The 137,928-nt window shown below is 50.0% G+C and overlaps 8 protein-coding genes and 1 pseudogene across 18 annotated transcripts in view; 5 read left to right on the top strand and 4 right to left on the bottom strand.

Annotated features, from left to right (window-relative positions):
• Positions 1-313, bottom strand: part of LMNA (lamin A/C) — a 26,132-nt gene extending 25,819 nt beyond the window's left edge. The window contains exon 1 of the mRNA XM_043878485.1: positions 212-313. The gene's annotated coding sequence lies outside the window, so the exon portion shown is untranslated. The remainder of the gene's footprint in view (positions 1-211) is intronic.
• A 21,390-nt stretch (positions 314-21,703) lies between these two features.
• MEX3A (mex-3 RNA binding family member A) lies at positions 21,704-31,783 on the top strand. Its single transcript, XM_043878487.1, has 2 exons — positions 21,704-22,635; positions 26,238-31,783. Exons 1-2 carry the CDS (start codon positions 22,182-22,184, stop codon positions 27,344-27,346), a joined length of 1,563 nt encoding a protein of 520 aa, XP_043734422.1. The 5' UTR covers positions 21,704-22,181; the 3' UTR covers positions 27,347-31,783.
• Positions 31,784-32,615: 832 nt separating this feature from the next.
• RAB25 (RAB25, member RAS oncogene family) lies at positions 32,616-39,234 on the bottom strand. The gene is made up of 5 exons (XM_043876594.1): positions 38,947-39,234; positions 35,549-35,744; positions 34,062-34,255; positions 33,344-33,424; positions 32,616-32,956 (listed from the first exon to the last, which is right to left on the bottom strand). The coding sequence occupies exons 1-5, from the start codon at positions 38,987-38,989 to the stop codon at positions 32,829-32,831; spliced, it is 642 nt and encodes a 213-aa protein (XP_043732529.1). The 5' UTR covers positions 38,990-39,234; the 3' UTR covers positions 32,616-32,828.
• Positions 39,235-40,208: 974 nt separating this feature from the next.
• Positions 40,209-43,940, bottom strand: LAMTOR2 (late endosomal/lysosomal adaptor, MAPK and MTOR activator 2). The gene is made up of 4 exons (XM_043876595.1): positions 43,135-43,940; positions 42,690-42,852; positions 40,650-40,739; positions 40,209-40,414 (listed from the first exon to the last, which is right to left on the bottom strand). Exons 1-4 carry the CDS (start codon positions 43,200-43,202, stop codon positions 40,358-40,360), a joined length of 378 nt encoding a protein of 125 aa, XP_043732530.1. The 5' UTR covers positions 43,203-43,940; the 3' UTR covers positions 40,209-40,357.
• Positions 43,941-44,182: 242 nt separating this feature from the next.
• On the top strand, positions 44,183-59,770 carry UBQLN4 (ubiquilin 4). The gene is made up of 11 exons (XM_043876593.1): positions 44,183-44,452; positions 45,979-46,130; positions 46,537-46,754; positions 47,328-47,590; positions 49,736-49,894; positions 53,737-53,962; positions 55,036-55,175; positions 55,670-55,753; positions 55,936-56,051; positions 56,248-56,434; positions 57,946-59,770. The coding sequence occupies exons 1-11, from the start codon at positions 44,345-44,347 to the stop codon at positions 58,096-58,098; spliced, it is 1,806 nt and encodes a 601-aa protein (XP_043732528.1). The 5' UTR covers positions 44,183-44,344; the 3' UTR covers positions 58,099-59,770.
• Positions 59,771-66,565: 6,795 nt separating this feature from the next.
• LOC122678309 lies at positions 66,566-67,115 on the top strand (annotated as a pseudogene).
• Positions 67,116-76,113: 8,998 nt separating this feature from the next.
• On the bottom strand, positions 76,114-78,087 carry LOC122676971. Its single transcript, XM_043876617.1, has 3 exons — positions 77,951-78,087; positions 77,739-77,867; positions 76,114-76,627 (listed from the first exon to the last, which is right to left on the bottom strand). The coding sequence occupies exons 1-3, from the start codon at positions 78,023-78,025 to the stop codon at positions 76,154-76,156; spliced, it is 678 nt and encodes a 225-aa protein (XP_043732552.1). The 5' UTR covers positions 78,026-78,087; the 3' UTR covers positions 76,114-76,153.
• A 7,651-nt stretch (positions 78,088-85,738) lies between these two features.
• Positions 85,739-92,503, top strand: SSR2 (signal sequence receptor subunit 2). Of its 3 annotated transcripts, none has more exons than XM_043877410.1 (6): positions 85,739-85,872; positions 86,471-86,625; positions 87,588-87,686; positions 88,794-88,902; positions 90,736-90,813; positions 91,924-92,503. In XM_043877410.1, exons 1-6 carry the CDS (start codon positions 85,864-85,866, stop codon positions 92,032-92,034), a joined length of 561 nt encoding a protein of 186 aa, XP_043733345.1. In that variant the 5' UTR covers positions 85,739-85,863; the 3' UTR covers positions 92,035-92,503. The 3 variants fall into 3 exon arrangements, with proteins under 3 accessions (XP_043733345.1, XP_043733346.1, XP_043733347.1); XM_043877411.1 differs by having other exon boundaries at positions 85,826-85,960; XM_043877412.1 differs by having other exon boundaries at positions 85,855-85,946.
• A 3,923-nt stretch (positions 92,504-96,426) lies between these two features.
• Positions 96,427-137,928, top strand: part of ARHGEF2 (Rho/Rac guanine nucleotide exchange factor 2) — a 48,569-nt gene continuing 7,067 nt past the window's right edge. The window contains exons 1-19 of one of the 9 annotated variants that reach the window (XM_043876157.1): positions 96,427-96,656; positions 104,192-104,490; positions 105,871-105,988; positions 112,129-112,167; positions 113,701-113,818; positions 114,416-114,455; positions 115,614-115,707; positions 129,210-129,354; positions 131,473-131,540; positions 131,880-131,943; positions 132,594-132,720; positions 132,948-133,057; positions 133,207-133,353; positions 133,828-134,078; positions 134,288-134,413; positions 134,724-134,841; positions 135,039-135,287; positions 136,847-136,923; positions 137,390-137,559. In XM_043876157.1, the coding sequence (XP_043732092.1) occupies positions 104,213-104,490; positions 105,871-105,988; positions 112,129-112,167; positions 113,701-113,818; positions 114,416-114,455; positions 115,614-115,707; positions 129,210-129,354; positions 131,473-131,540; positions 131,880-131,943; positions 132,594-132,720; positions 132,948-133,057; positions 133,207-133,353; positions 133,828-134,078; positions 134,288-134,413; positions 134,724-134,841; positions 135,039-135,287; positions 136,847-136,923; positions 137,390-137,559 (2,339 nt within the window). In that variant the 5' untranslated portion in view covers positions 96,427-96,656; positions 104,192-104,212. Of the gene's footprint in view, positions 96,657-104,191; positions 104,491-105,178; positions 105,291-105,769; positions 105,989-112,128; positions 112,168-113,700; positions 113,819-114,415; positions 114,456-115,613; positions 115,708-119,118; positions 119,223-120,640; positions 120,914-121,084; positions 121,239-128,233; positions 128,992-129,209; positions 129,355-131,472; positions 131,541-131,879; positions 131,944-132,593; positions 132,721-132,947; positions 133,058-133,206; positions 133,354-133,827; positions 134,079-134,287; positions 134,414-134,723; positions 134,842-135,038; positions 135,288-136,846; positions 136,924-137,389; positions 137,560-137,928 lie in introns of those variants that run through there. The other 8 variants (XM_043876158.1, XM_043876162.1, XM_043876160.1 and 5 more) reach the window with 8 other exon arrangements.

The following is a 137,928-nucleotide window of genomic DNA, read 5'->3' on the forward strand; positions in this document are numbered from 1 at the left end:
AGACATAAGAATATCTTTTACAGATTTTACACAGATATATGACCATGTGGAAACGTGGGCAGACTCCTCTGAGGGTCTTGGAAAGGCCTGTGCAGCTGAGGGTCCCTGAGCTTCCCCTTCACCACCTGCACTAGAAACCCACCTGAGGCCCCAGCCCCCACAGCCCTTCAGTCACTTTGAAGGCTACCCCCCTCCCCCACCAGGCACTCACACTAGGGGGATCCACTGGGAAGGTGAACTCCTGAAAGGAGGATGGTGTTAATCTGATTTCCTGGTGGGTGGACCGAGCAAAGGGCTCTTTCTGGAGAAGTGGTTGGGCGGCCAGGTGGGGCAGGTGGATCGGCAGCGTCTCCGCCAAGATCAAGAGCTCCTGGAGAGAGGCGCCATGGGTGGGGGCGGAACTGTGTTGGGCCAATGCTTCAGCATTCATTGCCTAGAAGCCAGAACCTCGGAGCTGGGAGGAGTTAGGGCACCACACAGACCAACCCCCTCATTTCTAGACCCACGTTGGTCGAACTCCCCAGATTGCCCTGTCCCACCATCCCTATGCCGCCCACAGGCCTGCCCCAGAGTAGCACCCCATTTGCCCTCTTTGTCCAGTAAATCCAAAGCTTACAGGGCACCCTGAGAGCCCACCTCACTTTGGCCCTCGACCCTTGAGGGGCTCTTCATCAGAGTAACAGGTAATGGGGAAACCACTGGAGCAAGGGTGGGGCAGCAGGGCCCTGGTCGGGAGAGACAGGATGCACGGGCTAAGGCTGGGCTCCCAGGCTGCCCAGGGAGGGGCAAAGGGGGCATCTGTTTCCTCTTGGCCAGGATTCCCTCAATCTCATCCCCAGAGGAGGTGAAAATGGTGCTGGCTTCCCAAAGCAGAGCTTCCTGGCCTGGGAATGGAGGATGGTTGAAGTGTCCATCAAAACATCCTGTATCCCCCTCTTCCCTCTGCCTGGAGCTTCAGGGAGCTCAGTTAGGGTTTAGGGGTGCGGGCACACTTCCTGTTGCAGCAGAGAGGTGAGGTCCTGGGGTTCAGTGAGCACCAATGATGTACCTGAAGCTTTAGCCAGGCTGGACTCTCAGTGGGTGTAGTGGGGTAAGGGAAGGGGACTTGTCTGGCTCGGGTGGGGCCTCACCTTAGTGGACCAGGGGTGGAGGATGGACCAGAGAGAGGGGAGCACAGAGGGTAAGTGGGGATGAGGGAGAGATACGAGTGAGTAAATGAAGGAGGTTAGGGAAGAAGTCTACCTTGAGAGACAAAGAACTGAGCTTTGAGGTAAAGGGCAGAGGGATCAGATCTGGAGTCCAGGCCAGGGGGGACTAGGAGGAGTGGAGAGCTGGGCAGAGGGGGAGCCCAGGAATTGAGGAGGGGGGCAGCTGCCCAAGCTGACGCCAGCACTCCAGCCCCAGATCCTGGTGGGGCAAATATTTACCAGGCAACAGTTGCTAAGTAAGGAGGAAGGAGGAGCAAAGCCAGTAGCTAGAGGGCTTTCTAGGCTCCTCCCAGCCCTCACAAAAGAGAGGGTGAGCCATACTGTTCTCCTCAGCCCTCCACCCCCACCACATAGGCGTGGCTACATCCCTTCATGCACACATATCCTGGAATCACCCCTACCAATGCCCCCCTCCCCCACCAACCCCAAGCTGGTAAGAGGACAGAGGGCTGGGCTAGGGGCAACTTAATCCCGGGGCTGCCAGGCCTTCCGCCTACCCTAGGACAGCTCTGCGGGCTCAAACTTTGTGAAATTCCCCTTCCCAATCTGCTGTTCAGTGGGGGCTGGAGAGGAGGGTGGTCCAAGCAGTCAGGATACAGCGAGGGAGAGGATGCTGAAGGATGAAGTCAAGACGTCCAGGGGGTGCAGGCTGCAAGAGAGGATGCGGAGGCGGAAAGGCGGGGAAGGAGTGACTCCATTAGAGGCCGTGCAAGGACAGGCAACTGGGGGCTGCTGGACCCAGAGAAGAGGGGTTCTCAAGAGTCCCTCCTGCCCTGGCCCCTGGGCAGAGGAGGAGGAAGGCAGAGGAGGGAAGGGTGTGCTCAAATGGAGCCAGATGTGGCCCATGTGATGTGGGCTGTCGCTGGCATGGGCACAGTGGGGGGCAGGGCGTACAACTGCCGCCAGAAAGAATTAGTCAGAAGCTGGGAGGGGACAGGGGAGAAGGACCGCTAGCTCAGGACCCTCGGGGGAGCAGATGGGAGCTCTGGGAAAGGGTAGGAGGGCTCACAGCCTGCAAGAAGGGGTTGAGATGACCTCCCAACCCCCCTCAAGGTTCCCATCCATTGCCCTGGCTGAGCCCCGATTTCCTTATGCAGAATAGACATCCTGACACCCCTTCCCAGGAGAGAAGACGTGCCGAGGGCCCAGCTCAAGGCCCAACACGTGAGAGGGGCTCTCTTCTTTTTACCCACCTTCTCAGGGTGAGGTCTCTGCTCTGCAGGGCTTCTCTTTGGGGGTCAGTGGGTTGTCACCCTCGGCCACAGACCCTCTGGAAATTGGGATGCAGGAAGGGGAGGGAAGGGGACAAAGAGGAAGCTGCTGTGGCAGAGAGGCGGTTCCGAACCCAAGCTCCCTGGTGCCGATGGAGGTTCTTGAGGGTCGAAGGGTCGGCCAGAGTGACTGCAGGCCCCATGGGTCCACCCTGAAATGGAGGTAGATGGAGGGCCTTCACTATGGAATGACACCAGAGAAGAGACCGAGGCGCCTCCCCAGGGGGTACTTCCCGGAGCCCAGAGCTCCGCAGCATGAGCCGGCCGAGAGGGAGAAGGGGTTGGGATCCCAGGAAGCAAGGCAGACTTGCTGGGTGGGCCAGGGCACAGCCCTGTAGAAACAGACAGAGGGACCCTTGGAGGGCCAGGTCTAAGCTGGCAATAGAAAGAGTGTTGCTTTCCAAACTCCCGTCGGAAAGTTTGAAAAATACACATGGAAGCATGACTCACTGCCCCCTCCCCATGGCCCCCCTTTCCTGATTTCTGTGATTTTTTTTTTCTCCCAAGAGTTAATTCAAGTCACATTCTCATAGAAACCATACTTAATGAGGGAGGGTAAAGGGCGGGCTGAAGGAGGCAGAGAGGCACCGCAGGAGCTGTCTATAGAGGTGTCCCAGGCTGGGGCAGACAAGTGTGCGGCAATCTAGCCGCAGGGGAACACCTCAGGCCCGGAGAATTCAGCTTCCAAACACTGAGATGCTCAAGAGAAGGAAGTAGAATTCATTCACACGCCCGCAGCCAAAACTGCTGCAGAGTGACTGCTGCCCTGTGGAGACCAGGCCCAGAGAGCGGCCTTCTGGCCTCCTCCTCAGAATCCATTCCCAAGGCCACAACTGAGGCCAGAGGCCCAAGGAGGCGGGAGTGGTGGCGGAGCTCCCTGAACTCATCGCCTCCACGGCTCCCTGCCCAAAACGTGTGTCCCCGGAGCTGGCCTCTCTCCCTTTGGGCTGGGGAAGATGCCGGCAGGCTTGCCCCCACAGGGTGTCCCTGTGCCAGGAAGTCCCAGCCTATCCACGGGAGGCCAAGGAAAGGGAGGCCTGGCCCTGGGCCAAAGGTGAGGGGCCCTTCCACTCCAGACGGCTCTTTGGAGAGGCCGCCCAAGGTTCCCAGGGCAGGGTGATTGCTGAGCTCCCACACTCGCCATCCCTCCGTGGATGCCCCACATGGAGTTCCTCAGGTCTCCCCACCACCACTCCAGCCCCGCTCCATGCCTCCTTCCACAGCCTCACCCTTTCTGTCTCCCTTGGCGAATAACCCCCCAAAGTCCCCTGGATCCAGAATCTCTCTCCGTTCTGCCCACTGCCTCCAGCTCCTGTGGTTCTTTTTGTTTTGTTTTTTTGGCCATGACACACGGCTTGTGGGATTTTCGTTCCCCCAACCCGGGCCCTCAGCATTGAGAGCGTGGAGTCCTCACCACTGGACCACAAGGGAGTTCCCCAGCGCCGAGGTTCTGATATCACACCTTCAGCCATCGCCTGAGGAACTGCAGGAGCCTCCGGCCAGCCTTCCTGCTTCCACCTTTGCTTCTGTTCCAATCCTTTCTCCTCCCTAAACCACAGCCATCTTTCCAAAATGTAAACCTCGACATGTTTCCACAAGACTTCAGACTCCCTGACTGTATTCGGGATAAAGTCCAAATTCCTTGAGCTGGAGTGTAAAGCCCTCTTTGACCCAGGCTCTGCTCCTTATCTTTAGCCTCGCCGCTTGCCTCTAGCTTCCAGCAGTCCCGATCTCTCTCGTTTATTCTGAGCTAACCTTCCGGGATGTGGCACACACTTTGCCTTCTGACCAGCTCCTCCTCATCCTCCAGGCTCAGCCAAGAGAGTCACTAAGTCTGGGTTAGGTGTCCTGCTAAGCCCCCAACATCTCTTGTCACATGAAATTGACACAGTGTTCACCTCTGTCTTCCCACATTGGGGCAACTGCTTGAGGGTAGAGGCTGGGTGGGTCTGGTGCTGGTGTTTTAGTCGCTAAGTCGTTTCCAACTCTACAGACCCCACAGACAGTAGCCTGCCAGGCTCCTCTCTCCATGGGATTCTCCAGACAAGAATACTGGAGTGGGTTGCCATTCCCTTCTCCAGGGCATCTTCCCAACCCAGGAATTGAACCCAGGTCTCCTGCATTGCAGGCAGATTCTTTACCAACTGAGCTGGTGGGTCTGACTCTTCCCTTTATTCCGAGATACCCAGCATGGTACCTAGGGACAGAGAAGTTTCTCTTCACATGTGAGCCGAACATCTCAACATATCTCCCTCCTGAACGGGTACTCCCAAAGCTCGATTTCTCCCTCGACTTTTTCCACTCACCCCACTCTTCACCACCTAATTCTAGCCCCGCCTGCCTCTTGCTGCCTCCCTGCATCGGAGCTCTTCATATGCCCTGCAGCCAGACCTCTCTCCACACCCAGCCGAGTCTCAATACCAGAAGTAACCACAGCTACTGTTTACTGGGTGCTTGCTGTGTGGCAGGGCCTGATCTAGGTTCTTTCCATTCATTGGCTCATTCAATACCGGGCAGAAGCTAAAAAAAGAGATTGGTCCAAGAACCTGACTTGTCCGATGGTTCAGTACCAGTCTCTCCAGGAGTGCATAACTCTGTCGTCACTGTGTGTAAAGGAGATGGAATATATGCTGGGCCAATAAATGTTTATTGAGGGAAGGAACAATGTAATTGCCTACCTGTGGAGCAGGTCCCATCTCTAGTGAAACATGATCTCTGAGCAGCCCTGAAAGGTGAGCCAGCCAGGGCATTATTCTCACTTTATAGAAGAGGACTTGGTCCAAGTGAGTAAGGAGAGACCTGCTTCTGGCCACACAGGTGGTCGTGGGCGCGCATTCAGTGGCAGCACCTCCGGGCCTTGCAGAGGGTCCCGTGTGGCTCAGTCAGGGGGCTACTGTCCAGAACGGGGGTGAGGGTGGGGAAGGATTTACTTGCGAGTTGTCAGGAGTCATGGCTGGAGGAAACCCAGTGGTCTCAACCCTCACTGGGCAACAAAATCATTTGGCAATGGTGGGGGGCTGAGAGGTGGGGACACTTCCTCTATGGTTCAGTGGTTAAGAACCCGCCTTCCAACTCAGGGTACGTGGTTTCAATCCCTGGTCAGGGAACTAAGATCCCACAACTAAGCCTGAGTCCCGCAACCACTAAGCCCAAGCGTTCTAGAGCCTGTGCTCTGAAACGAGAGAAGCCCCCTCTCGCCACAACTAGAGAAAGCCCACGTGCCACAACAAAGACCCAGCATAGCCAAAAAAATAATAATAAATCGCTTGGGAGAGGGAGCTTTCAAAACTGCCAGCGCCCAAAGTCTTAGATATTTTGATTCAATAATTCGTCTAGGGTGCCTGCTGCTGCTGCTGCTAAGTCACTTCAGTCGTGTCTGACTCCGTGCTACCCCATAGACGGCAGCCCACCAGGCTCCGCCGTCCCTGGGATTCTCTAGGCAAGAACGCTGGAGTGGGTTGCCATTTCTTTTTCCAATGCATGCAAGTGAAAAGTGAAAGTGAAGTTGCTCAGTCGTGTCTGACCCTTCGCAACCCCATGGACTGCAGCCTACCAGGCTCCTCCATCCATGGAATTTTCCAGGCAAGAGTACTGGACTGGGGTGCCATTGCCTTCTCCCGTCTAGGGTGGAACCCTGGCATTTTTCAGTAAACACTACTTTAGTCTTCATTTAACAGATGGAGAAACTGAGGTTTGGAGTAGGAATTACAATGACAGCTAACACTGAGTGCCGATGATGCCCGGCTCTGTTCTAAATAGAGCGGGTGGATTAGTCACCTGATCCTCACCGTAACCCTGCACGGGAAGGACTCTTATTATCAGCTCCACTTTACGAGTGAGAAAACAAAGTCCAGTGGGTCCAGGGTCACACACCAATCAGTGGTGGAGCTGGGATTCAGATCCCAGAGACCTGGCTTGGAAGCGCACATTCTCAACCCCAGAGTTGCAGAGCCAGGCCCAGACAGGTGCCACCTCCTCTAGACAGAAAAGTCAGAAAGCTGGTGAGAGTGGGTAAACTGAGAGCAGAGAAGCCTCAGTCCAGGTGGGAGGCCTGGAAGCTCCCAGCCCCTCGCTCACAGAGGGGGAAGGGGATGGGTGATGAGGGGCTGGGCAGTGAGGCAACTTCCCCATGGGACCCCCCTTCCACCTGTCTGCCTCCCTTGCCTCCTGGAGAGGAGCCCTGACCAGCCCCAGCTGAGCCGGCACCTACCCTGTGCTAATTGATGGAGCCTCCTAATTGCTGATCACAAGCAGGCAATTAAGTCCAATTAGGGAGCGAGAGCTAATTAGTGCTCAGCTTCCTTCAGCCTCTGGGCACCCCTGGGGTCTGCAGGAACCTGTTGCCCACCTCTCCCCACCCCCAGGGAAGAGAATTGCTGCTTATAGTGAGCGTGGCAAAAGTTCACTTGGCTTCCTTGCTCTCCTAAGGATCAAGGGTCAAGCACCTCGGCTTATCCCCTATCTCTGCACTGGGGGGCAGCTCTGTCTCCAGTCCCACCATGCATGACTTGCCTTCCTTGACATCTGACAACATTCATGTCACCCCATAATTCATAAGGACCATCCCATTCATCATCCTGAAAACCCTGGAGGTAGGGCACTCCATATCATCACTGGGGCCCAGAGAGGGTAAGTGATTTGCCTAAGATCACACAGTCCACTTTGACCAAAGATCCTATACCCCCTGACATATGTGATAAATCTTTCTGATGACCTCCCCTCTATCATTCCGGCTGTCACATGGCAGACAGGTGGGGCGTGAGTTGTGTACCTTCTTTTCACGTGCTACACTATGGGCGGCCCTGGTTGCTCAGTGGTTAAGAATCCACCTACCAATGCAGGAAACACAGGTTTGATCCCTGGGTCAGGAAGATCCCCTGAAGAAGAGAATGGCAACCCACTCCAGTATTCTTGCCTGGAAATCCCATAGACAGAGGAGCCTGGCGGGCTACAGTCCGTGGGGTCTCAAAAGAGTTGGACACAACTTAGAGACTAAACAACAACAAACCTATACTATGTTAGGTTTCTCCATTTACTCTGCTGTCCTCCCTCTGTTCCTCGGCCTGACTCCAATTCCAAGAACCAGTGTCAAAGAGGTTCTTTCTGAACAGTGTGGAGATTTCTTAAAAAACTGGAAATAGAACTGCCATATGACCCAGCAATCCCTCTTCTGGGCATACACACTGAGGAAACCAGATCTGAAAGAGACACGTGCACCCCAGTGTTCATGGCAGCACTGTTTATAATAGCCAGGACATGGAAGCAACCTAGATGCCCATCAGCAGATGAATGGATAAAGAAGCTGTGGTACATATACACCATGGAATATTACTCAGCCATTAAAAAGAATTCATTTGAATCAGTTCTAATGAGATGGATGAAACTGGAGCCCATTATACAGAGTGAAGTAAGCCAGAAAGATAAAGATCATTACAGCATACTAACACATATATATGGAATTTAGAAAGATGGTAATGATAACCCTATATGCAAAACAGAAAAAGAGACACAGATGTACAGAACAGACTTTTGGACTCTGTGAGAGAAGGCGAGGGTGGGATGTTTCGAGAGAACAGCATGTATATTATCTATAGGGAAACAGATCACCAGCCCAGGTGGGATGCATGAGACAAGTGCTCGGGCCTGGTGCACTGGGAAGACCCAGAGGAATCGGGTGGAGAGGGAGGTGGGAGGGGGGATCGGGATGGGGAACACATGTAACTCCATGGCTGATCCATGTCAATGTATGACAAAACCCACTGCAATGTTGTGAAGTAATTAGCCTCCAACTAATAAAAATAAATGAAAAAAAAAAAAAAGAAGTTCTTTCTGAGACCATAGAACTTAAGAGTCAGAAGACAGGGGATATAGTTCTCTCTTCTACTAATTCATTCTGTGGCCTTGGAGAAATTGCTTCCCTTCTACGGGCCTCGGTTTTCTCATCTGCAAAACAGGTGGACTGGGCCGGAAGATTTCCAAGGCATTTCCAACTCCATCCCTTCTGCTTCAAGGGACGAGAGGATGAAGAGCTAGAGCTCCTTCTTGCACGTCATCAGGGCCCTGGGATGGGACAGGACTATTCCCTTTCATACTGAAATTCTGGGGGCCCCATGGCCAGACAAGAATGAAACAGTGCTGGGACTTCCCTGGTGGCCCAGTGGCTAAGATGCCATGCTGCCAATACAGGGGGCATGGGTTCCATCCCTGGTTGAGGAACTAAGATCCCACATGCCATGCAGCATGGCCAAGAGATTGAAAAACAAAAAATAAATATAATAAAGGATACACTGGAAACATTAAAAAAGAATGAAACTGTCCTGATAGCCACCAGAGAATGCTGGGAATTGCCCGGCTCTAGCAGGGGCTGGGAGCGGGAAGTAAGGGGACAAACTTGATGACCTTTCTCACTATCACTGTCTCTCTCTCTCTCTCTCTCTCACACACACACACACACACAACTACCCCAAGGACCAGGATACACGGAAAGTTGTATATTGGATGGCCAGAACTAGGGCCTGCTTCTTTGGACTCAGAGGATGGTGAGAGGCGGGCTAGATGCAGTTTTTGGCTCACATCAGGCTGTACATTTTGCTAAACTCCCTCTCAATCAGGGTTGGATTCACAGAGGGCAGGGCAAGCAGGGAAGCTGGGGGAGATGGAGGGGGTCCCCTCCTGTCTCCTCCTGGGTCTTAGCCACACTGTAACTTCCATGCCCCTGATCTGCTCTCTGGATCTTCACAAGGAAGTCTGACTCTAACCATCCTTGTGAAGGTCCAGTCAAGGCTATGGTTTTTCCAGTGGTCATTTATGGATGTGAGAGTTGGACTGTGAAGAAAGCTGAGCACAGAAAAATTGATGCTTTTGAACTGTGGTGTTGGAGTAGACTCTTGAGAGTCTCTTGGACTGCAAGGAGATCCAACCAGTCCATCCTAAAGGAGATCAGTCCTGGGTGTTCACTGGAAGGACTGATGCTGAAGCTGAAACTCCAATACTTTGGCCACCTGATGCGAAGAGCTGACTCACTGGAAAAGACCCTGATGCTGGGAGGGATTGGGGGCAGGAGGAGAAGGGGATGACAGAGGATGAGATGGCTGGATGGCCTCACCAACTCGATGGACACGAGTTTGAGTAAACTCCGGGAGCTGGTGATGGACAGGGAGGCCTGGCGTGCTGCGATTCATTGGGTTGCAAAGAGTCAGACACCACTGAGCGACTGAACTGAACTGAGGCTGGATTCTAATCTTCACTCAGTCACTCATGTCCTACTTGAGTCACCCTCGAGTTACTAGAGTCACCCTTGGCCAGCCTGACAGTTTCCTCTAGTTTCCTCTTCTGTAAAATGGGCTAGCACTAATTCCAGGGGCCGTTGTGAGCAACAAGCAAGATGTGCATGTCCAGTGAGGAGCAGGGGCCCTGCCCCTTGTCAGGGCTCACTTCCCCTTGAAGCATCTTAAAGCACACAGGTCCAGGGGCTGCGGTTGGGGGAGCGTGTGCTGAATACCAAGAAGGAGCCACAAGGCATCCGCTGCCTAGCACCCCGTCCCTCTGAAGCTTTCCCTTTCCTGTGGTGAATCACTCCTCACCAACCCTGGGGACTCAGGAGTCCCCAGCTTGCCGCAAACACTACCATTGTCATAGAAACTGGGCCTCCCCTTCCTCTCTGACTGATTGATTTCACCACATTGTCCCCCACACTGTCTCTGGTTCCTAGATCTCGGCTTTTGACTCACTGATTGAATCGCTTCTCATTCTCGTCCCCAAGATACTATCAACCTCGTCCCCGCTTCCTGGTTTGTGCCCACAGCCCCTCAAGCAGGGCCCCTTTCCCCAGTGGCCTCCACTCCCTTCTCTGCCAGGTTAGGCTGGGCACCCCCTAGAAAAATGTCTGCCCGGGAGAGATGAGTGAGCGTCAGCCCCGGCTCTGGCTTCCCGGCACCTCCCACGTCGGGGGCCCAGTTCAAACTCCTTTAGCGTGGGATTGTGAAACCAGCAAGGGCAAGGGAGGTGGCCACGGGCAGAGACTGACGGGCACTGGCGCCACCTGCTGGCCCCGGGGGGACCAGCCCCACCTTCTCCCTGCGGGTGGGTGTGCCCAGGCCGGTCCTGAGTGGCAGACGGCCCTGGCTCTGAGCCTCTTCAGGGCAGTCATCCACATTGTTCGTTCGTTCCTTCATTCACAGATATCTACCATCTGTGTGCCCCAGAGAGCTCTTTTCCTCGTGGAACAAGCAATAAAAATGGCACGAGTGCCCCAAAAGATGCAGCTCTGGAAGGCAGGGGCAGAGAACCAGGTCCCTAACCAGGGGTGACTAAGCTAAGTCCTGAGTAACAATCACCAACATTCATGAAGCACTTTCTGTCTACTAGACACTACGTCAGTACTTTACCTGCCTCTTTCTTCCCACTAATCACATGACAAACCCATGGGGTCATTGCTACCATTATCTTCCCTTTATTGATGCGGAAAACAAGTTCAGAGACATTAAGCAATTTGCATAGGGCTCATGGGCAGCAGGCAGCAGCACCACCTGCCTACCTGCAGCCCAGGTGTGGAGGACATCCCCAGGTGTGGAGGACATCCACACGACCGGCTCCTGCTTGAACAGCTGGGCAGAGAGGAAAGACAAAGTGCCTGTCGGGGGAGGAAACGACAGGCCTGGGAACCACTGGCCCTGTGGACAGAGGAGGGGAGACGAGCAAAGGAGACTGAAAAAGAGCACCAGGCAAGTAGGAGAAAAGTCAGGGATGAAATAAAGCATTTGGAGAAGGAAGAAGGGACCAGCAGGGTCAGAGGTCAGTGGTCGAGCGGAGACTGGACTCAGCCCCTGCTCTGAGGGAGCTGGTGAGTGTGGGAAGGTGGGGCCGGAAACACCTGGAGAGCAGGGTAGGTAATCCCTCTGCACAGGTCTGACGTCAGGGCTTGGGCCAACCAACAGGCCTGGAGTAGTCTGGGAAGGCAGTCTGGGAGAGACAGGTAGAGTTACCACTGGGAAGGTCAAGGAAGTACCTCAAGAAAACTGGTAAAAGGGTGGTAATAAGGGTAGAATTGGCTTCCCACATGGCGCTACTAATAAAGAACCTGCCTGCCAATGCAGGAGATATGAGACATGGGTTCGATCCCCGGGTCGGGAAGATCCCCTGGAGGAAATGGCAACCCACTCCTGTATTCTTGCCTGGAGAATACCATGGACAGAGGAGCCTGGTGGGCTACAGTCCATGGGGTTGCAAAAGAGACCCGACTGAAGTGACTTAGCCAAAGGTATAACTGGCAACCTGGGTACAACTAGCCAAGTCCCAAACTGGATAGAACTGGGGAGCAGCCTGGCCTCCCTCAGGCTCTGGAGGGGGGCCTTATGCAAGGATGTTAAAACAAGAAAGTGCCTGGGAGGCCCTTTAGCCCAAGCCACCCCACCTGTAGTCCCACTTGTAGTACAAGGTGGCTTGTACCCGTTGGTAACAGACCTTGCTCACACTGCAATCAGCCATGGTGAGAGAATTTACACCCTGGAAATCGACAACTGCCGCAAACCAGGGCTTCCCCTCACCGCACCCCTGTGATTAAACTTGGGCAAGTACATCTCTGGTCTGCCTTCTCCTGCCCCTACTTTACAGAAGAGGAAACTGACGCCCAAGTATGGGGAGGGACTTTTTCAGTATCATACAGTAATTTTCTTCCGCTTGTTCGTTTATCATTTGCTTAACAAATGTTTACTGAGTGCCCCCCCTGGCTAGACTTTGTGGAGACATGTCCCTTGTCCGGGGGGCACCTGAGGTCTGGGCTAGCGTACAGAACATGCTCACTGGCTGTGATGGGATGGCGCTGAGGGCTGATCACCACAAAAGGGATAGGTACCAGAGCCACGGCAGACAGGAGGGGCACCAGCGCCCATCAGCATGGGCAGGAAGGCCTCTTGGAGGACAGGACTCCTGAGCTAAGCTCTGAAGGATGAGTGCAACACAGACAAGACGATGGGGACGAGAAGGTTGGAGGCAGAGAGAACAGCATCTGCAAAGGTGTAGCAGGGGAGAGGGCCCAGGGGGAGGGCCTGGCAGGAGCACATGACCTGTGGGTATTTCTTCCTACTGTCAAGGACCCTAGGTCCAAGACTCCTTTTACCAGGAGCAACCGAGAGGGGGGTATACTGCTTAGACCCCTTCTGAGCCATCAGTCAGAAGTCACACCAGTGAATTAGCACCATTATTGAGCTCCTGCTGGGTATGAGTTCCAGACTAGGCACTGGGGAGAGGAGGAATCCAGGGAGGGTATATATGAAGCATCATACAAACAGCACCCCCTGGGAGATCAGGTAAGAAATGTCTGTGAGGGCCCGGGTTGGGGGTGGGGAGAGCAGGGGAGAGAGGCAGTTGGGTGTGGAGGGTGGGAGGTATGATGGAAAAGCAGAGGGAGAAGATGAATATTTGGTGGGGTGTGGGGGCCAGAGGCTGTTCAAGAGGAAAGTATGGATGAGAACGCACAGCTTCTAAGCAACAAACATTAAGCACTTACTGTGTGCCAGGCACAGGTGCTGGGAATACAAGAGTGGACTAGAGCCCGTCACAGTCTTCAAGTGGCTCCCAGGTACTGGGGAGACAGAACCCTAAATGGACAGTTACAATATAGTGTGATGAATGGTAAGAGGTCCCCAAAAATGACCAGAGGAGATTTCCCGGGGAAAATAACATGTAATTTGAGTCCTGCAAGATGAACCAGCATGAGCCAGGTGAAGTGTGAGGGAACAGTAGATGGGACAGCCCAGGCCAAAGCTGGACGACAGGCAGAACAAGGTGTGCTGAAAGCCCTGAAAGAGGGCCCGTGTGGCTGGGGTGGAGGGAGGAAGGGCAGGAGCAGCTGAACTGCTGGGCAGAGGGAGGAATGTGAAGGACAATCTGAAACACACTAGGGAGGAAATTAGTGGTTAAACTAGTGGTCCAGTGGTTAAATCTCTGTGTTTCCAATGCAGGGGGTACAGGTTCAATCCCTGGTCAGAAAACTAAGATCCCACGTGCTGTATAGCCAAAAAAAAAAAAAAAAGGGTTTTAAGTAAACCAGCTGAGGGCTTCCCAGGTGGCTCAGTTCTAAAGTAAGTCTGCCTGCCAATCCAGGAGACACGAGTCCAATCCCCAATTCGGTAAGATTCCACATGCTGTGGAACAAGAGATACTGGTTCGATCCCTGGGTTGGGAAGATACCCTGCAGAAAGAAATGGCAACCCACTTCAGTATTCCTGCCTGGAGAATCCCATGGACAGAGGGCCTACTGGGCTCCATTGATGGGATGCAAAGAGTTGGACCCGACCGAGCACAGCGCAGCACAAACCATACTAAGGAGTTTGGCCTCGGATCTAATGACAATAGGGAGCTAATAAAGGGTTTTAAGAAGAAGAGTTTCATGATCAGATTTTTTTTTTTTTTTTTTTTTTTTTTTTTATGATCTCTCTGGCCATCTTGTGGAGAATGGATTGAAGGGACAGGGGAGACAAAAGTGGAGAAGAGAGACCAGTAAGAGATTACTGCAGACAGGAAAGGATGATGGCTTGGATCAGGAGGGTAGCAGCAGCAGTTGATGGATTTGGGAAATGTTTTGAGGCGCAGTTGACAGAACTTGTTGATGGATTAGATGGGAGGAATTAGGGAAAAGACAGGAATCATAGATGACTTGAGCCACCAGGTGGAGGGTAATGTCATTTACCAGAAGCAGGGGATAGGGGAGCAGGTTTGGACTGTTGTCACAGAGCCAGGACTAAAAACTCAGGACTCCTGATTCCAAGCCAGCACCTGTTTTCCCTGGGGGGACTGCTGGGAGAAGGCGGGGAGAATGTGGGACAGAGGAAGAGGAACATGGGCATGGAGAGGAACGGAAGCAAAGGGAATAAGATAATAGTAACCACTGCTAAGTCAGTACCAGGCACTGTGCTGGTATACATGTCCAGTTAAATTCTCACCACATGACCATCCTTCCTAAATTAACCACCTCACCTTTCTACCCCCATATCCTGCTTTGTTTTTCTTCACAGTGATTCCCACTACCAGAAATTACATGATTTACTTGTTCATTCTCTATCTCTCCTCTCCCACAGAATATCAGCTCCATGAGAGTAAGGACCTTGTCTGTCTGGTTCAGTGATATCTCCAGGCACCTGGAACAGTGCCTGACACAACAAATGTTAAATATGTATTTATTGAATGAAAATTTATAACTCCTTATTAGATCAGTTTTATTATTATTCCCCTTCGGATCCAAGTCAGTGGTATTCAAATGTCTGGTTAGCCTGGCCCCGAACAGTGTCTTCCAGGGACTCAGAAGGTCAACTGGACATGAACCAGTCTTAAGCAGCTGGAGGGCTCAGGATGACCTGGGGAGCTGGTCAGACCATGTGGATGCCCAGCTCGTGGCCACCTGGCTTTTTCATCAGACTGGTAACCTTGTCTCCCGTGTGTTAGATGCCCTGCCAGAAAAGGGCGAAGTGGAACCTGGAGATGACACCTGAGGAGGCTGGATTGGGCTGGAGCCCTAGCTTGGGCAGGGAAGAAACCTCTGGGCCCTGGTGTCCAAGCCCACCCTGGAGCCGCTCCGGGTAGCTGGTCTGCAGCGCCACCTCGCGGCCAAAGTTCAAAGACACCTTTCCTCCCCCTGTCCCCGGCTGCTCAGAATCCAGGCAAGCTGGCCACTACTCCAACTTGCAAGACTCCTGAGTACCTCTGGCATCAGCCTTCAGTCATCCCTCCAGTCCTTTCGCTTTGAATGAACCTCTCTCATCCTCAGGGACTCCAGATCCACTTCATGCAGGAAGCCTCTTCTGGTCAGTGATCACTCTCCTCGGCCTCCAGACTACTCACTGGGTATCACTGTTGACCTCTGGGTTCTTAGACCTGGGGTCAGACAAATCTGGCTTTGCACACTGGAGTGTCCATTTACCAGCTGTGTGACCTGAGCAAGTTACCTAATCTCTCCGAGCCTTAGGTCCCTGATGCTAAGCAGAGATGGCAATTCCAGTCTCACAGGGTTGTGAAGAGGATTAAATGAGATCAAGAAATGAGATCAAGTGTGTAAATGGAAAGAAGAGAGCCTAGCAATAAGGAAACTCGGGAAATAGAAAGTCCCTTCCCACCCCTCTCTAACTTCCTCTTCCCTTTCCTGAAAAAGGAAGCATGATGAAATAGAAGGCACAAGAGTCACAGGACCTGGGTTCTCTGGGCCTTGGTCTTCTTGCTCTCTGTAAAATAAGGCCATGAGACAACTGCTAAATCTATTCATTCATTTCCTCACTCACTCATTCATTCAGTTTCTAGACATTCTAAACAGTGAGTGTGTCTTTTATATCCATTCACTCACCTGTGCCAGATGGTGTCTTATGCTTCAGTATCAACCTGTCAGTATCCAGCACAGTGCCTGGCTGAGGATACTGGAGAAAATCCTTCCCTACCAAGAACATGTTTCCGGCCTCCCCTTCCCTGCCCCAGGAGAACACCCAGCCCTGCCTGGCACCAGGTGCCCCCTCCCCCCCAGCCTGAGAAACCAGAGCTGGCGCCACTGGGTGAGGAATCTGGGGACCAACTGTCACAGCTCCGGTATCACCCGCCTCTGGGACGCCTGGGTCCGGCCCGGAATCCCAGTGGGGCTCCATCAGCCAGCTGTCCTGGGGGACCCTAGCCCTGCCCCAGCCCCTCTGAGCTGCTCTCCCTGGGGAAATCAGAGAGGGCAGGTGACCTGCTGGGGGGAGTTCCGGAGTGGTGCTGGAGGAGGAACAGAGAGGAGTTTGTCTGTCCATGTCCAAACCTCAGGCTGGGCGGCAAAGCCCTTGGAGACTGGGTCCACAGCGGAGGATCCAGAGTGGCCTCCTCTCTCCTCCAAACTCTGCAGCCCTCCAAGTCCCAAAGACTGTTTTGCCCTCACATTTATTCCTGTTTGGCCATGTTCTGTGGGTCAGATAGGCTAGTTTCTGTGTCTTTCTGTGGGCAGAGAGCAAGTCTGTCATTTCTTTCATGTGTCCTACAACAGAATTTTACCCAATACATTCTTACTGATGGAAATTAATGAGTTGGGTGTATTTGAGCAATATGCCCAACAGAGGGAATATTGGCTGCACTCTCAGCAGGAAGGATGATGTTAGATCACAAGGCAGACTTCCCATAAGGGAGGAGCATTAAGAAAAGAAAACAAAACCCCCAGAGACTAGAATTGCCATCTCTGCTTAGCATCAGGGACCTAAGGCTCGGAGAGATTAGGTAACTTGCTTAGGTCACACAACTGGTAAATGGACACTCCAGTGTTCAAAGCCAGATTTGTCTGACCCCAGAGTCTAAAAGTTTAGTAGAGGAGGTTCAGTAGGACAGATGGAGATGGCTTTTCAAGAGCAGAAGGGACACAGGTGAGATAACCTCCATAAGGACCAACCAGCTTAGAAGGGCAGCCTTGGTGGTAGCCTCCTGTGTCTGCCTCCCTCCCTAGGGGCTCTGAGAATAGGACAAGGGAGGGGCAGGCATTAGCTTTGTGCCCCAGCCCTTGATATCTGGTGCCTGGACAGCAATAACAGGTGCCCAGTTTTGCTAGAAGAGAAGGGACATAGACGCACAGAGATAAGCACAGTCCGGATCATCCATCCCACTCCTGTCCTCCAGCCTCCACTGGAGTTCTGGCCCACCCCACTCTCAACTAGGTCACCTTTCCTGCCTTGCAGCCAGACCTGTGGGTACACATCCCCACCCACCTATATACAACTTGCACATAGAAACACATGCTCATATCGCCAACTCAACAACTCCACAGGGGCCTCTGTTCCTCAGGCCTGAGGCCGTGTGTGTGTGTTAGAGACACATAGAGTTCGCCTGCATTCCAGGGCTCAACAGGAATTATGTTTGGATCTCTCCATTTGTTTGTTTGGGATGATCTTATTTCTGCAAGTCTAGATCCAGAACTGACTTCAGGTGACTCACAGTGGATCAGGATCTCCTCCAGTGCCTGGCACGTCCTAAGAACTCAATAGGAAGTAGTTAGCTGAATGAATGCATTAAAATTAATTAACGAAGACCACAGTCTAGCTAAAGTCAATTGCCAGCAGAGAACAACCAGGGCCCCAAAACTAACATTGATTGAACATCTAAAATGAGCCAGACACTGTGCTAGGAACTTGGCTTATTATTTCCACTTGAAAGATGAGGAAATCGAAGAGCAGCAGTAATTGACTGCTCAAGAAGCATAACAGGGACTTCCCTGGTGGTGCAGTGGATAAGAATTCACCTGCCAATGCAGGGGACATGGGTTCGACCTCTGGTCCGTAAAGATTCCACATGCCATGGAGCATCTAAGCCCGTGTGCAGCCCCTACTGAGCCTGCACTCTTAAGCCCTCGAGCCACAACTACGGAGCCTGAGTGCTGCAATTACTGTGCTCCACAACAAGAGAAGCCACTGCAGTGAGAAGCCCGCAGACTGCAAGTAGAGTAGCCCCCGCTCACTGCAACTGGAAAAAGCCCGTGTGCAGCAACGAAGACCCAGTGCAGCCAAAACCCAACAAATAAATAAAGAAGAAGCAGAACTAACAAGCAGCATGTTTGGCTCCAGAGGCCACCTCCTTCCTCTTACACCAGGATGCTTGGGATATGCAGCTTCACTGACCACACCCTTACAGAGTTTCTGCTCTGAGCAGGGCTGTGTGCTGGACCCTGGGGGACCAGGGTGGGATACACTGACAAAGGGGAGACACACAGTCCTGTCCTCCAAGGTCCTGAAGGGGAGACACGCCGCCTCCCCACCTTTCCGGTCATAGGCAGAGCGAAGGGTGGGGAGGGGTGGGCATAGCTATCTATTTCTAAGCAACATGTTTAAGTAAGGTCTTCAGTCCTCATGGCCATAATTCTAGATTGAGTAGGCAGGGACTTCCCTAGTGGCATAGTGGGTAAGAATCCACCTGCCAACGCAGGGGACACAGGTTTGACTCCTGGTCTGGGAAGATTCCACATCCACAGAGCAACTATGGCCATGGCCATGCTCGCGCTCTAAGACTACAAATACCAAGCCTGTGAGCTGCACCTACTGAAACCCGCTGGTGCTCCCCAACATGAGAAGTCACTGCAATGAGAAGCTTGGGCACTGCAATGAAGAGCAGCCCCCACTTATCACAACCAGAGAGAGCCCATGAGCAGCAATGAAGATCCAGCGCAGCCCCCACCCGACCTGAAAATAATAATAATATAATAAATAGACTGGGTAGGCAGAGGGAGAAGAAAATGAGAGCTTGGCCAACGTGTCAGCGGATGAGGGGAGTCCCCTGAATAAAGGAAGCCACCCACTTCTGGAAGTGAGGAAAGAAAGAAAGTGGAAGTTTTAGTCGCTCAGTCTCATCCAATTCTTTGCAACCCCATGGACTGTAGCTCGCCAGGCTTCTCTGTCCATGGACTTCTCCAGGCAAGAATACTGGAGTGGGTTGCCATTTCAAAAGTGAAGTCGCTCAGTCGTGTCCGACTCTTTGCGACCTCATGGATTGTATGTAGCCCACCAGGGTCCTCCATCCATGGGATTCTCCAGGCAAGAACACTGGAGTAGGTTGCCATTTCCTTCTCCAGGGGATCTTCCCAACCCAGGGATTGAACCCGGGTCTCCCGCATTGTAGGTAGACACTTTACCATCTAAGCCACCAAAGGACTCATCAAATAAGTTATTTAAAGGCTTCAGAATAGGGAACCCCCTGGCGGTCCACTGGTTAGGACTTGAGCTTTCACTGCCAAGGGCACAGGTTTGATCCCTGGTCAGGGAACTAAGTTCTCACAAGCCCCTCAGCCAAACAACAACAAAGCCCTCCCTCCTCAACGTGCACGCCCCACCCCTCTCTGCTGCTGGGCACTCTGGCAGGTCCCCTGTGGGTGAATGTACCCCCACACAATTTGGAGGCGCACACCTCTGGTTGTACACCCGTGCCCCAGACCTAAGTGTGTTCACACACAGCCTGCCCTCCAGGTGCCAAGTGCCTCTCTTGCCTTGGATATTTGGAGTCAATGGGACCCTGAGGGTGGACCCATGGCACATGAATACACCCTGGGGGGCTGATTAGTCCTTGTTGGATCAGTGAGAGGGGGTCCAGCAGGGACTGCCCCTTCCTCTACCCCCCATCCTTTAGTCCACCCCTTTGCATTCAGCAGCTATCCCCTCCCCGCTCACATACCCTTGTTACTGTTCTTTGTTTTCCTCCCTGGCCAAATCCCCAAGGGCTTCTTTGGTCATTAACCTCCTGCTTTAATTAGCTTAGTGGGGAGAAAAGTGGAAGCAGGGAAAATTCAGGAGTGGGTGTCTAGGGGGAATCTCATTTTGGTGGGGACAGGAAGGCTTCAACCAGCTGGTGACAAAAATGCCCGGCACACAGTCAGACCTACAAAACTGTCTGCGATTTCTGATAGTGAAAAACAGTCCCCTGGTCCACGGAGCAGGAGGCGTCCCCCTCGGCTCCCAGGTCCCCCAACCTGGGTTCCCGGGGTAGGAGAGTGGACAATTCATCTCTCCAATTCTTCCTCTCTCACTCTTGCCTAGAGGCGGGAGCACTCAATTCCACAAAAAGGTTTGTTGCTAACTTTAAGTCCTTGGTCCAGAGGGCATCTCATCCCCAATTCTGGGGCCTTCCAGGGTTTCTCTGTCATGGCTTCCCTTCCCTGGATCTTCGCCCGGCAAAGCAAGAGACCCACAGTAAGCCAACTCCCATGCCCTCCTGAGATCCTCCACCCCGTCTCCCACCCTCCCCTTGGTGTGCAAATTTACTCTTTCCAAGAATCAATTTAGGGAACTGGGCTTCGCAGCTCAGCCCTCACGGCCTCACAGTGCCTGGTCTATGAGGTCATCTCCTCCGTCCTCCCATTCCCCCCGCCTCCAAGCAGGACGTTACCTCACAAACTAGCTCAGATTTTTGGTTTCCAAGGCACTCCAGAAAAGAACACCCACCCATTCTTATCAAACTCTTTTGGGAAGTTCTTCTTAAAAGTCTGTCCTCAAGCCCTCAGGTTGCGGCGCCATCCTTTCTCCTCCCGGGAAAGACCCAGGCATAAAAAGAGTGACAAAAGAAATGCCAAAGCTACGGGATAAGGGGAGAAGAAAAGATTGCATTACACCCCAACTTCCACAAACTCCCCTAAAAATACCCAGCTCTCCAATTCATGGCTTAAAAACTGATTTGTACTTTCACCAAATTTCCAGAGTCAAAGGAGCTGAATCAGTGGGTTTTCAGTGCGGGAGAGGTGGGTGAGGCAAAGTGGAATGATGGTGACGGCTAAAGAACAGAGCACCCCCGAGCTAAACGGACGGCCCGGGCCTGAGGAAGTCTGGGTCTCCATTCCACCCGGTGTCTTCTTTCCTCCTTCCGTCGCACCCAAAGCTCGTGGCTCTCACCCGAAGCTGTTAACTCCTATCATGCCTTTAAGACTTCCCTGGCCTCCCCTCTCTCGGTCCCCTACCTCTCTCCACCGCTTCATCCTCCTCACCTCATTTCCCCACGACCTCCCAGCTCCCCTCCACTGATGAGAAGGATGTTAACTAACTCACCTCCCAGTCGGTGCTTCTCTGATCTCCGAGACTGGGGGGAGGGAAGGGAGGAAGGGGGATGGCTTGCCGCTTGGGGAAGAGGGGACCCCGTCTTTTGCCAGGGGGTCCCACCCTCCAACCCGGCACCCCATCCCGGCCCCCCACCCCCACCCCCCAGCGCGCAGAGTCGTGTTCTCCACGCATCGCCGCTGCGGGCTTTGTCTGCTCTGCGGAGAACCTCTGCCCGCGGCCGGGAGCCGGGATCGACTCTGGGAGAACGGGAGGGGGGAGCGGAGAGCGGAGAGGGAGCGCGGCGGGGAGGGGGAAGAGGGGAGAGAAAGCGAGAGAAAGCCGCAGTGACCCAGCCGGGACAGCTCCCCGCCCTCTCCCCCCGCCTCATTACCATAAGAAAGAGGGACCTAAGACTGGCCGGGATCGCGAAGGAGCCCGTTTTGGGAGGGGGACACACTCCATTAGCCTGTTTTCCACCCGTTCCGTTTCTGTACACTGACTCCTTTCCTCTTTAAAAATGAGGGACCTCGATCGCCTTCCCGCCCCCAGCTTCGCCTCCCAGCAGCGGGTAAAGACCGAAGGCACATCCCTATCTTCCTCGGGTCAAGGAATTCGTCCCCGCGCCCCCGAGGGCGGGAAACTACAACTCCCGGCATGCCCCGGGCGCCCCCGGCGCGCCCCCCTCCCGTCAGTTCCATGCTGCTCCATCCAGTTCATTTAAAACAAAAGAGTTTGAGCGCTGGAAGGGGCTGGGCTCTATTGGGGGCCACTGAGCGCCGCTCCTGGACTGGGGCTCGGTGCGGGAGCCTAAGGGGGGCGTCTGGACGGTGGGGTCTGGAGACTCCCGGGACCGAGGCGGGAGGGGTGGGGGCAGAGATCCCGCAGCCCCCCGCCCCCCCCCGTCACCCCCGGAGAGGAGAGGAGATCTGCTTTCTCGGTTTTGCTTCTCTATCCCCCCACCCCCACCCCGGGGGCTGGGGCGAGGGGAGTCGGGTTACAGGGTGTTTGGGGAGGGGGGCTTAGAGGGAGGGTCTATCTTTCTATCTCGCTTTCTTCCCCCCTCCCCAGTTCTTTGTTCCCCCTCCCCACACACCCCCCTCCTCCCCTCTCCCCTCCCCTCCTCTCTCCCCTTTTCCCTTCCACCACCTCTCTCTCTCCCTCTCTCTCTCTCCCCCAGCTTTTGTTTCGCCATGCCTAGTCTAGTGGTATCTGGAATAATGGAAAGAAATGGGGGCTTTGGAGAACTAGGATGTTTCGGGGGAAGCGCTAAGGACCGAGGGCTGCTGGAAGACGAGCGCGCCCTTCAGCTGGCTCTCGATCAACTCTGCCTCCTGGGTTTGGGGGAGCCCCCCGCCCCCACGGCGGGCGAGGACGGGGGAGGTGGGGGGGGCGGCGCCCCCGCGCAGCCGGCCGCCCCCCCGCAGCCGGCCCCGCCGCCGCCGCCCGCGGCGCCCCCGGCCACCCCGACGGCGGCCCCCGCGGCGCAGACGCCCCAGCCCCCCACCGCCCCCAAAGGGGCCAGCGACGCCAAGCTCTGCGCTCTCTACAAAGAGGCCGAGCTGCGCCTGAAGGGCAGCAGCAACACCACCGAGTGTGTACCAGTGCCCACCTCCGAGCACGTGGCAGAGATCGTGGGCAGGCAAGGTAAGCGGGCGCCGGGACCACGGAGAGGGACTGGAGTTGGGGGGCACCCCATCCCTAGCCCGGAAAGTTCACTTCCTCCCTCCTTGCCCGCCTCTGGCTCAGTCCCTTCCCCACAAAGGGGGACCCGCCCCCTACCCTGATTTCGAAGTGCCTCAAAGTTCCCTGCTACCCCCTTAGTTGGAACTGTCCTCCAGATCCTTCCTTCCCTAGGGCTCTGCCCTTAGACAAAGAAATATCCTCTCTCCGAGAGAGGGAAAAGGGAGGGGGATCGGTTTTCCAATCCGGGGAGGCTGTCCGGAGGGGGTGTCCACTCGTAGCCGGAAAAACTGGCCGAATGTGCAAAAGAGTTACTCAGGAGCCCCAACTATGGCATCTGCTAGTGGTTTGGGGAGGGGGCACCCCTGGGACCCCCAGCCACCTGGAGTTACAGACTTTGGGGGAGACCTGGCCCGGGAAGGCAGACTGAGTATCTGTCTCTTTGTTGGGCTGAGTGTAGGAATGGAAGGGGGTGTGGCTCATGGGAGGGTCCCAGCCTGGGGGTGAGGTGGGGAAGGGGGGCTGCTGGGAGGAGGGAGTCCTGTGGTCACCCACACACCAAAGTTGGATGGTCTATGGCATTTTGGAAGGGGTGCCTCCAACGAAGTGCCACGTCCCGGTGTGGACCTCTTCTCCTCCCTCTCAGGCTTTTGTTCTGGGCTGGCCACGGCAAGGGGCCAGAGGCCTGGAGAGGGGTCTCTGGTAGTAAGAGAGTAGGACAGGGTGGGAAGGGGCGTGCTGAGGGGTGAGGAATCTTCACCTGGAGATTTGGTGGAGGGCATGGGTCTGGGTGTGTTGTTGGGGAGTGGGGGGGTGGGTACAGAATTAATCCAATGTAGAGTGTCTGATACCACACCCTCCTCTGCTCCAGCATCCCTGGGCGGGTGGGGGTGGGAATGTTGGTAAGGGTCCAGACTGAGCAGACGGGATCCTGGGGACCCTTCCCTCTCCCAGTTTCCCAAAGGGGAGTGTTGGGGGGGGGCGGGATTTGGAAATTGCAAGGGGGCTGGACTGGGGAGGTGTGGGGTGGGGGAGGAGCAGGGGAGGAGCTGTCCCACAGTGGGGAACAATAGAGGAGCTGCATTCCGGCTGGGAGTGAAGGAGGAGGCCGGCTGCTGGCTGGGGAAGAGGGGAGGCAAGTCAGGGGGGCCCCTATTCCACATCACACCTCGTCTACCCGAAGTGTGGGGGGTTGGGGGGATTTTGCTGGGAGATCCAGAATGGAGGAGGGGAAGATGCCACTCCCCGGCGTAGCCCTCATCCCCCTGGGGCACCCCATCTCTTGAGATTTCTGGTTTTAAAAGTTGGATTTCCTCTTGTTGTCAGAAACTAGGGACCCAGAGCCCTGGAATCGGGTGGGGACACTGTTATCTTTTCTTGGGTGCGGGGGTGGTCTTGGGAGGCCCCGGAATTTCATGGAGTCATTCTTTCCTCTTCTGCCTCCGCATCAGATGGGCCTGTCTCTCATAAAAGTAGGGGGATTTCTCCTATTCAGAGAAGACAAGCCTCCCCCTCACTCCTTAAGGAAATGGAAGTCCTTTCTCTTGTCTAACCTCCCTTCTCCTGCTGTAGTGTCAAGGCTGCTCTATTTGACCTCTAGGAAGGTGAAGCCAAGTGGGTCTTCCCTTCAAGAGATGCTTCTTCGGGGTTGGGAAACGTAGGACAAGATCCGCTACCAGTTCTGCATCTCTAGGCCTCTAGCTTTTCTCCTTACTTTTATACCTGGCCTGTTCTCCTCACCCCAATTCCAGTCCCCAAAGACACCTATAACAGCTCTCATGTAAGTTTAGGGGCCCAAAACTTAGAACCAGAACCCAGGTGCCTATCAGATGCCATGCAATTAGAAGTTGTAGGAGAAGGGTCTTCACTGTTCCTTCCCTCGCCCCCCGTGCCTCCCAAACAGAACAATCATTTACTGACATTAAAGCAGCAAGGATGTGGGCTTGACAACAGGTAGGACCTCTCAACTGCCAAGAGGTCTGAAGACAAAAAGGGAGGAGCAAATTCTCCTTCCTAAGGTCTCTTGAAGGTGAGGAGAGCTGCCCCCAACCCACTCTCTCCTCCCACATGCCAATCTGGTAGGTTTGGAGAAGAAGCCATCTGGAGTGGAGGAAGGAGAGGGAAAAAAAGATGAGCTCACCTCAGGCCTATGGTTGGAGGGTTAGGCAGAGTCAGAAAACTAGGACCACTGGCATTGGTTGGGGAGTGAGAAAGGGAACTGTGAATGTTTATATGGAGACGGGTATGAATGTCTAAATGTGAATGGGGGCAACAGTTGTGGGCAGGGGTGAATTGGAATGTGCTGCATGTGTCCTGGGAATGATGGGGATGGAAGAGTGGGCTGGATGAAAGGATGAAACACAGGGAATCCATGTGTATCAGGGAGAGGGGTATGTGAAAGTGTGCATTAGACTTGCACCACAAATAACGTTTAGATAAAGGTAAGCTGCATAGCGGCTCCTAGGTCCGTGTCTGTGTGTGCATGTACAAACACACACATGTAGCATGTGTGCTTTGAGAAAACATGTGAGTCTCTGAGGTTCTGTGTGAAGACAGGGGCAGGGATAGGGAATTGGAAAAGGAGGAGAGAGGTTTGTCCAGTCAGCCGTCAAGGTCCGCCACCTTTAGACTGCAGTCTGGCCATCCCAGCCTCCCTCACTTTTCTCTTTCCCTTTCTCCCTCTTTGTCTCTCTTTGTCTGGGCCATTCTCCTTTCTCTTCCTGCCTGTCTCCCCAGCCTCTCAGCTTTTACCCCCTCCTTCTTCAAAGCAGGAGTATGGGTCTAGAACACCTTCTCCCCAACCCTACTCAGCCCGAGGCCCATCTTGGCTCTCCTGCCCCAGGGGACAGGGTGGCAGGAGTGTCCATGAGGTCAGGCACTGTGTCCCTCACACATCATTATCCTCCTTTCCTTCCTAAAACGGATTCTCAGACCCTTCCTGACCTCTCACACTCCATGAGTTGCTGAAAACTTGCTGTGAATTTGGGACCAGCTGAGACACTAATGGGTGGAAGGCATGGGAGCAGATGTGGGTCAGTCGTCCCAGTGTAGACTGGAAGACACTTCTAATGCATGGAGATCAAGTGAGGAGTAGACTGTAGGCTTCTGAGGCAAGATCGGGGTCAGTGACAGACTGGAGATCGCAGTTGCAGGGCAGGGCAGGTGATTGAGCGATTTGGAAGTTTGTGAGTAGCCAGAAATCAGTAGAGAAATTGGGGGAAACAGCTAATGGTTGTCGAGGAGTTAGTGAGTAGGTTAGCAGCTTGTCTGGGAAGGTCAGTGATTATTTCAGAATTTCAAAGAGTGCATGAATTTGGAAGTCCTATATGGAATTCAAGGGAAAGTTGTGACATTTTGCAGTCTGTGGTTGATAGATACATTGGATAGATTTAAGATACAGTAAGTGAATTGTTCTGGTTAGAGTCGGGGGGGGGGGGGGGCGTTCCCTAAGGGTAGACAGAGGTTCCTGGTGGGCTGGGTATCAGAGTAGGAGCAGGAGCTTGTTGGCTCCAGCACAAACCTTCTTGCCTTGTGAGTTTATTTCTCTCTTCCCTTCCCTATCTCAGGCTGCAAGATTAAGGCTCTGAGGGCCAAGACCAACACCTACATCAAGACGCCCGTGCGAGGCGAGGAGCCAGTGTTCATGGTGACTGGGCGGAGGGAGGACGTGGCCACAGCCCGCCGGGAAATCATCTCAGCGGCCGAGCACTTCTCCATGATCCGCGCCTCACGCAACAAGTCGGGCGCCGCCTTTGGAGTGGCGCCTGCTCTGCCCGGCCAAGTGACAATTCGTGTGCGGGTGCCCTATCGCGTGGTGGGACTGGTGGTGGGCCCCAAGGGGGCAACCATCAAACGCATCCAGCAGCAGACCAACACGTACATTATCACGCCAAGCCGGGACCGCGACCCGGTGTTCGAGATCACCGGTGCCCCGGGGAACGTGGAGCGTGCGCGCGAGGAGATCGAAACGCACATCGCGGTCCGCACAGGCAAGATCCTCGAGTACAACAATGAAAACGACTTCCTGGCGGGGAGCCCCGACGCCGCGCTGGATAGCCGCTACTCTGAGGCCTGGCGGGTGCACCCTTCCGGCTGCAAGCCCCTTTCCACCTTCCGGCAGAACAGCTTGGGCTGCATCGGCGAGTGCGGAGTGGACTCTGGCTTTGAGGCCCCGCGCCTCGGCGAGCAGGGAGGGGACTTTGGCTACGGCGGGTACCTGTTCCCTGGCTATGGCGTGGGCAAGCAGGACGTGTACTACGGAGTGGCCGAGACTAGCCCCCCGCTCTGGGCGGGCCAGGAGAACGCCACGCCCACCTCGGTGCTCTTCTCTTCCGCCTCTTCCTCCTCCTCCTCTTCCGCCAAGGCCCGCGCTGGGCCCCCGGGAGCGCATCGCTCTCCTGCCGCCTCCGCGGGGCCCGAGCTGGCCGGACTCCCGAGACGCCCGCCGGGAGAGCCGCTCCAGGGCTTCTCTAAACTTGGGGGGGGCGGCCTGCGGAGCCCCGGCGGCGGGCGGGATTGCATGGTGTGCTTCGAGAGTGAGGTGACTGCCGCACTGGTGCCCTGCGGACACAACCTGTTCTGCATGGAGTGTGCAGTACGCATCTGTGAGAGGACGGACCCGGAGTGTCCCGTCTGCCACATCACAGCCACGCAAGCCATCCGAATATTTTCCTAAGCCCCTGGCCCCTGGCCTCCTGGGGCCGCTCCCCAGGGGCCCTTCCTGGAGCTGTTTTCCACTGGGGCCTTTTGCAAATCAGTGATTTGAGGGGCAAGGTGCTTAGATACTGCTGGGGAGGGGGGAGGGGAGGCGATGGTGGCTGGAGGGCGGGGCCGCTTTCAGAGCCTCTGGTCCCCCTGTCCTGGAAAGGTTGGGAGGGGGGCCAGGCCGGAAATTTTACTAGAGTTACAACTCTGATACCTCAACATACCCTTCAATCCGGAAGCAGCTAAGAGAAACTTTTGTTTTGCCAGAGGTGGCCGCTAAGGCATCCTGACTCCCTGCCCGCCCAACTCACACTACCCCTTCCTCTAGGGAGGGGACGGGGAACGGGAGAGGGAGAATTACCATCTGTATCTAGAGGTGCTCCAACAATCCCCAAGCCTCTGGTCCTGACCTCTGACCTCCAACCTCGACCCTTTAGACCCTCCACCACCTTGTATTCTGTTTGGGGATTTGTTCTGGGCTTCCAGCAGTCTGAGGGGGTTGGGACCCTTTCACGAGTCTGAATAGATTTTCTGAGGGGGAAGGGGAGGAAGTATGCCAATCAATAAAGGGCTCAGAACTCGCCGCTCCCCACAAAGCTGGGCTAGGGGAATCTGGAGAGGGGTGCTCCTCCGCTTTGCCTCCACTCTCTCCTCGCCATCCTCCTTCCCTTTGGGTTTTCCTCTCTCCTTTGCTCTCTCCTCCAGCTCTTCTCTCTGCTTCCCCTTGCCAGCTGTCACAACCAGCCCTCGTCTTGCTCTTCCTCTTTCTTCCCTTCTCGCCTCCTTCCTGCTCCACCCAGCCCAGCTTTGGGGACATTATCCCCCTGGGGAGAGGCAGAGGGAAAAAACATTTTGATGGTCCCCTCAGTTCCTCTTTGTCATTCGGAGGCCCACTTTTCTCCTCCTCCAAAGAAACACCTCAAATTCTTGATAGAATGTATCCCTGTTCTCAGTGAATATTTGAAGAGGGGACTAATACTGGGGTACATAAAGGGTCAAACCTCCACCTTTATCATCTTTGGGCATTACATTTAGGGAGCAGTTTGGGGGCTGGATTTTCTGGTGGTGGGAGGGGGTGAGCCAGGGTAGTGTGTCTGCTCTAGGGGAGCAGGAGAGGCAGGAAGAGAGGCTGCTGGAGGGAGGGAGGGTCCTCCTCCCTTGCAGTGCCCCATTCCCTGCGCCCCTCTCTGGACCTGACCTGAACCCTTGTTAACAAATTAATCATGAAGTCTCTTGTCTCACTCACTGAGGAGAGACCTTGTCTTCAGAGGGGTCACTCCAGAGCCAAGCAGGATTGGGGTGCAGCCGGGCCTGTTCTAAGAATCATGTATTATTATAGGCCTTGCACCCCCCTTTGCTGCCTCCCTACTGCTCACTTGGGGCAGTCACCAGCCTCCCACCCTCCTGGTTCCGCTGGCCGGGCTAGGAGGGGATGGGGGATGGGAGTCCCCCGGGGATCCTAGGAGATTCTTGTATATAGTAGGGTGGGACTGTCCTAAGTGATCTCTGAGCCTTGAGGCTCAGGAGTCCCATTCTTCCTGGATGGAGAGGGGGTGCAGGGATGGGGGCACAGAGGGGATTTCCTCCTCTCCTTCCTCCTGTTGTGAATTAACTCACCTCTCCTCAGCCTTCCCCTCCAGACCACCAGCCAGGGAGGGGAGCGGAAGGAGGTCACAGCCAGGAAAACTGGCCTGTGACAACTTCCCTCCTTCCCGCCAATGTGAGCCATCCTGAGATGTCTGTACATTAGAAACCAAACCAAATGGGCACCCCTCGGTCGCCGAGGGGGGGTGGGGGGTGGGAAGATGGGATGTCTGTCTGTCGATCCCCTCCCCCCTCCACCTACCCACAAAGGCGGAAGACTGTTACGCTAGGGGGCTCGGAAAATACAATCCCACTCTTACTGATTGAGCCAAACCTAGAAACCAACGCAAAACACAGTGAGAGACAAAATAGAGGAGAGAAAGAGAGCATGAGAGGGAGCGAGATAGGCAACCAACACAGGAGAGAAAACAAAAATAGAAAAAAAAAAGCAGTTCTTTATAATTTAATATTCTATTTTAATAAAGGCATTTATTACCGTATAAATGTAGCAAAGAACCTGGGCTAATATGAAAAAAAAAAGACTTTTTATTAGGTAATTTATTATATGAAAAGGATATTTTATTTTATGATAAAGTGATCCTTAAAAAAATAAAAAAACTTTAGAAGGTTTAGAATATATGTAGGGAGAGAAGAAGAAAAAAAATACATTTGTATTCAGAGTTAAATCTTAAAAAAGTGTTTTTAATATATGTTCTGGTTTACGTTCCTTTTTTCCCCCACATTTTTTTGGGGAGGAATGTCGTTTGCTTTTCCGGGGGAGCATCCTGGGATGGCTTGTGGAGACAGGGGCTAGGGGAACCTGGTCCCTCTGGGGCCCTGCAAGTAGATTGGATTTCACCCCCATGGCTCCCCCTCCCTCTCCCCCTCCCCTTTGGGGGAGCCGGCAGAGCCACACAAAGAAAGGGATTAAGGAGAAAGGAAGAAGCAGTAGGACTGAGGATCCTGGGGTGTCCCCCCACTCGCTTCCCCTGTCCAGTCCCAGGGGCAAGTAAGGTGGGGAAGTCCAGAACTGAGGCCTAGCAGGCCTATGGGAACCCTCAGAGAGGTGTGAGATTTAAGAGAGATAGTTTTTTGTTTGTTTTTTTTTTTAACCAAAAATGAGAGAGAAGAAAAACCGAGGGGTTTAAAAGAAAAGAATACTACAAAATAATAATAATTAATAATAATAATAATTCAAATTTATTTCATATAATCCTAGAGACAAAGAGAAAGAATTACTAGTTACTTAGTAGACGATATTCAGATAGCTTAAAGTTTAGTAGCATTGAGGGCCCCTGGGTCCAGTAGAATGTATAAAAGTCATAATGAAAAGGAAAATAGAGGAGGGAAGTGGCTGAGTCCACCCTGAGCCCCCCCCACCCCATCTTCAGATATCAGGGTGGAGCAGGTTGCTAGTTATGGTTGGGAGCTTCCTTCCAGTCTGCTGGGGTTGATTCTAAGAATCCTTGGATTTTTAAATTATAGGACAAATAGATGAGGGGCTCAGTTCCCAGGGTCTTTGAAAGCATGAACACTGATCATTTCAACCAGAGGAGGGCTGGGCTAGGGACAGCTGAGGTGGGAAAGCATGGTTGGCTCCCTGTCTCTGGGCAGCCCTTATTCCAAACATGTCCTCTTGGGGCTTTCTGAGAGGAGGAAGACTGCCCAGCTTTCACCCTCTAGGGACAACTTCTCCCAGGCTTAACTGAGGAAGTCCTTCCTGAAGTATAACTGCAATCCACTCTACCTCTGATTAATTCAAGAGCCTGGTAGGTCATTCCACCAACAGACACACACACACACTTCTTACTTTCTCAGAGCTTCAAGGGGACTGGAGGGTATCTGTCCCCCATTCTTATTCCTACCCAATATTCACTTAGCTTCTGACCTCCATGGCAGCAGGTAGAAGAATGATCTCAATAATCAGTCTCCTTTAAAGCTGCACTGTGCTTTACAAATTTGCAGAAGTGCTCTATTATCTCTTAGATACCAGGGACTTGCCATCCACTGGGGTGGAATGGAGACACTGTCCTTGAAGGCCTGGGAGAACTGGCCCCTAAGGGTACAAAGTCAGGGGGTGCAGCAGGGACTTTGGGTGACCCCTACCCTAACCATCTGTTTTAGTTCACCGCCATCTGTAAGAGTTCAGATAGAGGTCATCTGCTGTACCCTGACCCTCCCCACAGAAGGCTGGGGAGCTTGGCTTTTGCTTGTGAGAAATCAACTCGTTTTTTAAGCACTTGCCTTCTACCAACCCCAGCTTGTAATCAGGTTGGTCCCCCCACCCTCGCGCCTGTCCAAGGGGGTGTAGAGGCCTCTTGACTCTTGGCAAGAAGTTCCATGACCCTAATGACTCTGTCATGCCCCTCCCTGGCCCTAGACCCCAAACATATCTCCTCCCCAATTTACTCTTCTCACCCCACCCAGGGACAGACTTTTCCCCTGCTCTTTTTGTCCTAGGAACCCCGCTAGTTTGGGAAGGTAGCGTCTGGGTTGGGGAGGGCTTCCTCTTCCCTGCTCGAGGGTGCGGGTGGGGTAGGGTGGGTGGGGGGAGACAGCCCTGGGGCAGGGGGAATGGTCTCTCCACTGTAGAAGTAGAGTAGGATTGTGGTCAGACTTAATTTGAGGCATCTAGTGAAGACACGTTACAAGTCCACCAGGAAAACCATTTCAAAAGCAAAATAAAGGCGGGAAACAAAACGGACCCATGAATAATCAAGTCAAAGTGATGTTGCACAAAATGCAGAGAAACCAAGAAGGGGGAGGGTTAATGTATTAAATGTGCTATTAAGAACTTAATTTTATTAAAAGTATTATTACTTAAGGCTCAGGCTGCTTTCTTGACACGTTGGTTGGAACCACCTGAGGGTGAGTGGGGTTTTCTCTAATGTCAGTCCGGGCGACCTTGCTCACCTTGCATGAAGTGGATGGCTCCTTATCTGTCTGCTCTCCACAGCTCCCCACTTGGGTCTCCAAGTGCTCAACCCCTCTTTTCTCTCCATTTACCTCCTTCTGTTCCTTGGGGCATCAGGGGACCTCATTCGACCCTGCCTTGCAGAACAGGAGAAGGCTAGGCAAGTCCACCTAGACCTTGCCTGGAAAGCCAGCTTCTGAACTTGATGGAGAAAGGGCAGAGCTGAGAGCTTGACCCTCTCATCAATCCGCACCAGATTCAACCCATCCCTACACACCACATCTCTTCAGGGTCAAGCAGAAACCTGGATGGAAGACAGGCCTTCCACCTCCCAGGCTTAAAATCCCTTCCCCAGCACACACAGACTGGGCTGGCCCTGACTCCCCCTTTACTTAAACATCTCCCCCTGCCTCCTCCCCTCACCCCTGGCATTGGAGTGACCTCAGCTCTTGGCACCAGGGCCCAGGGCACCAGATGGTACCCGCTGATGGTATCCTTTGTCTCTCCTTCCAGATACCCCCTCTCTGCCATGCTGTCCTCCCTCTTCCACCTGCCCTGGGGGTTGGCAGAGGGAAAGGCGGGCACCTCCCACCCCCTTGGCACTGTCCCCAGACCACAAGACTCCAGAGACAGCTGGCCCTGGGGGGCAGTGAATATGGTGGGGAGGATGAGGGGAGGGGAAGGGGAACAAGGACTCAGAGGAGGGCCCAGAGATGCAGGGGAGGCAGCAGGATGGTCAGGCTTGATATAAAACACAGCTTTATTGGAGGGCCGTAGTCTGTGAGGGGGGTGACCGATAATAGAGGTCTGGGGGTGGGGAGGGCCACATTGAGACCTTAGAGCTCTGCAGGGCTGTGAACAGGGACTGGCCACTCTGACATCTGGACCAACAGGGCAGAGAAAGCTCCTGGAGCTGGGCAGGGCTGGGGGGGCGCCGGAACACAGTGGGGGCAGGTCAGAGGCTGATGCAACAGGCCCTCTTCTCCCCAGGACCCAGCTCCTGCCCAGCCGGGCCACTGCCCAGGGTAACGGCATTGGTCCGGGTGTTGTTCTGCTTCTGCCTGGACACCTTGGCGAAGATCTCTGTGAGGGCAGAGGGCAGTGATCAGGTCAGACGAAGATTAGGAGCCCACTCTCCCCATGTACACTCTGCGTGCCCCTTTCTGAACGCTGGGGGTTTTGCTGGAAGGAAGAGGAGTTTGGGCACCTGGGTCCCATCTACTTACATGGGTGGAGTGGGACTAAGACTCAGCTCCCTGGGAGTGTGGCCTCCTGGTTCTTTCCCTAAGCTCCAGCTGACAGGGGTGGGGGTGTATGAGGGAGGCTCTGAGGAGGCTGGGGGGGAGCCCTCAGAGGGGATGAGGAATCGGCTGGCGTGGCTGAGGGCTGGGTGTCTACGTTCCTCCCACTGCCCGCGGAAGCCTCAGGGGTCAGATGGCGGTGCCTGCTGAATGGAGGCAGGGACTCTACCTTTGAGGACAGTTTCAAAGGCCAGCTCAACATTGGTGGAGTCCAGGGCCGAGGTCTCCAAGAAGAGCAGCCCATTGTTTTCTGACAGAAAGGAAACACACCATTAGTTGTGAAGGGTCAAGACAATAATATTTACTTCACGTTTTACCATGCACGTTCGTTACACGCTAAACCCTTGGCATGTGTAGCTCATTTAAACCTTAAAACAAACTGGAAGGTAGGTTGGAATACTATTCCTTTCTTTTAGAAGAGGAAACTGTAGCCTAAAAACAGAGAGAACGAACAAAGAACTTGCTTTGTGTCCCACATCTAGTCACTCACCAAGAGATGTGGGCTAGGCCATGGGACCCCACAGCCTGCACCCTTAACCACTGTCTCCTGCTGCCTCTAAACCCCAGAAAGCTCCTGGGGAGTGTGACAGGAGACAGTCAAGGGAAGCCCATCTGCCACACTTAGGATCTCAGCATGGCTGTGTGGGCTGCCTTAAAACCAACTATGAATACTTACCCATAAAGACAGGGCAAATGGGGCGGGACATAATGAGGGACACAGGGTCACTGAGGGGAAGGGCTAGGAGATTCTGAGGCCGACAGAATGGAGGTAGGGGGACCCTGGGCAGGAAGTGCAGGCCTGAGCCCCACAGTGGGAGCGGGGGCTGGGATTGATTGCATTGGCAGAGCAGCCGGAGGGGCCAGGCTGGGATGTGGTGGGCTCTCACCAGCAAACATGCGGGCTTCCTCAGTGGGCACCTCCCGGGACTGGCTGAGGTCACTTTTGTTACCAACAAGCATGACGACGATTGTGGCCTCGGCATGGTCGTAGAGCTCCTTCAGCCAGCGCTCCACCACGGCATAAGTCTGGTGCTTGGTTAGGTCAAACACCAGGAGGGCCCCCACAGCACCGCGATAGTACCTGGGTGGGGGTCAGTGGGTGGACAGAGGCAAGGTCAGGGCCATCAAGCCTAACCTCAGAGCAGAGCTCTTAGGCCAAAAGCCAGAGATGAGCACAAGAGACAGGGAAATATGAAGATTACAGTCCAGAGACCCAAACCACACAGGGCAGCCCAGAGCTCCCATGTCTGATGCTGAAAGCCCTCCAAGATACTGGTCTTGGAGTCTCTGAAGACTCACCTCCCTTCTCCAAAACCACTGGCTCCCTCCTCCCTCCTAACCCCTCTGCGGCCTCTGGTCTTTGTTCTGATGTTAGCCACAGCTATCCACAGATATATACCAGGGCTCTGGTCAAACTAGCTTCCTGGATGCCCAACACCCCAAATGTCCCTCACATAGCTCCTTGACCCCCAGCGCTTCTCTCTCATGGCCATCGTTCTAGAACTAGCTGAATCTCCCTGATCATCTGAGGCACCCTTACTAAGCATCCAGTCTCACTCTTGGAAGTTTGATAGCGCTTCTTCAGACTGGTGGTATAAAATTATTCCCATTGTATCGATGAGTCAGCTGAGGCTTGTAAGAGTCAATTGACCAGTCCAAGAGTGATGAATATGTATAAACAAAGCCACAAAGCCCCCAGCTCCTGCTTCCTGCCCCCTTGCAAGTGCTGCCCCCCACCCCCCCACACCCCCCCCCCCCACACACACACACATGCACAAGCACACACACCACCTTTGGCTGACACTGCCTGGGAGACGCTCTGTGTCCAGTATCAAGAGGCTTATGTTCCTCTGTGTCCTCTGAGGTTTGTGAAATGTGGTTATGGGGTCCAGCCTTTCACCTTGCAGTTAGATAGTGAAGGTTGCCAAGTGCAAAGCACTGCAGAAGTGAGGGGGGGTGCTCTTGATCCTAGAGTATCTCCCCATCACAGCGGCACCCCAGTCTCACCTGCTTGAAACACAAACTTCTTATATCTAAAGAGGGATTAATGATAGCACCTTATTCCTGGGGCATTTGGAGGAGTACATAAAATGCCCCATGTAAAGTGTCTTGTACCTTCCCTGGCACATAGTAAAGACAGGTAAGTGGTGGTGATGACTCTTGCTTTCAGTCCCAGCAGTCAGTATCATTGCTTCCTGTCTCAGACTGCTCGTAACTCAGAGTACTCGTGTCTTCTCACCTGAGCCCCGCGGTCCCATTCAGGGAACTCCCTGCTGAGGTTCCTTGCCTCCTCTTCCTCCACTTCTCCTCCAGTGGTATACCCTGACTTCCCCAGCACCCCAGCACCCCAGTACACCCCCAGCCCGGGGCTCACGCCGACGTGATGGCTCGGTACCGCTCCAGGCCAGCCGTGTCCCAGATCTGGGCCTTGATAGCAGCGGTGCCCAGCATGACAGTGCGGGTGGAGAACTCAACCCCGATGGTGGTGCGGCTGTCGTGGCTGAACTCATTGCGAGTGAATCGGGACAGCAGGTTGGTCTTCCCCACTCCTGACTCGCCGATCAGCACCACTGAAGGGGTGGAGAGATAAGGACTGAACTTGGAGGGTCTGCCCATCAGAAAAGACTCAGAAAACTGAGGAGCGGGTCAGGCCTCCTGGCAGAGCCATGCATGCATGCCCAGTCGTGTCCTACTCTTTGCGACCCCATGGGCTGTGGACCACCAGGCTCCTCTGTCCATGGGATTCTCCAGACCAGAGTATTGGAGTGGGTTGCCATGTCCTCCTCCAGGAGATCTTCCCGATCCAGGGATCTAACCTGCGTCTCTTAAGTCTCCTGCATTGGCAGGCGGGTTCTTTACCACTAGTGCCACGGGAAACCTGGCAGAGACAAGGGTCTCCAACTCTACATGATGCACCCACCCTGGGGCCGAAGGGATGAGAGCCTGAAGCAGGCTGAGGGGCTTCAAGGGTTCTAGGCCTGGCCTGTTGCAAAATGGTGGCAGAATCAGCCCATGAATTTGGTGAGAGAGTGATGTCTATGGGCTGTCTGTGGATAGTGGCGTTCAAGGGTTGTGAGGCAGCAGGGAGGGTAGGGGGTCTGTGGGGAGGGTGCACATTTCCAGGCAAGAGAATATGAGAACATGTGCGTGTTTCTATGTAAACAAGCTGGAAGGAGAAGTGGGCAGTTTGTGTGTGTTTGTGAGGGGAGCAGAGGTGGGAATAGCAATATGGGTGAGGAGAAAGTTTGGCAGCTGACACATCTGGGGGTGGGGGAAAGGTATGGGGGTATGTGTGCAAGAAATTAGGATCCCATTATCCCTAAGAAGGGGCAGTCTTGTATGCTTAAGACCATGGAACTGGATGTGGGACCAGTTATGCATGCCTTCAGCAACTTACTATTCTCTTTCTTATTAAAAAAATGGGAATAACAATTTTATCTATGAGTTGTTGCAAGAAGTTAAACAAGATATTGCCCTGGATATAGTGAGTGTGCAAAACTGTTACTGTCATTATTGTTGTTGGTGAAAAGTGAAAGCGTTCGTCACTCAGTCGTGTCTGACTCTTTGTGACCCCATGGACTGTACTTTGCCAGGCTCCTCTGTCCATGGGATTCTCCAGGCAAGAATACTAGAGTGGGTAGCTATGCCCTCCTCCAGGGGGTCTTCCTGACCCAAGGATAGAACCTGGGTCTCCTGTGTCTCCTACATTGCAGGTGGATTCTTTACCCACCGAGCCGCCTGGGAAGCCCATTGTTGTTGGTAGGCTGGTGCTTTTATCCTTAGGTTTTCACAGACAAGGATATACCAGAGGGGCCATGAAGAGCCTTTGGGTTGAAGGGCAGGATCCAGGGCCCAGCCTTACCCACTGTGAGTGAGCTAGGGTCTGGCATTAAAACGTAGGGGCTGATGTTAAATATAAGCCATAATCCACTGGCCCAGAGCTACCCAGGGTGGTTCTGGAAAGGCAGGCTGGTGCCCCAGGACTGGGCACTGCATAATCTGGGCACTGGTCCCCACTCAGCCTCTGACTAGCTATGTGACGCTGAACAAGTGGCTCATCTTTTCTGGGTCCCAGTTTCCCTGTTTATAAAATCTACAAAACTCACTCCAACTTCAAAAATTCCTAATTTGTGTAGGGTGGGGAAGAGCTGGGAGCTGTATGGATGTGTGTAGGTAAGAGGATTTATGGACTTGAGTGTGTGTGTGTGTGTGTCTGCTATTGGGAACCGCATCCCCATCGCATCCCTCCCACTAGGTGGACTCTGAGCCTTGGCTTTGGAGTCAAACAGACTTGGGTTTGAGTACTGACTGGGCGATCCTTTGAAAACTATTTGTTCTGTGTCTCATCCTCCTCTGAAAAATGGAGATACTAATAGTTCACGTTTATTGAGCGCCTACAGTATGCCCGGTACCCTCCTGAATGTCTGAACTCATTTACTCCTCACAACAATGCCACAAGGCAAGTACCACTGTTAGGCTCACCCCATGTTTACAGGGGGTGGGCGTTCAATGGCCAGGTAAACGGGAGCTGTGCTGCCCACAGGAGCCTTCCAGGGAGGACTTGCCCCCTGCTGCAGGGAGTGCAGGCAGCACCCAGCCTTCAGTTGTTGCTCCTTCAGCGTCTGCTTCTGATGTCGAGGCGGCCTCACCCGGGCTCATGCCTTTCCCTGGCAGCCGCACCCAGTGCCCTGGCAAGGACAGGGGAAACCCAGAGCTGCTCGCCCTTGGTCGAGGCTTTGTGTTCCTGCCTTGCAGTGTGACTTCTCCCTCTGCCCGATCCTGTGTCCTCCCTCTTCCTTTCACTGCTATTGAGCCACAATAAACAGCTCACACCCCAAATGTCTCCGGGTCTGCTTCTAATGACCCTAAATTGCAATAACTCGTAAGTGGCGGGGCTGAGATCTGAACTCAGTATTGCCCCAGTCTACTGTGACCCCTCACCCTGTCTCCCTTCCTGGGAAAAATGCTGGGAGTACAGGTTTCCCAAGCCCTGGTCTCCTGAGAGTCCCAGCTCAAGTGAGGGCAGGGCTGAGGCTGGGAGGGTGGAGTGGCTGGACGGGGAATCATAGCGATGCCAGTCCACCCTGCCCTGAAGGAGGTGCGGAGGTGGGGGTAGGGAACACTAGACTGGCTAAACACAGGGGCGAGATAAAGGAGCTGGAAAGATACATGCAAACTTCCAGGGATAGCCTGGTTAAACCCAGCTCCTGGTATTTGAGCCCAGGGGGTCTGCCAAGGGACAGACCGACAAGGCTACAGTGCTGGGAGTTCTCCAGATTCTATTAGACCCCGGTCCCGATTCATATCTTCCCTGTGTCTTCCTCCAGCCCTGTGATGGCATAGATCTTCCCATCTCTCCTTTCCTGTACAGCTGCCCAGAAAGGTGACTTTCTTCCTCTTAAGTCTGCTTGTCCCTCCTTCTCAGGAGGGAATCCTCTCTGAAGTCTGACCTCCATCGCTAGTGCTGCAGTGGCTAACTCTTCCTAGGGACTGGGGCTTCCATTAGGAATGGGGCAGAAGAGCCTGGCTTGCACCATTAAGGAGCGATCAACATTATTTACTTCCCTAGAGCATTCTGGCCGCTCCAGGACTTTTGCTCCTGTAAACAGACCCTCCCCCACTCCTTAAGCTTTCTTTCGGATCTGAAGGAATGATGAGCCCTGGGAGGGGGCCCTGCTAATTGATTCAAAAACAGGAAGGAGCCCTCTGGCTCTGTGGTTCTCTGCCTCCGTCTCCCAGGTGTTCCTCTTTCTTTATGGACCCCAGACTCACCCTTGAAGACAAAGTTATAATCTTCCTCGGCTCTGTTCCCCATCTTGGCTCCGCATGGAGGGCACAAGTGTCTTCGAGGGCAGAGGTGAAGGGTCTACGCTTTGGCTCAATGCCCTCAACCCTCAGCTCTCAAGACACCTGGATCCGCCCTTCCTCTCATTGAGAGTAAAGAGACTTCTGCAGTGAGAGGGATCAAGGGCCGACTTTAGGCTAGCCAGGGCCTAGGGAGCCTCAGTTCTGGCAGGTGGCAGAGCTGTTAGGAATCTGAGAGGACGGAAGCTGAGAACAGGAAGAGTGAGCGGCCGGAGACCGAGAGCCCAGGTGGGTGGAGAGATGATGACGTCAGACAGGTTAGACAGGTTGGGTGTCTGCTCTCAGCCTGGGCTCTTGCAAGCAGGTGAGCAGGCTCAAGGGAGTGACAACGGGTGCAGCTAGGACAGGGACAGGACCTTCGGAGAGCCAGCTGAGGACTAAATGTGCGTTGCTAGGCTCCTGGGACCTGTGGCTGGGGGGGCCCGGCCACTAGTGTGTAATAGTCCCTCAGGGAGCAAGAAACTACACAGCCTTCTGCTATTCCTTGGAGCCTAGTAGGATAGGTAACTGGGGGCACCAGAGGAAGGGCTGTGGGGGGAAGGGCTGGGGTCACCCCACTGCAGGGCAGAGCTCTGGGAGGGGCATCTTGGATGCAGCAACTTCTGCCCCTCCCTGACAGCCCAGGACAAGTGGGATGGGCGGTTTCTCAACCTGGGTGGAGCTGGGCCTTGCAACCTACCAGCTTCCCTGGGATGAGTCCCTTCCTACAGCACTGGGAAAGATCCAGCCTTGCTCTAAGGACACCGGATAAGGGGGAGACCTGGGGCAGAAACAGCCAGGTGCAGGGATGAGTCTGACTGTTGGGCCAGGACTTCTTAATTTTTTCTACTCTTTCCCCAGGACCTGAAGCTTCAGGGCAGATACATTCTGTGTGCAAAGGACTTCCGGATCTGGAGAGGGGTCTGCGTAAGCTTGTGAATGCCCAGAGAAGAGGGAAGGGGTGGCCCTTGTAGGCCACTAGGGGGCACACTCCCAATCCCAAGAGTAGAAAAGGGGCCCCCCCAAAGTTGGAACTGAAGGACACTAAACTCCCACAGCCTGTTCTCTCTTTGTCCAACATGACCCCCACCAGCCCTTTGTTCATCCTAGCTGAACGTGAAGAACATGATGCACAATCCCTGCTCCTTCTTCTCTCCTCTGATTCCCCCCATCCAAGAAAACAGCCAAGACACGAGACAGCAGTTGAAGTTTATTCTTGGGAAGAATAAAGTCCCCCCACTCCAACCCCCTGCAACAGTCCAGGAAGGTTTCCCCAGGGAGCCCTGCCACACCACATGGTCATCTCACTCTTCTGAATCCCAGGTTCCACCAACGCCCACTATGATGCTGCTACTTGGGTGAGAGGCTCCTCCAAATACTGCACCAAGGCCTGGGCCTGTGGGAAAGGGAGAAGAATCCAGTCCCACAAGGCCTGCCACTCGAGGGATCTTAAATTCAGGTCTACTCCTACCGCTGAGCCCCCAGCTCCCAGCTGCTGCCTGTGAGCCCACCCCAGATGCTGACTGGGTGACATGACAAAGACTCTGGGAAGATGGTGGGGATGGGGGTGGATACAGTGATGGAGCATGAAGGCGGAGCCCAGGGTTGTACAAGAATGGACACATACACACCTTGGCCTTGAGCATTCCGAAGCCAACGGTCTCCTTGGCATACATGCACAGTAGAAGGTTGGCCACTCTTGTGATGGCTACACGGCCCTCCTGGTGGGGGTGATATCAGGGGATGTGATATCTGCTTGCACCCTTTGCCCCTTTTTTCCCCAAGGGCTCCTCTTGAGATGGTCTGTATCTTCCTTTCATGCCCCAGGCAGGGCAGGAGCTTCCACTGGGGGACTTTAGCCACAGCCCTGAACCTGAAGTCCTGAGCCCATTCCAGCCTCAGCACAGTCACCTATTAACCCAGTTACCCAAGAAAACTCCACCTCCCAGAAACTTTGTTTCTCTTTCTGTAATCCCTACCTCACTCCAGTTGGTGAGGATGCTAATACACAGGAAGGAGTCCAGTGTCTACAAAGGGCTGTCCAGATGGGTGACGTTACTAATATGGTTTCACCCCCAATGACACTGTAAGGGGAGACCACAACTCAACTTATAGTTCTCCTCGTTTCCCAAGGTAATATTTTTCAAACTGTAGGTTTGGCCCAGGGCTAACTAGCCCCAGATCAATTAAGAAGGTTGATCAGCATTAAAAGAGAAATAAAGTGTATTGCATACAGCAAAGGAAGTACTATTTCATGAAACTTTTGTTTTACTAGACTCTGACTGAAAATATATTTCTTATGGCTGGGTTGTGGTCAAGACATTTGAAAGCTATTGCGCTTATGGTACCAGCTCTAGGCTAGGGACCCTAAGAATCATCAGTTGAATTGGCATCTGTGGTTAAGGAGGGAGTCAGGAAGAGGTAGGTGGCTGAGTTGCAGTGGAAAAACTTCCAGGAGAATTCACTCTTGGGGCCTTTTCAATTTGGTTCAGCAAATTTTCACTAAGTATCCACCACGTGCTTGGAACCAGGTGTTGTACCCTCTGCCTCTCTGGCATCATCTACTAACCTCTCCCATTCTCATGCTACTCTAGCCACTTCAACCTTGTTATCTCTGACCAGGCATCATTCTGCCTCAGGGCCTTTGCATTTACTGTTCTATCAGAAATGTTCTTAACCCAGATAGCCACACGGCTTACCAGCTCCCTTTAGATGGATCTTTGATGAGGTGTCACCTTTTCAGCGATGTTGTCCCCGATACACACATCCTATCTTACTTCCTTGCTTTTTCTCGGTAGCATCTTCTTCTAATTTTTACATTATTTTTATTTTTTTGGTAACACCACATGGCTTGCAGGATCTTTGTTCCCTGACCAGGGGTCAAACCCAGGGGCCCCTGCAGTGAAAGCACCAGGTCCCAACCATGGGATCACCAGGGAAGTCCTCCCCTAGCATTTTCAATACCTAACATACTACTTTTTAAACTTACATAGATACGTTACAAAACATATTCATGAACTTATTTTACAGTAAGTTCATATGTAAGACTGTAAGCTTCATTAGGGTGGCAGCTTTTGTCTGTGCTGTTTCCTACTTTTCCCCAAGCCCTGAGAACATTGCAGGGACCTAAAAATATGTTGACTGGACAGATATAAAGATGTATGAGCCAGTTTCTGTTTCCAAGAAGTTCACAGTCTAATAGCCACTTCCCCTTTCTGGACTTCATGACCTTTCTCTGTAAAGTGAATGGACAGCAGGGTCTAGAGATTCCGCCATGCTTCTGGGTCTGTTAATCTCAGATGACAACATTTTGTGTCTGCACATCGCTCTAGTTTATATTCACCCTCTCCTTTGATCAGAATAACCCTGTGTGCACGGTATGGTGGAGGGGATTGTTTTCACCTTGGAAGTGTGGTCAGAAAGCTCAAAGAGGTTAAATCACTTACCCAACGTTTCACCAGTGCTAAAACCAGAACCCCGGCCAGACCTGGGTTCCAGAACTCCTTTCTCATCAATACATAGGGTCCTATCTATCATAAATGCTGTTGCAGACCAACTCTTAGTACTGTCTTCCAGACATCCTGTCCCTGGCCCTCCAACCATCCAGGATAGGATCCAGGTTGCCCTTTGAGATCCCCTTAGGGTCAGAGGAATGGATCCCTTCTTCATACCATGCAGTCCATGAGGATGAATTTGAGATTGTCTTCATTAAACGCTTGGTTTCCATTCCGGTCGTAGGCCGCCCAGATGTTACTGGCGATGGCCGCGGTGACCCGGGCGTCTGTATCCCCATAGCCGGAGTAGGCCAACAGAGATCCCTCGTTATTCAGCAGCCTGGTGAAGAATCAGAAGGGATATCAACGTGCTCAAGAGGGAGTCAAACTCCTCGGTACCCATCCCAATTCCCGCCACTGGGACTGAGTGTGTCCTGGGACGTGCCCAGGGCACGCAGCACGTCGGTTTCCTTTTCAAGAGGGGCTCTCCGTCATTTTCACCAAGTTGTTGCCCCCTCTGCCACCTCCTCCCTTCCCAGAGAGCCTTCCCCAGCCCTCCCTCGGAGAGTCGCGCGCGGACCCACGCCAGTGCTCGCCACCCGGCTTCTCGGTCCGCACTCACAGGGTGCTCTGAACACCTCCAGTGTTGGCCTGGCTTAGCACCTGGGTCAAAGCCTTGGGACGCAGCATGCCTGAGGCTCCTAACCCTGGTTTTTGCACCCAGAACCCAGAGTTTCCTATTGCTGGCCTCCGCCAGTCGCTTTCCGTAGTCCAGCTGCCTTGCTCCGGAACGCCCTGGGAGTTGTAGTTTCCGGGCCTGGTTTTGTGGTTCCGACTCCACCCTGCCCCGCAGCGGCGAACGCTGGGAATTGTAGTTCTCCGCGGCTTCGCGAGGCACCCTGGGAACTATAGTTCGCCTTTCCAGTGCGACCACGCGGTTATGCGGGAAAAGAGCGGGAGTGAAAGGACAGTGGCAGTATTGGAAGGACATTTAATCCCCTCGGGCAGAGGAAAGTCATATCCGCATGACAAGTCACGATTCAGTAATTAAAAGAAAGTAAAATCCCTATATTTTTCAGGCACACCTTTGGTTACTTTTCAAAGCAGTTTTCTACATTATACAGTTAGGTGAGATGAGGCGAGAGAAACTATCGAGGAAACCAAGGTTCAGAAGGGCCGCGCAGGCAAAATTCAGGTCTCTGGAACTGTACTTTGTAGACTTCGTGCAAGCCACTACTCGCAGGGAAATAAAGTCAGTCCCAGAGACGAGGTTTTAGGTGGACATCCAGAAGTAAAAAAATTCAACCTCAAAGTCGGAATAGGTCTCAGGCCTGGAAAGGATTTGGGCTTCCGGAGAAAGGCCAGTTATCACAGGGAACGGAGATAAAGCGGCGACACAGAAAGTCCTTTGTCCCGAAGCTGGAGTTACCCGCGGAGGGGCGGGGGCAGCTTTGGGCCCAGGGGGCACCTCGGCTCGGCTCCGGCGGGCTGCATCGGGCTGTGGTCTCTCGCGGGCAGTTCGGCCCCCGCCCCGCAGGGACGGACACGCCCCGCCCCCGCCCCGAACCCCTCCGGGGGCCGCAGCCCGGCAAGGCCCGGTCCAAGCAGCCGGACCCCGGGCTCGGCCCTGGGCGGACCCCGCTGCAGTGGCCCCCCCAGTCCGCCCGGGGCGCTGTGGCCGTGGCGGGTCCGGAGGGGGCGGTGAAGCCTTGGGGAGGGGAGGGGACAGGGCAGTGTTGGAGGCGCCGGAGCCAAGCCCGGCCGGCCGGGCGGGCGGGGAGGAGGAGGAGGAGCCGGGGCGGGCTGGCGGGCGGCCGGGTGGCGGCGGTGGCATGGCGGAGCCGAGCGGGGCCGAAACGAGGCCCCCCATTCGGGTCACCGTCAAGACCCCCAAGGACAAGGAGGAAATTGTGATCTGCGACCGAGCCTCGGTCAAAGAGGTAGTACGGGTGGCGGGGGTGGGGGTGAGCGCGGAGGAGGGGTCTGCGAAGAGGCGGGTGGCTCTGAGACTGTCGGGCGTGCGGGAGGGCCGGGGAGTGGAGGGCGGGGGCCCAGCAGGCACTCGAGGAGCGGGAGGGAAGGGCAGGCGGGTAGGGGGCATCCTGCGAGGGTGATCTGGGGGAGCGTGGCGCGTGTTGGGGAAGGGAGGCCGGGGTTTGCCTTGTGGCCTGAGCTGGGGGCGTGGTGGAGAGTGGGAAGAGGACACCTTGCACTGGGAAGCGGGGAGGACCCTAGGTTTGAGGGGAGTGTTGGCCCCGGTTACTGGTCGGGGTTCGAGGCGCAGAGGCAGAGTGGGGGCCGGGCCAGGCGCTGAGCCCGGAGAGCGGGCGGCGGGGCGCAGGTTGGGGGGAACTCTGGGCGCCTACTGGGCGACTCAGAACGCCCAGAATTCGGACGCCTGGTCGGTGCGGGGAGGATTTCCCTCTGCCCGGATCTTTCCTACTCTTTCAAATTAAAGTGGATACATTTGATTCTCAGCCCCTCTGGGATTTACACAGTGTGCAGTAGGTGCTTAGTAAAATGTGAATGAGTGAATGAGGGAATATTGCCTGTGTTCACCACCCCCCTGTGGCTGCTCCCGAATTTCACAGAGGCGGGGCTTAAGATAGGCGTCTGGTTGGAAGGGAGGGGTCTGGAAGCTGCCTTTGCTTAGCAAGTGCACCCTCTACTTAGAGTATGTGTTTGATTTGCTTGGGTTGATGGGGGGCGGGGACGGTGTGTGTGATAGGTTTGAGGAGTCTAACTCTCCCCAGCCAGCCTTTATTGCCATCATTGCCCCTCCCCCCCCCCGACCTTATAAAATGATCACATTCCATAATTTAAATAATTTTTGCCTGCAAAGCTGAATTTGAAATCAGCTCTAATTGAGAGCTTCCCCCCACCCCCACCCCACACCTTGTGTTTGGTTAAGAGGAGCCTGGGCTTTGATGTCAAGACCCGAGTTCCAGTTTGTCCAGGGCAAGTTATCTAACTTCTCTAATCCTCAGTTTTCTGGTCTCTGAAATGGAGGTAATAATTAACATGTATAGTTAGTGCTGTTATAAATAACTGGGACTTATTTGTTGTAGTTGTTACAAGAAAACTGGGAATAAAGAGAGAAAAGAGACTTGAAGTCTGGGGAGACAAGGCTGAAGGGAGGCAGGGTTGGGCCAAGGAGTTTCCAGAGAGAACTGCCCACGTAGTACGCTCAGGGGGAACTTGGAACTGAAGAGGGAGTGGCAGATAAAAGCAGGGCTGGGGAGGGTGAGAGACCCTGAAGTATTGCTGAGAGGAGCCCCACACTGGTCCAGCTCCCTTGGTTAAGAAAGGAGCCGCCTAATTTCAGCTGGAGGGATGGAGTCAAGACTGCTGAAAAGACTTCCCACGACTAGAGGTGGGAGCAAGGGAAAGCTTTGAAGGAGAGGCAGGGTCCCTGGTTGGTGGAGCCCAAGCAGCCTCCACAGTGACCTTTGCCTCTTGATCACAGTTTAAAGAGGAAATCTCCCGGAGATTTAAGGCACAGCAGGATCAGCTGGTCCTGATCTTCGCAGGCAAGATCCTCAAGGATGGGGACACACTGAACCAGCATGGGATCAAGGATGGGCTCACTGTTCATCTGGTCATCAAGACCCCTCAGAAGTAAGTTCAGGAGAGGAGCAGGTCCAGCTTCAGATTGGGCTTTCTTTGTTTTTCCCCATCTGACACTTTCTCACCCATGATTCAAGCATACGTCTGTGGAAGGTCCGTGGAATGCCAAGATCCAGGAAGGTGGCTCTTCGACGGGCTGCCAGAAGGCCCTGTGATCGGATCTGCAGGGCCAGGGAACCTGACTTACCCCACTCTAAATGACCTGGAGATAAAGGATGCTGACTCCTTTCTCCCTCTGTCCGATTTCCTGACTGCCCCCAGCGTCACCCTGCTCCAGCCTCAGGGTTACCTCGGAGGTGGCGTGGTGTGGTGTAGGGCTGGAGCTGCACAGCACACGTAGAAATCATGGTCTTCCCTTTTGTGTCCACTTCAGTGAGGATTTTTCTTTCTTTCTCAGGGTTCAAGATCCAGCGACTGCCACTGCTTCTTCCCCTTCCACCCCAGACCCAGCCTCAGCCCCCTCCACCACCCCTGCTTCACCCGCCACGTCTGCCCAGCCCTCCACTTCTGGAAGTGCCACTTCAGATACAGGCAGTGGAAGCCGAAGGAGCAGTGGAGGGGGTACCTCCCCAGGGACTGGGGAGGGACCTCCCAGTGCCACTGCATCCATACTCTGTAAGCCTTTAGGGAGGAAGGCACCACACGGTTATAGTCTGTAGAGTGGGGGAGAGGCCAAGAAGAGGGAAATATTGATCCCTGCTCCTGATCTGATGGGGATTGGGGCCCCTGAACATAGGGTTCCAGACACTGGGGCTTGAGCCAAGTGGGGAGGAAACCAATCTGTGAGGGCTTCCCAGAAGAGGGGAGCATGGTGAAATGTTAAGAGTAAAGGGAGAAATGGGGCTGGGGATGTAGAAAACCCTGGGAGAGGGTATTGGAGTTTGGGGAAAAGGTGGGCCCAACAGTAGCCAATTGGAGAATATTTATTTGCTCATTCAGGAGGCTGTCGCTGATTGTCCTCTCTGTGTTCAGTACCGTGCCTGCCTGTCAGCCTCGGCCATCAAAGAGGTCTCGGTCTAGTAGGCTCCCATCTCTCTGCCAGCAACAGATCAGGACTGGGGCTGTGGAAGTGATTGGGAAAGGGAGATGTGAGCAGCAGAAAGGGCCCATCCTGGTGACTTGATTTCAGTGGCTCTGGCCAGGTAGAAGAGTCGGGACAAAGTGTGACTCTGCTTCCCTCCCCCACAGCTGGCTTTGGGGGCATCCTGGGCTTGGGCAGCCTGGGCTTGGGCTCTGCCAACTTCATGGAGCTGCAGCAGCAGATGCAGAGGCAGCTGATGTCCAATCCTGAGATGCTGTCGCAGATCATGGAGAACCCCCTGGTCCAGGACATGATGTCTAACCCTGACCTGATGCGCCACATGATCATGGCCAACCCCCAGATGCAGCAGCTGATGGAGCGGAACCCTGAGATCAGTCACATGCTCAACAACCCTGAACTCATGAGGCAGGTGGGTCTGAGAGAAGGTTGGGGGGGCGTGGAGGACCCCGGGAACCCAGCTGTGCCCTGTCTTGCCTTTTCCTACCTTGATTTGTTCATTCATTCATTCAACAGCCATGTTTTGAGCACTGGGGGTACAGTGATGAAAAGACATAGGCCTAGCTCTCTGGGAACTACATCTTTTTTTTTTTAGATTTGTTTTATTTATTTATTTATTTATTTTTGGCTGTGCTGGGTCTTTGTTGCTGTGTGGGCTTTCTCTAGTTGCTGCGAGTGGGGGCTCCTCTTTGTTGTGGCCTTCTCATTGTGGTGGCTTCTCTTGTTGCAGAGCACGGGCTCTAGGGCACACGGGCTTCAGTAGTTGCAGCTCGTGGGCTTGGTAGTTGTTGCTCTTGGGCTCTAGAGCTCAGGCTCAGTAGTAGTGGTGCACAGGCTTAGTTGCTCCATGGCATGTGGGATATTCCCAGACCAGGGATCAAACCCGTGTCCTCTCCATTGGCAGGTGGGTTCTTAACCGCTGGACCACCAGGGAAGCCCCCCAGGAACTTCTGGTCTCAAAGGGAAGTAGGACAAGGAAGAAGGCATTTACAGTACAGCATGGATAGTAGTATCACAGAGATGGTCACAGGACCCCTTAGGAGCACGCAGAAGGGCTCCTGACCCTACCCTGGGGCTCAGAGGGGGCCATAGAGGAAGTGTTGCCCAAGCAGAGACCCAAAAGAGGAGAATGAACCAGAAGAAAAAAAAAGAGAAGAGTATTCAGGGTTAAGGGACAGCAAGCACAAAGGCCTGGGAATGAAAAATAGGATCGGAGACCTTTGTGGCTGGGCAGGGCCAGGTGGATAAGGGAGGGTTAGGTGGGTAAAGAAGACCCAGGCAAGGGGGTTTGGTGTTGGTCTTCGGGGGCTCCATCTCGTGGCCACCCACTGGGGACGAGGGTAGATGATCTTAGCAGAATTGTGGACACAAGTGCTAGACTCACCAGAGGGTAAGTCCCAGAAGGGCAAGTATTTGCAACTGTTTTGTTCACTGCCTAGAACAGTGCCTGGTGTATAGTTACCACTCAATAAGTACTTAGTAAATGAATGACTTGTGGAATAAGAGATCAGAGGCTTATCATAGGCATAAAAGTGTCTTAGAAGAGGCCTGTATGGAGTAGATTTAGGAAGAAGGACGGGGAAAGCTTTCCAATGGATGGGAACAAGACGCCGCTCTGCTCATTTTCTGTGTTACGTGCTACTGTCCCCTCGTTATTGAGAGTGAGACATTGGCTCCCAAGTGAAAGCCCTCATCCTATTTCTCAAGATTCAGTGAGGCCAAAGACCTGTAGTGGGATCCAGAAGGTGTTGGTAGCATCGTCCCAGCTTGAATCCTTTCCCCCCACCAATTTGTGGTCATTTATCAGAAGCTGTAATCTAGTCTTGGTCAGACAGACCAACCTGGCCTTGAACCCAGTCTCCACCGCTAACTGACTGTGGGTCCTAGGCAGTGAGTCTCTGAGCCTATTTTCTTATCTGCTAAATAGGGACAGAAATACATACTTAGGATAGTTATCATGGGGATTAAGTGACTTGAATTCTGTAAATTTCTTAGCTCAGTGCCTATATGTAGTAACTGTTCAATAGATGTTAATTTTCTCTTTTGCTTTCTCCCTTTCTCATGTCCTTTCTTTCTTTTAATATTTATTTAGTTTATTTATTTGGCTGTGCTGGGTCTTCATGCAGGATCTTCAGTTGTGGCATGTGGGATCTAGCTCCCTGAGCAGAGATCGAACCCAGGGCCCCCTGAGTTGGGAGCTTGGAGTCTTAGCCACTGGGCCACAAGGGAGGTCCCTCTCATGCCCTTTCTTATGTAACTTCCTTGTGTTCCCTGATACTTCTGCAGATCCCTGAACCTGAGGGAGGAAAGCTGCTGCCCTCCCCCATCTGGGGTCGCTGTACCCCCAAAAGTCAACCAGAATGCCCACAGAGAGGCAGGGTCGGAGCCAAGATGACAATAGAGAAAGGAAATCCAGTTCACCCTCCTCACAGCCACTCTGGGTCGGTTCCTGGGCCCTGGACCCTAGTCCTGGTCCCCCTCTTCAAGGCCCACTCTTCTTCAAGCTTGGTGAGCCCCTGGTTCCAGAGCCATTCTCTCTCTTTCCCTTTTCCGCCAGACAATGGAGCTTGCTCGAAATCCAGCCATGATGCAGGAGATGATGCGGAACCAGGACCGGGCCCTAAGCAACCTGGAGAGCATCCCTGGAGGGTATAATGCCCTCCGCCGCATGTACACGGACATCCAGGAGCCCATGTTTAGTGCTGCCAGGGAGCAGGTGGGGCCAGGGGCTGGGCTGTGGGAGGGCAGTCTGAACTCGGGATCACCCACCCCAGACCCAGGCAAGCCTGAGGTGCTCTCTGCTCCTCTTTCCTTCCCTAGTGCCCTGAGGGTAGGCCTTGGCTTGAAGGCGGTTTTCACAGCGCATAGCCAGGGATGGTCCATCTCGGCGTGGGACTGAAGCACTAGGGCAGAAGATAGCAGAGGTCCCTAGGGAGTGGGGGCAGTGTAGTATCCAAGGGCTCTGACATTGTTCCGACAGACTTCTTGCGCCGAGGGCTCCAAGGTTGTGGGGCAGGCCTGAGGTCAAAGAGCCCACCCTTCCACGGTGTGTCTCAAGTGTGGTCCACAGATCACCTGCGTCAGAAGCACCTGGGGTGCTTGTCAATCATGAGATTCCTGGTTCCTACCTTTGAGATACTTATTGAATCAATCTCTGGAATTAAGCCTTGGGAATATGTGCTTTCAAAAACGCTTTGTGAATTTTTTCCAAATATACAAAAAGTATAGCATTCTCTCATATTAAAGTTTAATTTACACTAAATACATTATGCATTTACCTGTTTCAAAACTCAGAAGTTACACAAAGTAAACAAAAGGATATTTAAAAAGTGTGGAAAGGTATACAAGCTTAATAAAAGTATACAAAAGGGATCCTTCTATTACCATCTCCCGGCCCTCTCTTTTCTACCCTGGAGTTAATGAATGTTTTTAGTATTTTGTGGTTTTCCTAGATATATTTAACATTAGCAAATAAGATATGAGACATAGAATTGCAGCCTTCACATACCCCTCCCCCAACTTATACCTCTCTTTCCTCTTCGGAGCTAACTACCACCCTGAAGTTGGTGTTTGTCATTTTGATTCTTTTATTACCTATGTATGTATCCATAAATAATCTGTGGCATCATTTTGCATATTTTTTCAACCTTATAGAAGTGGTATGCTGTTTGTATAATTTTAGACTTGCTTTTTAAAAACATCTAAAAATGTTTCATTTGAAGAATAATATACCTACAGAAAGCTGCACATATCCTAAGTGTTCAGCTTGATGGATTTTCACAAACTGAACAGCCTGCCCCCACAACCAGCACCCAGGTAGGAGAATGGGACCTCACATTGCTTTTTGTGGAAAGGAAAAATCACCATGTCCTAAGCAGTCCGTGCTATCCCAACAGATTTCTTGTCCATGGCATCGCTAGTAGTTGTGTTAGGCACTCAGTTGTGTCTGACTCTTTGTGGCCTCATGGACTGTAACCTGCCAGGGTCCTCTGTCCATGGGATTCTCTAGGCGAGAATACTGGAGTGGGTTGCCATGCCCTCCTCCAGGGGATCTTCCCGACCCAGGGGTCAAACCCAGGTCTCCTGTGCTGCAGGCAGATTCTTTAGTGCATGCCTTGCTGGCTCTGTCCCTATGATGACACCACCTCGTCTTAATTAAGCCTGGGCATCAGGTAGGGTGACTCGCCCCTCCCCCCTGCAGCTTATTCTTCACCGTCATCTTGATGATTATTGGCATTGCTCTTTCAAATTTTAGAAAGTGCTTATAGGAATTGAAAGAAAGTGCTTATGAAGATTACCTGTGGGTTTTTAGTTTAAGTTTTATTTTACTAAAGTGTTTAATTTAAAATGCATATCAAAGTAATGCATATACATGGTTAAAAAAAAATTCAAGTAGTTGAGCAAGGCTTATAACAAGCCTTCAGCTAATTCTGATGTACTTTAAGGTGTGAGAACCACTGGCTCAGCTAAAAGAACACAGTGTTTGGCAACAACAGGCCTGCATTCAAACACCTGCTCCACCATCCTTTAGTGGCGTGATTTTAAGTGAGTTGCTTAAGCCTCTCTGAGTCTTCTGCTGCCTCATTTTCAAAATGGAGACAATGTATTATAGCATAGTCCTCAATCATTTTGGTCTCTGGATCCCTTATTTATTTATTAAAAAGAAATTTTTTTTTTGCCTTACTGCCCAGCATGTGGGATCTTAGTTCCCTCACCTGGGATCAAACCTGCACCCCTTGCAGTGGAAGCATGGAGACCTAACCACTAGATTACTAGGGAATTCCACTCTGGGCCCCTTTATATAGTTAGCACCCCAAGGAAGTTTTGTTTTTGTGGGTTAGGTCTATTGATATTCACGGAATCTGAAATTAAAACTGAGAATTTAAAGAAATATTTATGAACTCTTTTAAAAATAACAATAAACCCATTGCACATTAACATAACCAGCATACTCTTAAAAAATAACTTTATTTCCCAAAACAAAACTTTAGAGGAAAGAATGGCCTTGTTTGACATCTTTGCAGATCTCTTGAATATCTGGCTTACGTACCTATGTTCTCAGATCAGATCTGCTTCTGCATTCAGTCCATTGCATTGTCACATGTTATGTAGCCTTTGGAAAACACCCCTGAATACTTATGAGAGAATGAGAGTGAAAAAGACAAATACTGTCTTGGGTTTTAAAAACTGTTTTCAGACCTTGCAGAGGTCCTAGGACCACACTTTGAGAACTGGTGTATTAGAGGGATATTATAAGCATTAGAATGAATGGGTCGGGCACATAGTAGGTGCTCAATAAATGGCAGTTGCTACCACTTTGGGGAGTTCTGGCAAAGAGATTTAGGACTTAGGGTGTAAGGGAAGAGCAAAGCAGGACCCAGAACTAGGAGGGGTTGGCTGCTAGGCGAGTTACCAGAGCAGGAAATCTGCAATGATGACAAAGACTGAAACTGCGGTACATGATCCCTAGCCTGCAAACCCTATTATCTGAACAGGCATCTGGTAGGGCAAAGGAACCACAACTCAGAGCAGGAGCTGGTCCCCTGTTTGAATAAACAGGAAAAGTAACTGGATATGAAACTCCTTGGTGTGGTGAGGCTAGGCTGCTCAGGTACCTCCTGTGTGGGTAGGGCCTACCTGGGAACAGGAGAGAGAGGCTGAGCAAGGGGAGGAGGCCTGGGCTCCCTCAGCCATCACATGCCTCAGACAGAGCTCTTTCCTGGCTCTCAGCGGGTCCAGAGGGAGGAGGTTCGGGTGCCACCTTGGGCAGCCCATCATGTGGGGTGCAGACCCTGAGACGATCCTGGGTAACATCCTAGAGGGCCTGGTGCTAAGGGGGACTGTTTAGCTGAAGCAGCCAGTCTAAGAAGATAGGGGTGGAGAGGAGAAAGAAGAGATTACATGGAGGAAGCAACAGAGGAGGAGAAGACCTAGGGAAGGGTGTTCAGCCAGAGGTGTGCCCCTCTAAGGGGCTCCACTGTGATGTGCCTGGATAGACAGAATGCCACATGGGGGATCTGGGGGTGAGGAAGAAGGTTCAGTGGAGTTAGACTTGGACGGAGGTGGCTGGAAAAGGGAGAGCTGAAGGCAAATAGGGGTTGGAGTAGAGTCAGCTCCCATCAAGCCAAGAGTTACCTATTGAGCACCTACTAGTGTCAGGGGCCAGGAGTGCAAAGGTGAATCTGACATTGTCTCTGCCCCTTAAGAGCTAAGGAAAACAAGCATCTCCGCTTCTCAGTAGGAAAGGTGTGTGCAAAGTACTATAGAGCAGAGAAGATTAGAAACCAAATATTTCGAGCCACCAGGGGAGATGGAGATGTTTCCCGTTATCTGAGGGGCTCAGTTATCCAGTCATTAGCGTCAGCCAACTCCCACCTTGCAGGGTGAGTGTGAAGTTGCCCACTGTGAGGCCAGAAATTGACATGAGGGCCTCCACAGTTGTAGATCTCTCTCCCTTTCCTGGGGACGGGGAGGCTATTAGGTGAGAAGAAAGAAAGGGCCTAGCCCTTCTCCCTGATTTGTTTCAGTCCTTAACCCAAAACCTTTCCCTCCTCCCAGTTTGGCAACAACCCCTTCTCTTCCCTGGCCGGGAACTCCGACAGCTCATCCTCCCAGCCTCTGCGGACTGAGAATCGAGAGCCCCTCCCTAACCCCTGGAGCCCCTCGCCCCCCACCTCCCAGGCCCCCGGGTCCGGTGGGGAGGGCACCGGAGGATCGGGGACCAGCCAGGTGCACCCGACAGTCTCCAATCCCTTTGGGATCAATGCGGCTAGCCTGGGGTCAGGTATGTCCTAGGGTGGAAGGAGCTGAGTGGGGTCACCAGGGCAGTCCCTCTGCCCCAGGACTGAAGGGGGTTCACACTGCTCCAGAATGTTGAAGACAGAGGTGAGACTGTACTGAAGCCACTGGCAGGGCTCTCTGGCCTAGAGTGGTGGCTTCACCCCTCAGAGGGTGAGGCTGGGTTCTAGCCCCAGTGTCCCCAGGAGCAACCTAAGTGAAGGCTCATGAGTAAACCAGGCCCCACTTTCTAAGCTCTTTCAACTCTGCTGGTATTATCCAGTATAAATGGGTTAGACTGGGGATGAGGGTGTGTGAGAAGAATGAGGGACAGGTAGATGTGAGGCTGGGCGAGAGGGATGCGCAGAGCTGCCTTGTACAGAAGCGTAGGTTATGTACTGCACAACCCTGGGAGATGCCCCACTTATCAAGACTATGACTATAAATGGCCCTGGGGATGTCTGGTAGATGCCATGAATTCTCTGTACTCTGGGGAATATCTTGGTCGGGAAAGTCCCTTCCCCTCTATATGCTTATTTCATAAATAAGGGACTTGAACCTGATCCATGGTTTCAGAATTATACTTCTGAGGCTTGAGGGGTCTGGACCATCGCCAAGATGAGGAAAGACCATATGGGAAAGGCTCCAGGCCTTCTGCCCCAGCTCCAGCCAGACTGTTGACATACTTGGTTTCCAAGTGAGATTTGGTTTGAGGAAAGGGTCTCTATTGCTAGGACAAGTTTGAAAACCATTGATCTGGGTCATCTTTAGTCAAATCCTTTCCAACTCTAATGTTATCTGACCTGTGGCGGGAACAGAGGGATAAGAATCAGACCCAGTTTGTAACCGGCTTGATCATAGCAGAGCAGATGGTGAAGGAGCCAGCCCAAAGAAGGGAAAGATGACCTCAGAGTCAAGAGAGACTTGGACCCACTCCCTAGCACTTGGGTGCCCACTGTTGCCTTTCTGAGTTTTGTAACCACTCAGTGCCTGAAGTAAGGTAGATTGAAGTGAGGCATCTGGTTTCCATTTGGACCCCTTTCCTCTTGTTATGTTGGTTTTTTCCCCTTCCTATCCTAGGGATGTTCAACAGCCCAGAAATGCAGGCCCTCCTCCAGCAGATCTCTGAGAACCCCCAGCTGATGCAGAACGTGATCTCAGCCCCCTACATGCGCAGCATGATGCAAACGCTTGCCCAGAACCCCGACTTTGCTGCTCAGGTATGGAACTGGCATGAGAGGGAGTGTGCTGGGGGCTGTGACTTGTGATGATCAAAATGCTCCAGAGCCAGACTGCCTGGGTTTCTGTATTGAGCTCTGCCGCTTCCTAGCTGCATGAGCCAGGCAAGTTATTTATCCCCAGTTTCCTCATGGGTAAAATGGTAATAACAGTAGTACCTGCCTTGGAGTTGTGAGGGTTAAGTGAGTTAATAACATAAAGTGCTTAGCACATGGCCTGGCACAGAGTAAGCCCTGTGTACTCAGAAATGTTTGCTATTGTCATCCTCATCAGACTGGCTTCTGACTCTGGTCCTTGTCCAGAGTATAGTTCCAGTTCCTCTCACTGTCCCACCTAGGACTTCAGGATACTCTGAGATCCTTGGAAAAGCTGGCCCGGTTTCCTACAGTGGTGGGGTGCTGAGGGAGATGAGGCGGTGGGGACATTGTGCGGGTGGATAGGCCCAGGCCTCCCCCTGCTACCTTCACCCTGGCAGATGATGGTGAACGTGCCGCTCTTTGCGGGGAACCCCCAGCTGCAGGAGCAGCTCCGCCTGCAGCTCCCAGTCTTCCTGCAGCAGGTAAGTGAGGAGCCTGGACGGGTGGAGGTTGGGGGCCACCCGGGTAGACCCAGAGGCCCAGTGGGTGGAGCTTAAGGGAGGGGCCGCACTGGGCTGTGGACTCGGGGGCTGTGGACTCGGGGTCTAGGCCACCTCCTGTCTCCCGTCACCTCCTGTCGCCTTTCCGTGTTGTTTCCCACCAGATGCAGAACCCAGAGTCACTCTCCATTCTCACCAATCCCCGAGCCATGCAGGCGCTGCTGCAGATCCAGCAGGGACTGCAGACCTTGCAGACTGAAGCCCCAGGGCTGGTACCCAGGTGAGGGGCGGGGGCAAGTGGGCAAAGGGGTCTGGCTCCTCCTCCCCCTCAAGCCCTTTTCCTGCTGCTCTCAGCAGCCCTTATGTCCCTGAGGATCTGTTTTCCTGTTTCTTCCAACTGCTTTTCCTGCGGGATCTCACATTCCCACCCTTTTCTCAGAGGCCATCTCCCCCTCCTTGGTCTCTCCTGCCTGCAGCCTTGGCTCTTTTGGGATGGCCCGGCCCCCGGCATCCTCGGCAGGCAGCAACGCCGGGTCTGCGCCCGAGGCGCCCACCTCCTCGCCCGCCCTCCCAGTCACATCATCTCCAGCAGGGGCCTCCAGCGCTCAGCAGCAGCTCATGCAACAGATGATCCAGCTTTTGGCTGGAAGCGGAAGTTCACAGGTACGCAGGGCAGCGGGCCTGGTGCTAGGGCCCTGCAGTAGTAAGGGTGGCGATCAAATGGAAGCAGCAGGCTGTGGAAGCAGCCAGCTCTGGCTATAGTTCCTGGTCTGCTACTTTCTAGCCTTAAGTAAGTAACTGATCTTCCACAAGTTTAGTTTCCACAGCTGTGACCTGGAGATGAGCATAGTAACAGCACTTACTGGGTCAGCTGAGTACTGGTCTATGTGCCTTGTACATAAGAGCTCACTTCTTTATTCTTCATAGCAGCCTTGTTCTTACTCCTTCTGTGTTACAAAAGGGGGAAACTAAATCCCAGAGAGGTTAAGTGGCTTTCTCAGAGTCACACAGTGAGTAAGTAATGAAACTAAAATTCAAACCGAGGCATATTGGTTCCAGAATTTACACTTTAACCACTGTGTTTTACTACTTCTACTGTATCAGAGGACTCTTTTGATAATTAAAGCAGCCTCTATTTGGGACTCCCCTGGCAGTCCAGTGGTTTAAGACTCCACATTTCCACTGCAGGGGGCACGGGTTCTATCCCTGGTCAGGGAACTAAGATCCCATATGCTATGTGGTGTGGCCAAAACAAAAATAAAAATAAATAAAGCAGCCTCTGTCTATGAGACTGGAGAAGAGGATTCTGGGAGGAGAGGTGACCAGAGCCCTGGGCTAAAAAGTCTAGGCCTGGGGCTTGGGGGCAGAGCAGGGGATTATCTCAGGTAAGCCCCTGAACCTTTCTCCGACCTCTGTGACATCTGGGGAAAGCCTTTCAACAAAAATGGAAGTGTGCCCAGCTCTGTGCAAGGCACTGGGAGGGCTGGATGAAGGGCTCTTCAAGGCCCAGTCCAGCTGGATCTGGAGCCCAGTGTGGGTGGATTGTGATGAAAACATCCCCGGGTGGGAAAGGGCTCCTGTGCTGCGGGCTGGGGGCTCTGATTGCTGGGCTCCTTCCAACCCTGAGTCTTCTGTTCATGATCTAGGCTATGGCTTCCTGAACATCCCTTGGGGAAAACATTTCCAGATGTGTTTTGGAGTGTCAGAAATGAAAAGCCTCCTCTTTTGTAAATAACTTTGTTTGTTGATGGTTAAACACAATTAAACAGGTTCGTGTTTTCCGGGGGCCCTTCTCTGACCTTTAATGTGGCCGTGTGTGTGACAGTTGCCAGGAGCAGGTTTGGGGGCAGTATTTACTGACCACAGAACATTTGGCTTTTGGACTGCCTGTTAACATCTCCAGAGTGCTGATGAAAAGCAGTTAGGAATATCAGCTAATCTAGACCTATTTGTTACTTTGAAATTTCAAGAAAGATGCCCCCCCACCTTATGATGACACAGCTGTCTAGTGATTTGGGACGCCGGCTCCGCTGGCTTCTGTTTGCTGGTTATCGACCCCTGCCCCATTGGTTGACTCTGAGGAAGACTTCATCTCTCCATCAAAAACCCTCAGAATCAGCTAGGCCCTCTGGGGTTGGTCCTGAGCCCACTTCACAAGGCTTGTCCCCCTCCAGGTGCAGACGCCGGAAGTGAGATTTCAGCAGCAGCTGGAGCAGCTCAACTCCATGGGCTTCATCAATCGTGAGGCCAACCTGCAGGCTCTGATCGCTACGGGAGGGGACATCAACGCGGCTATTGAGCGACTCCTGGGCTCTCAGCTCTCCTGATCCCTCAGCCCGGGCCTCATGCGTCTCCCTTCCCTTGATGCCGCGTGTGGTTCCTCTGTTGGCCCGACCCTCTGCAGCTTGTCATCCCTTCTGTTCTCCTCCCTTGTTCTCTTCAGACAGCAGGGTGACTTTAGAGGGGTGGGCCCAGCCCCGTGGTCTGAGAATTCCAGTTTTACTTCACCTCTTGTAGAACCTTCTCTCCTGGTCCTGCCTGCTTGAGCAGAGCTATTTAAACAGTTTTCAGTTTTTGTTGATTGGCCCCACGTCCTTACCCCACCACCGTCTTTTGCAGCCTTCACACGTCTCAGTGGCAGTGCAGCGTTGAAGGAGGAACCCGCTCTCTGCTTTATTAGAACAGGATCTTCTGTCTCTGCCACTAGGATTTTTCTTGTCTTATGTTTACTTTTGGTAACTCTTCCTCCTCTCTTTCCCCTCATCCCCTCCCACCTCCAGCCTACCCAGTGCTAGACTTCCATCCTCTGAAGGAGGGGCAGGTGAAGCAGGCTGTGATTTTCCTCCTCACCCCCTGTTCTGATCACTTTCATGGGGTCTGTTGGGACTCCCAGTGGAAGGAAGATGCTTGTTCCCCCTGTCTGAAGGGAGACGTGAGATGCAGCCCCCTGGAGCAGGAGTAACAAACCGTGGACCAGCCTAATAAGGGGATGAGGGAGTGAGACTTCCTAGAGGAAGGGAATGGGGGAAACAGCCTGAGCAGAGGACTTGGAAGTTGGAATTGACAGGGAATGGAAACACTAATAGTTCTTTTAGTCCACAGAGTCCAGACTTTGGCCTGGCAAAGGAGACTTAGAGATGGTAATGAAATTTGAGTTGAAGAAAAGGGTTCAGTGAAGCTAAACTGTATGGCTCACAAGGGATTATTGGTTCCGTTTCCTCAAACACACCTGCTTCTGTACATTCACACACATTTCCATGAACCCAGGACCTGCCCGCATCTCCAGGTACCAGTGATTTAAGCCCCGCTCAGAAGACATGAAGAGGACTGGGGTCTGTCTCAGCAGTGGGGGTGTGTGTGGGTGGGTGGGTGCATGAATGCGTGCACGCACACATGTGCATGTGAGTTGAGTGGGAGGGTGGATACCTTATTGATTTCTGGTTTAGAGTTTTATCCCACCAGACAGAAATAGGCAGAAGGGCCTGTCTAGGAAAGGAATATATACACCCTGGAGAGCTAGGTCCCCTAGGCCTCTGGATGCCTGGGTAGCGTGGGTACCCCTTCTGAAGCTGTCAGGGCTGTGACCGGCACCCTTAATTACCCCTCCTCTCATTGCTTTCGGGGCATAGTGGGGGAGGAGTCTTTCTCTCTAGAACCCCTGGCCGCTCCGGCCCTTGAATTTTCACTGTTTCCCTCCAGGCCAGAAAGTTCTATTTGAGGAAGGAAAAGAGAGGGCAGCAATGATGCCTTTGATCTGGAATTGGACTTTACTCTAGTGGAGCACAGAGGAGGCTCAAAATCACCTCCTCTCTCTGCTGCTAAGCCCAGCTGCTTGGAGGACCCGTTACTGAGAATACGGAGGCAAGAGGAATTGAGTTTTCTCCCAAGTGGGAAAGGGTCCCAAGCAATCCAGAGAGGATGTCTGTATGGCTTTCCCTCCCTACCTCCCCCAACTCCCACACTGGCCTTTGTAAATAAATGATATGGTCTTTGTTGTGAGGGTGTCTTGGTGTTTGTTTCCTGGGGTAGAGGAGGCTGGCTGAAGACACTTCTTGGTTTTAAAGGGTTTTTGTAAAGCCGTATCTAGACCAGTGGTTAAGAATCTGCCTTACAATGCAGAAGAAGCAGGTTCCATCCCTGGTTGGGGAACTAAGATCCCACATGCTGCAGGCAACAGCCCACGTGCTCCACAACTACTGAAGCCTGCTCGTTCTAGAGCCGAAGCACCACAGCAAAAGGTCTCCACGTGATGCAAGCAAAGTCCCGCATGCTGCAACTAAGACCTAACACAACCAAATAAAATATTTAAAAGAAAGTGTTCAGAATCACTGAAGGTAAAGGGATAACTGATCACAGCTATCTGTAATCTGTGGTTTAGGAATGGAAAGGATCATTCTCTTCCATTCGTGATTGCCAAACCATATAAGTTATCAGATCCCACCCCACCCACCACTCCTATAAGTCAGGGCTGGGAGAGGAATGTATGAAAAGTGCTAGGAATATGGCTAAGTCCTTGCTTTCATCCTCTGATCTTTTGGCAAGACTATCCTCTCCTTACCCCAGGTAAAAAAGGTCAAAACAAACCCTTACATCCAGATTTTATGTAAGGGGAGTTTAGCAGTTATTAATTAGTCTTAAGCTCTGAGGCTAAAAGTTTTACGACTGCTGCTGCTGCTAAGTCTCCAGTCGTGTCTTACTCTGTGACCCTATGGATGGTAGCCCACCAGGCTCCTCTGTCCATGGGGATTCTCCAGGCAAGAATACTGGAGTGGGTTGCTATGCCCTCATCCAGGGGATCTTCCCGACCCAGGGATCGAACCCATGTCTCCATGTCTCCTGCCTTGGGAGGTGGATTCTTTACTGCTAGTGCCAGCTGGAAATCCTTGCTCTACAACTAATCAGTGTGAGCCTAAGGAAGTCTTCATATGTCTACAGTTTTATCTTTTGTATAGTGAGGTTATGGGCTAGAGTTCTGTGATATCTGGAATAAAGTGAGTGGGAGGTTCCACTTCTAATAATGGTAGGCTGGATGTTTCAGACCAGCCCTCAGAAATTTTAAATATGAAAAGTATCAAAAATCAAAGGACTAACGAAGATTGACTGGGAATCCAGAGAGAAAAGAAGACTCCAGGGCTGCCTTTGCCCAGGGGGCTTTTCCAATTGGGAAACGGCTTCTGAGAGGCTGAGCTATGCTTTTGAGGGCCTTGAAGGATGAGAGCTAGAGGAAGAAAAAAATCAGAATCAGATAGCTAAATATAGGGATGCTGGTAAAGATCCACCCAGACTAGGAACCCCTAAGGATGAATCAGAAGGAAACCAGTTGTATTCTGCAGCCTGGAGTCCCACCATTCTGGGTGGTCCAGAGACTCTCAAGTCTCGAACTTGGAATAAGGTGATCCATATGTGTAGCATCTCCAGATGCTTGGGAGAAGCAAGCAGAAATCTCAAGGAACTTAACACCAGTCTAGACCTCAAAAGTATTATAATTAATAATTTTTCAAATATAACATCAACCACAATGAGAATTAGTCAAGAGCCTGAAGAAAGCAAACCTGAAATGACACCCTTAAAAGGGAATGAGAGACAATAAATAGACAATTCCATGTACTGGAGTTACACAGAAATAAATGTACAACAGTTAGGATAAAGGCAAGGCTTGGAAATTTGAGCAGATGCCTGAAACTACACAAACAGACACAGCACAATTGGAAAAGGACCAAATAGAAATTTTAGCTAGAAAAATAAATGAAATTAAGGTCTCAATAGATGGGTTTAATAGCAGACTAGACATAGCTGAGGAGAGAATTGGTAGATTATAGAAACAGAATGAAACTTGAAAAATAAGGATGGAAAATACAGAAGAGATAGGAAGTTGGGCTAAATTATGTTTAATTGGAGTCCAAGGAGAGGAGAGAAATGGAAAAAAGCAATCTGAAGAAGTAATGTCAGAATTATCTACAATTGATGAAAGCCATCAATTCACAGATTCAGGAAACCCAATGACTGAAACTCTGCAAAAAGGGGAAAGCAAAAAGAAAACATCCTAAAGAAACTAAGGAATAAAGATGGTTTATCCTCAAAGGAACAACAGACAACTGCTTACATCTCAACTGCAAAACTGCGAGGCAGAAGAGTGAAATGCATCTTCCCTATGTTTAAAGAAGGTAGGAGCCCAGAGAAAACATCTTTCAAAAAATGAAAGTAAAACAAAGATATTTTCAGACAAGCGAAAACAGTCCACCACCAGCAGTCTCACACTACGGGAAATTCTGAAGGGTAATAATCTTTAGTCATAATAAAAAGGAAAAAAAGGAATAAAAGGAAAAAAAAAACCTATAATGATGGGTGCATGCCAAAGGGACACAAGAGCCAACTGAAAGAGCTCCCAATGGCCAAAGCTAGAACAGTTTAAGCAGCAAAATAAATAAGTATAAAATAAATGCTCTTGAATCTGTACTGATGCAAATAAATAATTGAATGAGTAAATGAGTGAGAAGACACAAACCTGTGTAGAAAAATTACAAACAACGTATGTAAATGTTCTGTCCTCAAGGAGAGGAACAGAATACCCATTCCTCACTTGTGGGCTGCACATGCCTACCTAACAGAGAACAGTGTGGAAAGGGGTGGGGTGGGGAGCATCAGAGTGAGGGAACGCTGCTTCGGTCAGGTGATCAAGGTCAGAGATAAGGCACCTTAGTATGTAGTCTTAAGATGATGTGAGGAAAGCTACATTTTACCTCTGTTCTCTTCCTCCTCCAAACTTATAACCTTAGTCTAACCATGAGAAAAACAAACAAGTTACAACTGGGGACATTCTACAAAATATCTACCCAGTACTCCTGAAAACTGTCAAGGTCATCAAAAACAAGGAAAAGCTGAAAAATTGTTACAGCCAAGAGGAGCCTTAGGAGAAAGGAGTAAATGTAATGTCTAATACCATAATGTTCCAGGATAGAACCGGGGAACAGTAAAAGGATATTAAGTAAAACAAACCTGAATAAAGTATAGACTTTAAGTTAATAATAATGTATCAGTAGTGGTTCATTAATTGTAAAAATGTCCTATACTAATATAAGATGGTAATAATAGGGGAAACCAGGTGTGGGTATATAGGAACTCTTTTACTGTCTTTACAATCATTCTGTAAATCTAAAATTAGTCAAACTGAAAAGTTTAAATAAGACAAAACCAGAGAAAATAGAAGATACAAAATAGAAATTTCATATAATATGGCAGATTTAAACTTTAATATATAATTAATTTTATTAAATGTAAATGGATTAAATGCTTCCATTAAAAGTCAAAGTTTGGGACTGGTGGTCCAGTGGTTGGGAAACCGGCTTGCAATGCCCGGGACTCAGGTTTATCCCTGGTTCAGGAACTAATATCCTGAACGCTAGTTGCTGTCTAGTCATTAAGTTGTGTCCAACTGTTGTGCCACCCCATGAACTGTAGACCACCAGGCTCCTCTGTCCATGGGATTTTCCCGGCAAGAATACTGGAGTAGGTTGCCATTTCCTTCTCCAGGGGATCTTCCCAACCCCGAGATCAAACCCATGTCTCCTGCTTAGCAGGCGAATTTTTTACCACCAGGCCAATAGGGAAGACCCTCCTGAATGCTATGTAGCAACTAAGTCTGCACAGCTTAGAAAAAAGAACTCAAAGATTGTCAGGTTGGATTAATAAAATAAAAATCTAACTACAAGGCCCTGAAAAGCTTGCAAATGGATGCTCTAATGTAAGCCTGCAGGACAGCCCAATCTGCATCCTACCCTACATCTACTGGGGACCCAGAGGCCAAGTCCAGAAGGCCCCAGGCCCACTGGTGGTCTACCTCTGCAGGGAGGGGAGGCACTGAGCCTGCCCTGACGCTGAACAGGGGTCAAGACACCCCAAGGGCACTCACTGAGCCCATGGTGGGTAGCACCCAAACCAGCTGCTTTGTGGGGAGGAGCAAACTTTCATCCCCAGAGACCTTGCCACCACCTGGGTCATAGCCTTCTTTGCAGAATGATGGGGGAGGAGAGACAAGGCCCAGCCTCAAAGAGAAGCTGATGTCCAAGAGAAGACATGTAAAGGTCTGGTTTTAATCACTCATCTTCATTTTTCTTTCTTTCTTTTTTAAATAATTTTATTTATTTATTGGCTGTGCTGGGTTTTTGCTGCTGTGCAGGCTTTTTTTCTAGTTGTGGTGAGTGGGGGTTACTATTTGCTGTGATGTGCAGGCTTCTCAGTTTGGTGACTTCTTTTGCTGTGGAACACAGGCTTCGATAGTTGCAGCATGTGGGTTCACGCATGGGCTTAGTTGCTCTGCGGTAAGTGGAATCCTCCAGGACCAGGGATTGAACCAGTGTCTCCTGCATTGGCAGGCAGATTCTTTACCACTGAGCCGCAGGGAAGCCAACCGCTCACCTTTAAATGAAACATTCTGAATTCCTCAGTGGGTGGAGCTGGGGGTAAGGGATACAAGCTAACTGTATCCTGACCATGAGACATTTATTGAACATAAGAAAATAGAAAAATTCAAAGTAACAGTTTGGAAAAAGATAAACCGTATCAATACAAACCAGAAGAAAATTAGGATAGCCATATTAATAATAAACTAGCTAGAATTTCAGGCAGAAAGTAACACTTAAAGAGATAAGAGTTAATTCATAATGTTGAAAGGTAACATTCACCAGAAAAATATATAACCATATTAAATATTAATATTTATGCATATAATAACATGGCCTTAATATTTAAAAAGAAAAAAATTGAGAGCACTACAAAGAGAATTAGAAAAACTCCCAATCATAGATTTCAATATACCTATTTCTATAATTGATACAATAGGCAGGGGAAAAGTATCAATGTTAATTAACTCTAAGATAGAGATTTTTTCACATTTTGGTATCTGATAGGAAGGGTTTTTTGGTTCCTTGTTTGTTTCTTTTAAACTGTTGGTATCCTGGTATTGAGTTATAGTTTAATCGGTAGCGTTTTTTTATTTTATTTTATTTTTTTATTTATTTATTTATTTTTTTTATTAGTTGGAGGCTAATTACTTCACATTGCAGTGGGTTTTGTCATACATTGATATGAATCAGCCGTAGATTTACACGTATTCCCCATCCCGATCCCCCCTCCCACCTCCCTCGGTAGCGTTTTTTTAAACTGATAACATTTTAAAGCTTTTTGATAGTAAGTAAAGTAACACCGTGTTATATGTTGGACTGTGTCTCTCAAAAAGTCATATGTTAAAGTCGTAACCCTCAGTACCTCAGAATGTGACCGTACTTGGAGGGCGGGGCGGGGGGGGGGGGTCATTGCAGGTGAAATTGATTAAGATGAGGTCATACCCAGAGTAGGGCTTCCCCCGTGACTCAGCATAAAGAATCGCCTGCAATGCAGGAGATGCAGGAGACTCAGGTTCAGTCCCTGGGTCAAGAAGGTCTCCTGGAGGAGGAGCCAGAGTTGGACACAACTGAGCGACTAAGCACAGCACATACTGATACTAAAAATTACCAGCAAACCATCAGATGCTAGGGGAGAGGTATGGAACATATTCTTCCTCCAGTCTTCCATAGAACAAATACTGCCAGCACCTTGGTCGCATACTTCTATCCTCCAGAGCTGTGAGACAATAAATTTCTATTGTTAGAGCCCTCTGTTTTGTGGTACTTTTTTAAGGCAACCCTAGCAAAAGAAAAAATACTGGGTGCATCTTATTTTCAACGAAAAGCAATCCATATAATACTACATCCAATAAACTATAGAATGTACATGTATATATATATTTTCAAGCATACATGGAACATCTACAGACACTGAACATATGCTGGGAAATATAGCAATTTTCAATGAATTTTAAAGGATAGAAATAATACAAAATATCAAGACTTCCCTGGTGGTCCAGTGGTTATGACTCTGGGGTGTAGGTTCGATCCCTGGTTGGAGAACTAAGATCCCACCTGCTACTCTGCCAAAAATTATAAAATTATAATATAAAGTATGATCGCTAATCTTAATACAGTTTTCTAGAACTCAAGATTTTTGGAAATAATGAAATATACTACTAATTAAACCATCGGTCAAGAAAGACATAACAATGTGAATTATTATGCAATATTTAAAAACTAAATAATGACAAAAAATTACCTGTAGAAACTGATGGGATGAGCTTTCCTGGTGGCTCTGTGGTGAAAAATTCTGCCTGCCAATGCAGGAGACACCGGTTTGATCCCTTATCTGGGAAAATCCCACATGCCTCAGAGCAACTAAGCCTGTGAGCTGCAACTATTGAACCTGCGCTTTAGAGCTTGCAAGTTGCAGCTACTGAGCCTACACCCCAAAACTACACCCCAAAACTACTAAAGCCTGCATACTCTAGGACCTTCAAGCCACAACTAATGAGCCCCCATGCAGTAACTACTGAAGCCCACGTGCCTAGAGCCCCTGCTCCACAACAAGAGAAGTTATTACAGTGAGACTGAGCACCATAACTAGAGTAGCGCATGTGCAGCAAGGAAGACTCAGTGCAAATGAAAATAAACAAATATTGTAGTGTGCATATGTCATTTTTTTTAATTAAAAATAGAATTACATTATGATCCAGCAATCCCACTTCTGGGTATATACCCCAAAGAACAGAAAGCAGGGTCTTAAAGAGGTATTTGTACACCTATGTTTGTAGCAGCATAATTCACAATAGCTAAGACGTGGAAGCAACCCAAGAGTCCACTGGTGGAGGAATGGATATACAAAATGTATATAAATGTATACAATAGGGAGCAGGGGGGGCCCGGGGCCATGGGCTCTGTGTCAAACCACCAGCTTGCAGGTGGCTGCACCAAGCTGCCAGAGGAGGCGCCCAAGGAGCCCCAGGTCCTGCAGTGCTGGTTTCTATAAATGCTTCAATGTGTGCTTGGCATTTGGCTTCCTGTCCATGACCCGCCCGTGCAGGGGTCACGCTCCAGGGCTTCTGGAGCTTGAAGGAGGGTGGGCTGTGGAGCTCATCTTTAAGAAGTCAGTCGAGGGCCTGGCCTCTGTCCAAGTCACCAGCCCTGGTGTGGTGTTCTGAGTCGGGAGTGAAAGGCGACCCAAAGGAGAGAATATGCAGAAACACAGATCAAAGGGAGAGATGTGCTACAACTGTGGAGGTCTAGACCATCATGCCAAGGAATGTAACCTGTCACCCCAGTCCAAGAAGTGCCACTTCTGCTACAGCACCAATCATATGGTAGCCTCATGTCTGCTGAAGGCCCAGCAAGCTCCCAGCTCCCAGGGAAAGCAAGCCTACTTTCGGGAGGAGGAGGAAGAGATCCGTGGCCCTGCCATGCTCCCAGAGGCCCAGAATTGAGCCACAGTAGGCAGCAGCTATCCTCTTGCGATCAGAAAGTTTTGAGAAGCAGGCATCGATCGGCAGAGTGGAGAAAGTGGGGACAGGGTGGGTAGGGGGCACTGCTATATAATCTCGGGCTGAGGTGCAGAGCCTCACCCCCTCTGCTCTCTTGGTGGGAGGAAGGAGTGAAGCCAAGCAACTCCAGTCACACTCTCTCCAAACGCATGTGAGGGCACTGGGGGTTAACCCTCCCTGCATGCTTTATCTGAGTCTGCATCCCCAGCATCTCCAGGTTTTGAAAGTGGCCTGGATAGAGAATTCGTTTTACTCTTAAAGAAGGAGATGGAATAATATTTCCATGCCAGAGTGAAAAGATTAAGCATGAGACCAGATTGATGAACCCAACCCACAAGTCACTGCATTCTGTGGGAGGAAATTTGTCAGCAGGAAGGCAGGGTTTTCCACATCTTGTCTTCTCATAACCCCCTCTTGGGATGGAGTGCTGAGAACTGTCCCAAGCAGTGGGTTGTGATGACAGTCGAAAGAGATGATCTGAAGAAACAGCTGCAGTCCTGGTGCTTCTAAGCTCACTCCCACCCCATTCTGGACCAATACAATTTTATTTATTTGCTCCCCTTGGTTATGCCTTGGGTCCTTCTTTCTCCAGGATTCCAACAACACTAGCTCCGTGGGAATGACGTATCTTGTACATTTTAACTATTTTTCATGATATATAAATATTCTGGTTTTTCATTTTTGTATGTTTTAATCTAAGACCCTCATACCTGCACTGTATTCTCAGGTACGTGAGCAATCTCAGGGGTGAGCTGGCAGCAGCTCTGGGTCTGCACAATAGGAATGCTTTTTGTTGCTCTGTCACCAGAGAGAACAACTATTTGGAGTGTATAGCCTATTGAACCACCTCATTTTTGCCAGTTAGATCTGGCTTTTATGCCAGAATCCCCGGTAGCTCAACTAGTAAAGAATTTGCCCACAGTGAGGGAGAACTAGGTTCAATCCCTGGGTTGGGAAGATCCCCTGGAAAAGGGAATGGCTACCCACTCCAATATTCTGGCCTAGATAATTCCATGGACTGTATGGTCCATGGGGTTGAGAAGAGTCAGACACAACTGAGTGACTTTCATTTTCACTTTCTGCTGTGGTGTCCTCTTGAAACCCCTCCATCTTCAGTGTTTCATGAGAGACTAGGTTTTTACTGGGTTGCCACATGACTTGGTCTTCTACTGAAAGATTGGGAATTGGTTTGAATAGGGAGAGGTGGTGCAGAGAGGTTAGGAAAGGCTGGGCCAGGTAAAAGCAGAGAGGGGAAGCCAAGATTAGGCAAAGGTCCTCTGCACGTGCGATATAGGAATCTGTTCTAGACCTCTAACCCCAGGGCACAGGACTCACTTTACATATTAGATCCATCCTTCACTGGATTGGGTTAAACCTACCAGGCACAGCAGGGTGTACTGTATGTGTGTGTTTTTATAAAAAACGTGAGTTGGTAAAGATAGGTTGTAAGAGCAATGCCTCTGTACCCATTTTGTGCTGCCCAGGGATGGATACATGAAGCAAGGACAAGATCCTTAACCTTAAACAATCCTGGGCGTTTCCTGCTTGGCTTCCAGGGAGACCATCAGCTATGGCTTCTTTGTGGTTCCCAGATCCACGGTCCTGCCCTGCTGCAGAAGTGATTAGTATCATGGGAGCTAAAGGAAAAAAAGGGAGTTTCATTTACATGCTGTGAGATCACTGCAAACCCACCTCATTGTGTTGTGATGGGGCAAATGCAATAGCATGCATTGGGTGAAGTGGGTCTGAGCCTCGGTTCTTGTCTCCCCCAACTGCTACTCCCCCTCTAGTTATAACATTTGTCTGGGCTTTGTAGGACCTCACAAGTAGCTGATTTGGTGATTGCTGGGTGGTTTAGTTTGTGTAAATATAATGTGTTGGTCTTCTCCATGTTCTTTGGGGGTTTTATTGTTTACAAACTTCTTTTCATTTTGAGAAAAATAGCCAAAGCATCTTTGACAAAAGGTTTTGTACCAGGCAAAAAAGATCTGAAACATAAGCGTGGGGGCCCCTCTTCTTGAAGTGGGACGTCTTGAACCACACTTTCTTTTGTCTTCCCCTTCCCCTATTTCCTATTTCGAACAAGATTATCTGTCCTAAAAACTAGATTCATACCCCCTCTTATATCCACCTTTGTGTCCCCTAAAATAGCCCATATACCTGTATATTTAATTTGTGGGGTGCCTGAGATTAAATGATCTGTGCAAAAATCCTGAAGAAGCTAGGAACTCTCCATCCCTTGTTCCCAGTCTCCTGAGTCATGACCATTCCTTGATGAGATTCGTGCTAAACAAACTGCTGTCTTTGGGTGGATTAAAACTTATTTTAATCTCAAGTCTGAGGGTAGACAGGAGCAATGAGGGGTTCTTCCATGTAGAGAGTGGGGTCAGGAGACCACAAAAGAAAAGATGAATGTATATTCAAGTCACATAGGAACTTTTATGCAGGCGCAAGAAACTGGTGTCCAATAGGCCACAAGATTGTTTAATAGAAGATGGATGAATATAACTCCATGTTTACTGCTAGAAGCCATAGCTTTGTGTGAAATCTTGAATTTATGACGAGGGAGGGAGGGTAGAAAAGCATGTACCCATCTGTTCTTTCCCTCATTCCTTCCTCTCATTCCCAAACTACAGGAGATATAGCCCTCTTGGGCTTTGGCAACCCTATCTGGGCAGTGTTTATTTGATGGTTGATTTTGTTAAGCCGGGTACTTCCTTTCCCACTTGCTATCATTTTGTAACACACATTCTGACCCTTTTCCCTTTCCCTTCCTTTCCTTGGGAATGTATAAAGACTGAATGAACAAAGACTCATTCAGTTCAGTTCAGTTCAGTCGCTCAGTTGTGTCCTACTCTTTGCAACCCCATGAACCGCAGCACGCCAGGCCTCCCTGTCCATCACCAACTCCCGGTGATGCCATACAACCATCTCATCCTCTGTTGTCCCCTTCTTCTCCTGCCCTCAATCTTTACCAGCATCAGGATCTTTTCCAATGAGTCAGCTCTTCGCATCAGGTGGCCAAAGTATTGGAGTTTCAGCCTCAGCATCTGTCCTTCCAATGAACACCCAGGACTGATCTCCCTTAGGATGGACTGGTTGGATCTCCTTGAAGTTCAAGGGACTCTCAAGAGTCTTCTCCAATGCCACAGTTCAAAAGCATCAATTCTTCGGTGCTCAACTTTCTTTATGGTCCAACTCTCACATCCATACATGACTACTGGAAAAACCATAGCCTTGACTAGACGGACCTTTGTTAAAAAAGTAATGTCTCTGCTTTTTAATATGCTGTCTAGGTTGGTCATAACTTTCCTTCCAAGGAGTAAGCGTCTTTTGACTTCATGGCTGCAATCACCATCTGCAGTGGTTTTGGAGCCCCCCAAAATAAAGGCAGCCACAGTTTCCACTATTTCCCCATCTATTTGCCATCAAGTGATGGGACCAGATGCCATGATCTTTGTTTTCTGAATGTTGAGCTTTAAGCCAACTTGTTCACTCTCCTCTTTCACTTTTATCAAGAGGCTTTTCAGTTACTCTTTGCTTTCTGCCATAAGGGTGGTGTCATCTGCATATCTGAAGTTATTGATATTTCTCCCAGCAATCTTGATACCAGCTTGTGCTTCCTCTAGCCCAGCGTTTCTCATGATGTACTTTGCATATAAGTTAAATAAGCAGGGTGACAATATACAGCCTTGACGTACTCCTTTTCCTACTTGGAACCAGTCTGTTGGTCCATGTCCAGTTCTAACTGTTGCTTCCTGACCTGCATACAGGTTTCTCAAGAGGCAGATCAGGTGGTCTGGTGTTCCCATCTCTTTCAGAATTTTCCACAGTTTATTGTGATCCACACAGTCAAAGACTTTGGCATAGTCAATAAAGCAGAAATAGATGTTTTTCTGGAACTCTCTTGCTTTTCGATCATTCAGCAGATGTTGGCAATTTGATCTCTGGTTCCTCTGCCTTTTCTAAAACCAGCTTGAACATATGGAAGTTCATGGTTTATGTTTTGCTGAAGCCTGGCTTGGAGAATTTTGAGCATTACTTTACTAGCATGTGAAATGAATGCAATTGTGCAGTAGTTTGAGCATTCTTTGGCATTTCCTTTCTTTGGGATTGGAATGAAAATTGATCTTTTCCAGTCCTGTGGCCACTGTTGAGTTTTCCAAATTTGCTAGCATATTGAGTGCAGCACTTTCACAGCATCATCTTTTAGGATTTGAAATAGCTCAACTGGAATTCCATCACCTCCACCAGCTTTGTTCATAGTGATGCTTTCTAAGGCCCACTTGACTTCACATTCCAGGATGTCTGGCTCTAGGTGAGTGATCACACCATCGTGATTAACTGGGTCATGAAGATCTTTTTTGTACAGTTTTTCTGTGTATTCTTGCCTCTTCTTAACATCTTCTGCTTCTTTCAGGTCCATACCATTTCTGTCCTTTATTGTGCCCATCTTTGCATGAAATATTCCCTTGGTATCTGTAATTTTCTTGACGAGATCTCTAGTCTTTCCTATTCTATTGTTTTCCTCTATTTCTTTGCACTGATCACTGAGGAAGTCTTTCTTATCTCTCCTTGCTATTCTTTGGAATTCTGCATTCAAATGGGTATATCTTTTATTTTCTTCTTTGCTTTTCGCTTCTCTTCTTTTCACAGCTATTTGTAAGGCCTCCTCAGACAGCCATTTTGCTTTTTTGCATTTCTTTTTCCTGGGGATGGTCTTGATCCCTGTCTCCTGTATGATGTCATGAACCTCTGTCCATAGTTCATCAGGTACTCTGTCTATCAAATCTAGTCCCTTAAATCTATTTCTCACTTCTACTGTATAATCATAAGGGATTTGATTTAGATCATACCTGAATGGTTTAATGATTCTCCCTACTTTCTTCAACTGAAGTCTGAATTTGGCAATAAGGAGTTCATGCTCTGAGCCACAGTCTGCTCCCAGGCTTGTTTTTGCTGACTGTATAGAGCTTCTTCATCTTTGGCTGCAAAGAATATAATCAATCTGATTTTGGTGTTGGCCATCTGGTGATGTCTATGTGTAGAGTCTTCTTCTTGAGTTGTTGGAAGAGGGTGTTTGCTATGACCAGTGCGTTCTCTTGGTAAAACTCTACTAGCCTTTGTCCTGCTTCATTCTGTACTCCAAAGCGAAATTTGCCTGTTACTCCAGGTGTTTCTTGACTTCTTACTTTTGCATTCCAGTCCCCTATAATGAAAAGGACATCTTTTTTGGGTGTTAGCTCTAAAAGGTCTTGTAGGTCTTCATAGAACCATTCAACTTCAGCTTCTTCAGCATTACTGGTCAGGGCATAGATTTGGATTACCGTGAGATTGAATGGTTTGCCTTGGAAACGAACAGAGATCATTCTGTCGTTTTTGAGATTGCATCCAAGTACTGCATTTTGGACTCTTTTGTTGACTATGATGGCTACTCCATTTCTTCTAAGGGATTCCTGCCCACAGTAGTAGATATAATGGTCATCTGAGTTAAATTCACCCATTCCACTCCATTTTAGTTCACTGATTCCTAGAGTGTTGACGTTCACTCTTGCCATCTCCTGTTTGACCACTTCCAATTTACCTTGATTCATGGGCCTAACATTCAGGTTCCTATGCAATATTGCTCTTTACAGCATTGGACCTTGAAGTAATTACCATAAAATTCACCACAGTGGTGACCTCCATGGGAAGTAAGAAGCTGTGATTAGGAAGGAGGACATGAGGATAATTCAAGGGTACTGATAATGTCCTATTTCTCAAACTGAGGACTGATTACTATGATTTCTTAGAATGAGCATTTATTTATGTTTTGTTTTGAAATAAATTTGTTCTTATTTCTCCTTGCTTTACCAGTGGTCATGTATGGATTTGAGAGTTGGACCATAAAGAAAACTGAGCACCGAAGAATTGATGCTTTTGAACTGTGGTGTTGGAGAAGACTCTTGAGAGTCCCTTGGACTTCAAGGAGATCCAACCAGTCCATCCTAAGGGAGATCAGTCCTGGGTGTTCATTGGAAGGACTGATGTTGAGGCTGAAACTCCAATATTTTGGCCACCTGATGCGAAGAGCTGACTCATTTGAAAAGACCCTGATGCTGGGAAGGATTGAGGGCAGAGGGAGAAGGGTACGACAGAGGATGAGATGGTTGGATGACATCACCGACTCAATGGACTTGGATCTGGGTGGACTCCGGGAGTTGGTGATGGACAGGGAGGCCTGGCATGCTGCGGTTCATGGGGTTGCAAAGAGTCGGACACGACTGAGTGACTGAACTGAACTATTTCTCCTTACAGTTCTTCTGTAAGGAGACTTACAGAAAAATTACAAAAATAATACAAATATTCTTCACCCAGCTTCTCTTATTGTTTGTATCTTGCATGCGTGCGTGCACGCTAAGTCACTTCAGTCGTGTCTGACTCTGTGATTTCCCTGTGTGTGTCTGTGTGTGTATTAGTTGCTCAATTGTGTCTGACTCTTTGTGACCCTATGGACTGTAGCCTGCCAGGTTCCTCTGTCCGTGGGATTCTCCAAGCAAGAATACTGGAGTGGGCTGTCATTTCCTCCTCCAGGGGCCCTTCCCAACAGGAATCCAACACACACCTCCAACATTGGCAGGCAGGTTCTTTAACAGTGTGGCACCTGGAAAGCCCAGTATCTTGCATAATCACAGTAAAATTACCAAAATGAATTAACATTGATATGATGACATGAGCTAAACTACAGACTTTATTTGACTTTTACCACTTTGTCCTTTTTTTTCTGTTCCAGGATCCAATCCAGAATCCCACATTGTATTTATTAACAAATGTCCAGTTTCCTTAGTCTCCATTACTATGCGAAAGTCTTTCAGAGCCTTGGCACTCTTTTTTTGGGGTGGTGGTGAACATTTTTTAAAACTCATTAATTAGGAACTTTACTAGCTGTCTAGTGGTTATGACTCCCCCCTTCCAAAAAAAAAAAAACCCAGAAGCTCTGCCCTCCCACTGCAGGTTGGCACAGTTTCAATCTCTGGTTGGGACTAAGATCCCATATGCTATGCGGCATGCTAAAAATATTTTTTAAATTATTTTTTTAACTTATGTTTTGAAATATAGTTGATTTACAATGTTTTGTTAGCTTCTGATGTACAGTAAAGTGGTCACTTTCATATATATATATATTTTTTTAATATTATTTTCCATTATGGCTTAATACAGGATATTGAATATAGTTCCCTGTGCTATACAGTAGGACCTTGTTGTTTATCCATTCTATATATAATTGTTTGCATCTGCTAATCCTAAACTCCCAATCTATTCCTCCCTCATCCCGCCTTCCCCTTGACAACCGTAAATCTATTTGAGCCTTGGCCCTTTTGAAGAGTATTGGTCAATCATTTTGTGCAATGTCTCTCAATTTGGTGGTTTGTCTGATATTTCTCATGCTTAGACGGAGGTTATGTATTTTGACATGTGTGTCTTCTCAGCACATCCTATCAGGGGTACACAATGTCAATATGTCTTATCATTGGCAACATTAACCTTGATAATTTAGTTAAGAGGAGGTGAGATCTAGTGTGTTTCTGCTTGTAAAGTTATTATTTTGATCTATGTAATTAATAAATACCTTGAAGAAGATACTTCAAGACTCTACAAGTACCCTGTTTCTCCTCAATTTTTTACCCACTAATCTCAGCTTCCATGGTTGGGTGTTGCTCCAACAATTATGACTCTTGGTGTTTTAATAGTGGTTTTCTATCTCTTGTGTTCGTTGCAGTTCTTCTGTAAGGACAGCTGCTCTTTCTCCATTTTTATGTTAACTTTTATGCACTTTCCTGTAATGCATATTTCAAGTGCACCTGGGACATTTACAGAAATTAAGTATATCCTGGGAAACACATGAATTTCAATGAATTACAGAATTACGCTGCCCAGATTTCCTTTATGGGGCCACCCACCCATTTCTAGCTGCTGTGGAATTGATGGCTAACAGCTCACAGTCCTTCACCAAAGAACTGCCTTCAGTCAGCAGGGAGCCTACCTCACTGGGGAACCTCGAGCAGTCCTCAGTGACTGACTGACATAGGCTTACAAAAGGCCAGCCCTCTGCCTCAAAAGTGCAACCAGTTTTGAGATGTAACTCCCACTTCAGAGCTCCTTGGGATCAGGTGGACACAGACTTAACTGTTAACTCTTAACAAACCCTGCCTAGCTTTCTGCCCTGCCCTAATCTGCTTCCCTCATCCACCTTCCTTCTCCTGAGAGCATTTTCTCAATAAAACCCTTGCACAAGAACCTCCATCTCAGGCTCACCTTCTAGGGAATCTGCCCTGAGATATTTTCCTGATTTCTAAGATTCCTTCTGAGTGATTAGTGAATATGTGGGGAAGGGAGAAGATAGATCCTGGAGGGAAAGGGCCCCCTTTTTTCCTCCTTTACTCAAGCTAAGGAATGAAAAGTGAGATGGCAATATAAATTTGGGAGCTAGTCTTAAACTGTGTTGACAGGATGGCAATCTTGAAAATGGCTTCGAGAATCCCTTCGGGCAGTTTTTTTCTGGTCTTCTTATTTGCTACAATCAGAAGCTCAAAAGTTTTGCTATATAGAGCTGAGAGTTAGGAGGGAGAAAATGAGACAAGTCTGGAGTTCAAACCTGGAAAGCTAGGCCTTGAAGCCTCCCTCATCAGTTACCTCAAGACTCTTCTCTTCAGATTGTTCTTCACCTTCTTGGAGTTGCAGGCCTCAAGGGTTTCAGAAGCCTCCTGACCCCTCTCCAAGTCTCACCCACCCATGCACTAGCCCCACGTCTTAGAGATGGAAATGCATATAGTGTTAGAAAGGATGAGAAGATGTTCAGAGAGATGAAAGGGGAGGAGCTGGAGGAAGAAAGTGGATACATCTACAAAAATAATTGAGAAAGATGAAAACCTGTGATCATCAATCAGGTTCCTACATACCATCCATAAAAATAAAATTTGCTTTATTTACAAGTTGAAGGATTACACTCTCTGTTCTCCTGGCTTTTGCCCGGAACTTCCCCCTGGAGTTCCTTCAGGAGCCTGTTCCCTCCCTTGCTCATTAACAGAAACTGCGCCTCCATTCTCCTTTTCATTGGGGTTTCTTCTTTCTTTAGAATCCGATGCTTTGTTCTCCTCCACTAACTTCTGCTGAGTTCGGCAGCACATACACAAGTATTGCCGGAACTCCATCATACTCCAGGGAGATGACTTGGTATTGGAGGCGGTCGTGCTCAAGTTATTTTCCAGGACACCTGAAATCTTCTTTTGCTTTGGTTGGCGGGTCTTTGAGTATGCGTGTTGCTTCCGTCTCACCCTAGGAGAGCGCCTGGCCTCGTCCTCTTCATCCTCCTTGTCATTCTCATCTTCCTCCCTCACCTTATTTCTCCTCATCCGGAAAATGGCAATCTTATTCCGCTTCTGTCTCTTGCCTGGAACAAGGCTGGGGTCTTCTTCCTTGAAGAATCCGAGAGCAAGGAATGAAGCGTGCTCTCCACTGACCCATCCCATTACACATGGGACTTCGAGTCTAAGAGGGGGGAAGTGAGGCAGAGAAGGACTGAGATCAGAGGGAAAGATTAAGCCAAGCACCCACCTGCTTGTGAGTACAGCGCGGGAAGCACAGCTTTAGACTGCCCTGCCCAGGGGAGACATGCGCTTAAAATGACCAAAGAGAAGTTATCAGCAGTATCAGTTATTTGCAGTATCAGCAAAGGATACACAGCAAAGGATACACAGGCATATTCTAAGCGCGTCAGATGAGAGCTCATTATTTTAAAAAGCTCATTATTTTAAAAAGGATTCAAATACTTTGGTTAAAGAATCCTTTTAGAAGTTAGGTAATAACCCTCTAATATATCTGTTCTAGAAATCCAGGCAGTTCCTATTTGAAGGTGATGGATCTGTTTATTATCTTGATTGTGGTGATGGTTTTGCAAGTATATACATTGCCAAAACATCAAGTTGTACACTTTAAATATGTATAGTTGTATTGTGTGTCAATTATAGCTCAATAACAAAATTACAGCTAGCATTTAAACCCTCCCCCAAATAAACAAGCAAGTAAGTTCATATATCAAGTGTGTTCAACAGCATATAAATGTTGAGAGGGTACAATGGAGGACACTCATAAAAATGGAGCAGCTAGCCAGGAGGCAGTTCTGTGTATGAGATCCTGAGTCAAACAAACTGAGCTCAAACTCTAGCATCTTTTAGGCAATCTTGGGAGAGTTACTTAACTTACCTTTGTCTCCATTTCTTCATCTGAAAAATGGGGATAGTAATAGTATTGACCATACAGGGTTCTTATGAAGTTTAAATGACAGATAAATTCTCATAAAATGGCATGTTGTAAGTATTCAATGGATATAAGCTGAGACTATTACTACTGTTGGTATTTTTTCCTGGAAGGAGTCAATTTGAGCCATGTTTAGTAAAAATGTGAATTGGAAGGACATAGACAAGATATGGAAGGTGGCCACAGAACAACAAAGGGGAGGTCAGTGACCTAAGATGCCCATACGGTGGTAGAGCAAGGGGTGGGAGACCCCAGAGGAGGGGTACTCACGCTGGTCAGGTCCTGGCTCCCTTGATAGCCTAGGTCATCAGTGAAGCTGTGGATGGGTGTCAAGGATATATCAATGGTGTTAAAGGAGGGGTTTTCTACCCTTGGGGATCCCCAAGCTTCTTTAACCACCTAAGGGGAAGAAGAGGAGAGGTTAGTTAGAAGTGGAACTGCTCACACAAGGCAGAACTTCAGGAGTCACCCTGCCCTTGCACCTGCTGTGTCCCATCCTGCCCCCCTACTTCGAGATTCGAAGGCAGAGACATATTATCTCTCTTCTTCATTATCATAAAGTTCTAAGATCACTAATGCATTGAGACTCTGGTGTGTTCCCTCTGTAACCCCACACTCAATTCTTTACTCCCTATGTCCTCATAGAAGCGGTTGTCATAGCAATAGAAGGCTGGGGTCCCAGGCTCATAGGTTCAAGGAGGGCTCCTCTGAGGGATGTTGAGAGGGTGCACATGCACACACGCACACGTACACACCCTTCCTTCTGCTTCACTCTCAGCAAGAAGAGGCTGTATTTGCTCATCCCCCTTCCCCCAGCCCCCACCAGGGCTCCAAGTAAGAAGATGAGCTTAAGAAGAAACGCTGTGGACTTCCCTGGTAGTCTAGTGGGGAAGAATCCGCCACCAATGCAGGGGACATAGGTTCCATCCCTTGCCTGGGAAAATTCCACATGCCGTAGGTCAACTAAGCCTGTGTGCCAAAACTACCAAGCCCATACTTTAGAGGCCAAGAGCTTAAGCCACTGAAGCCCATGCTCCACAACGGGAGAGGCCACCACAAGGAGAAGCCCATGTGTCTCAACTAGAGAGTAGCCCCTGTTCCCTGCAACTAAAGAAAACCCATGCACAGCAACAAAGATCCAAAGAAAATAAAGAAAGAAATAAGAAAAAAATACTGACCAAATCCTAAAAAGTGGTACCAAACCCCAAAGGGCATCAAGACATGGAAGACATAGATCCCAGAATCCACCTTGGAATCTGCATGTGCTAGAGAGAAATTTGGCCTGGAGCAGAATACTCCACGACCCACTTTGGGTGGCCAGGCCTGTCTGAGATCTTCAAGGATCCAAGGACTCAGAAGGAGACCCTTCAATGTCTGTTTCAAGAGCCTGCGCTCTGACTGAGCCTTCTCTCCTTTTTCTCCCGCCATACTCTCAGTCTCTGAAGGTAGTAACCAAGGCTCTATCTTTCATGCATTTCTCTTTTCTGTGCTCAACTCTCCCCGGGAGAAACTCATTTCGTTGAATTGGCACACATTTATTGATTAAAAGCAATGCTGTAAAGTTGATTGTTGATAGGATCCTAGATTTCTTTTTTTGTCTTAAAGAGCATTTTGGCAAAAACTGAATATGGATTCTAAACCTGAAAATAGTGCGTTATCAGTGTCAAACCTGTTTGGGTTCACTGGGTTTATGGAAATGAATATTCCTGCTCTTGGGAGATACAAGCTAACATACACTGGGATGGAGTGTCATGATATGCAACTGACTCTTGAATGGTTAAAAAAATGTATATGTGAATGTATAGCATATGTGTATGCACACATATGTTAATTTATATGTAGACAGAGAAAACAAATGGAAAAAATGTTAGCAGCTGGTAAATCTTAAGTGAAAGGTACATTGTTGATTAGCCGCCAAGTCACATCTGACTGTTTTGTGACCCCATGGACTGTAGCCCGCCAGGCTCCGCTGTCCATGGGATTCTCCAGCCAAGAATACTGGGGTGGGTTGCCATGCCCTCCTCCAGGGCATGGGACTGGATGCCATGATCTTAGTTTTTTGTATGTTGAGTTTCAAGCCAGCTCTTTCACTTTCATCAAGAGGCTCGTCAGTTCCTCTTTGCTTTCTGCCATAAGAGTGGTATCATCTGCATATCTGAGGTTATTGATATTTCTCCCGGCAATCTTGATTCCAGTTTGTGCTTCATCCAGCCTGGCATTCTGCATCATGTACTCTGCATATAAGTTAAATAAGCAGTGTGACAATATACAACCTTGACGTACTCCTGTCCCAATTTGGAACCAGTCCATTGTTCCATGTCTAGTTCTAACTGTTGCTTCTTGACCTGCACACAGATTTCTCAGGAGGCAGGTAAGGTAGTCTGGTATTCCCATCTCTTTAGGAATTTTCCACAGTGAGTCAAGCCATGTCTTTTTCGGAATGTGGCATCTGTAAACCAACCAACCAACAAGCTGCTCTCTTGCTCATAGAGACCATCTCTCAGAGCACAAGCATGATCTGCTTTGATGCTAAAATAGCTCCTCATTCCTAGAGATGAGGGTAGCGGGGAATAAAAGGGTGAAGGGGCTAAGCGGGAAACAGGAATCCTTCATACCGAGCTCTCCTGTTGGCTCTCTTCAGCCCTCCTAAGGAAGTCCTGTTTCCTTCCCTCTTGATGAACTGGGAGCCAGGGTGGCAGGAAGGGAAGCACTCTGTGCTGTGTGCACCGGGAGCATCCACCGCAAGTAAGGCATCTTCCCTGGGTTCAGGCAGTCAGTGGACTCACCAGCGATGGGGAGAAGTTTCAGAAGAAAAGCAGAGAAAAGGTTTGCTGAGAGTCAAAACCCTGGCCTTTTGGATTTCAAAGCCAAAGTTGAGAGAGATGTCAGTATATAAGAACTGTGCTTCTAATACACTAACCACATGTGACTGTTTCACACTTTAGTTGAAATTAGTTAAAATGGAGACTTCCCTGATGGTCCGGTGGTTAAGAATCCTCCTTCTAATGCAGGGGACACGGGTTCGATCCCCAGTTGGGGAACTGAGATCCCACATGCCATGAGGCAACGTGGCCTGCACACTCCAACTAGAGAAGCCCCCGCTCCTCCAAAAAGACCCAGTGTAGCCAATAATAATGATGATGATGTGACAATAATAAAGTCATCATTGTAAAAAAATAAAATTAGTTAAAATGAAATAACTAAAAAATTCAGTTCTCCAGTCTGGATTTCAAGTGTTCCATAGCCACATGTGACTGGTGGCTAACATATTGGACGGTGGAGCTATCATAGAAGACTTCCATTTTCACCAAAAGTTCTATTGGACAGTGACTCATTAGCAAGAAAGGCATGGCATTCTGTATGACTTATTACTATTATTATTATTCTGTCTCTTTGGAGAGACAGGCAGAGTTTTTGTCTGTTTTGTCCACTGCTGTTGCTCAGAAAAGTGCCTGGCACTCTGGAGAATGATCAGGAAATTTTTGTTGAGGAAATACTACAGGAGTTAGAACCAGTTTTTCATCACTTCTATCCCCTCACCCAACTGATCTCATCTAGAATGAGTTCATCCAGACCGGGGAGGAAGACAAGAAAGAGAGAACAGGACAGAGGGGGTCTTAAACATCTGCGGCTAAGTCCCTCAGAAGAGCTCTGAGGCTCTGCGGGCTCTGACTTTACACAATCTGGAATTTGGAGAGGATGGCAAAGAAAAAACCCAGATAAGCTGGTGAGTCCAAGAGTAACAGGAATCTTGCACTTGCTCCCCAAAATGCACATTGTGCCCAGAGAGTGGGTCTGGGCCACTCTGAGATTTCTGCTCACCCCAGGTCTCAGCCTGGTTTGTGGAACTGAGGAGTGACTGAGTAGCAAGTGAAGGGCCAGAGACAGCCCAGCTGAGCTCCGTATAGCTCCAGAGAGGCATGAAACACAGAGGGAGGGAGGGAATTCCCCGGTGGTCCAGTGGTTAGGACTCGGAGTTTTCACTGCTGGGGCCTGGGTTCAGTCCCTGGGCAGAGAACTAGGATCCTGCGAGGTGAGTGGTGTGGCCAAAAAGAAAAAGAAAAAAGCAGAGGGAGGAAAAGGAAGAGGTGCTTGTGGAGGTCTGGGATAAGCCAGAGGGGGATGACCTGTGCCCTGCGTGAGCTCACACCCGAGAACAGACAGGCTCGGGAAGTCTCAGTGGAGGCCAAAGAGGACAAGTGTTGATGACCAAACACCAGAAGTATTTGATCCCCTCTCTCCATGCCTGTAGCACATCGGGAGCCCTCTAGAAAATTAGAGGCACCTCTGGAGAGAATGGCTGGGTAGTCCCTGCAGGAACAAAGATTTAAGTCCTTGCCACCTAATGGAACAGGGGCTGGAAGAAGAAATTGGGTTTGATTGTAGAAAACTAAGGAAGTTAACAAGTCTTAAACATCTGAGTTTGCATCCTGAATATTTATATCCACCATTTTTATACCCACTATTTCATTATTGTTTGATTTTTAAAAAATAAGAATATAAACCTATAATATTTGTGTAAATTAAAAATGATTTAAAAAAATGATTCCATTTACATGGGGTACCTAGACTAGTCAAATTCATAGAGACAGAAAGAAGAATAGTAATTGCCAGGGGCTGGGGACAGGAGAAAGGGAGTTAGTATTGAGTTATTTATTTTTGCCTACATTGGGTCTTCATCCCTACGTGCAGGCTTTTCTCTAGTTGTGGTGAGCAGGGTCTACTCTCTAGTTGTGGGGTGTGGGCTCATCTTGTTGCAGAGCATGGGTTCTAGGCACTTGGGCTTCAGTAGTTGTGGCACGGGGCTTAGCTGCTCTGTGATATGTGGGATCTTAACTACCCAACCAGGGATCGAACCCATGTCCCCTGCATTGCAATGTGGAGTCTTAACCACTGGACCACCAGGGAAGCCCCGGGAGTTAGTATTGAGTGGGTATGGAGTTTCAGTTTGGGAAGATGAAAATTTCTGGTGATGGATGGTAGTGATGGCTGTACAATAATGTGAATGTAAATGTACATGTAAATGGTTAAAACAGTAAACTTCATATTATGTGTATTTATTACAGTCAAAAAAGAATGTAAAATTAAAAAAAAAGATTGCTGCAAATTTACTGTAACAACTTTGATTCTGGATATTTCTTGAAAACTGGCGTGTTTCATATTCACTCCACGATCACTTACAGAGTGCCCTTCCAGCTAACTTTATGCCCGTTGCAAGCCCCTAGGTTTGACAGCAAGGCTCTATTTCTGAGTGCTTGCCTAGCTACCAGCTGGAAAGTGGTTTGCCACTTCCTTCTGAGCTTGGTCACACATTCTCTTGATGGTCCTCTTGTTGCAGATCCCAAAAGAGAAGTCAGTGGGCGGCTTGGGCTCTGTCTTAAACACCAAGAAACAGGACATAAAGCCAGTGACACCACCCTGGGGGCATAGTAAGCACCCTAGGTAGCCTGACACTGGCTCTGCACTCCTCTGTTCCTAGCACACAGTTCCCTGAACATCTAACAAAGTTCTACTCAAGCTCTTGGTTTGGGGTCCCCATGAGGATGGCAAGAAAAAATTGTATTCTTTTGGAAGTCTTTCAACAGAAACATCTCCCTTAGCAACTGACTCTCTCTCTCTCTCTTTTGGCCATACTGTGTGGATCGAATCTGGGTCCCCTCCAGTGGAAGCATGGAGTCCTAACCACTGGGATGCCAGGGAATTCCCAGCAATCGACTCTCAAAACCTCTCCTCTAGTCAGGATAGATTTCAATAGGGAGACTGTAAACAGAAATGATGAAGATTCCTCCAATCAGCAGATATTTCTTGAGCACCTCCGCGTGTTCAGCATCGCTGTAGGACCTTTGGATAAGTGTTTACTAGACAAATTGCACCTAATCATGAAGGTGAACGTTCCAGATCAGAAACAATAAGAAAACAAACAAAAACCTACAGCAAGTCACTGTGGTGCTGTAAAAGAGCAATGCAGCCTGGCAAGCCAAGGAAAGCTTCCCAGAGGGGATGAGACTAGGGCGAGGCCCTGAAGAAGGGCTTGGGTTTGAATAGAAAAGAGAGGCAACAGAGAATTTTTTGAGGGAAGCCACACACAAAGGAACTAGGAGGTTGTGTGTAGAGAATTTGTTGTTAAGTCATTCCTGAAGTACATCCTGTGTGCTGAGGCATGACACGAAGCAATGGGAAACAGACCACCTGTCCTCAAGGAGATCTCGTCTGGGAAATGGTGAATGGAGGGGCTACTAACACAAATACAGGTGATGTGTATTCGTCTACAAGAATGTTAAGCCCCTAGAAAGTAGAAACCTTACCTGTTCTGTTCATGACTGTATCCTCAGTAGCTAGAACAGTGCCAGGCACAAATTATGTGCCAGATAATTGCATACTGAATGAACTCACGCTGCAATGGAGATGTATAATAGCAATACTGATAGTTACCATTTATGGAGCACACACATGTGCCAGACAATATTCTAAGACTTTTACATACATCATCCTATTTTATCCACCAGCACTTTGAGAGTACTATAATTATCTCATTTCACAGACTTGGAAACCAAGGCTTATAGAAGTTAGCACTTGCCTCAAGGTTACCTAAACTCTTAAGTGACAGAACAGAGATTTGAAGTCATGAATTCAAAATTACCTAACTTCACTATCCATCCTCTGAACATAGAGTCAAAATGCTGTTTGGGGAAGTTTGTCTACTAGCTGACTGAAATATGCAGAGAAAGACTCAAGAAAGTGAAACTATTGCAATGAAAAAATAGCAATAGCAACGCGTATAAACTAAAGCAGTTACAGTAGGAAAGACGAAAGGATCTACTTTCAGGGGATTTCAGTTCAGTTTAGCCGCTCTGTTGTGTCTGACACTTTGCAACCTCATGGACTACTGCATGCCAGGCTTCCCTGTCCATTACCAACTCCTGGAGCTCTTTTTCTTGGGGATGGTTTTGATCACTGCCTCCTGTACAATGTTAGAAACCTCAGCCCATAGTTCTTCAGGCACTCTGTCAATCAGATCTAATCCCTTGAATCTATTTGTCATTTCCACTGTATAATCATAAGGGATTTGATATAGATCATACCTGAATGGTTTAGTGATTTCCCCAACTTTCTTCAATTTAAGTATGAATTTGGCAATAAGGAGTTCATGATCTAAGCCACATTCCTCTCCCAGTCTTGTTTTTGCTGACTGTATAGAGCTTCTCCATCTTCGGCTGCAAAGAATATAATCAATCTGATTTCAGTATTGATCATCTGGTGATGTCCATGTGTAGAGTCGTCTCTTGTGTTGTGGGAAGAGGGTGTTTACTGTGACCAGTGCGTTCTCTTGGCAAAACTCTGTTAACCTTTGCCCTGCTTCATTTTGTACTCCAAGGCCAAACTTGCCTGTTACCCCAGGAATTTACTGATTTCCTACTTTTGCGTTTTAGTACTGTATGATGAAAAGGACATCTTTTTTGGATGTTAATTCTAGACGGTCTTGTAGGTCATCATAGAACCATTCAGCTTCAGCTTCTTCAGCATTAGTGGTTGGGGCATAGACTTGGATTACTGATATACAGTGATTTGCCTTGGAAATGAACATAGATCATTCTGTCGTTTTTGAGATTGCACTCAAGTACTTACTGCACTTCAGACTCTTTTGTTGACTATGAGGGCTACTTCATTTCTTCTAAGGGATTCTTGCCCCCAGTAGTATATATAATGGTCATCTGAATTAAATTCTCCTATTCCCGTCCATTTCAGTTCATTAATTCCTAAAATGTTCACTCTTGCAGTCTCCTGTTTGACCACTTCCAATTTGTCTTGATTCACCGACCTAACATTCCAGGTTCCTACGCAGCCCTTTGAAATCCCCTTCAAAGGGCTTCTAAGGAAAGTTCAGGGCTTGACGACTTATTTGATATATGGGCTGATCAAATTTCTCGACTGGAAATACAAAGAACGGTGGTAGCCCCAAGAGAAATAGCTTTTCTGTAATTCCCAGTTCGACAGTACACTCCATAGACAGATTTTAGACAGATGACCCTAATCTCTAGATTTGTCAGTTCCACAAAACACTTAGTCAGGTGCTGGGTGTCCACAGTAACGGCAAGTCAGATTGAAAAGTCATTCTGGAGGGCAGAATGATAAAAGCGAGAAAGAAATGAAAGAAGGCGGGGGCGGGGGGGGCGGGGGCAAAGAGAGCGAGGGTGCACAGACCACTCTCTTCTAGGAGCGGTCGCATCCCAGAGACCAGCGGGCACTACAAAGGGAAAGGAGGGGCTTGTCTAAGAACTACAACTCCCAGTAGGCATCGGTCAGAGCAACCAAGCTTCCGGCCAGAGCTTATTTCCGGTCTTTCGGGTGCTGACGCTCTCTTCCGGTTTTGACGGCCCCTGAAAGGCTTTGGGGGATGTGCAGGGTGAGTCCCGAGGCACTGGGGTCGCGAGTGGGAGCAGGGGAATCTTGTGTCCGCACTACACCCAGTGGCTCAAAGTTAGCTCCGGGAGGTCAGGGAGGAGGGAGGGCATGCTGGCGGGAGGACGTGTAATCTTGGCAAGAATGGGGGAGGGGACTGGGGCCACGGAGGGCCCCAGAAAGGGATGTGGAGGGCGAGGACGAATGGGATCCCGGGGAAAGGCTGGAGGGTGGGATGCAAGAGCGTGGGGGGGACCCCGCGAGGGCGCCGTGGGATCCCAGGGGAGCTGGTGGAGGAGGCCAGAGGGAAGGTAGCAACCGTGGGGTGCTTCTGCGTGAAGGAAAGCTAGAGGCTGCTGTGGGTCCGAGATCGGCCGAATCCGGCAGCCCAAGGAGCGTGGGCACGTGGAGTCCTCTCAGAAAATCCTGCCAGTTAGGGAGCATCCAGGGCCCAGGTGGCTTAGAGACCGCTATGTTGGAAGGGGCTGCCTCTTGGACAAACTCAAAAGAGCTTTGACAGAGTTTGAAAGAAAGAGCTGTCAGGAAGCTTTTGGTGGTTTTCGTGCTTGGATTGACTGCTCGCTTTGCTTTTTTCTCCAAAGATGAGGCTGCTGGCGTTCGCGGTGTTGGCTCTGTTTGCTGTCACTCAAGCAGAGGAAGGAGCCAGGCTTTTGGCCTCCAAATCACTGCTGAACAGATACGCTGTGGAGGGGCGAGACCTGACCTTACAGTACAACATTTACAATGTTGGCTCGAGGTAAGGAGGCACTGGAACTATAGGTTGGGCCCTTTTCAGGTTTCTTAAATTTCCTAGCTGGGAACAGACACCAGCAGTGATTTATCTTTGGGAAATTTTCAGCAGCAGATATCATGAGTGAATGAATGAATATACTGCTGGATCTGCTTTTGGAAGAGGAGGACATATTATCTAAGCTACAAGAAACCATCTTCCACTTTTTTTGACGTGTAAGGGTTTCAGGGTGGGGAAGAAGCAAGAATTGTAGTGAAATAGAAAAAAATGAGAAGGCAGAAAATGTATAATCCTTTGTTACCTTAGGGATTTAGTTTCAGCTTCCTTTCTTAGATTGGCATTTTTGTTATCTTTCACGGTTTTAAAAAAGTAGACCTTTTATCTTGTTTGGTTGGGTTTGGGGTTGTGTTTTTTTTTTTTTTTCTTTTTCTTTTTTCCACACTGTGGGGCATATGGAATCTTAGTTCCTTGAGCAAGGATCAGACCTGAGTGTTCCACATTGGAAGCACAGAGTCATAACCACTGGACTGCCAGAGAAGTTCCTTTTTGTTTATTTATTTGGCTTCGTGTCGGGCCTTAGATATGGCCTGCAGGATTTTCATTACTGCGTCCCCTGGACCACGAGGAAAGTCCTCTCTTTTACTTTATTCCCTTTAATTTTCTTTTCCATATGCATCTTGCTCCTCTTCCCCTCCTTACACACACACACACACACACACACACACACACACGTGAGAAAAAACTAGGGCAAAAATGGATTCAGGCCCATTCATTCCTAGATATTTCGAGTATTTTATTTTGGTGCCCGGAATCCAGGCCTTGAGTGAGATTCTTCAGTGTAACTATGTGACTCATATCTGTCCTTTGTAGTTCTGATTTTTTAGGACAGGCAGACAGATTTGATTGCTAACTGCTTTAATTTTATAACCACTGCTTACTAACCTTTCTTTGTTTCCTCCATTCTCTAGTGCTGCATTAGATGTGGAATTATCTGATGATTCCTTCCCTCCAGAAGACTTTGGCATTGTCTCTGGAATGCTCAACGTCAAATGGGACCGGATTGCTCCGTATCCTCTTGACACTGGCTGATGAAGGCTAATGGGATGTTGGGAGGGATACTGCCAGCAAAGCAGTAGGATCACATCAGTCTAAGAGTATATGGCCATTCTTGCCACCTCTCTGGGTAAGATGTGGCAAGAGAGACTAGTGAGAATTGAGTGTGCATGATTTAGGGTGGGCCTGAGGAAGGAGGTTCCTGAAGTTTAGGTTATAAAGCCCTAAAACATTCTGTATTGGGAGAATGTAGGCAGATGTTTGTGGCTGGTTGATGATCTTTAAGGTGCTTTTAAAAGAAATTCTGTGGGATGCTAGTGTGGAAGACCTGGGTGACCTGTTTAAAGGCTCTTCTTATTCAATGAACCCCTTATTTGGATCAACTTGAGTGTTTTTAAAATGTATTGCTTATTTACTTATTTTTGGCTACACTGGGTCTTCGTTGCTGTATGCAGGCTTTCCCTAGTTGCGGCAAGTGGGGGCCACTCTTGTTGTGGTGCATGGGCTTCTCATTGCAGTGGCTTCTCTTGTGGAGCACAAGCTCTAGGGAGATCCAGATTCAGTAGTTGTGGCACACAGGCTTAGTTGCTCTGTGGCATGCAGAATCTTCCCAGACCAGGGGTCAAACCGGTGTCCCCTGCATTGGCAGGCAGATTCTTTACCACTGGGCCATCAGGGAAGTTCCTTCCTGAGTGTTTTGATTTAGATTACTTTTTTCCCTTGTGAGTTAAAGTATATTTAGATTTTCTGACAAGGGTAAGTGTTCTCTTTGTTTTTTGTTTTTGTTTTGTATTTTCAAGAATTTCCTTCAGTTATAGGCAGCGAAAGGTTTTCTGTGACCTTAAGTGACTAATTTTTCATCTATAACCTGTATTGTTTTATAACATTTCAATATTGAGTATGTCATAGACCTCTTAAAACTTGATTAAAAAAATATCATATAATACCACCCACTTTAGGCTTAGATAAAAAGCCTGTGTTTATTATTTTTGCAGAGTATCTTAGATATGAAATATTATATGTGTTAGCAACTCTTTTTGTGAATGGTACATTTAGTCCCTAAGTTGAAAGTTTGTTACAACTGTAGCTTCATCTTTTTCCCTCCTTAACTCATGAGTCAGTGCTAGCAACGTCTCCCACACTGTGGTCCTGCGCCCTCTCAAGGCTGGTTATTTCAACTTCACCTCAGCAACTGTTACATACCTGGCCCAGGAGGATGGGCCTGTTGTGGTAAGTCACCCAAACACTTAGCTGGCTGGGGCTCAGCTCTGCCTTCCTTTGAAATCTCGTGCAGAAAATCTCCAGAGCAGGTGCTAAATTCTGGGGAAGGTAAGAAGGACCAAAAACTTGGGATATTGTTGTAGGAAGGAGCATATTTCAAATTATATTATAAAGTCTCAAAATCAAGCAGTTGAAATGAACAGGAGGGGAGCGCTGTCTGATTCCCTTCCTTCTGCTTCACTTTTATTCTGTACAGTGTCATGTGCTACCTGGTTTTTTACCATCCTTGCCTTTCTGACCCACCTTCTACACTGCCATCAGATGATTCCCAGTCTCCGCTGTGTCTGTCTTCCCCTTGCTTAGAATGCTCCTGCTTCTCACATCAAGGCCACGCTTTTCCTTGCACACCCTCCAATAGTTTTGCTGTGTTCTGCCTCTCCCTTCAATTCTCTACCCACCAGGATCCTCTGTCCTAATGAGGCCAAGCGCCTCCTCTGTCTCAGTGCTCCTTCCTTCTACTCTGCCTTTGTTCTCTGTTTGAAGTACTCTCTCTCCTCCACTTCATTATGTGACACCTTCTCAAGACCCAGTTCCGAACTGCATCTCCTTGATTCTCTCTCCTACTTTTACAATTCATATTGCTCTTTCCTACTCATTCTTTCACTAAACATTCATTGACTGCATCAAAACTTCTGTAGCTCTTAAAATCCATGCCACTTGCACATTTAATTCTTGACTATCTTCAGTAGTTCTCTTTTTTATATCTAGATCTTTTCCCTCACCCCCACCTCCCAGTTTAATTATAAACTCCTTGAAGTGAGGGTCTGTGTCTTAGATTTCTTTCTGTTTCCCATATAGGGTAGAAATCCAATGTAAACAGTCTTTTGATTGATTGATATAAAGGCCAGCAGACATTTATTGAGCCCCCACAATGTGCTAGATGATAGGAAATACACAGAAGATTAATAAGATACTGTCACAGGCCTCAAAAAGCTTAGGTCATGAATTATAAATACACATGGGCTTTAGGCTCCTTAGTGAGTGCACATTAGGGAAGGGACTTACCGTAGTCAACCATAGAACTATAAGAAATCCAAGAGTCTCGAACATTCAATGCACTCTCCAAATTATCTTTTTTAAATGAGCCTGCCTGTGGGACTATATTCTTGTAATTCTGGTTATGTTGTTTTCACATCTTCCATCCTGTGTGCTTTAAGAACCTCGTCTGGGATTCTTTGGTTCCACCTGGTCCTTGATGGGTTAAAAGACACAAACTTAAAGGCTCAGCTGCCACTTTAGAACAAAGTTGTTTGCTGTGTGCTCCAAACTCTTGGCCTGCTCTCCAAGACGAAGGAATGTGGGGCAGACTCAGCCCCTCCTCTGGCAATGTACATTTAGGTAGGGCTTGAGACTTTACGGAATCCTCCTTATTTCACTGGAGCCTCATGTCAGCTTGTGAGTTACAGGAGAGTGTTTCCACTTGAGGAATGGGAAATGATTGCCAGGGCAAAAGGGCCAGTGGTGGTGAGCAACTCTCTCCAGAGTCTGAGGCTGAGGTAGAATGATCTGGCTTTAATTACAGCAGCATACCTGTCCTACCTTTTTTTTTTTTTCTTTTTTTTTAGTAAATGCTCATCATGTGTCTCCTGGCTCCTAATTTACTCATCTTTACAACACACAGAAGAACCATCCATCTTCTCTAGTTCAAAAGCTTTTCCTCATCTGGATGTTTCTTGGGCCTTTGGGAACTAAGACTCTATTGCTTAGAACTGGGTTGGTTGAAAAACTGCCCTTTTCCCAGATGAGAAAGAGCTGAAGACTTGCCTTTTTTCTTCTTTTCAGATCGGCTTTACCAGTGCACCTGGACAGGGTGGAATCCTGGCTCAGCGGGAGTTTGATAGAAGATTCTCCCCCCATTTTGTAAGCTTTGCAGTCCTCTCATCATTCCCCTGGGAGGAGAACACCCTTTGTGTTCTGAGACCTCTTGGCCTCCTTAGAAGATATGTATAGTTGGTTGGTTCTTGTCATATCTGTTTTTTGGTGTCTGGTATACACAGCCATCAAACATCGTGATTTAACCATGGCTAGAGATTTTTGGCAATGAGATCACAATTGCCAGAACCAAAAAAAACTGCTGTTTTTCTCTGCTCAGTCTTGAGTAAAGCCCCACCTTGGAGTCCTGGGTCTAATTCAAGGATGAAAAGAGTATCTGCTTAGATTCAAAGAGTCCCCGAGCATCGGGCGGTTAAATGGGGACTTTGTTGTACTCTAGTCAGGAGAAAATTTTTTGAAGATTTGCCTAAGGTACTGAATGAGGAGATTCATTTATTCATTCCTTCAGGGAATAATTATGAGGTTCCAAATTACGTGCTTAGTTCTGTGCTTTGCTTGGAGAAACCAGCGCAAGAGGCAGTCCCTCCCATTGAAGATCTTATGGGCTTATGGAGGCCTCAGTGGAGGACAGCTGTGATGGCAGTCACACACAGGGCTAGGAGGAGATGCAGCGGGAACACCTAACCTCGTGTTGAGATTCAGGGAGGATTCTCTGGGGGAGAGAGGTTTCCCTAATTAAAGAGGAGGTGAGGAAGGGGAGGCACCCCAGGAGGAGGGAGTAGCTCTGAAGTGAGAAAAAGCGTGGTGGAGTCCAGGAATAGCAGGTAGTTTAGGAAGGCTGGAGGGCAGCACGTGAGGCAGAGGAATGGAAGAGAGGCTGGCGGCGTGGGCCGGAGTTATTTTGCCGGCGGCTTGACTGTCAGGGCAACACCTGGACATCTCCCTCCTCAAATTGTCTGGAAGAGAGAAGCTTCTCTTCCAGATTGGATTGGGTCAGGTGAGGCCTCTGGTTTCATAGCTCGAAAGGTTGGTCTTCAGTGAGCCATTCTGTGTCCAGAGTGGCCAGAGAGGAGCCTTCCTGCTGACGCTCTGCTCATTTGGGCTGGCTGCTCCCTTTTCTCATTGGACCCTTCCGTCCTAGTCCCCTCCTGCGCCCTAATCCAGGCTTCTAAGCAAGGCCTTTGTTGTCTTCCGCAGCTGGACTGGGCAGCCTTCGGGGTCATGACCCTCCCTTCTATCGGCGTCCCCCTGCTGTTGTGGTACTCCAGCAAGAGGAAATATGACACCCCCAAAACCAAGAAGAACTGAGTGGGGCTTCCACAGCCCTCCCTGCCCAAGAAATCCAGGTGCTTTCCAGACTCCAAAGGGTATCTCAAATGCAGTGTCTTCTCCTTTAGCCCTTGGCCATCTTCTCCTGGGTCCTGTCCTGCTCTAACCAGAGCAAAGGACCAGGCCTGGGAGTCTGTGAGCACCTCTTCAGTTCCATCACGAAGCCGGACAAACAGGAATGCCTTCGGCAGCCGTCTTGACCTTGGGGCCCTGTGTTGCAGCACTGAGGTGCCGGGGGTATGTTGCTGGCGATGTGAACTCTCAGGGGTCCAGGAAAGGGCATTTCGGAGACTGCCTGACACCACCCCATCCCCCACCACTCCTCTCAAAAAGAGGGTGAAAGATAAGATGAAAGCTGTGGGACTCTTGGAGGCTACCCAGTCTCTGTACTGGCTTAGGAAAGTTCTTACCAAATGGGGTTTTCTAATAAAAACAAATGCCACCCTGACGTGTCTGTTTTCCCATCACCTGGATGAACTCAGGTTGCTGTTGGTACACAGGCCCTGACTACTCAGGCTGCTGGACAAGTGAGCTGAACTCCGGCCTCCTTGCTCTAGGGAGTGTGTGTCCTGTTCCCCAGAGGTGTTCTACCCGTCCACCTTCTTGAACATCTTTGCTTCTGCCCCTTGTTTGCCTGTCTGTTTTCACCAGTCACCACATGCTCAGTCATGTCCAATTCTTTGCGACCTCACGGACTGTAACCTGCGAGGCTCCTCAGTCCATGGAAGTTTCCAGGCAAGAATACTGGAGCAGATTTCCACTATCTTCTCCAGGGGATCTTCCCGACCCAGGGACCAAACCGTTGGCTCTTGGATTGGCAGGCAGACTCTTTATCTCTGTGCCAGTCACCGTATATTCCCCTAAATCTTCCTTGCTTTGTGAGCCCCCTCTCCACAGTAGAGGAGGGAAAATGGGAAAAGATGGTCTGCAATTGTTCTATCCCCAGGAGATCTTCTGACGGTAATTTAATTCATTATTTTTAAAAAAAACTATTTATTTGACTGTGTCAGGTGTTGGTTGTGGAATGTGGGCTTAGTTGCTTTGCCTTGTGGGATCTTAGTTCCCCGACCAGGGATTGAACCTGTGTCTCTTGCACTGCAAGCTATATTCTTAACCACTGGACCAGGGAAGTCCCTTCACTGACTATTCTTGAAAAGCTATCGATTACACCTGATTCTAGCCCTTCCTGTGTTTAAGACTTAGCTTTTCTCAAGTTTGAGCTTATTTTAATGCCTCTGCTTTGAGCTCAGGCCAGGCAGAAGCAACTGAACCCCCCGAATTGTTACCTAAGCACAGCCTGTGGAAAGGCAGTGGGTTTTGCTGCAGCAGCAGTGGGGAGAAGCCACTCTGAGCTGACTCTGTCCGACCCAGGAATGCCGTGGTCCGAGAACAGCCTCCCCGGCAGGAGAGAAACCCAACAAACACCCGCTTTGTTCTTGCCACCGTCTCTCAGCTTAGATTCTGGCGGGGTATGGGGGCAGTGAGGGCTGCTCAGCTGGTTTAACCTTCCCTTCGCCCGGCAGTTGGAGCCTCTGGGCTGAAGGATGAAAAGGACATGGAGGCAACGGGAGGCTCTGAGCGGAGTAGCCCTCCACCAGCTCACCTCCCTCCTTCAGGGCCTGCGGCTTGGACACCCCAGGACTGGCCAGGTCAGAAGGCAGGGAGGATGTGTTTGCTCTTGTTCATTGTGTTGCTGGTGGAGACCTGGGATTTGCTCAGGAGAATTGGGGAAAGGACAGTGAATCAGAAGCTTAGGGTTGAGAACAAGTATAGGGAAGGAAAAGGGAGTTAGTTTGATATGTATTGTCTTCCTCTTTAGCCCTATAAGATGTTAGTCTTTGGAGGCGGGAACACACTGCCACCTGTGTGGTGTCTAGTGGAAACAGAGTGAGGAGTTAACTTGTAGGAGGAGGCGTTCTGGTTTAGAGGGTAGGATAAACTTCATAACTTGGGAAGGCAATATGAGATTTCTTCCTCAGTCTGAGTGCTGGGAGGTACTCCTTTTCTGAAAGCTGGGGCAGTCTTTACCTTTCCTTGCAGAACTCCCACTTCATTTCCTGGCTCTTGTTACAGAGAAGACTAAGGGGAGCCCAGGTTTGACCCAGGTGATGAGAAGCAAGCGAAGGCAGGGTCACAGGCACCTTGAAAAAAGGCCAAAACCAGATACTTCATCTCTTGAGAGACCAAATTCCTTGGAGTCAGGGTGGAATTTGAGCCTTCCTTAAGTAGTGGTGTTGGAGAATAGAAGAGCCTCTAAAATCTATAGATGGCTAGACTTAGCTGGAGTAGTTGCTTTAGGATTAAGCCCTCTTCTTGAGATAACTTAATGGAGGATGAGTAGCCGATAGTGCTTCACTCTAGTGAAAACCACCGTAGGAAGATGGGAACCCTGACCTCCAGATTTTGTGCAGGTCTGCAAAGGAGAGAGAAAGTAAGCACCCACCTCACATCCTTCCTGGAGATTGGGTACCCAACCTGAGAACTTTCTCCCTGAAAGGCAAAACAGATGGTAACCCAGCTGTCAATGGGTTCCAGATCCCCTCCACCCCCGGAAACCAGCCCTCTATCCCTCCCATGTCATGCAGAGTTTTAGCTGGCACACGCTCACCCACACCCAGCCCCAGTACCAGGAGGAGCCAGAGCCAAGATTAATACCTTTTTTACATCCTAGGCTTTGGGATTTCACCTGAAGAAAGTCAATGGGAAATAGGGATAAGGATTCCCAAAAAGCTGGGGATAATGAAGCTGCTTGGTGAGAGGATGGGAGTTTTCAAGGCTTGATTCCCGGAGAGAGCAGCTCAGGGTGGTGGAAGGAGCACTGACCACAGACGCTCCAGCGCTGGGTCCCCGCCCACCTCCACCACCCACTGGCTGGCTGACCTCAGGTGAATCACGCCTCCTTCTGGAGCCTGCGTCCTCATCTGTACAATCACAGGATTGTTTAATTAGGATTTCTGAGGATCCTCCACCACAAAACAGGCAGCTGTTTCCCCTGTATTCTTGAGAAGTAAGAACTAGTCACTCACATGGTTTGGAGCCCAGCCAGGTAGGAAAAGGGCTGCCCCGGTGGCTCAGACAGTGAAGAATCTGCCTGCAATGTGGGAAGCCTGGGTTTGATCCCTAGCTCGGGAAGATTCCCTGGAGAAGGGAATGACTATCCACTCCAGTGTTCTTGTCTGGAGAATCCCATGGACAGAGGAGCCTGGCAGGCTACAGTCTGTGGGGTCGCAAAGAGTCACGACTGAGCGAGTAACAGTTTCACACCGGGAAGAAAGGGCACACAGTTTCCACATCTGGCAACAGCTGCCCTCTTCCTCTCACGGTTTGAGAGCAAGGATAGACCACGGATCACATCATTTAATCTCATTTAATAGATCAGGGAAGGCAGAAAGTGGAGGGGCTTATCCAAGGTTACAGCAAGTGGCAGTTTTATTGAAGAGCATATTTACTGAATAACTATTATTTTTATCATAACTGTTATGGACCCAGCGCTTAAGTGCCACTGTTGGTACACCTCTCATTCACTAGCCCCATTGTACAGAGGAGGCGATGAGGCTACTAGAATAGGTAACTTCTCCAAGGCCCCTTATCTAGGGAGTCGGCAGAGGCAGCCAAACTCTTCCAATTGCAGCATGTCCTTTTCACTAGACCATGGGCCTGGCAGGGAGGAGGCTCTCCGGTACCTCAGGAAGTCCAGTGTCTGCCCACGCCATCCTTTGCCCCAGGGAAGCGGGGAAGGTGAGTCAGCACCCCCAGAAGCGGTTATCAGGGAAGGGGGTGGAGAACCAGTCAGATAGCCTGTGCCTGGTATCCACAACACTCTGGGAGTGGAGCTGAGTGCGCCGAGCTGCCAGCTCACCCTGCTCCTGTTGGCCGAAGGAGGGCCGTGCTCAGATGCCGCTGCCCTTGTCAGCGCTCCTCCCTGCATTTTCATCACAGAAAATATAGTCTGTCCTCCTCCCCTACTGTAACCTGCCTCTTAAAGGGGACGACCAGCATTTGGAGACCAGATTAGAGAGAGAGCGAAGGACCTCCCCGAGCCCACTAGGACTTGCTGTGAAGTAGGGTGCCAGCCTTGGGCCTTCCCCTGAGCTCTCCTCTTTTTCCCCTCAGTTCCACCCTGTCTCCACTGACGGGTGGGTGAAGGTTCCCTGGGATGTCATTCCCACATATTCTCCGCTCAGGGTGACCCCAGCTTGGCTTCCTAGATCTGTTTCCACCTGTGACTGAATCCAGTGGCTGCCTTTTGGGGGATGTCAAGGACAGGAGAACCCAGGAATCCTCCGGACCAGCGTTGGCACCGAAGGGGTTAAAGTCCGGGGCACAGCACTGTCTAGGGTGTTTGAAGTAGGGCGGGGAAGGGAAGGGCTGGAGTTGTTGGAGAGGCAGCTGGTCTGGACTGGAATGAGTCCCCCCTGTCTCCTAAGCAAACTTCTGGACCATGAGCGATTCCCTTAAAAGGACCAAGAGAGAGGCACCCCCATTAACGTGCTGGACTGGATTCTTAGAGGGGCTGCCTGAAGCGGGACTTCCTCCCATATTGAAGTCATCAACCGAGGGCAAGAACGGGTCTCCCATCTTTGGGATATCTCTTGAGTCTGGTGAGTTTCCCTCTTCCCTTTCCCCGAGTCTTTCTTTCATGAGTGGGCATTCCCCAGAAGTAGGGATCTTCAGGAACCCCTCAGCACCCCCAGGAAGTGGGCAGAACAATTCTCCACCAGTCTCCTGTATTCAGCTCCCATTTTTAACTAAGGTGCATTCTGTTTGTGTCTGTGTGAGTGTGCACAGGTGTACAAATAGAAAATCACCAAAATGGCCAACAGTTAATTAGCACTACTTGTGCAACCAGTGATGCCAAAGCTTGCTTATGCATTCTTAATCCTCACAATCCTTATGAGATTGGCATATCACAATCCCTATATTAAATGTGAGGTTTATCCTTCTGTCCATGGGATTTTCCACGCAAGAATATGGGGGTGGATTGCCATTTCCTTCCCCAGGGGATCTTCCCAACCCAGGGATCAAAGCTGGGTCTCTTGCATTGAAAGGATTCTTTACCAATGAGCCACCACGGAAGCCCAGTTAAATAGCAAACCGTTGTCAATTAAGAGGGAGTCAAACTCAAGTTCACCTGGCAGCAAAGTCCATTATGATGTCTTCTAGTCTCTTTTTCTTACTCAAGAGGTATGGACAAAAAAGGATGGCTAGAATTTTAAAATCTCAAGTCCTAATTCACCCAGGGTCCCCTCCTCTAAGACCTGACAGTACTCCCTTCATCTGTCTGAGTTAATTGTAAGATTTAAAGGGCCACCAACTCATATCTGAGGCTCAGAGGCTTCCAGATTCCAGACGACTCCATCCATTCAGATTAGAGGCTTCCTCCTTCACCCACAACCTTTAGGTGTTCCCTGGGATCTAATGGGTTAATTCCTTGGGACTCTATGGTCAAAGTCTTCTCAGGTGTGTCCCTCTGGACCTGAGCCCTTCTCTTGCCCCACCCTTCTGGCATGGCACCCAGGAGCCAGGCCAAGAAACTGACAGGAGGTGGAAAGGGACTGATTGGCTTTGCCCCTTTTATTCCCTCGCACCCACACATCATCTAGCCTGGGTCCCAGCAAACCTCTGGTAGAGAAAGCATACAAGCATAGCAGAAAGAATGGACAGGATCCCTAGGTTCAGTTTGCAAATCTATTTAAAGAAAGAAAGAAGATGGTCACACTTGGAAGCCCAAAGCAGCAAAAGTCCGGATTGCTTTCTGAGCCTAACATATCAAAGAGGCGGGGGGTGGTTTGGGGTGGGTGTTTCAGATGCTTGATAGCTGATCTTTATGGAGATATGGTGGGACTTCTTGATGGTCCAGTGCTTAAGACTTTGGGCTTCCACTGCAGGGTGCACGGGTTCAATCCCTTGTCAGGGAATTAAGATTCTGCATTTTGAACTGTGGTGTTGGAAAAGAATCTTGAGAGTCCCTTGGACTGCAAGGAGATCAAACCAGCCAATCCTAAAGGAAATCAGCCCTGAATATTCATTGGAAGGACTGATGCTGAAGCTGAAACTCCAATAATTTGGCCACCTGATGCAGAGAACTGACTCATTGGAAAAGACCCTGATGCTGGGAAAGATTGAAGGCAGGAGGAGGGGATGACAGAAGATGAGATGGTTGGATGGCATCACCATCTCAATGGACATGAATTTGAGCAAGCTCCAGGAGACAGTAAAGGACAAGGAAGCCTGGAATGCTGCAGTCCGTGGGGTCACAGAGAGTTGGACACGACTTAGTGACTGAACAACATATTCAGCACATATTTCTTTAGCACCTATCAGCGTCTGGCAGGACCCAGAAAGGTCTACGTGCAAACACAATGGTGGGCACTGTAGTCATACGTGACTACTAGAAAAACCATAGCTTTGACTATACAGACCTTTGTTTGCAAAGTGGTATCTCTGCTTTTTAGTATGCTAAGTTTGTCATAGCTTTCCTTCCAAGGAGCAAGCATCTTTTAATTTTATGGCACTGTTGTAATTTAGTCATTAAGTCGAGTCCAACTCTTTCGCGACCCCAAGGAGTGTAACCTACCAGGCTCCTCTGTCCATGGGATTTTCTAGGCAAGAATGCTGGAGTAGGTTGCTATTTCCTTCTCCAGGGGATCTTCCCAACCCAGGGATCTAACCCGAATCTCTTGTACTGGCAGGCGGATTCTTTACCACTGAGCCACCTGAAAAGCCCTCACTTACACAATGTTGAGCACACAGCAAAATCTCGTATGTCTCACACTGAGAAATAGAGCAATGGTGAAGCCAAGTCAGGGTGAGGTGAGGAGGTATTAGAGACTTGGGTGCCATATGACCCACTGTAGAATGGGGTGTTCGGGGAGCAGGGAGAGGTGGGGAGGAACTGTGGTTACTGAAGCCGCCTTTTTTTTTTAAACTGAAGCCTTCTTTACCTGAAGTACTGCTGTAGTCTTTTATGTGGGATACTGTTGGATTAATGATTTACTTTCTATGTGAGAAGAAGCAGGTATGTTACATTTTGAACCATCAAAGGGTTTTCTATGACCCTGTCCCCCAGGGCTAGGAGACCTGGAGGAGAAGCCCGCAGATCATGCCACCTGGCCTCTCCCTTCCTCCCCATTCTTTACTTTCTAGTTTTGTTCAGGTCCTCCCCATTATTTCCCCCTTGGGGAGATTTAGGACCCCAGAGCCAGACCCAGGAAGCCACCCAGACTGTGAAGGGGCCCGACAGCATTGCCCAGCATCCCACGTGCCCAGCTGTGGGGTTGCTCTGAGCAGTTCCTACCCTCAGTGTTTGCTGGCAGCAAACGTAAGCAGGGCCCTCCCTGCCCACCACCCATCACCTCATTCAGATATCTAAGATCCAGAGGGAGTAGAAAGGACAAATTTAACTTAACCCCCACCTACTTTCTTTTTTTTTTTTTTCCCCATCTACTTTCTTCTGGAAGCTGCTTTCTCTCTCTGGCTGGTGTGGAGGGGGCAGAAATGAGGATGAGAATGGGAGTGAATAACAACAGTGCTGGATTTCTTTTTTGTTTTTTCCTTTTGGCCGAGCAGTTTGTGGGATGGGCTCTTAGTTCCCCGACCAGGGGTTGAACCTGTGCCCTCGGCAGTGAAAGCATGGAGTCCTAACCACTGGACTGCCAGAGAATTCCCCAGACTTCTTTCAAAGCTAGCCACTGGCGCTCATTGGGAGCTTGCCTTCTGGTTTCAGAGGAGAACTCAGGTTCTGCAGTGCGCTGGATCTGCTGTGAAAACTCAGTTCTACCTCTTGCAGCCCTGTGACCGTGAGCAAGTGACTGTCCCTCTCTGTGGTGCCTGTTTCTTCTGGTGCAAAATAGAAATAACATCTATCTCAAGAAATGGTTGGGAGGGTCCCACAAGATGATATAGGCACTGATTGTGGGTTAAGCCTCTACCCCTGTAGGCTCAGATGCTATTTAGGAAATGGATGAGCTGGGGTCTTTGATGTCCCTCTTCCCTAAGCTGGTTGCAGATGCCTGGCTGGTGAGCAGTGAGCCTTACTGTCTCTCTTTAATCACTTTTTCTCTCCTTCCTGAGATTCTGAGGCCCAGCTTCTCTAAATCAAGAGTCTGCAAACTTTTTCTGTAGAGACCCAGATAATAAATATTTTCGGCTTTACAGGCCATATGGTCTCTGTTGCAACTACCAACTTTGCTGTTGTAATGCAAAAGCAGCCATATACCATATGTAAATGAATGAACATGGCTGTGTTCCAAGTAAACCCTTTATTTATGAGCACTGAAGTTTAAATTTCATACAATTTTTATGTGTCACAAAGTAGTATTCTTCTTTTGATTTTTTTCCCCAAGCATATAAAAAAGAAAATTAAAAAAAAAAAAAAAAGAAAGAAAATAGTACAGATTTGACCACAGGCCATAGTTTGCCAACCTCTGCTGCAAATCACCAGAGGCTATCGCCCCTCCCTTCTCTTTGAAGAGGTTCATCAGGTTCATCAAGGTCCTTCTTGCTCTGGTTGTTTGCTTCTTTTATATCAGAAGTACTTTATGATCATTAGTTCCCATCACAGCTGTTTTAGTGTCAGCCTGTGGGTTATTTATTCACTCTCTCTTTTTAAGAGGTAACAGTGAGGTAACCATCATATAGTGCTTCTGTCTTGAGCCTTCCTCTCTCCAGATCTCCATTTCTCAGTGCTCTGCTTTCTCTCTGCCTCTAAATAATAGCAACAACAACAATAGTAGCATTTACTAAGTACCTAATATGTGTCAGGCACAGTATTAGTTGTATTTACCTACACTGTCATCAAGTCTTTCAATGTCCTTGCAAGGTAGTATTATCATTCCCATTTTACAGATGATTCCAGAGCTCAAAAACATGAAATAAGCAATGTCATGTGGTTATTTATTGAGATGCCCAAGGTCACGTGGCTTATGAAGGTGGCAGAGCTAGCAAATCTGCCGAACTTCAAAGCCACTGTAGCATCCTGAAGAAATTATGGTCTCAGAGTTCTGAATAAGAGAAATCTCTCTCTATTAAAATAATACATGCCTCCATCTCAGCACACGGTAGAATGTCTAACGAATCAGTGGCGACTAGGGAAATGATGGAGATTACACACAGAGGGGAAATCAGGAGATGCTGATGGTCTGTGTTGGTGGGAAAAGCATCTGATCTGAGGCAGGAGGAAAAGTAAAGTAACTGAGGGCCCCTTCTGGCTTTCCTCCCCTGCCCCCATCTGCAGCATCTGATCCCAGACCTATTTCAGACTCTCCTATCTCTGCTCAGCAGAAGCAGTGATGTGACACGATGTGATCTCATTCAGGAGCTAAATAAAGCCATTGTGTGAGCCCTAGCCCTGGCCGCTCCCTTGTACCATTTCCTGAGCTCGGGAACCCAGGGAAAGATGGGAGGTGGCTGGGAGAGAACTGATGGAAGGAGCAGCGAGGAAGGGAACACAGTCACAGAAAGCGGAGGGCAGAGTATCTCTGCGAGGGGGATGAGGAAGCCTTGCTAAACCTCATCTCTTTGAAGGAGAGAATGAAAATTATTGACATTATAGCATGAAGGAGTGGAATTTAGAAAACAGAAAAAACTTTCCGAAGAATGGAATGAAGATATGAGGGAGAAGGAGTCCAGTGGATTCCATTTTCACAGAGAGCAGAGACCATGAATGACATGACAGAAGAGGCTAGAAAGAAGGTAGATCTTTGAGAAGAGGTCAGATTCAAGGTGGTCTCAGTTGGAGGAAGAAGGGTGAGATCCCAGGACATGAAGATCTCTGGATTAAAAATGTCTATCCACCAGGCCAAGGCAGCAAGGTACCACCTCCAACAGGAAGCATCTCCAGGGATGGAGGGAAAGGAAAGGGCATCCATTCACTGCTTTTCATTCATCTAGTCAAATCCAGCCCCGTGAGCAAAATCTAGCCAGGAAGAGGAGATAGAAGCTGGGTACAAGGGGTATAGGTCTAACAGCTTTTTCTCTTTTGTGAGGTTATTGAATGCCAGATCCAAGGTCCTCATGGTGCCCCCTCAGTGCCCATTTCTGTCCTATTCCTAGCCCCTGTTGTGAGGGACACTCCCAGTTCCTACTCTTTCCTTCCTCCCAGCTTCCCTCAATACTTTTTTATCAGTACCTCCCGCCCCTTGCCCCAAATCTCAGCTTTGAGACCCCTGGTTGGCAGGGATCATGCTGTGTCCCTCAGGCTCTGTCCTGCTCCCTGCAGAACTGCCCATTCCATTTATTTTTTTAAAATATCTGTTGATTTGGCTGTGTTGAGTCTTAGGATCTCTGTTCTAAGATGGGATGTGGGATGTTTCATTGTGGCGCACGGACTCTCTAGTTGCGGCACGTGGGCTTTTTTGCCCTGTAGCATGTGGGATCCCAGTTCCCTGACCAGGGATTGAGCCCACGTCCCCAGCCTTGCAAGGTGGATTCTTAACCGCTGGACCACTAGGGAAGTCCCCGGGCCATCCTGTTTGCAGACGGCACATCAGATGACATGAGGCCCAAGTCTGGGGACACAGAGGATGTGTCCCAGTGGCTGGATGAGAGGCCCCCTCTATGTGGCTTCCAGATAGGCTGAGACACCAGGCCTGGGCTGGTCTCCTTGGCCTCTCGTTTTCTATTCTTAGACCCACCTGGCAGAGCAGCAGAATCCCCCTGCAGAGGCCTGAGTACTTGTGTCCTCCCTTCCCCATGGTAGGCAGGCGTGCAGCGGGGCACAGGCACCGTCTCAGTGGTTCTGGGTGCAGCGGCAGCAGGCTGCAGTGAGGGAGGGAGAAGCAGCTGGAAGGAACGACCTTCCAACAACCTGGACTTTAGGGGTGTGTGTGTGTGTGTGTGTGTGTGTGTGTGTGTGTGTGTGTGAAGGAACGACCTTCCAACAACCTGGACTTTAGGGGTGTGTGTGTGTGTGTGTGTGTGTGTGTGTGTGTGTGTGTGTCCTGGATTTTAGGGGTGTGTGTGTGTGTGTGTGTGTGTGCGCGCGCGCGCGTCGGGGGCGGGCAGTAACATAACCTGCAGAAGGCTTGACGCCCTCACAGGAAGCCTGGGAGGAGGGCAAGTTCTGGCTCATTGCTTCCTGGTCCTCCTGGGTCCTCCCAGCATCTCAGCTGTTCCTCTCCTGGGAGAAGAGGAGCCTGGGAAACTCATTCTAGCAGAAGTTCTACAGAGACGGGGCCTGGGAGGGAGTGCAGAGGTAGATGCAGTTGATGTGAGCTGCCTGCCTGCCCCTCCGCCACCTTGGTACTCTGGTATTTGGTACTTGTTTCTGGAGCGGGGCTTATCATTTTCAACTTTAAGAGCTCCTGAGGGTTCTTAACTCTGAGACACACTGAGGCAAGCCCTGACGGCCTCCAGGAGTGTTGGGCTGTGAGAACAATGCCCACCTGGGAGAGAGAGTAGAGGAATTTCAACATGGCTAATTTGGGGGCCCTTTGCTCTGCTCCATGGGGAGAGGTCAGAATAGCTGTCTTACTCCCCAGATGACCAGAGTTTTAGAAGGAAGAAGTCATGATACTGTCTCACTCACACACCTTTTCTCCCTGCTGTTTTATTTGCCTAGACTCCTCCCTCTCCAACGTGGCCAAATCCTAACCACTCCACGCTTCCAGGCCCATCTCAAAAGCTATTTACTTCCTTCTGTTTCCCTTTTCCGAGTCCTCCAACTGGTTATATGTACTCAGCACAAAGCCTTCTTTTTTGAAACTTTTCTTGTGACATTTGGCAAATTCTGGCCAGTTGTTTGTGATTTGTGCTTTTGTCTACATGCACACATGCACACATGCATGCACTCACTCACCAGAATGAATTCCTTGAGGGTAAGAACAATATCTATTTCTCTTTGCTTGGCATGGTTTCCTGTCAGGTAGGTGCTCACCAAATGGAATGATAATGAGTGAATGAGGATGTCATTATGTACTGGACAGAACACTAGACTGGGAGTCAGAAAACCCAAGTTCCTGGTTTGACTCTGCAGCTAATTGTGTGATCTTGAGCCAACCATCCTCCAGTTCTCTGCCTTGGGGAAGGGAGGAGTGGGTGACTCGATGCTCGAGGCCTGGCTGACTGTGACACTTTCCTAGTTCCAAGGTTCAGAGTTCTAGAACTCTGCTCACTGTTCTCTGTCTTCTTGATCCAGACTGGCCTGTGTGCGCCTCCCATGAACAGAGAAGTCCCAGAGGTGTTCCTCGCAGGTGGAGACCTGGTGCCCCGAGGCCACACTCGCCGCTGCCTCTCTGCAGTTGAGTCCAGAGTACAGCTGGAGGAAGAGGAGGAGGAGGAGGAGAATGAGAAGGAGGGGGAAAAAAGGGAGGGCGAAGCCTTCCATGCTGTACCCCTCCGAAGGTCGGGCGCTTTTCGTGCCCACAGCCACAACTACGACCCCTTCAAAAGGCATAGCTGGGGGCCGGGCAGGGAGCTCCAGGATCCACTGAGCAGGTAAAACACCAGGGGACCTTCTGTCTCTCCTTCTCTCAAGTCCTAGACCCAGGAGAAAGTGGTTGGGAAGAAATGACAGGAGTTGAAGAGGCCTTGGCCCTGAGCTTCTTGTCTAGAGAGTCTGAACCCAGGCCTGTGGTGGGCCTTTGGGGAGAATGGAGTCTGCCTTTCAACATGTGGCTCTCCCTAGCATCCTAGCTCCTTCCTTCTACTAGTCTCCAGGGCAGTGGGTGAGAATGGAGAGGGGGAGGTATGGAGGGGAGGGGAGGGGAGTAGCAGGACACTCGGGTCTTACTGCCTCCTCCTCCCACTTGGGTTTCATAGCACATACAGCAGAGTCAGAGCTGGAAGGGACTCAGGAATCATATGGCCCAATCGCCTCATTTTACACATGAGGAAACAGGCCCAGAGAGCTTTGGGAATTTTCTTGAGAGACGTGCTCCCAGGGTTGGGGCATGGGACCTAGCCCCCTTTCCCAAACTGCTGCCTGCGTGATGGTGTGGGCTGAGGCAGCCCATGATGTTTAGACATAGTAGTCCAGCCGTACAATGGGGGAAGAGCTCCTCTTGCTCAGGGTTCTATATATGTGTGACAAACCGGAAGTGAGGGACCCAGCTCTTCCCCTCTCCTGGAAAAACCCTGACCACTTCCCCAAAGACAGAGAGGAAGTCAGAAAGAGAGGGCCCGGGGCTCAGCATGAAGGGTTCAGTGTGAGTGGTGCCTGTGAGGGCCTGCCAGCCTTGGAAGGGCCTGTCTCTCTGCTTTGGCAATGGTCCCCTTGGACAAATTCTCTTAGCCTGGTAAGTAGACCACACTTCTCGAGCTCCTGGGCAGGGCTGGCTGGGCGTGTGAGGGGAGAGGACCTTTGCCTCTGAACTGGCTTGGGAGGGAACTTGGGTGAGAAGCCTGGTCTTCAGGACTCATGGCACCTTCCTAAGAGCAGCTCGTCTAAGGCAGAGGTGACTTTTGTGATGCCAGCTATATCTCAGGATCTCCCAGGTTCACCTTTCACGATCAGGCACTAATTCTGTCCCTTGGGTGAGAAGGAAGGGGGCCCTGGGCACACCATTTATCTGAGGAGGGGCTAAGGTTCGCATCAGAACCCCCATCCCCTTTCCCTCCGCGCTGACCGCCGGCTGTCTTCTGGAGCGCAGTACTGCCCTTTGACCAGCAGGGGTCGTCCTTGCCCGCAGCCAGTGCCACAGCTTTGCTGAAGCACAGCCCGAAAGGGAGGCCAGTTTGGGTCTGGCCCGTGCCTATGCCAACAGGAAGGGCTGGGCTGGGGGCAAGCAACAGGGACTGGGCTGAGGCGGTGTTTCTCCCTGGTGCCCGTCAGCAGCCACTGGGTACGGAGGGCAGCGGCGGCAATGTGTGTTTCAGGAACAAACTGCAGGCATCGGGATGCACAGGCCCGGAGGAGCCCTCCTTACTGCGGAGCCAAGAGGAACTGGACCCCTTTCTGGAGCTGCAGCACCAAGGTGGCCAACCCTCCTGCGTGGTATGGACAAACAAATCCCCACGGAAGCTCCCACCTTCCTCCCCTTCCCCTGCCCCTTGGCCTGTCCAGCCACCACCCTGTGCCTCTTCTGTTCTGCCAGCTGCTGAGGCTCTCTGTGCCCAGGGATCACTTTGACTTCATCTGACCAAATCTGAATCTGGTGTCTATACCCCTCTGTCTGCTTCCCTGGGTCTGTATGCTCTGTCCCCCACTCTTGGTATCCTGCCTCTGTTTCTTTCTCTGAGACCCTCTGTTCCCTCCTTTCTGTGTCTCTGTGCTGATGTGGGCATCTCTGCCCCTCTCTCATTAAAAGGCCCCTGTTCCCCTAGTTATAACTACTTCTTTCTGTGGACCCCACATTTCCCAGATTTGGAGATGAACTTACTATTTGTAGGATGAAACTAGGCATCTGGTAACCCTGAAACACAATAGTTCTCTAACAAGATAACTACAGGACTATCAAGTAAGAAAGGATATAGAGATTGCTCAGGCTTCTGGCTTAAGGGAACATCACAGGGAAGATCTCAAACCAGGACCTAGGGACTGCTGAGGATACACGGAGGTTTTAGAGACACCTCTGGGTCTGCTAGCTAAGAGTCCCTGAGTATAGTCAGCCCTTCATATGCACAGGTTCAACATCCATGGATTCAACCAAGCATGGGTCAAAGTACTTGAAAAAAAAATTCCAGAAAGTTCCAACAAAACTTGAATTTACCTCATGCTGGCAAATATTTACATAGCATTTACATTATGTTTGCAACTAATTTATGTGGCATTTACATTGCATGAGGTATTATAATTAATCTAGAGCTGATTTAAAGTATATGGGAGGATGCACAGAGGTTATATGCAAATATTATGCCATTTTATATAAAGGACTTGAGCATCCTTGGATTTTGGTATCCATGGGATCCTGGAATCAGTCCCCCATGGATAATGAGGGACAGCTGTACACAGAAACACCTCAAGCTCAGTGACTTAAGGTTACGTCCTGTCCAGCACATACTCTGACTGACCAGGGTACCCACTGGCCTCATGACCCTAGGGCCTGTGGTTCACGCGAGAGGCTGAGAAGAAGGGGCTGTTACAGGCTGGCAGGGAAACGGCAAACCCCATCTTATCCCAGGTCACACTTTTCTCCATCAGCATTTCTGCATTTCTTCCCTCTAGCCCAATTGGATGTGGTATAGTAGAAAGAACAGCATTTGGGAATCACACTGACTCCTAGTTGAACAATGCATTTCATCTTTCTGAAAATCAGGCTACTACAACCTGTCTCTTCAAGTTGTGATTGTTTTACTGGGGAAAAGTGTTGAAGTGCCCGATACTGCAGCTAATATGCAGGAGACAGTGGTTTTTTTCCCCTCTTCTCCCCTCCGGGCCCTTCATACTTATTTCCCCCCTCTTCCACCTCTCTCTTTGTCCGGCTGCCCGCTGCTTCCTGGTATTATGTGTCTCCTTTTCTCTCTTCTCTAGTGTTTTTTTTTTTCCTTTCTCTTTTTATGCCTTCCTTCTCTCATTCCTCTCCTCTCTTCATCTAATCTTTAAGTACTTCCCTTAAATTTCTCCTTGTCTGTCTGTCTGGTTTTTCTTTGTCTGTTTCTTCCTGCAGCAGCAAGTTGGTGCTAAGTCCTCTGCAATGTCCATAGACTAAAAGTCTGAAGTTCATTAAACTAGACTGGGACTTGCAGACTGACAGTCCATGAGCCAAGTCTAGCTCAAAATTTATTTTGTTTGGCCAGCACAGTGTTTACAATTTCTAAAATTCAGATGTCCTTAGATGGGAGCTTTATCCTCCAGTTTGCCAGAGTTGCTAATATTCTGTATTGTATTTTTCCATTGTCTTAAAAGTAATATTGAAAAATGAATGCCTAATCAATCAACCACCCATCTCAAGAACAAGAACATTACGGACACATTTATCTTTGCTTGTGTCTGCCTCTCTTCTTTTATTCCCTTGCCTCCCCTCCAGAGGTAATCACTGTCTTCAATTTTCTTAATCACTCATTTACTTTTTAAAAGTAGTTTTAAAAAAAGTATTTGCACAAAGTATTGCTTAGTAATATATTATTTCTTTCTTGTTTCTAACTTTAAAAACAATGATGTTATATTCTACAAACTTTTCTTGCATTTTCACTCGGCATTCTGTTTCTAATTTTTATCCAAGTGTTGCAAATGTAGTCCGTTATTTTCATTCCAGTCTTCTGTTGATGGACATTTGTATAATTTCCATTCTTTGCTATCATGAAGAGTGTCATTATGAACATCCTTTTATCCATCTTCTGGTGCTCATTTGCAAGAATTTCTCTGAGGTATACCTTGGAGTACAATTATTGGGTCACAGAGTACACAATGTTCATTTTTATGAGATAATAACAAACTTTTTTTTTTTTCTTTTTTTTTTTAATTCTGAATTAAATTAAAAAAATAACAAACTTTTTATTTCTATCAGCACTATATAAGTGCTTCCATTGATTCACATGCTTTCCAACATTTGGAATCATCAGATTTCTTAATTTTGCTAATCTAGTGGTTATAAATCTCATTGTGGTTTTAATTTGAATTATCCTTATTACAAATGGGATTGGCATTTTTTTCTCTCTGCCTTGGTCATTTGTGTTTCCTCTTCTGTGAAGTTCCTTTTCCTATCTTTTGCCCACTTTTCTATTGGATTCTTTGAAGGTTTTTTCTTTATTGTTTTGAATGTGTTCTTTATATATCCTGAAACTAATCCTTTGTTGTTATATGTGTTGCAATGATCTTTTCTCAAAGATTGAGAAAAGTGGTTTGTCTTTTTCCTCTCTATAATGTCTTTAAAGAAACAGTTTCTTAATTTAAAAGGAACATATTTATTGAAGTATAACTTATGTATAGAACATACATTAAAAACTTTTGAGATTTTGGTTGGCGTTGCATTATTTTAGGAAAAGTGGACATCTTTACAATATTGCTTTTTCCTACCCATGAAAACAGTATACCGCTCCATTCAATGTATTTCAATAAAGTTTGATCATTTTTTTCCATACTGTTTATAGATATATATTAGATGTTTTCTTAGGTATATTATACTTTTTTATCAAGATTTTAAATTAAAATTTTTAAATTTTTATTGAAGTACAGTTGATTTACAATGTTTCAGGTGTATAGCAAAGTGATTCAGTTGTACATGTATAGATAGATATGTATTCTTTTTCAGATCTATTTACATTATAAGTTATTGTCAAGATTTTAATTTTAGCCATTCTGGTGGGTGTTTTTGAATTGTCTCATTCTGGTTTTACTTTTCATGTCCCTGTTGAAAAATTTTATTGGGCACCTTTTCATATTCTCATTGGCCATCCAAATATATTGTTTTGTGAAATGTCTCTTCTAGTCTTTTGCTCAATTTTTAAAACAGCTTGTCTTTCTCTTATTGATTTGTAAGAGCTCTTTATGCATTCTGGATTTGAGTCCTTTGCCAGATATGTGTATTGTGAATATCTTCTCACAGCCTTTGACTTGCATTTTTATTTTAATACTGTGTTTTAATAAGCATGAGTTTTTAATTTATTTTTTTTTATTTATTTATTTTTTGAGTTTTTAATTTAGATGAAGTCCAATTTATCAGTTTTTTAGTGCTTAGTGTTTTTGGTCATGTTTAAGAAATCTTGCCTACCCCAAGAATGTGAAGATTTTTCTCTAATGTTTTCTTCCAGAAGCTTTATAGTCTTAGCTTTCATGTTTAGGTCTGTGACTTATCTAGGTTCTTGTATATAGAAGAAATCAAAGTTTTGGTTTTTCCCCCATAAAAATATACATTTTCTTCATTAAAAAAAACTTATTTTCTTACTTAAATTGCTGTGGTGTCTTTGTTGAAAATCAAGTGAGTGTATTTGTGTGAGTCTGTTTCTGGGGCCTGTTCTCTGTTACATCCATCTATTTGTTTATTTTTATGCCAGTATCACATTATCTTAATTAATGTAGCTTTATTATGAAAGTGAAAGTGTTAGTTGCTGAGTCATATTCAACTCTTTGTGACCCCACACCCACAGACTGTAGCCCGCCAGACCCCTTTGTCCATGAGACTTCCCAGGCAAGAATACTGAAGTGGGTAGCCATTCCTTTCTCCATAGACGAATTTTTTTTCTTACAAGTTTTATTTATTTATCTATTTTTTGGCTAATGTAGCTTTTACTGTAAATCTTAAAAATGTAGTAATTAAAAAAAAAGTAGTAATTTAAGTTCACCAACTTTTTTACTTTTCTTTAAAATTATCTTGGCTATTCTAGGTCTTTTATATCTCTATATGAATTTTAGAATCAGCTAAAATTCTTGCTGAATTTTTATTGAGATTATATTGAATTTAAAGATTAAGAAAAACTGACTTCTTTCTAATATTGAGTCTTCTTATCCATGAAAAATGATATCTCTATTTAGTTGGGCTTTCTAAAAAATATGTCTTTTAACAAAGTATTAGTTTTCTTCATACAGGTCTTATCAATCTTTGTTAGATTTATTTCTATGTGCCTTATAGATTTTGTTGCTATTATAAATGCTTTCTTGTATAAAGAAATTGTGTTAATTACATTTTACAATTATTTTTGGTTTATAGACATGTAGTTGAATTAATTATAGTTATTCATCTTGTTAAACTCTTTTTTTCAGTTATAACAATTTGTGGATTTTCTTTTTGGCTTATCTAAGTAGACAATTATGTCATCTTTAAATGAAATTTGTTTTCTTCTTTTCCAATAATTTCTTTCTTTCATTTCTTTTTCTTGTCCTATTGTGCCTGGCTAGGGGTCTATTGCAATGCTAAACAGTAATGGGAATAATGGCTATCCTTGTCTTGTTTCTGATTTTAGAGGGAGTACATTTCATGTTTTACCATTAAAATTGATTTTTGGCTGTAAGGTTTTAAAAGATACTCTATCAAGTTAAGGGGCTTCCCTGGTGGCTCAGCTGGTAAAGAATCTGCTTACAACTCAGGAGACATGGGTTTGATCCCTGGATTGGGAAGATCCCCTGGAGAAGGGAACGACCACCCACTCCAATATTCTGGCCTGGAGAATTCCATGGACTGTATAGTCTATGGGGTTGCAAAAGAGTCAGACACAACTGAGATGAGCGACTTTCACTTCACTTCCTCAAGTTAAGGACGATTCCTTCTATTGGCAACTGCCAGGTCTTTGGTTTTACAATGAGTGAATGTTGGATTTTATCCTTTTTTTTTTTTTTTTTTGCTTTTACTGAGTTGGTAATGTTTTTTTCTCCTTTAATATGTCGTGAGGTAAATTACATTTAAAGATTTTCCTCATCTTAAACCACCCTCATATTTTTAGGATCATTCCAACTCATTCGTGATGGATTCTCTTTCTTATGCACTACTGGAATTCATTTGTGGCATCAATTATCTATTGCTGCATAATAGATCAACCCCAAACTTAATAATGACTTAAAACAACCACCATTTTTTCCCCCTCAGCGGGCTATGGATGGTTAATTTGGACTGAGCTCAGCTGGGTATTCTTCTGCCAGTTCTGCCTGGCCTCACTTATGTGGTCACAGTTATCTGGTGGCTGAAAAGGACTGATGGTCAAGGATGGTGATCTTCATGCCTGTGGGTTGTTAGGTTCCCTGTTTTGATACTCTGGTTCTCATTCATATGGCTTCTCCATCACATGGAAATATCATTCTAAGTGGGCAAGAGAGGAAGCTTTAAGGTTTCTTGAGGTGTAGTCTCAAAAGTCACATCATGCTACTTCTGTCACATTCTATTCATCTTAGTAATTCACAGGCCCACCCAGATACAAAGAGTGAAGAAATAGATTCCTTCTTAATGGTAGGAGCTGTAAATAACTTGTGGCTATTAAGGCTATTTAAAACCTATTACAGTTTGCTAATATTTGCTAATATTGTTTGGAATTTTTGTACTTTGCATAAGAGAGATTGGACCATAATTTTCCTTTGTCATATTGTCTATGTGTAGCTTAAGAATCAAGGAAAGGGTTTGAAAGTTTTTGTTTTTGTTTTCTATTCTTTGGAAGAGTTTGGATCAGTGATCTATTGCTTGAGAGATCTATTCCTTGACTATAAAACTGTTTTGGCCTTGTGTGTTTTGTTTATGGAAAGATTAACTACTGATTCCATTTCTTTAATAGGACCATTCAGACATTCTATTTCTTCTAGATTCAGTTTTGGTAAGTCATATATATATTTTTTTTTCTTTTTTAAGAATTTATCTGTTTCCATTTTCAAAATTACTGGCATTAAGTTATAGATAGCATTATCTTTCCAGTCACCTTTTGCTCTTTCTATAGTTAGATCCACTTTTTCATTCTACTTTTATTTGCACATCACTTTTATCAAAGTTTTGTCTATTTTATTGGCCTGTCTCTTGGCATTATTGATCCTATTTTATGCTGTTACTACTTCATTGATTTCTGCTTTTATCTTTATGATACCCTTTTTTCTATTTTCTTTGGGTTTGTTCTGTTGTTCTTTTTTCTAACTTTTAAGTTGGCATAGCTCATTAATTTTCAATTTAAAAAATTTCAATATAAGCATTTTAAAGTTATAAATTATCCTTGAGGTACATTTTGACGATCTCTTACAAGTTTTATTGAGTCGTATTTTCATTATTGTTGTCATAAAATATCTTTAAATTTCCATAGTGATTTCTTCTTTGATCACCAAGTTTATTTGGAAGGGTATTTTATTTTATTTTATTTTTGGAAGGGTATTTTAAAATTTCTAAATATATGGATATTAAAAATTTTTTTTGAAATATAACATATGTACAGAAAAGTATGTAAAACATACCTGTACAATGTAATGAATAATTAGGAAGCAAACACTCATGTAACTACTCTAGGTTAAAAAAAAATAAGAGCACCACCAAACCCAGAGCCCCCATGGGTCCCTCCCCACTCACAGCCCTCTCCTGACAGAGAGAACTACTTTCTCGACTTTCAAGGTCAATTTTCCTTATAGATTTACCACATTTATGTGCATCTCTAAACAATATCAATTAGTTTTACCTGTTTTAAACTTTATATGAATATAACCATTATGGATATAAATTTTTTGTGTCTTCATTCTTTCACCTGGCATTCTTTGTGAGGTTCATCTGTATTGTTGGGTGAACTATAGTCTGTTTATTTTTATTGTTGTATATATAATGCTTTTATATATAAATATACCATAGATTCTTTATCCAGTCTGTTGTGAAAAGGGACTTCTGGATTGCTTCCTATGATCTCTCTGATAGAGATTATCTGAAGGATGTTAAATTTTGCCTTATGGACTGATATATAGCCAGTTTTTGTAATGTTCCAAGTAGGGTTGAGAAAAAAAAAGGGCTCGAAAGATTGGGTGTGCAGTTTATGAATATTTCTTTAAAACCAGACTGCCCCAGTTTTTTTTGTTTGTTTGTTTTGTTTTTTTCACTATCTGCCTGACCTCTGTAGATTGAGTTTGTCACTTTGGAAACCAGGGTAAATCTTTTCTAGGATATTTTCTATATTAAGGCAGCCTGGATTTGAGTTGCAACAGAGTGATGACTGCTAAATAGCAGGAATAACTTCCTAACTATTTCAAGTGGAATGTTCCAGATATGGATAGTAGGGAGGGGTAGAAGGCCTGAAGGGCCTTTTGCTGTGGGAAAGTGAAGAGCCTGGGGGGAAGATGGTTGAAGCTTGGTCTTTGCATGAAGATTCTTAACTTGATTCTAGGATCAGGGCTCCAGTCACCCACCAGCTGGCCCTTTGGACCACTCAGGCACTGGTATGCTTTCCAAGTCTGTATCCATGAGTGGCATCAACTGCTTCTTGGGCTGCTCAGACCCAGCTGGTGAGTAAAAGTGGGGAGCAAAGCAGTGGTGGCCCCTCCTTCTGCCAGTCTCACCCCAGTCCTCAGAGCCAGCTCTAAATTTTGGGTCCAGAGGTCCTGTGCTGTGTTCAACCACACACCCTTGGAAGCTCCAAAACGCCTTTATGCAAACGAGAGATCTGAATCCAAGCCTTTGGTACTCTGAGGTCCTCCTTCCATGGAAGGAGGACACAGGACAGAAAGAGGCTCTCCAGGTCCCCCTTTGACCAGAGACGGAGGACGGTTACCCGCAGCGTGCCTTGTCGTCAAGATGAGGCACTGGGAGCTCAGAGTGAATCCTCTGCCCTTTCCAGTCGCTGGGAACAGAACTGTGACATTGGCCCCCCCAGCCTTTCTCCACACAACCCCCCAGGGCCCTGTTACCCTGGCTTCTAGGTTCTTCAGCTCTGCTCTGCTCAGACACCGCCTTCCCTGCTCCCCAGTGCCCGCCCTCAGGAATGGCGTCACAGGCACCTGCAGCTTGGGAACCTGATCCAGGTGGAGGGGGTGGGGGAGGCAGCTCTGAGCGCCTTTGTCTGGCTTTAGCTGGACACCTCACGGCTCCTTTTGTGTTGGCAGGGAATTTGTCCCAGTCTTCTGCCGCTGACCTCAGCCAAAGGTAAGTTTGGGGGATTCAGAGCCTCTCAAAGGCCTGGATGGGGGAGAGGCAATGGGACTGGGCCAGGAATTTTGTAGCCTCAAGGGTCTCTGCAACATTCTCCCCTTAACGTTTTTTGATCAAAGACCTCCAAATATCCTTCTCCCTGAACTGCAAAGAGTTCCCCTTCTTCTCATTGGGCAGGGAAGGCAAAGAAGGTTCCCCGTAGCTCCATGGGATGAGGAAGAAATTAGAGAAAGAAAAGGAGTATCTAGACCCCAGGGTGTCTGTTGAATAGGAGAGTGGAGGTTGATGGCTGTTGTCAGGGTCAGAAGATTGGCTGCTCTACAGTCTTAGGGAGAGACTGTGACCAAGAACCAATGGGGAGTGTCCCTAAGAAGAAGTGGGCATGGGCAGTTGAGCCCCTAGGGGAGAGGGCAGGGGCTGAAGGCATGTAGTTCAAGGATCGAGGTGGAAGCTGGGAGCTTTCAGTATCTATGTAAATAAGCATGCCGAATCAGCACCTGTTTGTTTGGCTCCTGCAGCCAAAGCCTGATTAGAGTGGGTCAGCCCTCTGAGACAGTGTGGGTGTGTGAGCTGGGAATGGGCCCTTTAAGATATCAAGCTCTGATTTGTGGTCCTGAAAATCTCTAGCTGACACATCCTCCTGGCTCTGGGTTTGGGATTAGCTCATGGGATGGGGCTGATGAAATCCCAGGAAATTCAGTCCTTATTGGCGGTAGGCCCAGAGGCCCTTTCCACACAGCAGAGAGGGTCGTACACAGGGCTCTTGTTTTGTGGGGGAAAAACGTCCTCTTGGAGAGCCCACCACACCCCATATCATTTCCGTTGGGAAGCAGTATGAAGGAGATTGGTCCTGGATTAGGGAGGAGGGGGGGGAGTCTGTATTTATCTGGGAGGAGCCTGGAGTTTCCCTCATATATAGAAGGGCCTGGGAAACTGTAGTGACCATAGCCAGAAAATCCCAGGAGGTAGGGGGTGGGAGCCTCTTCTTTTTAAGTCCTCCTTCCCTTGTCCCCATCCTTCTCTCAGTCTTCCCCCTGAATCTCCATCTTCTCTTCCCTGGTTACGGCACCTTCGTCCACCATATCTCTGGGAGTATCTTGTTCTTTTCCAGCTCTAGCTCCATCTCTTCACCTGTTCTTTTTCTCTCTGTAGCTGCAGCCAACTGGAAGGGGGCTCAGGTACCTGGGCAGGCTCCTCCCTGCGACGGACACTCAGCTTCATCTTGGGCATGACCGGGAAGGCCAAGGTAGGCGCTCAGGGGGGCGGGAAGCCTGGGCCCCACTGCCCTCCCCAGTTCCCTTCCTCTCCACCTCACCATCTGCCCCCCGCCCCAGCTTCCCCCAGTAGGCAGAGACACAGGGCAATGGGTCAAGTTTTAAGGGAACACATTATGTCTCTCAGGCTCCCTCCCTATGTCCCAGTAAATCTCCTTTCCTCTGCTTTCCCCATGCCTCTAGCTTAGCAGCCAGCTGTAGACAGCTGGAAGAGAAGGGCCAGGAACCTCAGAAGCTAAGGAGTGCCCTAGCCCTCCCTCTCTTTAGGCCCCACATAGCTAAGAGGTGGGCAGCAGAAATCTTAGCCATTGGACATAATGATGATAATAATTACAGCAACACTTTTTACTTCTTCAGAGAGTATTAGGCTTTGCAACTTTTACACTCATAATTTTATGGGTGGATATAGCAGCTGAAGGACTTGAAATTAGACCATAGGCAGAGTGGAAGCCAGGAGTGTATGATTATGGAAGCACACATACAGCACGCATGTGGGGCCGTGTGCAGTTCTGACCCCAGGAAGATGAAGGCACATTGCTCTCTTCCATATTACCAACCCCCAGGCTCTGGTGAAACTGGGACCTCTGCCTACTGTTTGAATTCATTTCTACGTTCTTCATTTACTGGCAGAATGAGCCATCCCCCTTTTCCTCTCCTGGCTTACCCCAGTATGCATGTATTTTCCCACCAGGGTAGCTTCTGAACATTGAGAAAAACCCCAGACGAGATATCATCATATTCACCTGGAAACACCACAGGTTTCTTACCCTGTAAAGTTCTCACCCGCCTGCAGGGCCTGGGCCCTCTTCTCTGTCAGTCTTTTAGCCAGGATTCTCCTTCCTCTGGGTGGGCAGGGAGGGCAGAAATGAAACCAGGTTCTTAGCACCTTCTCACCGCAGGCTGTAGTGAGAAGCTGAAGCATGAGGTCAGGCAGTCTGAGACCAGGGCAAGCTGGGCACAGTGAGGCTCCTTCTTGCCTCTTGGTGGGGGGCAGAGCTCTCGAGGGAACAAAGCCAATACTGAGACCTTGGCCCTGGGGCCCCTCACCCCGCGGGCTCTCAGTGCAGGTAGGAGAGTCTGATGGCAGAATCACCCTCTTTTCCTGCGATGTGAATGAGAAGGGAAGTCGATGTTGCCCAGGGGCCATCCAGATCCCAGATGGTTTGCATTTGCTCACCCTTGACCTGGCAGTTTGGTGAGGGGATGAAGGGGAAAGTGGGGAGAGACGAGCCCAGACCAGCAGCAGGAAGGACTAGCATCACCAGGACATTGTCCCCGTCGCCTTTCCTCACCAGGGCTCTGGTCCTATCTCCCTGTTTCCTTCTTTGTCATCTCTTGGTTCATCTTGCTCCCACCCCCGTGAATGTGTGTTCTTGAGTCACTAAATCTCTTCCTTTCCCCTCCTCCTAGCTCAGGATAGGGGCCATAAGCAGGTAAACACCAGAGGTGTGGCTGGAGAGACGCTCAGTCAAGCATTGAAAGAAGGAAGTAGCTTATTTCTTCTTACTTGACGAGCAATGCAGAGTTGACAACAACACTTCTACAGAGCTCATCGCATCTATTTTTTTTTTAATTCATTTTTGACTGCGCTGAGTCTTCACTGCTACATGTGGGCTTTTTCTAGTTGTGAAGAGCAGGGGCTACTCTCGAGTTGTGGAGCACAGGCTCTAGGCGCACGGGCTTCAGTAGTCGCAGCACACAGGCTCGGTAGTTGTGACTTGCTGCTTCAAGGGTGCTCCGGCTTCAGCAGTTGTGGCACAGGGGCATGGGCTTAGCTGCTCAGAGGCATATGGGACATTCCTGGACCAGGGATGGAACCTGGGACCCCTACACTGGCAGGCGGATTCTTATCCACTGCTCCACCAGGGAAGTCCTCATCTCATCTAATTCTTATAACACTCTGGCAAAGATAAGTATTTTAATTTCCATTTTATGGCAAGATAACTTAGAGGCTAAGCCACTTGCCCAAGACCCCACAGTTAGTAAGAGGTGGAGCTGTATTATGAACCTAGAGCTTTGACTATATACTGTTGCCTCTGCCTCTGTCAGTAAACCTACGGAACAGTTTATTTCCTCTCTTTACTTCTTCCACCATTTCTTCTTTTTAAAGTCTTTATGTACTTGGCTGTGCCAGGTCTTAGTTGCGGCATGCAGGATATCTTAACTGTGGCGTTCGAACTCTCCGCTGTGGCATGTGAGATCTGGTTCCCCAACCAGAGATTGAACCCGGGCCCCCTGCACTGGGAGCATGGAGCCTTAGCCATTGGACCACGAGGGAAGTCCCCTTCTTCCACCATTTCTGATGGATGGCCATTGGAGTCAATAACGCCTCAATCATCCCCTCCACAATACACAATGTCCAAAGTAATAAGAAGAAAAACAAACCTCTTGGGCACCATAGGACTTGGGCCCAGGTATCTCTGTGGCTTTCTCCGCTCATCTACTGGATAAGACCCTGACAACCAGGTTCTTCTCTGGGATGGCCTCCCTACCCCTGAAATGTGGGGGACTTAACTGTCAAGTTAGGGCGTCCCTGGTGGCGTTAGTGGTAAAGAACCTGCCTGACGATGCAGGAGACGTAAGAGACACAAGAGACATGGGTTCGATCCCTGGGTTAGGAAGAGCCCTTGGAGAAGGAAATGGCAACCCACTCCAGTATCCTTGTCTGGGTACTCTCATGGACAGAAGAGCCTGGCAGGCTACGATTGATGGGGTCACAAAGAGTCGGACACGACTGAGCATGCAGGCACTTCTCTGTCAAATTAAATAAGCTAAAGAAGGGGTGGTTACTTTTAGATTCTGGCAGAAATTAATATTGGCTTTTGTTTCTGTGTATCTAAAAAAATAATTTCAGAAAATCTGAGAGGCATCACTGGATAGAAGGAGCAGGGACTGAGATGAAAATGGTTTGGAAGAAAGGTCAGGGGATGCCAAAGCAAAAGGAAAAGAGTTCACTATTCCAGAGGATACAGAAAGTGGAAATTAAGTCAAGCTGCAGGCCTAGCTGGCTAAAAACACAGGTGTTCTTAAAGGTAGTCTGACTCCCTTTACACTCCCTAAGTCCCCTTCTTACTATTCACCTCTTAAGAGGAAGAAGAGGAAGGGTAAGAGGGAAGGTAACAAAGAGCAAATGGGTGGAAAGTTTATTGTAGATTGGGGTGGGAGACAGAAGAGGGTTACGAGATTAGGTCCTCTTCTTTCATAAAGAGACCTTCTAAGCTGAGTTTGGTGACTGAGATCCCTCACATAACTCTGGGATTCAGGTCCTGGGTTTACTGCAGATCCAGACTGGAGTTTGGCCCTTTAAGATTCCATCCTTAGCTTGCAACACCCTCCTACCCCAGGCCTGGGAGAAAAGCCGAGGTCTCAGCCTACCCCTGGTCTCTGGGCCCCCAGTGGGTGGAGCCTTGTGGCTAGGATTCTGGCTTCTGGCTGTCTGTTTTTAAATTTAGTACATTCCTCAGCCCTGGCTGCCCACTGGGGGGAGGTAAGTCTGGGGTAATGGGTCTAGGAGCTTTAAGATCACTGCTTTTTGGGGAGCTCCTAGGGCCTTCCTGTAAATCTCCCCTGCAGGTGCAACCCTGGAGAAGTCAGCCTCCCTGATGGCCCTGGGAAGTCCTTTCTGCTTTCTAGTTTCCAGCCAGCCTAGAACTGGGCATGGTTGTTTTCTCTCCTTTTCTTCTGGTCTTTGCTATATAAGGATCCTAAACAGGGGAATGGGTGAAGAAGGAGGTGAAGGAGTTGCTAGGCAGGAGGGGAAGTCAGAGGAGCAGCGTGGGGGTGAGAAGCCCAAGGAGCTCAGCCAGTGGTGAGGCAGTGGAGCCCAAAATAGTGGCAGAGGCTAAAATTGGCACCTACAAGAGTGCTGAGCTGGGCTTGAAACCTGCAGCCAGACCCTGCTGCTGAAGCCCTGCAGGGAGCCGCTGGGTCTGGGTTGGGCCTCCGCTCCTCCCTTCCTTCCTCCACACCTTTGGGGACCAGAGTCAGGCAGGACCCTATAAACTTCAGATGCTCTGTTCCAGGACTCTCTGTGCTTCTGGTTGCTCCAGAGACACAGAGGCTCTGAGACGTAGAAATGAAGGGCAATGTGAATGATTATAATTCTAGAGGAGGAGGTGTTTCCCCCAAAAGGTGGAGGTTGCCTCAGGCTGGGGCAGAGTTTCCAGAAAGCGTGTCCCACTCCACCGCTCCTCCTCGTGGAGACACTGGCCATTCTCCAGTGGGGCAGGCTGGCTGCTGGGCTTTCTGGTTCTGGTCTAACTTGCAACAGAGAGAACTGGGATTAGACACAAGGAAGGACTTCCTCAGCACCTTGGTCCCACAACCCCTGGCCCCAGCCGTCGGTGGAGGCAGAAGCAGGAGGGAAGGGGGTGGGCAGAGTGCCGGCCTGGAAGGCCCCAGAGAGGATGGGGACTTGGGGAAGGACTCTCTCCTCTCGGATTCTTCCTCCAGGCCCTGTAAAGAACTAAAACCCAGCCTTTAGTTCCCCTTTGATTTCTCCGCCCTCTCCCCACCCCTGCCCTCATCGTAAAAGGGGTCGGTCAGCTCTGGCCTGCTTTGATGGGCCCCCGAAGGCCTGGAAGGAACTGGTCCGGGTTCCCTGGAGAGCTGGGAACGGCTGGAATCCTCCGGCCCGCGGGGCTTTCTAGACTGATGGACTGCTTTGGGGGAGGAGAAGGGGAAGGGGAAGATGAAGGTGGGGTGGGGGCTATGGGGAGGGTTAGGGAGGGTTTTAGGAAAACTGCAGCCGAGGCGGCGTCTGGGATTAGAGACACCCCCCCCCCCCCACCCCGCCAACACACATACATGCACACACCGGCGCCGGACTGCCCGTCCACGGCCCCGTGTACTTGTGCGAGCCGCCCCTCCACGGACCGAGGCGTCCCGTCCGCGCGGCACCCCGCCCTCCCTCTGCCCCGCCTCCCCCCTTCCTGAGCTCGGGCGGGGGTGGAGACTCGGGTTTGAGGAACTGGCGCTGGGTGCCGGGCGAGGGGAGTCAGACTTCCTGTCCCCCAGACTGACGCGTGCGGGGCAGACCCCTCCCCCGCCCTCCCCCCACAATAGCTGGACGCCTGGGTCCGCGCCGCATCCTCCTGGGCGCCCCTCCATCGGATTATGTCTCGGATCGAATCCCTCACACGGGCGCGGATCGACCGGAGCAAAGAGCTGGCCAGCAAGGTGGGCTCTGAAACCCCTGTCCCTCCCTCCCGCGGTCCTCGGGGTGCCCTTCGATCCCCGGCAGCCGCGCGGCGCTCCCTGGTCTCCCCGCCTGCTTTCTGGGCGCCAAAATCGGGCGGAGCGATGGCCGGGAAAGCAGCGGGACGCGGTGGGTGGGGACTGTGAGTGAGTGGGGAGGGGGCTGGGGGAGCCGTCGCCGCGACCCGCGGCTCCAGCTCTGTGCTGATTCTCCGCCGGGATCCCGGGAGAGAGCGGACCTGGGGTTGGGCTGCTTCCGATCCGGCGGGACTCGGTGTTTTGGGCCGCGTGAAAGAAAGTTGCTCCGGTAAGGGACGGAGCGGGAACAGGGAGGTGTGTGTGTCGCGGGGGTGGGCCCGGTGAAGGTTCTCGGGGACCCCCTCTCCCAGGGTCCCACCAGGTTGCTCTCTGTATCCCCCCCCCCCCGCCCCCCTGCAGTCGCTGGCTCGGTCGTTCCCTCTTTGTCCCCGCCATCCGGCCGAGGGGTGGGAGGGGGTGGTTTCCCAGCTTCCTCCCACCACCACCACCACCCGCATCACCACCCGTGCAAGACAAAAGTCAGCTCCTCCTCTCCTCGCAGATGGACTTTCCAGCTGTGATTCAGTTCTCCCCGCCGGTGGGCGGGTGACTGGGGTCAGGACAGCTTAGGGACAGCTTACTTCCCCCCAAGGCATCACCCTCAGGTGAAAGGAGCAGAGGTCTTTGTGTAGCTAGGATCCTTTCTTCCATCCTTAGGAGGGTTCCTGGGCACCCCAGTTCCCGAAATATCAGTGTCGTCCATCCCTTTTTGCCCCACCAGCTTCCTGAAATAACCTGAAGCCTTTAGGCTGACCCACTTGGCGCTGTGCCCTCCTCCCTCCTCCCCACCTCTGCTGTTATCTCTTCATCTTGGGACTGTTCTGTCATTTCTAGAGTCTGGGTATATAGTTAGCCTAGTCCCCCAACCCTATCTCCAGCTCTTGGCCACTCCTTTCCAAGTATCCTTTTTTTTCTGCCTTTGTACCCAGGCCCACTGCCAAAGACTGTGACCTGTCCACACTTCAGCCCCCAGGAAATGATGAAGCTGACTTGTATGTGAATAAGTGAGAGCTGGGAGGAAGGTGGTGCATGCAGACAGCACCTCCCAGCTGCCTGAGGCAGCTGCAGTATACCCGTTATTGGAAAGGCCAAGACCCAGTCCATAGCTGGTTTAATCTCTGGCCTCTTTCCAATCCCAGTGTTCTGCCCTGGCAGGCAGCCTATGCTGATCACCATCACTGTCTTCAGGCATGGGGGCAGTACTGCTTCGGAGCCCTCAAAGATGATGGAACCCCTTTCCCCCACTTCCCTCCTAGCTCCTAGCCTGGCCACCTATCTAGAGACCAACTTGGGAGAGGTTCTGTCCTGGAACTTTTCTTTAGGGAGGCTGGGATAAGATTCTGCTAACAGGAAAGCAACTGGGGGTTTGGGTAGGGCCTGAGACAAATAGAAGTCCAGAGGAGTGATGGCTGAAGTGCGGTGAAGCAGCGGGGTGGCAGGCAGGCTCTTCCCAACCCTGCGCCAGGCCAGGCCCCAGCTATGAAAGTCTGTTTATTTTTCAACCGTTTGAGCTGAGACTCTGGAGTAGAGCCAAGGGGGGAGGAGAGGTTTTATGAAACCACGGAAATTTGGTTCCACCCTAAAAAGGAAAGCCGTGGGGGCACTGGTGAGGGGCTATAGACAGGGGTTCTGGGAAGGTAGATACTGGGGTCCCTTTTCTGTTATTGGGAGGAGTTGGGGAGCCAGATAACTGGGTCCTAATGCCTTGTGGGGGGTTTAATGTTTGTTTTGTTTTGGGTCATTGGGAGGACTGGGAATCTAGAAGCTTTACTTTTTCCATCCTGGGGTCCTGGGGCTGATCTTGGTTTGGGGGGTGTCAGGAATCTGATTGGGGGTGGGGATGTGGGGGGCTGAGTGGGTAGATCTGAGAGGGCAGGGAGGCCACTGGAGGAGGGTGCTTGTCAGTTTGGGCTGGTCGGAAGGGGAGGGCCACCTCCGGAAAACTGTGGTTACAGAAGAGGGGAGTTGGTTCTTAGCCAACAAACCCTGGATCCCCTCTTCCCCCTCCCCCAAGCACACCAGCTGTCTCCTTTCTTTTTATACTGCGGTGGGAAGTAGAGGGGGCCTGCTGGAAATGAGATAATTTGAGGGAGATGGTCTCCCTGCTGCCTATTTGGGGGGATGCTTCACAGCAGGTCCTGAGAGCCCCCGCCCCCCACCATTCCTTGCCTTCCTCCTCGGTACTTCCTTGAAGAAGGAATTTAAGTGGAACCTGCCCCTTTCTCCTTCCCACTCTCCTAGAGTCTGTGCAGCTCCCGCACCACCACCCATGACTCCTTTCTCTTTTCACTCCATTTCTATTCTTCCAGGCTGTCTTCAGTCCTCCACCCCCTCATTCTCTGTGCTCTACTTCTTACCTCCATAGGCCCCAAACCCCAGAGGTCCCTTTTCTGTCTTTCCTCCTCTGTTCCCACCTTCCTCCTCCCCCAAACCTTAACTATCTCCTCTCTCAGAACAAAGAGTCCTTTCCTGCCTAGAAGGAAGCAGGGACCAGAGGACCAGGGATGGCTCTGGAGGCTAGGGGGTCCCCTTGGAATCTAAAGGACCCCAGCTTTGGAGCGTGGTGGTGGTGGAGAGGAGAGAGACTATTTCTTTGTTCTGAGTGTTGGAGAGGTGGCTGGCTTTGTGTGCAGGACGGGGAGTGGAACCGGAGACAAGGGCTGGGGGAGCCCCCGAGGGAACTGGCGGTGTTGGCAGTCTGGGAGGGAAGTTGAGGAATTGGGGGGTCTCCAGAGAGGCTGAGGCTTTGGGGGCATAGGGAAAGATTCTTGGGGCCTTAGAGGTTAGGAAAAGAGCTGAGGGGGAGGGGAGAAGCAAGGATGGGGGAAGGGAGCGTAATGCTTAAGGAAGTGGCTGAGTGACTCCAGGGGGTGGGATGGCGCCTAGAGAGGGATGTGCCTGGGCTGCCCGAGGGATTTAAAGAGGGGTTCCATCTCAGCCCTCTGGCTTTCCTGGAACCCCTGACCTGGGAGTCAGGGAGGGCAGATCTGAAGGAGTGAATCCCCTGTGTGCACATGTCCTGTCCTGTGTGTCGATGTGTTTGTGTGTTGGTGTGGGTGTCTGTGTCCGTCTGCCTGTCCCCAGATGCTCTGGGTCACTGTTCTGAATGATGGTCACCAAAGTGGGGCTCATTGCACTCTGGACGTGAGGAAGTAGTTCCATTCTTAGCTCAGTCTCTCCTTTGAAGTATCATCTAGGAAGGAGAGGGAGCAGATTGGTCATGGTTCCTGGAGCTGGTCGGAGAAATGGCTGAGAGGCGCTGGCTGGACCCTTCTGGGTTTGTTTATGTCTCCTTGGGGGAGGGTGGGGGAGGGGCTGCAGGCAGCAGCTGCCCCCCTCCCAACTCAGCCGGCCTGCCCTGTGCCAGGAGGGCAGGGAGTCCTGGCACAGCTATTGTTCGCCCGCACAAATGCCCGTCTGTTTGCATCACTGCCCCCCTCCATCTCTGCTTGTCTTTCTCTCCTGACCCGACAGGTGTGGCCTGGTGGGGGGGCGGGCTGGGGCTCAGGATGCCTGAGTCTCACGGTCTCCAGCCCAACTTTATTCCCTATGGCCCTCAGCACCCCTCTTCTGCTCCACTCGTGTGCCCACGCCCACCGTCCGGTATCTCATCTTCATTCATCAGGCGAGCGTTTATTAAGTGCCTTTGTGTGTTCAGCGATGTCTTTTTGTGTTAGGTTTCTGGCTTTGGTGTTAATGTTTCTGTTTGGCCGCCTTCTCCTCAGCCTCCTGCCTTCATCTTATCCATGGAAGCTCATAAGGGAAGCAAAGCCTGGCTGAGACCACCCCAAGCCCTCTTCTCAGTCCCATGGCCAGGAACCCCTCTCTCATTTCCCAGCCCGAGAACCCATCCCTCAGGACTCATGGCCCTTTGCAGCCTATGACTCTGAACCCCTGCTGTCCAGGGTCTAAGCCACAGATGACCTGAAACCTAGCAGAACCTTCCAGGGACCTTCTGGCCACCAAGCACGGCCTGGACAGAGACTGTACCACCTTGGGGAGGAGGCTGCTGCCCGTTGCCCAGGTGCAGAGGTCATCCTCAGCATCATGCGACTTCTCCAGAGGTCTTGGCTTGGACATACCCAATGGCGGAACAAGGACACTGAGAGCTTGGGCTCTGTTTGGAGAGGCCCTCACTCCTCTGGGTCAGCTCCGCCACCCTCTGCTGCCCGCTTGGGAACACAGGAAGCCAAAGTCCAGGCTTTGGCATTCCTTGGCCTTTGTGTATGTCACTGTTTTCCTCATCTCTCGGCACAGAGAAAGGGGAGACTGCCTCTGTGTTTGAGCCAGCAGCCTCAATGCCCTCTGCCATTTGCCTAGTCTTTCTTTCTTCAAAATGACCAAAGTCTGGGCTGACAGTGGAAAGGAAAGTCTTCCCCTGACTTTCAGAGGATACCATCTGAGCCTAAATTCAAAGGAATTAGGAGTGAAGTTCCGGGAGGAGGGAGGAAAGAATAACAGGAGAGGAGGAGACCAGAGTTCCCTGGTGGCCCAGTGGTTAAGACTCCACGCTTCCAGGGCACAGGGCACAGGTTCAATTCCTGGTCAGGGAACTAAGATCTCGCAAGTGCATGACTCAGCCAAAGAGAGAGAAAGAGAAGAGGCGGAAGGGGAGACTGAAAGCTCCGAAGCTGTGATAAAGAATGAGGGGATTCCTAGAGCAGGGGTGAGGGTGCTGCTAGGGCCCCTTGTCCTGGTGTCTAGCCATCCATTCATCCTTCTTTACTTCCTTTCTTTCCTAACACATGTTGAGTGTCTGTTATGTTCCAGCCATTGTTCTTGTGCTTTCCCGTGCTTTATTCATTTCATCCTTGATGCCACAGTGGCGGAGATGCAGGCTGTGTAGCAAGACTTTCTGTGAGGGTTTGTAAGAAAGCAGGACTTGGACACTGGACAGTAGAGGGCTGAAGCAAGCAGGAAGGGCCTCTGAGGGTGCGAGTGGGTGTTGTGGACTGGGGGGTGATGGGCCCTTTTCTTGGTGGCCAGATGGGGTCATGAGGTGAAGGGCTGTCCTGCTGGCTGGTGGGCAGGCAGCTAACAGGGGTGATCTTAAGAATACTTGGAAAGAGTAGGACAGAGAAGCACACAGGGCCCTTCACTCTGGAGCAGGCCGCCCCGGGGTGCCGGCCCTCTGTCCTCCTTGCCTCACCAGCCTGAGCCCTTGGGGAGGGTGCAGACTGCCTCCAGGACAATAGCACTAGGCAGTGCCAGGGCCGCTCGCTGCTGGGCAGCGTCGGTGTTGGGATGTGCTGCTGCTGTGGCCGCTGCCCGCTGCTGGCCCACCTAGACAGGGCGTCCCTTGGAGAGAGGGTGAGTGTTGAGAGGTGGAGGAGGCTGGGCCCTTGTAGCCAGAGAGGGAAGGTCCACAGGAGACCCTGTCCTCTGGCTGCCCCAGTCCTCTGGCCCTCTTTCCCCGGTGAGTGCTCCTGGAGGCCTAAGGGTGGAAGGCAGAGGGCAGAGGTCGGGGGAGGAGAGGGGGCTATTGTAGCAGCACTGCAGCAGATCTACAGGACTGCCCATTTTGGAGTTGACCCCGATTCAGACATGTCACTTTTTTAAAAAAAAATATAGTTGATTTACCACATTATATTAGTTTTAGTATTTTTACAGATTATGTATGCTCCATTAAAGTTATTACAAGATAATGGCTATAACTCCCTGTGCTATACAATACATCCTCGCTTCTCATCTGTTTGTTTCGGTTTTTGTTTTTTTGGTCATGCTGTGTGGATTTTAGTTCCCCAACCAGGGACTGAACCCTCAGCAATGAAATTGCAGAGTCGTAACTACTGGACCAGCAGGGAATTCCCTGCTTATCTATTTTATGCACAGTAGTTTGTATCTAATTTTCCCCTCCCCATGTTGCTCTTTTTAACATGGTCACGGATTTTTGTTTGCTTACTTTTAATTCAAACATAACAATTCCTCAAACTTCTCTGTTTGTGTCATGGAGAAGGTTGGGAGGGCAGGCGAGGAGAAAAGAAGGCAGAGTGTAGGGCAGTGAGCTGTTTGGACTTGGACTTTGAGGTTCTATGGTGGTGGTGGTGGTTTAGTCACTAAGTCTTGTCTTAGCAGCCCCATGGACTATGGCCTCGCAGGCTCCTCTGTCCATGGGATTTCCCAGGCAAGAATACTGGAGTGGGTTGCCATTTCCTTCTCCAGGGGATCTTCCCAACCCAGGAATCGAACCCGGGTCTCCTGCATTGCAGGCAGACTCTTTACCGACTGAGCTATGAGGGAAGTCTCCCAGGTTCTATAAGGCCATTTTATTCAGAGGAGGATTAGATTTCCTAAAGAACTGTAACTTGAAGCTGGGCATATGGTGGTTAGACCAAAGAGAGAATTTTCTAGTGGTCCAGATAGGTAGGTACCAGGATAGAAAAAGGGAGCTTAGAGTGAGAGGTTGGTGAGCTTCCCTGGCAAGGCCTAGGAGGAGGGGAGGGCGAGGCCAAGGGCAGCAGAGGAGAAGCAAGAGCGGGGAAGGGGTGGGAGGCCAGGGGATGGGAAGGAGAGGGTGTTAGAGGGAGAAGGGGAGGCTGGCAGGGGAGGAGAAAGGGAAGGTGGGTGATTGGTGGGGCGTGACCTCAAGACCTCTAGGCTCTGCTCACCATCAGACACACCTGGGACTCCTGAGGGTCGGTGGGAGAGAGAGGGATCCTGGGGCACCAGGAAGGCCTGAGACCCTCGGGCACCACGGTCCAGTGCCCTCTGGCCCCTGTGCTGTTGACTCATCCTGTCCCTCCACACTTCCCTTTTCCATCCTCGCCCCAGGCCAGCGCGTCTCTTCCCCTCCCCCACCTCCTCACTGCTAGAGTGACTTCAGCTGAGAGTCAGGACTGGGCCCCCCACCCCCAAGTCCAGGCTGCGGATTCTCCTCTGAGTTTTGATTGGCTGTCCCAGGGCCCCAGACAGCATCATCTGACTTGGGGCTCATTACCCTCGGCCATCAAGATCTCGCTCTTTGGTTTCTGAGAGAGGCAGGGAAGCCTTGCAAGGAGTGGTCTTGTCATCTCTGCTTCCTGCTCTCAGTTCTCTAAGTGGAGGGAAAATCCAGGGATCTGAAGTGACCACTGAGGAGGGTCCTGGAGTGGGTGTAAAGCATGGTGTCCCATCTTCTCATCTCCTCAGGTTCAGGGAAAGCTCAGGGGCCTTGAGGAAGGACAGAAAAGGGGTCAGGGAGAAGGACTTGACCTGCAGAGGTGGGGGTCGGGAGGGTGAAGCAGGAGATGAGAAAGCTGGTGGGAAATGCCTGCTTCTGAGGTTCTGCAGAGAGCCCAGAGAGTGCCCCATCTCGACAGAGCAGAGCAGGAGGAACTGACGCTGCAGCTGGGATGGAGGGCGGATGCCAGAAAGGACTTCCTAGACTAACTGGGTGAGGAGGAAGAAGGGAGCGATCCTAGGATTTGGAGGGGAGCGTGAGAAGGATAAAAGTTAAACTGCAGAAGAGACTTCCTGCCAGGAATGAGACCTTGATGGCCACGTTTCCTTTCTTAAAGATCCCAGAGAGGACAAGTGAAGAGACTGAAATAGGCTCCTCCTCCTTGAGGTTAGCAGGGGACATGCTGCCTCCCGCAGAGGCCCCGTGTCCCTGGGCTGAGCAGACGTGAAGGCCTCTACGGTTTGGGATCCTGACCTCCTGTTGAGGGGGGCAGTGGCGGCATCCTGCCCCCTTCAGCCAATCTGATCAGGGGATCTCCTGCCCCCCCACTGTGACTGCCACTGCCACGGAGACGGTGGCTCCACCACCGGTTGTCATGGTTATAAGAGGAGCTAACTCCCAGAGATTTGAAAGCGCTGGTGAGCTGGCACCTTCTGCTTTGCCTGCTCTCCCCTCCTCTCTGCGCATCTTCCCCCGGCACAGAGAAGAGAGTACAGCAGCCTGGGGGCGAGCAGGGCTAGAGCCGGGAGGTGGAGTGAGGACGCGGAGGTCTAGAGCCGTGGAGATGAGCGGCAACAGGAGGCAACCCAGCCGCAGGGGCCAGGTAGGTCAGGGGCCGGCTCGGCCCTTGGGGATGGCCAGTCATTCCTGGACAGCTGCCTCTGACACGCCGCGGCAGGCTCTGCTTCAGGAAGTGGTGTGTTGCTGGCAACCCCAGGAAGGTGTTGCTCACTCACCTCTGCCCTCGCCTGCCTCTCTGGACTTCTCAGGCACCCTGGCATCCTCCAGCCTCACTTCCTGTCTCTCTCGCCCCTTCTGCAGACCCGGGAAAAGGAGAAGATGAAGGAAGCCAAGGACGCCCGCTACACCAATGGGCACCTCTTCACCACCATCTCCGTCTCGGGCATGACCATGTGCTATGCATGTAACAAGAGCATCACAGCCAAGGAAGCCCTCATCTGTCCGAGTAAGCTCTCCGGACCCTGAGTGCCCCTGTGCCTCAGTGCCCCCTGACCCTGATCCTTCTCTCTGTCCCTCTGCCCTGGGTCCATAAGGCTCACTCTCTCTGAGCCCCAAATGCTAGGGCTGGATGCTGGATCCCTTTCTCCCTTTCCTTACGTCTAGGAGTAGTGGCGGTCAGAATATGGCAAGAGCAGAACTCGGGGGGGGGAATGGGAAAGGGGAGGCCAGGGTAGCTGTCCTTGCAGCTGTCGTCCACCGGGTCTCCCTCAGCTCCCCGAACAGCTGCTGAGGGTCAGAGAACTGATTGGAGAAGGAACAGGAATGTTGTGTGTCTGTGGAGGGGGGTGGATAGGGGAGCTGGGTGGGAGGCTGCCAGCCTTGCAGCTGCTCTGCCGATCTTCCTGGGCCGAACTGGGTGTTCAGGACTTCAGAGTCCCCTTGCCCCCTCCGTTTCTGTTGACTGGGTGGAGGCTGAAATCTCTAAATCTCTGAAGGATTAGGGATAAGAACACCCATCTCAAATTTCTAGCCTGACTGATACGTAGCGAGAAAGAGAGGAGATGGCAGCAATGTGTATATTGAGGGAATAGCGGTTAGAACTCCTGACCTTCAGCCACATCTCAGGATGGCCCTGTATTAAGTACAAGCCGAGATTTCTTCCTTCCCCAAAATGCCTATACAGAGGGCTCCCACCCTGTCCACCCATCCACCCCCAGATTTATGGCAAAGAGCTGCTTCTGATTTGAGCAGGATGAGAGGTGTTGGGGCCCACTGCGGAACAGAGGAGCAAAAGCTTTAGCTTCTAAATCTCTGTGGAACCTGGCAGGGAACCCCAGACAGAATCAGTGAGGCCTCCCTCCTTCTTCACTGTTCAACTTGAGTTTATGAGGGTGAGGAGGGAACCCCAATCTAGATCCCTCTAGAGACCTGACAAAATTCCCAATCTGGAAGCTCGTTGCCAGGGGAACTGGGGAGGCGGGCAGCAAGCGCTATTTTGAGAGCAGGTGGAAAGCGGAGGTTCGATCCAGAGACACTGGGTGCTGGAAGGTAGAGGAGAGCTTCAGTGGGGTGGGCGCAGCCCCCAGCCCCCACTTCTGTCTGCCCCTCTGCCCCACCCTGCTCGCCTTGTATTTGTGGAAGTAAGCCTGATGCTGGGTATTGTCTGAAGGAGTTAGCAGAGTTTCCGGTGTTGTTGGATGGGGGGAGGGGAAGCTGGAGCCAGCCAAGGGCTGAGGGCACAGGACAGCCGGTAGTCCCAGCGCCCAGGCATGGCTACCCCCCTCTCCTCTTCTCTCCTACCCCACAGCAAGGTGGGGTGGGTGATGAGGGAGAAGCAGATGGAGTGTGGGAGCTGTGGGTTTGCCTTACTTGGAGAACAAGACTCCCCGGGCCCGGAAGGGAGACTGGAGTCATAGCAAGCATAGCTGAGCAGTACAGAAGGCAGGCAGGCGTGGCCGGCAGGGGCAAGGCATGGTCAGTCGGCACTCTGCTGCTGGATCCATCAGCCGCTGCGTTGCTTAGGCCTAGCCAGGGTTCACGGGCAGACACGTGGCTCCATGGGTAGAACCCAGACACCCCTGAGTTAAACCCCAGCTCTGCCACTAGGACCTCTGGCAAATGATTTAAGCTCTCCAGGAGACAGGTTCCTCATCTGTCCGGTGAGGATCGTTGTGTCTGCTAGGATCCACTAGATGTGGCACGCTTCCTCCTGCCCGGGGGATGTTCACCCCCCCTGCCCCTAGCCCCCATCCCAGCTGCTCCTGTGCCACCTTCTGCTCCGTGGGCGTCCTTTCTGCCATCTGTCATTCTCCACCACCTTTGTGCCTCTTGAGCTCATCTCTGGCAGCCAGTAACCCCTTCTTCCCTCTAGTCCACCTCACAGGTCATCTTTGAGTCAGGATTGTCCCCCTCCTGTGGCTTAATTGTGGTCCACACCTATCCCCCCTCCCTTCATCTCCTGCTTGAAGGAAGGGGGAGGCGGGAGGAGAGGGACTGGGATGTGGTCTGGGGAGGGGGTGAGTCTCCGGCGGCGTGGCCAGGGGGAGATGGGTGTCTGCATGTGGATGTGTCCTGTCCTGCACCACCCGGCCCTCCCGTCACCCTCTCTACCCCACCCTCCCAGCCTGCAATGTGACTATCCACAACCGCTGTAAAGACACCCTCGCCAACTGTACCAAGGTCAAGCAGAAGGTGAGCTGGCAGGGAGGGCAGAGGGTGGGGGGAGAGGGTAGTGAGTGTGTGGTACCCTCACACCTATTCCATTCATTCCTCACCCTGTGTTCCTCAACCCCTCTCCTCACCACGGGGCAGCCCAGACCCTCCGCCCTAGGCCTCAGGCCCCGCCAGAGGGGGCCAGCCTGTTTCTCTAGACACATCCCCTTGGCACCCGGCTCAGCCAGCCTGATGCCCTTAGCCATCGAGCCAGCTTTCTCCCGAGGGGGCCAGCCACCCAGCTCCTGTCCTGGGCCTACCGGGGTGACCCTTGGGTGACAGCTGTTCTTGGTGTCTCTCTTGCTCTCTGTCTCACAGCAACAGAAAGCCGCCCTGCTGAAGAACAACACTGCTTTGCAGTCCGTTTCACTTCGCAGTAAGAGTGAGTAGTGAGGGTGCAGGAGCCGCCGTAGGACCCTGGACCCCCAGGCCTCTCGGCCCATGGGCTCTGCTGCGCCCCTGAGGTCGTTCCCTGGCACAGCACCTTCCTCCCTTCAGTTGGAAGCTGATGGCGGGGCCACAAGGGAGATCTAGACCTGTGGGCCTGGGGGCAGAACAGCAGAATTCAAATGAGGTTGAAGGCTTGGGATGACTGGTCATCTGAGCCTGCTCACACTTTATACTATTATGATTAGTTATTTACATGGCACTTGGGGATGTTGGCAGAAGTTGTTAAGGGCCAATTCAGAAAGATCTGGTGTGACAGAAAGAATGGGGTGCTTAGTCAGGAAGACTAGAGTCTGAGTCTGTGCTCCGCCACCAGCTGAGTCACCCCAGACAAGTCTTTTCACCATCCTGAGCTGCAGTTTGCTTATAGGCTTGTGGCGGGGAAGAGATAAGAAAAGCTCTTTGTAACCATTAAAAGTATTGCACAAGTGTATGGGTAGCATTATTATCATCTTTCTCTGACTAGAACTGGGCTAAAGGTGGGGTGGGAGAGGAGGCCTTCCTTCTAGTCAAGGAGGCTGGGAGGCTTGAATCCTGGGAAGGCACCAGGTTTGAGGCTTGCTTGCTTGGTATCCCCTCCGACAGCTACCACTCGGGAGCGGCCCAGCTCAGCCATCTACCCCTCCGACATCCGGCAGTCCCTGCTCGGCTCCCGCCGTGGCCGCTCCTCGTTGTCTTTAGCCAAAAGTGTCTCCACCACCAACATTGCTGGGTGAGCCTCTGCTTGGGGACAGGAGAACCAGGCAGGCAGAGTGAGGCGGTGGAGACAGGTGGGAGGGAGGGGCTGAGCGATCCTTCCCGTCTCTGAGTTCAGAATGATAGGCAGGTAAGGAGAACTTGGGGTGACTGCCTCTGGGATCCCGTCTTGGTTCCCCCACCTGGGAAGGGATCTCTTGCCCGAGTCAGTCGGGTGATGCAGCCAGGCCCCATTCCCCTCAGACACTTCAATGATGAGTCTCCCCTGGGGCTGCGCCGGATCCTTTCACAGTCCACGGACTCCCTCAACATGCGGAACCGGACACTGTCGGTGGAGTCCCTCATCGACGAAGGTGACCGTGCCCGGACCTGGGGGAGACCCAGGCGTGAGGGGCGGGTGGGAGCTGGCCTGGGAAAGGCAGGGTGGAAAGGGATCCGGGGAAGGGCCCAGGACCCAGGGAAGAGATTCGGGGTCCGAGTCGTTTCCCCCACTTGCGTCCAGGTGCTGAGGTGATCTACAACGAGCTGATGAGTGACTTTGAGATGGATGAGAAGGACTTTGCAGCTGATTCCTGGAGCCTTGCGGTGGACAGCAGCTTCTTGCAGCAGCATAAAAAGGAGGTGATGAAGCAGCAGGATGTCATCTATGGTGAGCCAGGAAGACCACCCTGGACTTCTCTTTTGTCACCGGTCCTGTTTCTGTGTCCTTCCTCTGCCAGCCCCTACCTCTCAAGACACTTTCCTCTTATCCCATTGGCCTTCAAGACCCTGCCAGGGATCCCATAAGTAGCTACGAGGTCCCCACCTTTTGGGGCTGTTGACCTCCAAGGCCCTTCTTAATCCATTCCTTCCAATCAATTCTTAGTCTTTCCTCTCTGCCCATTCCATGCGCAACTCTGTGCTGGGGACTGTGGGAAGTCTAGACATGTAGGGAACACATAGTTGTTGCCTTTATGCCTTGAGATGGCAAGGCATAAAGATAAAAGATTAGAAAAATGAGCTAAGATCATAATAATGCAGAATATTAGCCTGGAAGGGAAACTGAAAACCTCTAATGAGCCTGAGGTCTCCAGCCTCGGCCCCACCAGTTGTGGCCAAGCCGGGTATTCCACCATCCCCACAGAGCTGATCCAGACAGAGCTACACCACGTGCGGACACTGAAGATCATGACCCGCCTCTTCCGCACGGGCATGCTGGAAGAGCTGCAGCTGGAGCCGGCAGTGGTCCAGGGCCTGTTCCCCTGTGTGGACGAGCTCACTGACATCCACACACGCTTCCTCAGCCAGCTGCTGGATCGCCGGCGCCAGGCCCTGTGCCCCGGCAGCACCCGGAACTTCGTCATCCATCGCTTGGGGGACCTACTCATCAGCCAGGTGAGAAAAGCCAGGACTCCTGGGCAGCAGTCCTGGGCGGGGGTGTGACTAGAGTGGGCATTTCTCATCTCCAGACTCTGGGGGGGGGGGGTGCAGAGAGAGCTGGAGAGGCAGGAAGCCAGCCTGTTTGGCAGGAGGCGAGAGGGCATTGGGGATGAGATGTGACTTTGGGGGACGTGCTGACCCAGCCGTGCTCCCCCAACTTCTAGTTCTCAGGTCCCAGTGCAGAGCAGATGCGGAAGACCTACTCAGAGTTCTGTAGCCGCCACACCAAGGCCTTAAAACTCTATAAGGAGCTGTATGCCCGAGACAAACGCTTCCAGCAGTTCATCCGGGTGAGCAAACCTCTCCAAGACCCGCCCTCCGGCTGCTCTAGTGCCCCAGCCCTAGTGGACCCAGCTGCTCGTGTTTCCCTCTGTAGCCCCTCGGAGTGGTAGAGCAAGTGCTTTCGCTCCTTGGGTCCTCACAGTAAACCTGTGACCTTGTCTGCCCCGTTTTCCAGAGTCATTAACCTACGCCAGCCGGCATGAGGTAAATAAACAAGTGCAGGCCGGCACCAGGGCTTAGGCTCCAAGCCCGGCGTCCTTTCTGTTGCTCTCCCCTCGGGTCCCCCTCTGGCCCTGAGCCCTGACTCTCGCTTTGTAGAAAGTGACCCGCTCGGCAGTGCTGAAGCGGCATGGGGTGCAAGAGTGCATTCTGCTAGTGACTCAGCGCATCACCAAGTACCCGGTGCTCATCAACCGCATCCTGCAGCATTCCCACGGTGAGAGGGCGAGTCCGGGAGGGAGGAGGACTCCAGAGGGCCGTCAGGGGCGAGGAAGGCCCTGGACCACCACCGGGAGGGAGAGGGTCGGATATGGAAGCCCGGGCAGCCTCTGAAGGCGGGATTGAGATCAGTGGGATGGGGGCTGGCGTGAAGCTGGCTGGGCCACCCCTTCCTCACGCCGACCTCGGTGTCAGGGATGGAGGAGGAGCGCCAGGACCTGACCACGGCCCTGGGGCTGGTGAAGGAGCTGCTGTCCAACGTAGATCAGGATGTGCACGAGCTGGAGAAAGGGGCCCGCCTGCAGGAGATCTACAACCGCATGGACCCTCGGGCCCAGGCCCCGGTTCCTGGCAAGGGCCCCTTTGGCCGAGAGGAGCTCCTGCGGCGCAAGCTCATCCACGATGGTTGTCTGCTTTGGAAGACGGCGACCGGGCGCTTCAAAGGTCAGTGGACAGCTTGGCAGACCGGGCGAGAGTCCATGGCCATATATAAAGAGGCAGAAGCCTCCAAGCCCAAAGGACCTCTTTTAATGTAGCCCGAGACCCCAGGGTGAGACCCAGTGGGAGGAAAATATGTGAGCTCTGTTGTAACAAAAGTCAGAATTCTGGATTTAACTTCATGGGCGACACAAGGACTTCGTTGTCAGGATTTGTTCATTCCTTTGGTCCTTGCATGCCCAGAAAGCTACCGATTTTGATGAGAAAAACAGAGAAATTCCAGGCTTGGAGGACTAGATCCGGGTAGTTGGTTCTACCAGCTGGAGTCCCAGCCACTAGGGCTGGGGAATGGGCAGGCACTTTGGGAACACAGCGAGGAAGGCCCTTGGAGGGGGCGGAGCCCAGGGAAGGGCGGGCCAAGTGGAGCAGAGAAAAGACTGCCGGGAAGGTGTGTTGGGGGCGGGGCACGCTGTCCCAGCCTCTCTTCCCAGATAGGCCAAGGCTTGCCTACCTAAATCAAAGCAGAGAGTTGCAGACCTCAGCTTTAGGTGTGAGGAGTGCTAGCTGAGGCCAGAGTTTGCCTGCACCTCTGTCCCGTGTCATGAAGTCCCCACTCCATAGGCTTGAGTATTGCAGGCTTTGCCAGCCCCTTTCCTCCATCCCTTTCTCTCCTTCCCATCCCTCCCACGCAGCAGCTAAGAATATAAACCATGGGGGGGTTAAAAATAGCAAGGCTGAAGAGCTTTATTTCTGAAGCCTTTAGCAAAAGCCCTCCCCTTCTGTGTGCCCACAACTTAGAAAGATCTCCAAGGGCAGACGATGCATGTGTATTTTCTTGACTGTGACATCTGACTTTCACGGGTTGACCTTTGTCTCCCCCAAGTCTTAAAGCACAGGACCCTGTAGAATGTGAGAGCCTGGAAGGTGGGGCAGAAAAGGCAAATGAAAGCAAGGTCTGCTTTTGTTGAAGGAGATTGGGATTGTTCAATGGTGGGAGAAATGAATAAGGAACCCAACTGTTCCCCTCCCCATGGAGCACAAAATAAGTGGGGAATATGCTGGGGTGGGGAGACTCTTAGACCAAATATCCAAAAAGATCTTATGTTAGTTAGTTGTTCAACGTGGAACTGAAAGGCTCTGGGAATCGTTTTACCCTCACAAGAATTCTGGACCCTTTCACACAGAAAAGCACACATGTGATAGATTAATATGTAAAAATTGCTTATGGAACTTCAGAGGATCTACAGAGCCTCTGAAACCTGATAGTAGACACCCTAGGTGTCTGCAGACCACAGGTTAAGGAAACTGCATTCATTGGATAAAGAGGCTTTTACTCAAGGCCGCTGGGTGATTGCTTATAGGCATCTCTAGCCCAAGAAACTGTTTTATCTAATGACACATGCCTTCCCCCCCACCCCCCACCATTTCTGAGCTGTAAGCATGGGGAGAGGCGGGAGGTCTGCAAAGGTGGAGGAAACAACCAGAGGGAGAGAGGCTGGGGAAAGGGAAACAGCTGCTCGTATCCTCTAATGCTGACTCTTCTCCTGCCTTCATCCTCCTACCAGATGTGCTCATGCTGCTGATGACAGATGTGCTGGTGTTTCTCCAAGAGAAGGACCAGAAGTACATCTTTCCTGTCCTGGTGAGACCTTCCACCTTCTTCTTTCTCAGCACAGACAAGTGTTTCAGACCCTTCTTACTTTCCTACTCTGGCCAGGAAATCCTCCAAGATCAAATAGCTATTATTGTAACCATTACCGTAATATAATCAGGAAAAATAAGAAGAGCCAACACCTATAAATATGATCAGAAGAAATAAAAAGAGCCAATGCATATTGTTACTATATGCAGCGACTTTTTTTACACATGTCAGGAAGGCACATGATTATCCTCTTTTTGTAGATGAGAAAAGTAAAGCTTAAAGTTAATTAAATTGTCAAGGGTCACAAGCGTTTCTAAGTCCACTCTGGCTGGCACCAGAGCCTGGGCTCTTAACTTGTATTCTCAGCGGACTCTTCAGTCCTTTGGGTACTCCAGAAGGACTGAAGACTCAAATATTCAGGGGTCAGGATTCCCAGCTTTAATCCTTCCTGTGCCCCAATTGGCAGGACAAGCCCTCGGTGGTGTCACTGCAGAATCTCATCGTCCGGGACATCGCCAACCAGGAGAAAGGGATGTTTCTGATCAGTGCGGCACCCCCGGAGATGTACGAGGTCCACACGGCATCCCGGGATGACCGGAGCACCTGGATCCGCGTCATTCAGCAGAGTGTGCGAGTGTGAGTGTGTGCATGGACTTGTGGTTCCTGCAGTTTGGGGCCCCGGACCACGGCACTCCCAGGGAACAGAACCCAGGGTTCAGAAGTGGAAGGAGAGACCAGGAGAGAGACAAGATGGACCAAGGCAGGCAGGGTTATCTATGCTCTCTTGCCCAGTAAAGTTACATTTTATACAATGACGACGCCAACCGCCTTCTGAGTGCACCTTGAGCTGACAAGCCAGAGGAATACTTTAAGTTGGCGCGTGCCGGCTTGCCTACCAACCAGGAGTACAGTTTCACCTCCATTAACATCTTAGTCTGTAGGCAGTGGGCCATTATTTGGATTGTATTGTCTTTTACCTTCATTTTCTAAAAATGAATGAAAAAG

Source organism: Cervus elaphus, chromosome 20, assembly GCF_910594005.1.
Source record: "Cervus elaphus chromosome 20, mCerEla1.1, whole genome shotgun sequence".
Taxonomy (NCBI): domain Eukaryota; kingdom Metazoa; phylum Chordata; class Mammalia; order Artiodactyla; family Cervidae; genus Cervus; species Cervus elaphus.

Coding starts and splice junctions, on each gene's coding strand:
- MEX3A (XM_043878487.1), top strand. CDS start 22,182: ATGCCTAGTCTAGTGGTATCTGGAATAATGGAAAGAAATGGGGGCTTT. Junction 22,636..26,237: donor AGAGATCGTGGGCAGGCAAG/GTAAGCGGGCGC, acceptor TCCCTATCTCAG/GCTGCAAGATTAAGGCTCTG.
- RAB25 (XM_043876594.1), bottom strand. CDS start 38,989: ATGGGGAACAGAGCCGAGGAAGATTATAACTTTGTCTTCAAGG. Junction 35,745..38,946: donor TTATAACTTTGTCTTCAAGG/GTGAGTCTGGGG, acceptor CCACCCCTTCAG/TGGTGCTGATCGGCGAGTCA. Junction 34,256..35,548: donor TACCGAGCCATCACGTCGGC/GTGAGCCCCGGG, acceptor ACCCCCACCCAG/GTACTATCGCGGTGCTGTGG.
- LAMTOR2 (XM_043876595.1), bottom strand. CDS start 43,202: ATGCTGCGTCCCAAGGCTTTGACCCAGGTGCTAAGCCAGGCCAACACT. Junction 42,853..43,134: donor GGAGGTGTTCAGAGCACCCT/GTGAGTGCGGAC, acceptor ATTCTTCACCAG/GCTGCTGAATAACGAGGGAT. Junction 40,740..42,689: donor TCATCCTCATGGACTGCATG/GTATGAAGAAGG, acceptor CACCCCCACCAG/GAGGGCCGTGTAGCCATCAC.
- UBQLN4 (XM_043876593.1), top strand. CDS start 44,345: ATGGCGGAGCCGAGCGGGGCCGAAACGAGGCCCCCCATTCGGGTCACC. Junction 47,591..49,735: donor ACCCTGAACTCATGAGGCAG/GTGGGTCTGAGA, acceptor CTTTTCCGCCAG/ACAATGGAGCTTGCTCGAAA. Junction 55,754..55,935: donor TCCCAGTCTTCCTGCAGCAG/GTAAGTGAGGAG, acceptor GTTTCCCACCAG/ATGCAGAACCCAGAGTCACT.
- LOC122676971 (XM_043876617.1), bottom strand. CDS start 78,025: ATGATAATGAAGAAGAGAGATAATATGTCTCTGCCTTCGAATCTCGAA. Junction 77,868..77,950: donor GGCAGGATGGGACACAGCAG/GTGCAAGGGCAG, acceptor TCTTCCCCTTAG/GTGGTTAAAGAAGCTTGGGG. Junction 76,628..77,738: donor GGAGCCAGGACCTGACCAGC/GTGAGTACCCCT, acceptor GGATTCTTCAAG/GAAGAAGACCCCAGCCTTGT.
- SSR2 (XM_043877410.1), top strand. Junction 87,687..88,793: donor AAATGGGACCGGATTGCTCC/GTATCCTCTTGA, acceptor CTCATGAGTCAG/TGCTAGCAACGTCTCCCACA. Junction 90,814..91,923: donor GAAGATTCTCCCCCCATTTT/GTAAGCTTTGCA, acceptor TGTCTTCCGCAG/CTGGACTGGGCAGCCTTCGG.